This window comes from Oncorhynchus clarkii, chromosome 22 (assembly GCF_045791955.1).
Source record: "Oncorhynchus clarkii lewisi isolate Uvic-CL-2024 chromosome 22, UVic_Ocla_1.0, whole genome shotgun sequence".
NCBI classification, from domain to species: domain Eukaryota; kingdom Metazoa; phylum Chordata; class Actinopteri; order Salmoniformes; family Salmonidae; genus Oncorhynchus; species Oncorhynchus clarkii.
Window position 1 is genome coordinate 31,175,851 of NC_092168.1, and position 121,896 is coordinate 31,297,746.

The following is a 121,896-nucleotide window of genomic DNA, read 5'->3' on the forward strand; positions in this document are numbered from 1 at the left end:
CCGCTGTGTAAGATTTCAAAAAAACTTTACAGAAAAAGCATAATCTGAGAACAGCGCTCAGAGCCCAAATCAGCCAGAGAAATATTCGCCATGTTGGGTTGTCAACATTAGTCATAAATAGCATTATAAATATTCACTTACTTTTGATGATCTTCATCAGAATGCACTCCCAGGAATCGCAGTACCACAATAAATGCTTGTTTTGGTAAACAAATCCAAAAGCTTGTTCTGGTCCAGTCGGACGAAAAGTTCAAAAAGTTATATTACAGGTCGAAGAAACTTGTCAAACTAAGTATAGAATCAATCTTTAGGAAGTTTTTATCATAAATGTTCAATACTGTTTCAACCGGAGAATTCCATTGTCTGTAGAAAAGCAATGGAACGAGAGATATCTCTCATGTGAAATGCGCATGACTGAGAACGAGGCTGCTGGCAGATCCCTTAGTCAAACAGCTCCCATCCAGGACCCCTTCACATGAGAAGCCTGAAACAACGTTCTAAAGACAGTTGACATCTAGTGGAAGTGCAAAATAACCCATATCCCACTGTGTATTCGATAGGGTGAGTTCAAAAACAACAAACCTCAGATTTCACACTTCCTGTTTGGATTTTTTCTCTGGTTTTTGCCTGCCATATGAGATCTGTTATACTCTCAGACATCATTCAACCCGTTTTAGAAACTTCAGAGTGTTGTCTATCCAATACTAATAATAATATGCATATATAAGCATATATTAGCATCTGAGACTGAGAAGGAGGCAGTTCACTCTGGGCACGCTATTCATCCAAAAGTGAAAATGTTGCCCCTTATCCCAAATAAGTTTTAAACAGCTTGGACAATTCCAGAAAATCATGTCATGGCTTTAGAAGCTTCTGATAGATTAATTGACATAATTTGAGTCAACTGAAGAGGTACCTGTGGATGTATTTCAAGGTCCTACCTTCAAACTCAGTGCCTCTTTTCTTGACATCATGGGAAAATCAAAATAAATCAGCCAAGACTTCAGAAAGGCCACTCAGCAAGGAAGAAGCCACTGCTCCAAAACCGCCATAAAAACGTCAGACTACGGTTTGCAACTGCACATGGGGACAAAGATCGTACTTTTTGGAGAAATGTCCTCTGGTCTGATGAAACAAAATAGAACTGTTTGGTCATAATGACCATCATTATGTTTGGAGGAAAAAGGGGGAGGCTTGCAAGCCAAAGAACACCATCCCAACCGTGAAGCACGGGGGTGGCAGCATCATGTTGTGGCGATGCTTTGCTGCAGGAGGGACTGTTGCACTTCACAAAATAGATGGCTTCATGAGAAAGGAAAATTATGTGGATATATTGATGCAACATCTCAAGACAACAGTCAGGAAGTTAAAGCTTGGTCGCAAACGGGTCTTCCAAATGGACAATGACTTAGCTTAAGGACCACAAAGTCAAGGTATTGGAGTGGCAATCACAAAGCCCTGACCTCAATCCTATAGAAATTTTGTGGGCAGAACTGAAAGAGCTTGTGTGAGCAAGGAGGTCTACAAACCTGACTCAGTTACACCAGCTCTGTCAGGAGGAATGGGCCAAAATTCACCCAACTAATTGTGGGAAGCTTGTGGAAGGCTACCCGAAACGTTTGACCGAAGTTAAACAATTTAAGGTAATGCTACCAAATACTAATTGAGTGTATGTAAACTTCTGACCACTGGGAATGTGATGAAAGAAATAAAAGCTGAAAGAAATTATTCTCTAGTATTATTCTGACATTTCACATTCTTATAATAAAGTGGTGATCCTAACATTTTTACTAGGATTAAATGTCAGGAATTGTGAAAAACTGAGTTTAAATGTATTTGGCTAAGGTGTATGCAAACTTCCGACTTCAACTCTACTGCTTTACTCATCTCATATGTATATACTGTATTCTATTCTACTGTGTTTTAGTCAATGCCACTCCGACATTGCTCAATCTAATATTTATCTATTTCTTAATTCCATTCTTTTACTTTAGTTTTGTGTGTATTGTTGTGAATTGTTTTTAGATACTACTGCACTGTTAGATACTACTGCACTGTTGGAGCTAGGAACACAAGCATTTCGTTACACCCGCAATAACATCTGCTAAATATGTGTATGTGACCAATAAAATTTGATTTGAAGCCAGTTAGGAAAAAATAAACGCATTTTCACAAAGTCAAGTTAATTTATTGTGTTATAGCATGATGCTTGTATCTAAACTAAAGAAGATAGTTATAAGATAGTTTTATACAGAATTTGTTGTCTCTATAAGCTACAATGTGAAGTAATAAACCTAGCGTGAAAGTGCATTGTTGAAGCTGTGTGGGCTAGCAAAGCGGTGTTAAATTCGTCAACAAAAATAATGACTCAAATATTCGTCAATCACCTATTTTTTAGTAGCAATCGGCAAGACTATAAATTACTAAGTAGACCCAGAAAAATCTATACCTAAACAAAAAATATTTTTAATTTCAGTTTACTAAAATTATCTCTGTGATTAAAATCTGACTAACAAATGGACTGGACAAGAGTGTTTTGGAGAGATTGAGAGTTTTTCAATAATAAGCATAATAATATTAGCATCACAGATGCGCAGCGCAGATCTGTTCAGCAGTGGGAAGGACACGCAGCACCTGGCACACACAGCCTAGCCTACATCAGCTGGTGAGCTGCGGGGGACCAAGTGATAAGTGTGGGCAGACAGGCTCCGCTCCAGCACCGCCTTTGATTATACACACGGCGCAGGTGACTCTCTTGCTTCCCCGTAGCTAAACAGTCACCACCAGCCATCTAGTTAGATACCCTTTGCCTGGTTAAGAAACCCAAACTGCTTTAAGACATTTAAAACTATAGCAGCATTAAGTTTAATGGTAAAACAAGTGTCTAGCTATGTTTTTCTCTCCCTTGAGTTTAGAAAGGTTTTTGAATTCATAGTCTGCCTCAACCCCTGCACTTTTCCAACTGCATTTCATAGCCAGGTTCTGTAGCCAACGTACTTGCCAAGTCTCCCTCTTTTCCTCAGAGAAAACATTGTAGCCATTACTCTTCAAATGATATTACCTGTAATACAGCCGCAATGTTTTTTTCTTTCTATCATCGATTGGCGGTCTTATGTTCATAAAGCATATCTCAAGCTGTTTTAAAACGTAGCTACTTGCGGACCATACCGTTAACCATTGGTTTGGGCTACCCCTTGTTCAGTTAAGTTACCTTATTAGCTAGCTATAGCGAACAACCTGGGGCGCGTTCAGCAGGATGCAATGTTTTGGAAAGTTCAGCTAGAAATATACTATGTAGAACAAGCATGCCTCTGACATGTTGAATAAGGAATAACGTTGGTTATTTTCATGGAATTTCTATCTGCAACGTTTGAGAACGTTTTGCAACTGAACATGGCCCTGGTAACATTACCAGTAGCCTATATGCAAACATTTGGTGAAACATACAGAAAGAAAAATGGATGGCAAACAATTTATTGACAAAATACCTCTTGCCACTACACTGTATCTGACTGGGTAAATAACTTAATTTTGAATTACTGTGGACCCAATGGCTCAGACTTGAGCACTTGGACCAGGACACGAGCACTGGGACTCGAACTTCAGCCATAGGGACTCGTGACTTGACTCCTGACTCGACCATTGGTGACTCAGACTTGGATTCAGTCTTAAGCACAGGAGACTTGGAACCCGATTCGGACTTGAGATTTAGTGACTCGCCTATATCACTGGGCGTAACAGTCATTAGCTCCCGTTCAAAGTGAGTAGCCCCCATTCTCCTTTTAGGCATCAATGTCATCGGTTGAACGTTGATAACGATGTCAATGACGGGACGAGTGATGGAGGTGCAACCCATACTACCACCTCGCCAATACTTTACTGCACCATCTGGTGATTATGCTACTCTCTCTGTCTCTTTGTAATGTGCAATATCTATGTAGGCTGAATTTGGAATTTACATGGACAGATAATTGTTATATATTCTTATATGTTTGTAATATTTCTGCTGTTGGGAAGAGAATATGATGTTATTCAAAATAATATGTTGGTAGGACAAGGCTATGTATGTGTGTGCACATGGAAGTCAGTGATTTATGTTTACCATAGGTTAATGAGGCAATACAAATGTGATGTGACTAAAATGTGACTAAAATGAAAGGGCATTTAGTTGACAGAAAATGTCCCACTGTTACTGTAATTTTGACAATAACTACACTAAATCATTATTTAAATGACAAAAATATGACTAAGACTAAATAATATTTTAGTCACAATGACTAAATCTAAAAAAGGGTGCCAAAATTAACACAAAATGTTTGCTATGGGGTAAGTTGAGCAAATAGAGCCCCACAGTGGCGGTGTCATAATACTCATAAAACCTAGCAGTCAAACAGGGAAATGATTCCAACCCATAAGAGATTTTAGAAACACTTAAAATGTGTTTTGTGTAGGCTTACCCTGGTGTGACGTTTTGATAACCATGTAAATCTCTCTCGGACAAGGTGACTTTTATCAATATATTATGCTCTATTTACTCTCTGATTCAAAAATGCTAATTCACATCAAAGTGGACAATCCCTGCAAGCTCCTACATGTTATCTCTAGCTGACACCTTTGCTAACAGGTATTGTGTCAATTTAAAACTTGCCTAAGACAGTTCACAGAATTGTCCATTTTAAGAAATGTAGCTAATTTATGAATTACTACATTTAGCTAACATTAGATAGTTAATCCAGAAATTCTTACCTTTGCCTCGATTAGGCAGTCTCATCCAGATCATCATGGTTTTGAAGTTCTTTCTAATAGCCACATTAGCAGATAAATAGCATTTCTATTTTGGTGGGAAAATACAGTCGAATATATTGATAAAAGTCATCTTGTCCTAGAGAGATTTAAACGTTTTTCAAAACGTCACGCCAGGGTAAGACTACACGGAACACGGCCCTTATTTTAAGTGCTAAAAAAAATATGATGGAAAAAATGTATGGTCGAAAAACGACGATTTCCCTGTTTGACCGGTAGGTCTTTTGGGTATTATGACTCATACTGTGGTACTCTATGGCCATAGGGTAAGTTGAGCCAATGGCCACCATACCCCATACACATGATGATTACATTATGCATAGTATTTTTGCAGTGTGTCATGCATATGAACTCAAGATAGTACATTTGTATAGTTACAGACATCACCAAGCAGGGGTCTAGCCCCCCCTTGATGTTCTTGAGAGAGCAGCCAAGGAAGTGAGAGAAGGGAAGCAGTCCATTCGAGCAGCAGCAAAGGATAAAAAAAAGACAGAATGACACTCTATATTGACATAAAATAAAATTATAGGTCTTATCTGACAACACGGAGTCTGATATTGCTAAACATGCAGTGCCTGGAGAAAGCCTACACCCTCCTTGGATTTCTTCACATTTCATTGTTTTACAAAGTGGGATTAAAATGGATTTAATTGTCTTTTTTTGTCAACAATCTACACAAAAGACTCTGTAATGTCAAAGTTGAAGAAAATTTTAAACCTTTGATGAATGAAAAATAAAACACTAATATACCTTGATTAGATAAGTATTCAATACATGTTAGAATCACCTTTGGCAGCGATTACAGCTGTGAGTCTTCTTGGGTAAGTCACATAAGATCTGTATTGTGCAATATTTTCCCATTATTCTTTTTAAAGTTCTTCATGCTCTGTCAAGGTGTTGGGGATCGTGGCTAGACAGGAATATTATTGACCACTTTAATAAATCCTACACTAGTCACTTTAATAATGACACTTTAAGAATGTTTACATATCTCGCTTTACTCATCTCATCTCATATACTCATCTCATATGTATATAATGTATACATAATGTACTATCTATCTATTCTTTACGATCTATTGCATCTTAGCCGCTCTGTCACGGCTCATCCATATATTTTATACTTATATATTCTTATCCCATTCCTTTACTAGATTGTGTGTATTAGGTTTTGTTGTGGAATTTGTTAGATATTAGGTTTTGTTGTGGAATTGTTAGATATTACTTGTTAGATACTGCTGCACTGTCGGATCTAGAAGCATAAGCTAACCATGTGTATGTGACCAATAAAATTTGATTTAATTTGATTTCCAAAAACCAAAAGCCAAAAATCGAGTGATGAAACAAAAGCCAAAAATCCAGTGTTTCTATGTGAAACATTTCTGTTATATTTCAGTCTTCTATGATGTACATAAAGTGTAATATTGTGATGCAAACTGAAAATGTAATACATTTCAACTCTATATCGGACATGGTACAGGTGTTGTTGTTTTTAAGCCCACAACCACATGTGTGAGGTGAATGTTTAAGACTACCAAGAAACACTCTGTATGACCCTGATTTAACCACCACAGAAAAGGTTAAAGATATTTTCAATGTCCGATTTGTTATTGTTACACATCCACCAATCACTGCCCTTCTTTATAAGACTTTCGAAACGCTCCCTGGTCTTTGTAGTTGAATCTGTGCTTGAAATTCAGTACTTGACTGAGGGACCTTACAGATGTTGCATTTCTGGGGAACAGAGGAAGGGGTAGTCATTCAAAAATCATCTCAACCCCAATTATTTCACACAGAGTGAGTCCATATAACTTATTTTGTGATTTGTCAAGCCAAATTTAACCTCTAAACTAATTTAGGTTTGCCTAAACAAAGGGGGTGAATACTTATGCAACAACTATATTTTAGTTATTTCATTTATAAACATTTGAAAACATTTGTAGAATTTTCTTTTCACATTGACATTATGGCATATTTTGTGTTAATCAAGGACAAAAAAATTGCAATTATATCTATTTCAAACCCACTTTGTAATGCAATAAAATTTGAAAAAAGTTCAACTTTTTATAGACACTGGATCAAGAATTTCGCAGACTAGTTTCATGGGCTTTAGTAGCCTCAAATGCAGAGAACTGGCACATCAAAACAACATCCCTGTCCGAGACAACTGGTTAAGAAATGGAAGGGTAAGTGATATTGAACAGAGAGTACAGGTACAGGATCTGAATATACTGTAGGTACAGTATATATTGAAGCTATACAACATACTGGCCTCCTGAGTGGTACAGTGGTCTAAGGCACTGCATCGCAGTGCTTGAGGTGTCACTACAAACCTGGGTTTTATCCCGGGCTGTGTCACAGCCATTTGCGACAGGAGACCCATGAGGTGGCACACAATTGGCCCAGCCTCGACTGGGTTAGGGGAGGGTTTCATGGGATTACCTCACTATATCACTATTGGGTTAACTAGCTGACTCCCTCTGAAGGTCTCTCCTTGGTTCTTCTTTGACTTTGGTAGTTAACTCAACCATCACCCAGTAAGTCTCTGCTCTCTCTATTTTATATCTGCTGACTTTTTGTGTTCTGTGGGTTTCTGCCTGTGCTTGACTAGTTGTTCTCTGGTTTACTACATAGCTATGTCGACCATGGTGGTTGGTTAGCTAAGCTAGTTAGCTGGCTAGGCTAGCTAGCAGGCTAATGTAACTAACTTTAGCTGGCTGGCTTGCTTGATACCTAAGATACCTGCATATACCGGTAACATTATTTGATAACTGGTTATGTGTCGTAATGTATTTCCAAAATGTTGGTTTACTTTAATGTAGCTGTAAGCTAGGTGTTGAAAGCAACTGGCTGACTCACGTGGGGTTAATGTAGAGTTAGCAGGCTAGTAGGGCTAAAGTTAAAGTTAAACCGCCATTAGGAACATTGGAACATGATATGTAATCTACACCTCCATTAGGATGATAGAAATCCTAAATTTTTTGTTGAATGTTGTAGAAAAACTTTGTGTAATTATTTCTCCTTCTGAACATCTAACACAAGTGGGGCGGGTGTGGCTTCATGACAATGATGCAAGAGCAGCTGCTCACTGATATGACCGCTCCAATTGTTGCAAATTTATTGCAAATAAAAAACTGAAATATCACATTTACATAAGTATTAAACATGAATGAACCATTCAACACATTCACATTTTCTTCAGACAAGCCGAAATGGCCGACAGTGTTTTGAAAGTTCTGCTTTGAAGAAGTACTTCAGAAAGCATATAATAATACATACATTAACATGTACTGTATAGGCCCAGCAGTGGCTTTATCCTGTTTTCAGGGAGTCTTAGTACAGAGTGTTAGTCTTTCTGGCTCTCTGTGTGCTCTATCAAGCTGTACCCCCCCTACCTGATCTGACAGTAATGTCAGGATTTAGGTGTTTCTAGTGATTCCCCCTCTGGCAACATTTGACAGAACTGCAGAACACAGAGATTAAACAGAGAACAACAGAGAACAACAACACACCCCACTGGGTGTATACGTCAATTCAACGTCTATTTCACGTTGGTTCAATGTAATTTAATTGAAATGACATGGAAACAATGCTGATTCAACCAGCGTGTGCCCAGTGGGACGGACACACCTTCAGACACACACACCATAGATATGTACACACAGAACAGACAATCACACACACACTCACACGTGTGTACGCATGAAGACACAAACACACACACACACCTAACCCTCCATTCTTGCTGTAGGGAACCTTCCCTATGACAGGTAGAGCTGCATGTGAACAGAGTTTACTGACATTTGAGTTTAAGTTAAATGTACACTCAAAGAGGTGCTTGTGAACAGTCTGTCTACATCCATAACACTCACCTCAACCCTATTACGGGATCATGGAGATGCATGCTACAGACTGAATCACAGGTGGCTGGACACAAGTGAGCTACCCCACTGTCATCACACAGTAGCTGTATTTTGACAGGTGAATGAAGTGTTAACGTGTGTTGTTCTCTGTCTTTCCAACAAAATGTCTGAAGTACAGTCACACAGAATATAAAATTGGTCTTATGAATTGAAATATTTTAAATAAACTGACCCGAACCACTTCATATCAACATGATTCAGTTTTTCCAACATGTCTATTTAAAGAGCTCTGCGGTAAAGAACATTTGTTTTAACAGTTGTCAGGATAGCACTTTATGTTCCTCTAGGAGACTTTTGACAAGACTCTAGTTCCCTGTAAGCTATGAGGATGTCACTGAGGACAATGTCAGGACATTTTTAGTAAGTTCTCAGGACATTTATCAGTCATCAGGACATAAGAGTGATGATCATAAGAAAACATTCTCTGGGGGACTTTGTCTAGTTCCCTGTAAGCTACCAGGACATCACTGAAGACCGTATCAGGACTTCGCGTGATGATCTCAGGTGTCCCAAACCATTATAAGTAAAGTGATGAAATGGGATGGGGTGCAGTATATTGTTGTATCAAAAACTTCCATATGAACCCATGTATCCCAAACGGCTATTTAACAAGCTCTGCGGTGCAGACAGACCCACCTGTGTAGCACAGTAGGCCCTTGGTAATAATGTCTGGAATGGTGCAAATGGAAAAGCATCATACACATGGAAACCATGTGTTTGATGTATTTGATACCATTCCACTAACTCTGCTCCAGTTATTAACACGAGCCCATTCTCCACAATTAAAGTACCACCAACCTCCTGTGCGATGTAGCTATCTCTCATACTGTAGTCCTTCCTCTGACCACATAGCTACTGTACAGCATGGTTGTCAACACAACAACACACCATGTCGTTCCCTGTCAGTTTTTCCAGAGTTCCCTCATCTCCCCCTCACGTCCTTCCAGTCAACCCTGCTGCCTGTCTTCCCATGTGTCTGTCTGTGAACTCACCCCTCCTGGGCTCTCTCTCTGTACTGTTTCCACTGAGTGCTCCTCCACATGTGTTGCTGGTGACCCCTGGCTGCTGACTAACACACGCGCACACACGTACACACACACACACACACACACACACACACACACACACACACATGCACAAACACACACGAACACATACATACAAACACATGCTGGAGGTGACCACTCCCCTGGCTGCTGACTAAGGTTGAGGTCACTGGAACAAGCTCTGCATTACTCATGGAAACATTATGACACGTACTGTACCTCTCCTCATAAAAACAGCTATAGGGGACATAAGTTCATTAATTGTTTTTAACTTTTATATTACCAGGTTGGGAAGCTGAAAATCGTAAACTGGAATGACAACTTGTTATAAACTTGACTGAAACTGAATTTAAATTACAATCTTTGGAAGGAGAGAGCAGAGACAGTATGCACATGTTAATATAAAACAGAGCTATGATAGCATCCTCTCTGTAATCTATATTTCATGATGATTGTTCACCACCTCCTAAGACTAATTGGCAACGTTTAAATCCATAATGCTCCTGGGAGCCGCCTCTGTATGATTACTCTGTATGTCTACTGTTTGTGTATCCTCCGAAACACTGTAAGTCTTGGTGATCTCAAATATAACACCCTAGCAGCCCAGTCACAACCTCACAACTATTAGTAAAGAGTAGCTTGAGAACTCTAATAAGACAGAATAAGAATAAGGTTGTGTTGAAGTCTATGTTAGAGGTGGAATCCCAGGGCTTATGTTTTACAAAAAGGTGGAGGGATTAATTCACCATTTAAAAAGTATCCTGTTGTGCACAGTGGTTATTAGGAAATATTTACAGTCTATATATCATATTGATGAATCACACATTAAATTACTCCGATTACTCCTCATCATGATTAATTACTGCCTTCAACTGAAACTCTCTGTAGAATAGTTTAGTATAGTGTGGTATTAGCATACCTGGCAGTTTCAGGAGTAGGTTGGCTGTTCACACACCTTTTCTCTAAGCATGTTTTTCCACATTGCTGTGCCTGAAATATGAAGACGACGCTACATTACCAGACCCAGTCTCTGGCTTCCAGACTTTAACACAGATTAAAATAACCATGGCCTGAGAAGACATTTTCCATGCATATCATCGTCCAGGAGCCGCGAGGAGCCCACTGGGTACAAACTGGTTGAATCAAAGTTGTTTCCACTTAAATTCAATGAAATTACATTGAACCATGGTGGAATAGACATTGAATTGACATCTGTGCTCAGTGGGAGGTTGAAACAACATTAAATGGTTTGGTGATGGAAAGACAAACACCTCCAATAACTGTAATAGTTTTCATATTCATATTAAACCAACAGAGCAAATTATTTAACCAGTAAGTCCAAAATAATGAACTGCAAATGAGTGTGGTGTTTTAGGCCTCCTGCCCTGTTAGATCTCTTGTGATGGGAGTAGGGAAGATTTTAGGATGTAAATCTTGGTGAGGCAAACTACCCCAAAATTGTTTTTATGCATGCCAGCAAAGCCACTACACAAACAAATGTGGTTTCTAATGACAATTGAGATGTACAAACTATGGCATAAGGGGACGACGAGCGGACAAGAGGCAATTTGTCATTTCAATTAAGACGTTAATGAGCGGGCGAGGACGGACGTAGTCAATATAACTATTTAAACAGCACTTTTGAAATGTACAGTGACAGAATTCAGAACATGGGCTGTTTTTACAGTGTTCTAACTGTACACCAAGTCAGAACCATAGGTTAAATAAAGGGGGCAGACAATGAAAGCTCTTACAATATTCCACATTTCTCTAAAATAGGCTTTAGGCTAAATGTGCACTACCAAGTCAGAACAATAGGCTAAATTATTAGAGAAAAGGGAGAAAATGATTAGTGTGAGGCACATAGGCTCCTAACAGCTTACTACACAACATACACTTAGTATTGCTTTCTTATCTACAGTCTACATATCTCCCTGGCATGTTACATCATTTATGCAGCAGCATATATTTTTGGACTCACTTGAACAGGAACGACGGTCCTTTGTGGCAAATTCTGTCATTAAAGTCTGGCATTCTCTGGATTTATGGTGATTTCAAGACAACTGGGAACTCGGAAAAAACAAGGTCGAATCATGATGTCAGTGATCTTCAGGTTGGGAAAGAGGCTCGTTTTCCCGACTTAGAATTCCGAGTTGGATGACCGTTCAAAACCTATTTTCCCAGTCGGAGATAGTTTTTTTTCCTAGTTCACAGTTGTCTTGAACTCACTGAAGTCTGAGATTTCCCAGTCCCGAGTTTCCAGTTGTTTCAAATACAGCAGAAGTCATGCTGACAGAATGGCCAATGTTAAATGTTTAAGCTTGGAAAAGAGACCCTTATACCCAGACTTGGGCCACAAACCCATTCTATGTTAAGTGCCTCCTTGAAGGAGGGAGGTGCAGGAATCAGGAGCAGGAGAGCAAGCAAGTCCCAGTGGCACAATAGTTTATTCCGAAAGTCCCAACTCAACAACAACATGGGGGGGAATACGCCCAAACGAGGTCGCCACACACAGGGAAATAAACGATACACACGGGGGAGAAACCTATACTCCTACACACATACCAAACCGGTACAACTGCTGTGTGAAAGAAAAATCCTGTGGTGCAGACACGCACCCCTAACACAGTAACCACAGCAAAACAATCCCGCACAAAGACTAACAGGCAGCGAGGGTAAATAAACCCACCGAAATCAACTAATAGGACACAGGTGTAAACAATACAGACAGACACAAACGAAAAGGAAAAATGGATCGGTAGCAGCTAGTAGGACGGCGACTATGACCGCCGAGCACCACCCAAACAGGGAGAGGAGCCACATTCGGTGGAAGTTGTGACACTCTACTGAATAGCTGGCTAGTGATTGCTTTGCAGTGCTTGCAGTTTGCCACTTATTCCTTCCAAACCACTCATTATTGAATTTGCAATTTCCAACTTGTTGTGTAATGTTTATGTCCAATGGCCGATGAGCACTGATACGTTTTATCTATAATTTCTCTTCATAATTACTCTTCATATGACAAAGGTTGAAAATTATTTGCCAGTAGATTGTTGACTTGATTCATGATGATGACTGTTAGCTTGCTAGCTAAGATTTTTAAAGTATGATGTTGACATGATCAGTCCAATCAAAGCTACTGTACATATAACATGATTTGACATCATTTTATCTGTGGCCAATGACCTTGAGCCTTTTTGGATGGGCATTTCTAATGTAACTCTATGGCAGCACCCAAGGGGCTTGAATTTTCTAGCTCTCCCCGTAGATTTTGCGGTGATGTAGTGTCCCCATAAGTGACAGAACTCTGAGCCAATCACGGCACAACTAGAGAACATTACCAACCCCTACGCTCTGTATTTTCCGCTGGCTGCCCCACCACCACAAAAAGCACTGAACTTGGCTGAAACACCTACATTTTGGAGCTGCCTTACTCAAAAAAGCAACAAAAAAAAACATGTTTGTATGCAGCTTTATTAATTCAAATATGATACCTTTTTATATTGTTTGCAAACTGATATGTGACAGGTATTAATGCCAAAATAACCTCAATCAAAACCCAGTCCTTATTTCATAGATTGAATGTCAATTCCACTGCTGGTATCTCATCTCCCAGCACTATGAAGTGTGATACAGTTAGGACTAAACATACTTACAGTATACATATGAGATAGAAGCCAGTTCATTTTTAACTGGTAAAAAGGCAGTTGGGTCTTTAAATATTTCATATTCAGAACCATATGTTCACGCACATACAGTGGACATGTACTGACTCTTGACATATTAGCACCAAGTCATCAGTATATACAGGCCTCTCTCTGACTATTGACCTCAAGAACCATTGTTTTTTTGTTACCACTGAGTTTCACCTGTCATAAAGATTGATGGACCGACAGGCTGTTACAGCACAAAGCCATAACCTTGGTTTATAAATCTGGGATTCTCCAACCAACCAACCAACCAACCAAGTCTTTCAGATTCTATCAGGTGCCCAGAGACCAAATCAGCACAAGTTAATTCATTCAATGATGAACTAAGAACGTTTAGGATTAATAGGCCCAGATGGTACCTCAGGTTCAAAGAGAATATGAGATGAAAATAACCTGACAGTGTGAGATGATGAGGTGAAAATACCAATTCCTGTGAAAGGCTTTATGAAAGCTAAGCATCCTGGCTCTGAGCGAGGCTAGCAGGCTCTGCATTCTTTCTTTGCTGCAGTGCAGCTGTCGCTTTTCCAAAGTTCAACCCAAACCACAATTATTAATAATCTGTGGATATCAAATGCTATCATTTAACCACTTTAAACCCAGCAGTGAGTTCATGTTGTTTCAACCGTATCATGCAGTTGTTTACAGAAAATGTGGGTCTTCTGATTTGACCAACCATGTATGGCTGTGGCTCCTGCACCAGTTTCCTCTCCAACTCCTCTGTCTATCAGTGCTTCTGCCACGTTTCTACACTCCCTCTGGTCTTTAAAAATAAGCTCATTGATTTCCCCCTCTCACTTGTTCTTTCTCAGAACTAGTACTCCACTTTGATGATTTGAGGAGGCAGTGTGGAGAGCTTGAAGTCTTCAGCTGCTAAACGTTGCCTGCTCATTGATTTCCTCCCCTCTCTCTCTGCCACTCAGGGAGCCAGTTTGCCTGCTTCTGGGGTGAAGAGTGTTCCCCAAACAAAAAAACAGTCAGGCTGGTACAGACCCGCTGCCAAAAAGACACTTTGCTGGTTTATGAAAAAGTAATCTCAAACTCCCTTATCTCGCTGGTTACAGTATCAACCTGTTACACATTATCAAATCAAATATTTTCCTCCTGGCATGGGCCTCATTTGGTCTGAAAATGACTGAGTTTGTTCTTTGGTTGTTATAGAGCACCAATAACACTTTTTGTCTAAAATAATTGCTTTATTATCATTAAATAAATAATGAACAATTCTAGAATAATATACATTTCGTTAAATCCACTTGCACATTGAAACACAGTTACAGCCTAGTCACTTTTGATGTTTCCTTTGTTGTTTGAACTACTCAAATGAAGAGAATATTCTTTCATCTAGACTCACAGGCAAAGTTCCATTATGAGATGGGGTATGAATTCGACAAGGGATATGCTTTGTTAGGAGAGTCGCATTTGATAATGTTTAATAAAATGAAAATTCTTTGAACTTATTTGGCCCTGACATTGGGTAGCGTGTCGTATAAAATGTCTCAACTTTACAATGTGAACTCAATGTGTATCATGACAAGATAGAGCATGTTATAGGCAGGCTATCGTTCAGTTTCTCTCTGTATCACCTGTGCTGCTTAGCTTCAATGTCCCCTTACCTGCATCATACACTAGTCCTTGGTTAGCCTGATCTTGTGGGTGGGATCCTATGGGTTGAATGCAGAAGGTCTGCGGTGTACGACTCACATCACCCAGAGAGATTCCCCATGTAGCCAAAAATCTACATTTTACAGCATGCTGTGATCTGAAATAAGCTACAGCCAATGAGATTGAGCAATGTGAGTGTGAGCAGACAGGTCCTGAGGACATGTTACCTGCAACTCAGTAGGAGGTGAAACACATCAATCAAACAGAGGCACCGTGATGACATTAGAGACCCCACCTGTCGACAAATCATACCATGAACATTTTAGGCATCACATGCCAAAAAGAGCTTTTGCCAGCTATAGTTTAGACTGGACAGAATAGATCTGTATTATCTATTTGCACAAAGATTTGTATTTTCACTGTCACAGTACCGAACCCAACCCGACACATCAAACATATGAAGGGCTGGGCACAGCAATGTGTCAACACTATTGTCATAAAACATATTCCCAGCTTGTGATATAGAGCGAATTCCCCCACACACAAAAAAATACATGTTTCATTGGGTTTATTGAAGGACAGATATAACACAATGTAAGTTTCTCTAGAATCTTAACAATTACAGATAATGTTTTTTGAAAATAGAAAAACTAAGGGATAGATTCAATCTGTATTGCAGACGTATCGCGGAAGATCCACATTACAGCTGTCACGACTTCTGCCGAAGTCGGTTCCTCTCCTTGTTTGGGCCGTGTTCGGCGGTCGACGTCACCGATGTCACTTGTTTTTCCACACACCTGGTTTTCATTCCCTCATTACGTGTTGTGTATTTAACCATCTGTTCCCCCCATGTCTTTGTGTGGTATTGTTTGTTTGCAAGTGCTTGTGCACATGTTGACTGGTGCGCGTCAGGTTTTGTACCCAATTTGTTATTTTACTTGATGGCATGATGGCATGATTGGAATTGAACTGCTCCGGCTATTCCCTAGTTCTGCTCTCCTGCGTCTGACTTCCCTGCCACCCTTACAACAGCTCAATTGACATTTAAAGGCAATCTTCCCAAATTCATGCAGACTGCATTTACGGTAAACACTCCATATGTCGGCTCAATCAGAAATTACCTTTACATTTTAACTCGGATCTTCCATGATACTTCCGCGATACGGAATGAATCCAGACCTAAATAAGGATTAACAGTTTATGGACTGTATGGACTTCCTTGAAGACTTGCTTGTTCCTTCCTAAGACAGGAGTCTATTCTACCTTGCACAAATACACACAAATACAATCATGCCAAATCCTAATGCCTGGATAGAGGGGCTCAGTAAATGTGATGTGGAATGTGTGCAGGTGTGTCAGTATGTCAGAGGAGATGCTGTAGAAGGACAGGGTGCCAGCTGGCCAGTCCAGATACACTCCCCCTCTTTTAGACATGGGGTAGAGGGCAGGTATTGGATCACCCTTCTTATTGAATCAGGCATTGTAACAATCATCATAGATGCGCAAACTCCAGGACATGTCATTGTATCCAAGTTTACAGTCATTTCCTTCTCCTTTCCTACAGCTTCCTTTATATGCCACTCCTCCTACACTAGCCCATTTCCCAGTCCACTCTGCCTCCCAGTAGCAGTGCCCGGTCAGACCTTCCCTACATAGCACCTGTTAAGGCTTAACTTCTTTTCCCCGAGGCATTGTTCAGTCCCCATCAGAATGAGGTATCGCCAATGCTGTGTTGGGGTCAAATTTGAGCTCACAGGCATCTGATGGAAAAGACCATTAATACATTACTCACTATTATACTAAATATATTTGAAATAAATATAGTCAAATTGCATGTGTTTTTTTATTTTATTTTTTGTGTCAGAGTAATGACGTCGGGTCCGGGAGCTGCTATAGGCTCTCATGCCTCAACCAGATTGCCAGGCTTCCCTGCCTCAGCCGGCTCATCAGGCTCTCATGCCTCAGCCGGATCGTCGGGCTTTCATGCCTCCGCCTGATCGCCAGGCTCCTCTGCTTCAAATCAAATCAAATCGCATTAGTCACATGCGCCAAATACAACAGTGAACCTTACAGTGAAATGCTTTCTTACGAGGGGTAGCCATTTGATAAGATGTAGAAGCCTCTTGGACCTAGACTTGGCGCTCCGGTACCACTTGCCGTGCGGTAGCAGAGAGAACAGTCTATGACTAGGGTGGCTGGAGTCTTTGACAGTTTTTAGGGCCTTCTTCTGACACCACCTGGTATAGAGGTCCTGGATGGCAGGAAGCTTGGCACCAGTGATGTTCTGGGCCGTTCGCACTACCCTCTGTAGTGCCTTGCGGTCGGAGGCCGAGCAGTTGCCATACCAGTCAGTGAGGCTCTCGATGGTGCAGCTGTAGAACCTTTTAAGGATCTGAGGACACATGGCAAATCTTTTCAGTCTTCTTAGGGGGAATAGGTTTGTCGTGCCCGCTTCACAACTGTCATGGTGTCCTTGGACCATGTTAATTTGTTGGTGATGTGGACACCAAGGAACTTGAAGCTCTTCCACCGGCTCGTCAGGTTCTCAACTGAGGGCTGCCCAGCTGACTCGACAGGTTCCCGTGCCTCAGCTGTCGTGACAGGTTCTCACGCATCAGCAGGGGTGGCCGGTCCGCTCCTGATCCCTCAGGTTCGTCCCCTTTGACGGCGTCCTGCGGCTGGAGCCGTGCATTGGGGAGAGGGTGCTGACACGTATACTCCCTCGCCGGCCTCTAGGTCATCAGGCTACTGATTATCCCGCACACCTGTCACCATCGTCTCGCACACTTGCGCCTCATGACACTCACCTGGACTCCATCACCTCCTTGATTATCTTCCCTATATCTGTCACTCCCTTGGTTCTTTCCTCAGGTGTTATTGACTCTGTTTTCATGTCTGTGCATTGCTTGTTTCATTTCCTTTGTTTCTTTTTATTAAAACACACTCCCTGAACTTGCTTCCTGACTCTCAGCACACTCGTTACAAGAACCTTTCGTAAACCTCGAATGCACTAAACGTTTCTATTTACTGCTGTGCAGAAACATTCTCACCAAAAAAAGAAGTGATCAGATTAAGATCCTACATCTGTACCGACCAGAAAATGTATTTATTAAACTTCTATAGCGCTTTTTATTAATCTAAATCTCAAAGCGCTTCATAAGCAAAAAACAAACAAACAATATATCATGTCAGGTCAACCAATAGAGGTCAAGTCTTCAAATATTGTATCCTCTGTAGGTGGAGAGGGTCAGTTCATCTCTTGAGCGTAAGGAGCTGGTCAGAGGATGGTAGATGATTGTGATGGAGTCTGCTGAAGATCTTGTAGAGGGCAAGTCTGGGAACTAGCCTGAGTAATGTAGCCACTGTGAAGCACCCTCTAGGTGATGCCTCGGCAGCTCTGGGCACCAGAAAGCTAACTACACAAAGTTCAGAATAGTAGCCAGTTGTCCTCTCTTCGAGCCCTCTGCGTGAGCACTGTATTCCTCCATCTTCCATTCCTCTCATGCTTCAATTGACTCCTCGCATGATGTTCTCAAAAGATCAGGAACTGGCAGTCAGGTGAAATATAAAAGCTGATACTGTGTCGAGATGCATCAAACAAAAACAGCCAGCTAGCTAGCTAACTGGCTAGCCAAGCTAAAAAGAGTTGACCTATCGGTCGATCTGAAAATCCATGGCTCAAAACCACCAGATATACAGTATGTAATAAAAACTCATTGTTATCAAAAACAAAACTGTTTGTTCCAAAAACAACGAAAAAACACTAAAATAACGGAATATGTACAAATGTACCGGAGCCTCTGTCTAGGCTGCTACCAGGGCACCATGGCAGCCATCAAAATCTAATATATCGATATCCTTTTGATCATATTAGTTAACATTTTAAACAACCACACATTATATTTTCTACCTCATTTTCTTCAGTTTAAAGAGTTGATCCTCTAGTCCAGCTTCACACCTGATTCTCCTGGGTGATTGTAGGTCAGATCCAGCTCTCTCATGTATAAATGGTTTGACCTCAGAGCTGATTCCAGAAATCCACAGCCTTCCTCTGTCACTCCACAGAATGACAACCTGCAGAAATGGGAATGTCACTCACAAAGATTTTCACAGCAATGCCTAACACCAAACAATGCCAAACACTATACCTTAACTGAAACATACTGAGAATCTCACTGCCGATGTACTGCCGATGGGTACTTATCACAGTAGGAGGGCGTTCCTTCTCTTGCTAGAACAGAAGTGGTACCTGCTGCGTACTGTTGGGTTCTGAGAATATGAAATATACTTATTCATGTCAGTGAGCGAGAGAGAAGAATGTATAACTTTTTCATTCTGTCCGGATATGTTATTGTTAGCCATCAGGGATCCCATGGGAGGGAAAAAGACACAGTCTGGTATGAGTCAGCAGAGGAGTGAGAACTTTGGGGCAGAGGTCAGATTAGATGAAGTGAGGAAGAACAGATATCACTAAGGTTCTGTCTAGCAACATTTCAGACACTTGTAATGGGTGCGTTTCAGTGGCAGGGAAGTCAGGGGCAGGAAAACGAACTTGGTATAAACAGAGTCGTTTAAGTGCTCATATAACTCCAAAAACCAAATATACTAAAATCACATAAGTGGGTACAAAACCCGTCACACACCGACACATGACTTGCACAAACATACAATAAAACAATCTCTGATAAAACATGGGGGGAAACAGAGGGTTAAATACACAACATGTAATTGGTGGGATTGGAACCAGGTGTGAAAGAAGACAAGACAAAATCAATGGAAAATGAAAAATGGATCAATGATGGCTGGAAGGTCGGTGACATTGACCGCCGAACACCGCCCGAACAAGGACTTCGGCGGAAGTCGTGACAACACTATTGTCAAATTTCAAGAAACCTGTGATTCAGAGTTTTGTTAGGTTGGATATTCTTCCAACGTCATTCATCTCTTCCCCGTTTCTAACAACCAGCCAAGACTTGACAGATTCCATGCAGTAGTTATTCTCACAGCAGTCACTATAGGGGCAGTAATTGAAGGAGGCTATAGTAACAGCATGGAATTGGACTACGGTGCAAATTATGGAGTTTGAGGTATGAGTCATGGCCAGTAGTAGCAGAGGTTATTTTAGTACCATTGTTGGGATATCATTTTATGAGGAATCGTGCCTCATGAAGTGGTATCTGGGAGACCGTTGGGAATATCGGGAGCTGTTATTCACATGTCACAAATTAGTGATCTGGCCATAATGGGAGAGTCTATGTTGCCCTGTTGTCAGGAAATGACCCATGCGTTGCAGTGTGTATATTCCCAGGTGAAAGCCGCACATGAGGAGCAGGAGATAACCAAGCGCACGGGCTGAATTCTGGAGATTGAGTGTCAAGATACACCAGGCGGGGGTGTTGGGACAGCATTGGTCTGGTCCACACCTGCAGCGGTGAAGAGCATCATGTCACTCCTCGGTGGGTTCACACTTCTCACTTGAAGTGAGGTCCAGCTGCATAACGGGCGAGCTTGAAGACACCATGACAGAGGAAGTGGAGCTAAAGAGAGAGAGAGAGAGAGAGAGAGAGAGAGAGAGAGAGAGAGAGAGAGAGAGAGAGAGAATAGATTCCACTGTAGACATGCAGATGGGTTAGGTCTGGGAGCTACTTTAAACGCCATAGTTGGGTTGGGTTAGTTGCTTTATTGGTTAATGTTGGGGTAATTGTACACTGGACAACACTCTGAAGGCATTGATGTGAAAGCATATACAGTGCTGAGTTACCTCAAGAGGATGTAGCGTTGATTAGGGCTACCCACTTGCCTATCAGGTGGAAATGGAGGAAGAAGGAAATGGGGAACAAAGGGAAAATGACATGGCTTGGGAACACCTCTCGGAGCCTATGGCCGGAAAGGGTAAGACTGGATGAAAGCAAGGAGGTTCTCTAGGGCCTTAATTTTTGTGGTATCCTGGAGGTATAGAGTCAGGCGAAGAGAGAGTGGGAATTGTCAAGTTATCAGACTTTGGGTTTTCATGCATATATAAATATGCGTAGTTTACCACCTTGTTAATACTGTTAGATTTTGTGTTTCTCGTTGTTTTTCAAGTCTTGGGCTATTACTCTCTTAGGAACAAGAAGGAGAAATTTGAAATGGAAGAAGTCAACAGCTCCAGCGGACACGTTATTATCAGTGTTCTATGAGAAATGGAAATAAGTGTGTGCATGGTGTGACTATAGAGCAGAGGCCATAAGTCTGAGTTTGTAAACCTCAATGTGAATGTTAATCATGTTTTTTTTCTGTTCATGTTTTGTTATCATTGTTTGTTCATTTATAAGTAATTTCCAAGTTTATGTATGTTGAACCGTAGGAAGCTATTGTTCAAGTTGGATTATGAGAATATGAAATATACTTATTCATGTCACTGAGGGGAGAGAGGAATGTATAATAATTCCATTCTGTCCGGATATGTTATTGTTAGCCATCAGGGATCCTATGGGAGGGAAAGACACAGTCTGGTCCGAGTCAACATGACAGCCGTGAGTTATGGAGGAGTGAGTACTTTGGGGCAGAGGTCAGGTCAGATGAAGTGAGGAAGAACATACAGTGCCTTGCGAAAGTATTCGGCCCCCTTGAACTTTGCGACCTTTTTCCACATTTCAGGCTTCAAACATAAAGATATAAAACTGTATTTTTCTGTGAAGAATCATCAACAAGTGGGACACAATCATGAAGTGGAACGACATTTATTGGATATTTCAAACTTTTTTAACAAATCAAAAACTGAAAAATTGGGCGTGCAAAATTATTCAGCCCCTTTACTTTCAGTGCAGCAAACTCTCTCCAGAAGTTCAGTGAGGATCTCTGAATGATCCAATGTTGACCTAAATGACTAATGATGATAAATACAATCCACCTGTGTGTAATCAAGTCTCCGTATAAATGCACCTGCACTGTGATAGTCTCAGAGGTCCGTTAAAAGCGCAGAGAGCATCATGAAGAACAAGGAACACACCAGGCAGGTCCGAGATACTGTTGTGAAGAAGTTTAAAGCCGGATTTGGATACAAAAAGATTTCCCAAGCTTTAAACATCCCAAGGAGCACTGTGCAAGTGATAATATTGAAATGGAAGGAGTATCAGACCACTGCAAATCTACCAAGACCTGGCCGTCCCTCTAAACTTTCAGCTCATACAAGGAGAAGACTGATCAGAGATGCAGCCAAGAGGCCCATGATCACTCTGGATGAACTGAAGAGATCTACAGCTGAGGTGGGAGACTCTGTCCATAGGACAACAATCAGTCGTATATTGCACAAATCTGGCCTTTATGGAAGAGTGGCAAGAAGAAAGTCATTTCTTAAAGATATCCATAAAAAGTGTTGTTTAAAGTTTGCCACAAGCCACCTGGGAGACACACCAAACATGTGGAAGAAGGTGCTCTGGTCAGATGAAACCAAAATTGAACTTTTTGGCAACAATGCAAAACGTTATGTTTGGCGTAAAAGCAACACAGCTGAACACACCATCCCCACTGTCAAACATGGTGGTGGCAGCATCATGGTTTGGGCCTGCTTTTCTTCAGCAGGGACAGGGAAGATGGTTAAAATTGATGGGAAGATGGATGGAGCCAAATACAGGACCATTCTGGAAGAAAACCTGATGGAGTCTGCTAAAGACCTGAGACTGGGACGGAGATTTGTCTTCCAACAAGACAATGATCCAAAACATAAAGCAAAATCTACAATGGAATGGTTCAAAAATAAACATATCCAGGTGTTAGAATGGCCAAGTCAAAGTCCAGACCTGAATCCAATCGAGAATCTGTGGAAAGAACTGAAAACTGCTGTTCACAAATGCTCTCCATCCAACCTCACTGAGCTCGAGCTGTTTTGCAAGGAGGAATGGGAAAAAATGTCAGTCTCTCGATGTGCAAAACTGATAGAGACATACCCCAAGCGACTTACAGCTGTAATCGCAGCAAAAGGTGGCGCTACAAAGTATTAACTTAAGGGGGCTGAATAATTTTGCACGCCCAATTTTTCAGTTTTTGATTTGTTAAAAAAGTTTGAAATATCCAATAAATGTCGTTCCACTTCATGATTGTGTCCCACTTGTTGTTGATTCTTCACAAAAAATACAGTTTTATATCTTTATGTTTGAAGCCTGAAATGTGGCAAAAGGTCGCAAAGTTCAAGGGGGCCGAATACTTTCGCAAGGCACTGTACATTTCAATCATATTATCCAATTTTCAATTAGCTTTCTATCCATATTTCAGTGTTGTTATCCAAATTTCAATCAGCTTAATATGCAATATCTCACAATCACACAACTTTCTGATCCACATTCACTGACTACTATTCCCAAACACACTCGGTAATCTCTCTCATTGCCCCATGTGCATCTTAAATGATTCTTGTTGTTACTTGCTGTGCACCATATGTATCTTGCTATACATATAATAAGACCCCATATTCAAAAATACCTTGTGTTATTTGTAGTGGCTGCAAACCAAGTAGACATTTTTTATGAATGCCTAAAGACAGCTGTCAGCGGAGCTTTCCATGGTACCGTTACACCCTGTCACGCCCTGACCTTAGAGAGCCCTTTTATTCTCTATTTTGGTTAGGTCAGGGTGTGACTAGGGTGGGCAATCTATGTTTTGTATTTCTTTGTTGGCCGGGTATGGTTCCAATCAGAGGCAGCTGTCTATCGTTGTCTCTGATTGGGGATCATACTTAGGCAGCTTTTTCCCACCTGTAGTTTGTGGGACAAGACATAATGGACTGTAAAGGACGTGGCAGCTCAGGTGAGAGACATAATCAAGGGCTATCCACTTTGAGCATGTACCATTGCGAGGACGAACTGAAACATTATCTGAAGAAGAACATGAAGAAACGCCAGAAGGATGAGTGCCGTGTGGGAGGGGTGAGGTCAACCGTGCCCATAATTGTTTTAGGCCTATCCAAAATTGTTTATTTGGGGTATCAGTTTGATCTTGGAGGTCTGCACACTGCAAAATGTAAAGTAATTTAGACTAAGAATGCATTGAGATACCAATCTGTCATTACCACGAATGGGGGCTGTGATGAGAATAGTTCATTCTAGAAAATTAAGTTGAATATACTGTATGTCAATGTAAATGTAGTATCGGTGTGTTCACGGTCTTAAATTAAAGTGATGCATCTAATGTGAATCACTAAGGACTGTCAATTTAAATTTGGGTTGGATAATTTATTAATACTTCTAAAAGATTTGCAGAGGCTTCTAGAGACAGAGCTATGCCCCTAAATTGTAGCTTGGGCTAACCTTGCCCCAATCTCATTCTTATCAAGGTTGGTGTGAAACTGTTATAATGTGTTCTCTCTCTTTCCTGTGAAAGTCAATATGCATGTGCCCTAGACCAAATTCGGGAGATCCCTAGAGACGTAGAGAGAATTGTTAAGGCAAAAATAATTGCGTAAATTGGCTCTGCAAAACAGAGCAGCTCTTGACTATCTTTTGGCAGGTCAAGGGGACACTTGTGAAATCATTGGCGATGAATGTTGTACTTTTGTCCCAGATCACTCTTCTAATATGACTGATCTCACCAAATACATTGCCACTGTTGCTAAGAATAATTCCACACAACCAAATTGTGTGCCTGTGTGCCTGCATTGTGGTCGGAATCCCTGTTTGGAAGTTGGGGATCCCAAGTTGCCAAATGGGCTGCAGCGTGTGTTTTTTTTTCTTCTAAGTTTGCCTAATTGTGTTATTTAACATGGTGTGTATTTTTGATAAAATCACTCCCATATGAGTATAACCTTTATTATGATGATAGTATTACCATTCTGATTAGACTGTGCAACCTAGAATGAGGGTTTTGAAATACTTTTTGAAAGTCTGTGTTTTAAGTGTTGATTTTGCTAAATTAATATTAACTACTGTGATTGTAGATTTTAGTTTCATTATGATGAATATGAATGAAATTTGATATACTTCTAATGGGAGTGTAACTTTGATTTTGATTTATTATGATGTATTTTGATATAGAAGCTAAAAACGAACTGCTTGGATTAAAATGTAATGAGTATTATCACACAAGTGATGCGGATGGAATGTAATGGAAAATTGTATTTTTGTGCTTTTCTAATAACCAATTTCTGTGTTTATGCAAGTGACTGATTTTATATGAATCCTCACTATCAGTATCTGCAATTTGGCAGTATGCCCAGAACCTTGTTTTGATAAAGGGATATCTCAGTTAAGGTCTCAGCTTAGAGAAGAAGCCTCGTGAGGTATTGTTCTGTCACATGCATGACCCATTATTGGTCGGTCACAAGAATGAAGATGATGTTAATGTTGAATTAATTGTTAATAAGCTTTATCAAGCAAATACAGCTTTCTTTATATAAGAGAACTAATGGGACTGCCCCGGGTAGAGCTCCTGATCGACATGTGTACTTGGTGCATTAACTTGGTTGGAACCTCTCTAGCATGCTGATGATAAACAATGATTCATTTAAGATTGGCTTTGAGTGTCCTGTGTAGAATTTCCATGACAATATATACAGTGCATTTGGAAAGTATTCAGACCCCTTTAATTTTTTACACATTTTATTACATTACAACCTTGTTCTAAAATTGACTAAATTGTTTTTTTCCCTACACAGAATACCCCATAATGACAAAGCAAAAACGGCTTACATTTTTGTTGTTGCAAATGTAAAATATAAATAACTTGAAATAACATTTACATAAGTATTCAGACCCTTTACTCAGTACTTTGATGAAGCGATTACAGCCTTGAGTCTTCTTGTGTGACGCTACAAGCTTGGCACACCTGTATTTGGGGAGTTTCTCACATTCTTATCTGCATATCCTATCAAGTGCTGTAAGGTTGGGTGGGGAGCACAGCTATTCTCAGGTCTCTCCAGAGATATTCGATCAGGTTCAAGTCCGGGCTCTGGCTGGGCCACTCAAGGTCATTCAGACTTGTCCTGAACCCACTCCTGCAGTCTTGGCTGTGTGTTTAGGGTAGTTGTGCTGTTGGAAGGTCCCAGTTCATGCCGCTGAAAAACATCCCACCAGCATGATGCTGTCACCACCATGCTTCACTGTAGGGATGGTGCCAGGTTTCCTCCAGATGTGATGCTTGACATTCAGGTAAGAGTTCAAACTTGGTTTCAGCAGACCAGAGAATCTTGTTCCTCGTGGTCTGAGTCCTTTAGGTGCCTTTTGACAAACAGCAAGTGGGCTGTCATGTTCCTTTTACTGAGGAGTGGCTTCTGTCTGGCCACTCTACCTTAAAGGCCTGATTGGTGGAGTGCTGCAGAGATGGCTGTCCTTCTGGAAGGTTCTCCCATCTCCACAATGGAACTCTGGAGCTCTGTCAGAGTGACCAGAGTGGTCACCTCCCTGACAATTTTATTGGTCACATACACGTAATTAGCTGATGTTATTGCGGGTATAGCAAAATGCTTGTGCTTCTAGCTCCAACAGTGCAGTAACATCTAACAAATTACACAACATACACTCACACACACACATCTAAGTAGGAATGAATTAAGACTCTATACATATGGACGAGCAATGTCAGAGCGGAGCAGACTAATATACAGTATAATAGTATAGAAAAAAACAGTATATACATGAGATGAGTAATGCAAGAATTATTAAGTGAATGAGATACTGTAGAATTGTATAGAAAACAGTGTATACATGAGATGAGTAATGCCAGATATGTAAACATTAAGTGACTAAGATACCATATAATACAGTATATACACACATGAGATTAGTAATGCCAGATATGTAAACATTATTAAAGTGACTAGTGTTCCATTCCTTAAGGTGGTCAGTGATTCCTAGTCTATACCTATAGGCAGCAGCCTCTAATGTGCTAGTGATGGCTGTTTAACAGTCTGATGGCCTTGAGATAGAAGCTGTTTTTCCAGTCTCTAGGTCCCATCTTTGATGCACCTGTACTGTCCTCGTCTTCTGGATGATAACGGGGTGAACAGGCAGTAGCACGGGTGGTTGATGTCCTTGATGATCTTGTTGGCCATCCTGTGACATTGGGTGCTGAGAAACAGACGCCTCACAAGTCCTCAACTGGCAGCTTCATTTAATAGTACCCGCAAAACACCACTCTCAACGTCAACAGTGAAAAGGCGACTCCGGGATGCTGGCCTTCTAGTCCAGAGTAACAAAGAAAAAAACATATCTCAGACTGGCCAATAAAATGAAAAGATTAAGATGGGCAAAAGAACAGACACTGGACATAGACTTGACTTTTTCTTTGCAACTCTGCCTAGAAGGCCAGCATCCCTGAGTCACCTCTTCACTGTTGACGTTGAGACTGGTGTTTTGCGGGTATTATTTAATGAAGCTGCCAGTTGAGGACTTGTGAGGCGTCTGTTTCTCAAACTAGACACTAATGTACTTGTTCTTTTACTCAGTTGTGCACCGGGGCCTCCCACTCCTCTTTCTATTTTGGTTAGAGCCAGTTTGCGCTTTCAGTGAAGGGAGTAGTACACAGCGTTGTATGAGATCTTCAGTTTCTTGGCAATTTCTCACATGGAATAGCCTTCATTTCTCAGAGCAAGAATAGACTGACGAGTTTCAGAAGAAAACTCTTTGTTTCTGGCCATTTTAGCCTGTAATCGAACCCACAAATGATGCTCCAGCTACTCAACTAGTCTAAAGAAGGACAGTTTTATTGCTTCTTTAAATCAGAACAGTTTTCAGGTGTGCTAGCATAATTGCAAAAGTTTTTTTTTTTATGATCAATTAGCCTTTTAAAAACGATAAACTTAGATTAGCTAACACAACGTGCCTTTGGAACACAGGAGTGATGGTTGCTGATAATTGGCCTCTGTACGCCTATGTAGATATTCCATAACAAATCAGCCGTTTCCAGTCATTTACAACATTAACAATGTCTCTACTGTATTTCTGATCAATTTGATGTTATTTTAAAGACCCAAAAGGAGCTTTTCTTCCAAAAACAAGGACATTTCTGTGACCCCAAACTTTTGAATGGTAGTGTATATACACTTGGTGTATGAAACATTAACTCTTTCCATGACATAGACTGACCAGGTGAATCCAAGTAAAAGCTTTGATCCCTTATCGGATGTCCACTTCAATCAGTGTCGATGAAGAGGCAGGTTAAAGAAAGATTTAAGCCTTGAGACGTGCCCTGACGAATTGAGGAGCGAGAGAGAGCGTGAGAGATAACTACTTTTTTGTTTTGACAAACCATCTATAAAATGCAGTCCGCTGTTTAATTTTTTATCCTGATGTGGCCCTTCAGCCAAAAAGTTTGCCCACCCCTGGGATATGAGCTAGAGAAAAGTTCACATAACACAATGAGAATTTAACTGCATCCCCAGAATTGATCAAATTTAAATGGATTCCCAACCCAGGTAATGACCCACAGGTGACCCACAGGTCCACAAATGCACTCAAAGCGCTGCTGTGTACCTAAATACGACAGAGTCCACTGGGAGTAAAGTCACACTTCGCCGACCACCAGCTAATGGAACAGACACATACCTCCATTAAATCCCTGAAACTGGAAATAGCCTTGCAGGTGAGACTTGGGGCTGCTGTTCTCAAAGGCCATTGGCTGCCTTGGGACTGGAGCGGTGACCCTACCTGTCACAGATTACATCAGCACGTGGAGGGGGGCCTCAGTCGTACTGACAGATCCCATGGAGCATGTCCAGAACATCGGGCACACATGGCTGTGAGGACTTGTGGTGTGGCTATGTGGGCTGGTGTGATGGGTCCCCAGACTCGCTTTCTGTCACTTAAAATATTAGTATGTCATGGTAAAAGAATGGTTATTCAAGTGTGATGAAGAAAAGTGTTGGATATGCTATTTTGGTTCATGCAGACCTATGTAATGTTGTGTCCTGCTGTTTAACCTATTGAACGATGGTATACTGTACTGTCCAGAAGTACTAATGTTTTATATAATGTAGTGTATTGGACTATCTGTAGGAATATCCACCTCCAGTCTTGGAGAGCTTCTCTCCCTCTCTTCAGGTCGACTTAACTGATATAACAATGACTGGCCTAAGAGCCACTCACTCTCACACCTGTGCTTCCCGGTTGTTTATAAGACAAGGGTGGAAACCTGCAGGCCCTTGACAACTGGCCTTAAATAGTCTTTTAAGTCTGTATATTCTTGAAGGACTTGGCTGGGGCATAGCCGCAGTAACGCATCTTGAGCTGAGGTGGGTGGACATGAATGTACACGTATTGCAGAGAGGCTCATTGTGTTGTGTGTGCTATTCAAGCTGAAAACGTCCTTAGTCCTCATTTACTTCATCTGGTACTTTTCATCCATCATACTGCGACTGTCTCATATTGATATAAACTAGCTTCCTAGAAAGAGATACCATTTTTTATGAAGAATTGGCCCAGGAATAAGAGAGAGGAAGAGAAGCTACTGTCGAAGTATAGTTCATCAAAGTACCAAAAAAAAACAGTCAAAGGGCTATCTAGAACCTAAAAGGATTATTCAGCTGTCCCCATAGGACCAAAAAGAGTTGTACCTAGAACCAAAAATGGTTCTCCAATGGGGACAGCCAAAGATTCCTTGTGGAACTCTTTTTTTCTAAGAGTGTAGCACAGTAGCCAGATTAGGCTACAGCTCAGTGACAATGATATATGAGTCCGCTATAGTTCTCTATGAGGAAAGCTGTAAGAAAAGGTCAGCAGAAAAGAGGATGAGCAGAGAAACTGAACTTAAAGTGAGATTAACAAGAGCTCTGGAGGTTTCAGGGCGCATGGATGGGTTGTGCCTGAAGAGCTCCCTAATTCAATAGAATGGAGAAAATTGACCATTTGAGAATATGGGGAGAATGTGTGACATTTTAGTTTCCTATTAATCCCAGCAAAATCAACCTTGGAAAGAGGAGAGGGAAAATAAAAATGTATTTTTGACCTTTACATTGGGCTGTAAAGAGGAGTATTTCCCCCTTTTGGTATGAAAGTTAAGAAATACAAGGTAAAAAAAACCTGTGTTCTCGATGTTTACTGTGCTTTTCACATATAGATTCAGTCAAAGATGTAACCTCAAACTCAATGAGGTGAGACTTACATTTGAGCACTTATTGCATTTTATACAATGGGTGGTTTGGAATTCCCATTGTTAGAGCCTATCCTGCCTATGATATACTAGAAAACACATGGTCACATTCATAAAAAGTTCCATCTTTACATTGTTACCTAGAAACGCACTACTAGTTTAACAGCTCCACTGTCTCATCTGCCCAGCGACGCAACTTAACTTGATCTTCACTGTAAAAAGCATCTCTACATTATCTCAGACATTTGCAACATTGTTGTAATATTTTTTGTAATTTAGCAGGGGCTCTTCTCCAGAGCGACTTACAAGTAGTAAGTGCATACATTTTCATACTTAATTTTTTTTAAAATTCGATCTCCACTGTGTCCCATAATAATGAATGTTTTGGGAGATTGGTAAAGCTCACCTTTCCAGCTTTCCAAGCTTTTTTCCAGATGCCCCAAACAATCGGAAAGGGGATTCATCAAAGAACATGACTTTACCCCAGTCCTCAGCAGTCCAATCCCTGTACCTTTTGCAGAATATCAGTCTGTCCCTGATGTTTTTCATGGAGAGAAGTGGCTTCTTTAAACCGCTCTCCTTGAAGTTCTTGATGATCCGATAAATGGTTGATTTAGGTGCAATCTTCCTGGCAGCAATATCCTTGCCTGTGAAGCTCTTTTTGTGCAAAGGAATGATGACGGCACATGTTTCCTTGCAGGTAACCATGGTTGATAGAGGAAGAACAATGATTACATAATAGCTTCCAGTCTATTATTCGAACTCAATCAGCATGACAGAGTGATCTCCAGCCTTGTCAACATTCAAACCTGTGTTAATGAGATACTCACTGACATGATGTCAGCTGGTCCTTTTGTGGCAGGGCTGAAATGCAGTGTAAATGTTTTGGGGGATTCAGTTAATTTGCATGGGAAATATGGACTTTGCAATTAACTGCAATTCATCTGATCACTCTTCATAACATTCTGGGAGTAAATGCAAATTGCCATCAAACAAACTGAGGCAGCAGACTTTGTGAAAATGAATGTGTCATTCTCAACTTTTGTCCATGACTGTACACAAAATACTCTAATGTCAAAGTGGAAGAAATATAATTTTTTCAAGATAAAAAAAATAATCATAACTAAAATAGTTGTTGCGTAAGTCTTCAGCCCCTTTGTTTAGGCAAGCTTAAATTTGTTCAGGAGTAATTTTGGCGTAGAAAATAACATTTAGTTACATGGACTCACTTGGTGTGAAATAATAGGGGTTGACATGATTTTGTTGATGACTTGCCCTTCCTCTGTCCCCCATACATGCAACATCTGTCACGCCCTGAACTGTTTCACCTGTCTTTGTGATTGTCTCCACCCACCTCCAGGTGTCACCCATTTTCCCAATTTGTCCTTGGATATTTATTCCGGTGTTCCCTGTTGCCAGTTTTCTTGTCAAGTCGACCAGTGTGTTTTTCCGTGATCCTGTTTTTTCATCTCTTTTGCTAGTCCTCCTGGTTTTGACCCCTGCCTACCTTGACTCTGAACTTGCCTGCCTGACCATACTGCCTGTTCTGACCTCAAGCCTGCCTGCCACAAAGTACTTCCTGGACTTTGACCTTATTTATGATCTTCTGCCTGTCCACGACCATTCTCTTGCCTGCCCCTTGGATTATAATAAATATCAGACTCGAACGATCTGCTTCCCGTGTCTGCATCTGGGTCTCACTCACCCTGTGCCCTTATCTGTAAGGTCCCTCAGTCAGGTATTGAATTTCAAGCACAGATTCAATTAGAAAGGCAGGGGAGCTTTTCAAATCCTCATAAAGAAGGGCAGTGATTACTATATGGGTAACAATAACAAATCAGACATAGAATATGTCTTTAAGAATGGTCAAGTTAATCATTTTGTGGATTATGTATTAAAGTACACAGACATCAAAGATACAGTCATCCTTCTGAACTGAACTGCAGGACAAGATTGAAACTGCTCAGGGATGTTATGAGGCCATTAGTGATTTTAAAACAGCCACAGAGTTCAATGGCTGTGAGGGGAGAAAACTGAGGATGGATCAACAACACTGTAGTGACTCCACAATAATGTGAAAAGAAGAAAACGTATAGAGAATAAAAAATATTTTCCAAAACATGCATCTTGTATGCAACAAGGCACTAAAGTAATATAGCAAAAAAACACAAAGGAATACACATTTTGGCCTAAATGCAAAACTTATGCTTGGGGAAAATCCAACAAAACACATCACTGAGTAACAGCCTCATTTTCTTTTTTTTGAATTTGACCCCCTTTTCTCCCCAATTTCTTGGTATCCAATTGTTAGTAGTTACTATCTTGTCTCATCGCTACAACTCCCGTACGGGCTCAGGAGAGACAAAGGTCGAAAGCCATGCGTCCTCCGAAACACAACCCAACCAAGCCGCACTGCTTCTTATTAACACAGCGCGCATCCAACCCGGAAGCCATCCACACCAATGTGTCGGAGGAAACACCGTGCACCTGGTGACCTGGTTAGCGTGCACTGCGCCCGGCCCGCCACAGGAGTGGCTAGTGCGCGATGAGACAAGGATATCCCTACCGGCCAAACCCTCCCTAACCCAGGCGACGCTAGGCCAATTGTGCGTCGCCCCACGGACCTCCCGGTCGCGGCCAGCTGGAACAGAGCCTGGGCGTGAACCCAGTCTCTGGTGGCACAAGACCACTGGTCTAAGGGCAGTGGTCTAGGACCACTGCCCTAGACCACTGCGCCACCCGGGAGGCCAACAGCCTCCTTTTCACCATAGTGGTGGCTGCATCATGGTACGGGTATGCGTGACATCGAAAAATAGTGGGGAATTTCAGCACAAAAAAAACGGGATGGAGCTAAGCACAGGCAAAATCCTACAGGAAAACCTGCTTCAGTCTCCTTAACACCAGACACTGGGAGAGGAATTTAAATTTCAGCAGGGCAATAGGAAAAGAGTATACCTAGTCAATTGCACAACTAAATGCATTCAACCGAAATGTGTCTTCTGCATTTACCCCAACCCCTCTGAATCAGAGAGGTGCAGGGGGCTGCCTTAAATCGACGTCATCAGTGCCAGAGGAAATGGCTGCCGTTTTACGGGCTTCTAACCAATTGTGCTATTTTGTGTGTTTTTTCTTATTGTTTGTAACTTGTGTGTACATAATGTTTCTGCCACCATCTCTTATGACTGGAAATAGCTTCTGGATAGCAGAACAGCGATTACTCACCTTGAACTGGACAAAGACCTTTTCTTTAACTAGTTGGACGCAAATGATTTACTGCTGATACCAGACCAGGTCCAAATCCCAGTCATTAGCATGAAAGAGCGACGCAGATACAGGGGACGCAGGTCTGGGTGCCTCGTGAGAATTTGTTGGTGAGTGGGTAACCTGCCACTACCATCCATCCTATTGGCCAACCTGCAATCATTGGAGAATTATCTGGATGAGCTCAGTTCAAGACTATCCTACCAACGGACATTAAAAACTGTTTCACCAAGTCGTAGCTGAACGAAGACATAGATAGTCAGCTGGGTTTTTTGTGCATTGGCAAGACAGAACAGCTGCCTCCGGTAAGACAAGGGGTGGTGGTGTGTGTCTATTTGTCAATAACAGCTGGTGCGCAAAATCTAATATTAAGGAAGTCTCTAGGTTTTGCTCACCTGAGGTAGAGTATCTCATGATAAGCTGTAGACCGTACTATCTGCCAAGTCATCTATATAATTAGTAGCCGTCTTATCACCACAAACTGATGCTGGCACAAAGAACGCACTCAACAAGCTGTATAAGGCCATAAGCAAACAAGAAGATGCTCATCCAGAGGCAGGGCTCCTAGTGGCCAGGGACTTTAATGCAGGGATACTTAAATCCGTTTCAGCTAACTTCTACCAGCATGTCACATGTGCAACCAGAGGGGGAAAAAAAAAAAAAAAAAACTCTAGACCACCTTTACTCCAAACACAGAGACGCGTACAAAGCTCTCCCTCAGCCTCCATTTGGCATATCTGACCCTGATTATATCCTCCTGATTCCTGCTTACAAGCAAAAACTAAAGTAGGAAATACCAGTGACTCGCTCAATACGGAAGTGGTCAGATGACGCAGATGCTAAGCTACAGGACTGTTTTGCTAGCACAGACTGGAACATGTTCCAGTACTCATCCGATGGCATTGAAAAGTATACCACATCAGTCACCGGCTTCATCAATAAGTGCATCGATGACGTTGTCCCCACAGTGACCGTACATACATACCCCAACCAGAAGCCATGGATTAAAGGCAACATCCGCGCTGAGCTAAAGGGTAGAGCTGCCGTTTCAAGGAGCGGAACGCTAACCCGGACGCTTATAAGAAATTCTGCCTGCCATCCAATGAACCATCAAACAGGCAAAGCCTCAATACAGGACGAAGATTGAGTCCTACTACACCAGCTCCGATGCTCATTGGATGTGGCAAGGCCCTGCAAACTATTACGGACAACAAAGGGAAGCCCAGCCGCGAGCTATGCAGTGACACGAGCCTACCAGATGCACTAAATTACTTCTATGTCCGCTTCGATGTAAGCAACACTGAGGCATGCATGAGAGCACCAGCTGTTCCGGAAGAATGTGTGGTCACTCGCTCCATAGCCAATGTAAGAGCTTTAAACAGGTCAACATTCACAAGGCAGCAGGACAAGATGAATTACCAGGACGTGTGCTCAGAGCATGCGCTGACCAACTGGTAAGTGCCTTCACTGACATTTTTATCCTGTCCCTGACAGAGTTTGTAAAACCAACATGTCTCAAGCAGACCACCCTAGTCCCGTGTCCAAGAACAAAGGTAACCTGTCTAAATGACTACCGACCGGTAGCACTCACATCTGTAGTGCTTTGAAAGGCTAGTCATGGCTCACATCAACACCATCGTCCCAGAAACCCTAGACCCATTCCAATTCATACACCACCCCAATAGATCCACAGATGACTCAATCTCTATTGGACGCCACACTTCCCTTTTCCACCTGGACAAAAGGAACACCTACGTGAGAATGCTGTTCATTGACTACAGCTCAGCGTTCAACACCATAGCTTAGTGATAAGCTTTGAGGGCACTAAGGACCTTGGGACTAAACACCTCCCTCTGCAACTGGATCACAGACCTGGCAGTGTGGTGGCACTCGACCGCAAGGCGCGACAGTCAAACTTCCTGCCATCCTGGACCTCTATACCAGGGGTGTCAGAGGAAGGCCCTAAAAATTACCAAAGACTCCAGCTACCCTAGTCAAAGACTGCTCACTCTGCTACCACACAAGTCTACTTCCAAAAGGCTTCTTAACTTAGCGCACGGATCCCGCTATCGGGATCAAAATTGACATCCGGTGAAGCTGGAGTGCACCAAATTCAAATTACATAACCGTAATATTAAACATTCATGAACATACAAGTGTCTTATATCATTTAAAATCTTAGCGTCTTGTTAATCCAACCACGTTGTCAGATTTCAAAAAGGCTTTACGGCGAAAGCATGCAATTATCTGAGGACAGCGCCACACGTCAAAATACTTTTTCAAACCAGCACAGGCGTCACAAAATCCCAAATAGCGTTAAAATAAATCACTTACCTTTGAAGATCTTCCTCTGTTTGCAATCCCAAGGGTCCCAGCTACATAATTAATGGTCGTTTGGTTCAATAAAGTCCTTTATATCCAAAAAAGTCAATTTAGTTGGCGCCTTTGATTTCAGTAATCCACTTGTCCAACATGCATACAAACAAATCCCAAAATGTACCGGTAAAGTTCATCCAAACAAGTCAAACGATGTTTCTAATTCATCCTCAGGTACTCTAATATCTAAATAAACTATCAAATTTAAGACAGAGATTAGTATGTTCAATAGGGAAGATAAATAACGAAGAGCGCACACCTCATTCACGCGCGCAACAAGACTACTTTTCTAATGAGACACCTTGGAAAAACTACAACTACTTGTTCGTTTTTCAAAAAACAAGCCTGAAACCCTTTCTAAAGACTTGACATCTAGTGGAAGCCATAGGAACTGCAATCTGGGAGAAATGTATTTGTATATCCCATGGACTAGCATTGAAATGGCCTGTGACCATTTATCGTCTGCCATATTAGTTTTGTTATACTCACAGAAATTAACTTTATTAATAACAGTTTTAGAAACTGCAGTGTCTTCTATCCAATGATACTTATTATATGCATATCCTAGCTTCTGGGCCTGAGTAAAAGGCAGTTTATTTTGGGCATGTCATTCATCCGAACACTGCCCCCTAGCCCTAAGAAGTTAACAGCTTCTACCCCCAAGCCATAAGACTGCTGAACAGCTAATCAAAATGCTACCCGGACTATTTGCATTGGACAAGCATAGTCAGTGTAGCCAGCTCAGCTATCCCCATTGAGACCGTGTCTACGCCTCGATCTAGGTTGAGGAAAACAAAACATGGCGGTGTTTGCCTTTGCAATCTCACTGGCATAGAGACCTCCTCCATTCCTGTCATTATGGAAAGAGATTGTGATCTCACATCTCAAAATAAGGTTACTTAATACTAGATCCCTCACTTCCAAGGCAATCATAGTCAATTAACTAATCACTGAACTTGATGTTAAATAAAACAATTTTATGCGATTGGCCTTACTGAAACATGGCTCAAGCCTGATTAATTTAATGTGTTAAATGAGGCCTCTCCTCATGGTTACACTAGAGACCATATGCCCTGCATTTCCTGCAAAGGCGAAGGTGTTGCTAACATTTATGACAGCAAATTTAAATTATTCCCCCCCTCCCAAAAAAAAACACTTGAGCTTCTAGTCATGAAATCTATGCAGCCTACTCAATCACTTTTTATAACTACTGTTTACAGGCCTCCTGGGCCATATACAGCAATCCTCACGGAGTTCCCCGAATTCCTATCGGACCTTGTAGTCATGGCAGATAATATTATAATTTTTGTTGACACCCACCAACCCCTCTTTTACGCAACTGCTACTCTCCGTTCATCATATATGCATAGTCACTTTAACCATATCTACATGTACACACTACCTCAATCAGCCTGACTAACAGGTGTCTGTATGTAGCCTCGCTACTTTTATAGCCTCGCTACTGTATATAGCCTGTTTTTTTTTCTGTTGTTTTATGTCTTTACTTACCCATTGTTCACCTAATACCTTTTTTGCACTATTTGTTAGAGCTTGTAAGTAAGCATTTCACTGTAAGGTCTACAATGATGTAGACCTTAACTGTTGTGTTCAGTGCACGTGACAAACTTTTTATTTGATTGATTTGATACTGTCTCAAAGCTAACTAAAAGCAGCATTCAACAAGAGAGGATTGCTTTCACTTCAGCAGTGATACATTCATGAACTTCTTTGATGAAAAGATCATGATCATTATAAAGCAAATTACGGACTCCACTTTGAATCTGCTTATTTCTCCAAAGCTCAGTTGTCCTGAGACTGCACAGAACTGCCACAACCTAGGATCAAGAGACACTCAAGTTGTTTAATCCTGTATCTCTTGACACATTCATGAAAATAGTCAATGACTAAACTGCCAAGCGCATTCTGGACCCTTTCCAACTAAACTACTGAAAGAGCTACTTCCTGTGCTTGTCCCTCCTATGTTGAACATAATACATGGCTCCCTATTCACCGGATGTGTACCAAACTCACTAAAAGAGACAGTAATAAAGCATCTCTTGAAAAAGCCAAAACTTGACCAGGAAAGTGTAAAAATCTATCGGCCTATATCAAATCTCCCATTCCTCTCAAAAATGTTAGAAAAATATCTTGCGCAGCAACTCACTTCCTTCCTAAAGACAAATAATGTATGCGAAATGAGTCAGTCTGGTTTTAGACCCCATCATAGCGCTAAGACTGCACTCGTGAAGGTGGTAAATTACCTTTTAATGGCGTCAGACCAAGGCTCTGTATCTGTCCTCATGCTCCTAGACCTTAGTGCTGCTTTTGACACCATCGATCACCACATTCTTTTGAAGAGATTAGAAACCCTAACGGGTCTACACAGACGACTTCTTTCCTGGTTTAGATCTTATCTGTCGGAAAGATATAATTTTGTCTCTGTGGATGGTTTGTCCTCTGACAAATCAATTGTAAGTGTCGGCGTTGCTCAAGGTTCCATTTTAGGACCTGTATTGTTTTCACTATATATATTCTACCTCTTGGTGATGTCATTCGGAAACACAATGTCAACATTCACTGCTATGCGGAGGACACACAGCTGTTCATTTAAATGAAACATGCTGAAGCCCCAAAATTGCCTACTCTGGAAGCCTGTGTTTCAGACATAAGAAGTGGATGGCGGCAAATGTTATCTTTGTTTCTTGAGTTTAAAAGAGATCTGCTGTTGGATCTGACAATTTCTCTTGATAGTTGTAAAGTCGTCTCAAATAAAACTGAAGGACCTCGGCGTTACTTTGCACCCTGATCTCTTTTGACGAACATATCAAGAATATTTCAAGGACAGCTTTTTCCATCTCATTAACGTCACATATCTGAAACTTTGTCCAAAAATTATGCAGAAAAACTAATCCATGCTTTTGTTACTTCTAAATTAGTCCACTGCAATGCTCTACTTTCCGGGTACCCGGATAAAGCACTAAATAAACTTCAGATTCTAGCATCCGTGTTTAGCACTTAAATAGAACCCCAAAATGTGATCACATTACTCCAGTGCTAGCCTCTCTACACTGGCTTCCTGTTAAGGCTAGGGCTGATTTCAAGGTTTTACTGCTAACCTACAAAGCATTACATGGGCTTGCTCCTACCTCTCTCTCCGATTTGGTTTTGCCTTTCATACTACACGTACGCTACAGTCACAAGACACAGGCCTCCTTGTCCTCCCTAGAATTGCTAAGCAAACAGCTGGAGGCAGGGATTTCTCCTATAGAGCTCAATTTTTATGGAAAGGTCTGCCTATTCATGTGAAAGACGCAGACTTGGTCTCAACCTTTAAGTCTTTATTGAAAACTCATCTCTTCAGTAGGTCCCATGATTGAGTGTAGTTTGGCACAGGGGTGCGAAGGTGAACAGAAAAGCACTGGAGCGACGATCCGTTCTTGTTGTCTCTGCCTGGCTAGTCACTGGCGCTCTTCCATGCCGTCCCTAGGAGGGGTGCGTCACTTGAGTCACTGACATGATCTTCCTGTCTGGGTTGGCGCACACTTCGGGTTTGTGCCGTTGAGGAGATCTTCGTGGGCTATACCCAGCCTTGTCTCAAGGTAGTAAGTTGGTGGTTGAAGATATCCCTCTAGTTGTGTGGGGGCTGTGCTTTGGCAAAGTGGGTGTGGTTATATCCTGCCTGTTTGGCCCTGTCCGGGGGTATCGTTGGTCGGGCAACAGTGTCGCCGACCTCTCCTGTCTCAGCCTCCAGTATTTATGCTGCAATAGTTTGTGTTTTGGGGGGCTAGGGTCAGTTATGTCTGGAGTATTTCTCCGTCTTATCCGGTGTCCTGTGTGAATTTAAGTATGCTCCCTCTAATTCTCTCTCACTCTCCTCCCGGAGGAGTGGACTACCTGGCCTGATTACTCCTTGCTGTCCTAGTCCACCTGGTCATGCTGCTGCTCCAGTTTCAACTGTTCTGCCTGCGGCTATGGAACCCTGACCTGTTCACCGGACGGACGTACTACCTTGTCCCGGCCTGCTATTTTCAACTGTCTTTCTCTACCGCATCTGCTGTCTCTAACTCTGAATGCTCGGCTATGAAAAGCCAACTGACATTTATTCCTGAGGTACTGACCTGTTGCACCCTCTACAACCACTAATTATTATTATTAGACCCTGCTGGTCATCTATGAACGTTTGAACATCTTGGCCATGTACTGTTATAATCTCCACCCAGCACAGCCAGAAGAGGACTGGCCACCCCTCATAGCCTGGCTCCTCTCTAGGCTTCTTCCTTGGTTCTGGCCTTTCTAGGAAGTTATTCCCAGACACCGTGCTTCTACATCTGCATTGCTTGGGGTTTTAGGCTGAGTTTCTGTACAGCACTTTGTGACATCGGCTGATGTAAAAAGGGATTTATAAATAAATTATATCAATCAAATGTTTCTTCCATTTTCACATTAGAGTATTTTGTGTAAATCGTTGACAGAAAAAGACAATTAAATGCATTTGAATAGCCACTTTGTACCATGTGAAAAAATCCAAGCGGTCTGAAATTTTTGAAGGCAGTGTATTTAGAGTTCCTAAAATGGAGGGATTTTAAGTACAAAGAAATGACCCCTGCTTACCTGTAGTAGAGCTGGCCAGAGACAAGGCTGGAACAAAGTTGATGCCATTGCCTAATGACTTAATGAGGAAAAAAGACAAGAACATTTATTATGAAACCATAATCATACAGAATTTGCTACCTATGTTTAATCTTTGTTCTCTCAGTCAGTGTTCTCTCTTGATACAGTAGTGGCATTCTTGCTCTGAGTGAAGTAAAGCTATAAGAGAGCTTTTGATGGTTGCTCTTCAAACAATTTCATACCAATAATTTCTAACCTACAGGTAACTGCCAAAATAAAGGAAACACTTTTAATAGGGCATTGGGCCACCACGAACCACTAGAACAGCTTCAACACACCTGGAACTCTATTGGAGGGATGCGACACCATTCTTCCACAAGACATTCCATAATTTGGTGTTTTGTTGATGGTGGTGGAAAAAGCTCTCAGGCTCCACTCCAGAATCTCCCAAAAGTGTTCAATTGGGTTGAGCTTTAGTGAGAGGGAGAAAGAGACACACACACACACAGTTTAAGCTCCTTTGAGACCCCTCTTTCTGTCACTGAGATCTATTCTTGCCAAGGAAGCCAAAATAATTGGCAACTGGTCATGACCCTAAGCATGATGGGATGTTAATTGCTTAATTAACTCAGGATCCACACGTGTGGAAGCACCTGCTTTCAATTGACTTTGTAGCACTCATTTACTCAAGTGTTTCCTTTATTTCAAATCAAATCAATTTGTATTTGTCACATACACATTGTTAGCAGATGTTAACGCGAGTGTAGCGAAATGCTTGTACTTCTAGTTCCAACAGTGCAGTAATACCTAACATGTAATCTAACAATTCCCCAACAACTACCTAATACACACAAATCTAAAGGGGTGAATGAATATATGTACCGTTGAAGTCGGAAGAGTATTTACAGTTAGGTTGGAGTCGTTAAAACTCATTTTTCAACCACTCCACAAATTTCTTGTTAACAAACTATAGTTTTGGCAAGTCGGTTAGGACTACTTTGTGCATGACAAGTAATTTTTCCAACCGTTGTTTACAGACAGATGATTTCACTTATAATTCACTGTATTACAATTCCAGTGGGTCAGAAGTTTACATACACTAAGTTGACTGTCCCTTTAAACAGCTTTGAAAATTCCAGAAAATGGTGTCATGGCTTTAGAAGCTTCTGGTAGGCTAATTGACATCATTTGAGTCAATTGGAGGTGTACCTGTGGATGATTTTCAATGTCTACCTTCAAACTCAGTGCCTTTTTGCTTCACATCATGGGAAAATCTAAAGAAATCAGACCTCCACAAGTCTGGTTCATTCTTGGGAGCAATTTCCAAATGCCTGAAGGTAACACGTTCAATAGTGTACAAACAATAGTACGCAAGTATATACACCATGGGACCACGCAGCCGTCTGTAACGGGCGTCGGTGGAAGATGGTGAGGACCAAAGCACAGTGTGGTACTTGTTCCTGTTATTTATTTAAACTGAACAACATCTAACAAAGAACCAAAAAGCACAACCAAAACAGCTCCGTCAGGTACAAACAGAACGTATAATCACCCACAACTCAAGGGTGAAAACAGACTGCCTAAGTATGGTTTTCAATCAGGGACAACGATTGACAGCTGCCTATGATTGAGAACCATACCAGGCCAAACACAGAAATACCAAATCATAGAAAAAGTAACGTAGACTGCCCACCCAACTCACGCCCTGACCATACTAAAACACAGACATCAAAAGGAACTAAGGTCAGAACGTGACGCCGTCATACCGCTCAGGAAGGAGACGGGTTCTGTCTCCTAGAGATTAACATACTTTGGTGCGAAAAGTGCAAATCAATCCCAGAACAACAGCAAAGGACCTTGTGAAGATGCTGCAGGAAGCAGGTACAAAATTATCAATATCCACAGTAAAACAAGTCCCATATCGACATAACATGAAAGGCCGCTCAGCAAGGAAGAAGCCACTGCTCCAAAACTGCCATTAAAAAGACAGACTACGGTTTGCAACTGCACATGGGGACAAAGATCATACTTTTTGGAGGAATGTCCTCTGGTCTGATGAAACAAAAATAGAACTGTTTGGCCATAATGATCATTATTATGTTTGGAGTAAAAAGGGGGAGGCTTGCAAGCCGAAGAACACAATCCCAGCCGTGAGGCACGGGGGTGGCAGCATCATGTTGTGGGGGTTCTTTGCTGCAAGACGGACTGGTGCACTTCACAAAATAGATAGCATCATGAGGGTGGGAAAGTATGTGGATATATTGAAGCAACATCTCAAGACATCAGTTAAAGCTTGGTCGCAAATGGGTCTTCCAAATGGACAATGATCCCAAGCATACTCCCAAAGTTATGGCAAAATAGCTTAAGGACAACAAAGTCAAGGTATTGGAGTGGCCATCACAAAGCCCTGACCTCAATCCCATAGAACATTTGTGGGCAGAACTGAAAAAGTGTGTGCGAGCAAGGAGGCCTAAAAAACCTGACTCAGTTACACCAGCTCCTTTAGTAGGAATGGGCCAAAATTCACCCAACTTATTGTGGGAAGCTTGTGGAAGGCTACCCTAAATGTTTGACCCAAGTTAAACAATTTAAAGCAATGCTACCAAATACTAATTGAGTGTATGTAAACTTCTGACCCACTGGGAATGTGATGAAAGAAATCAAAATCTGAAATAAATCATTCTCTCTAATATTATTCTGACATTTCACATTCTTAAAATAAAGTGGATTCTAACTGACCTAAGACAGGGAATTTTTACTACGATTAAATGTCCGGCATTGTGAAAAACTGAGTTTAAATGTATTTGGCTAAGGTGTATGTAAACTTCCGACTCCAACTGTACATGTAAATATATGGATGAGTGAGGGCCGAGCGACTTGGGCAAGGTGCAATAGATGGTATACAATACAGTATACATTATACATGTGATATGAGTAATGTAAGATATGAAACATTATTAAAGTGGCATTATTTAGAGTGCATTGTATATACTGACAAGTGATCCATTTATTAAAGTGGCCAGTGATTGGGTCTCAATGTAGGCAGCAGTCTCTCTGAGTTAGTGATTGCTGTTTAACAGTCTGATGGCCTTGAGATGGAAGCTGTTTTTCAGTCTCTCGGTCCCAGCTTTGATACACCTGTACTGACCTCGCCTTCTGGATGGTAACGGTGTGAACAGGCAGTGGCTAGGGTGGTTGATGTCATTGATGATATTTTTGACCTTCCTGTGACATCGGGTGCCGTAGGTGTCATGAAGGGCAGGTAGTTTGACGCATTGTGCAGACCGCACTACCCTCTGGAGAGCCTTGCGGTTGAGGGCGGTGCAGTTGCCTTACCAGGCTGTGATACAGCCTGACAGGATGCTCTCAATTGTGCATCTGTAAAAGTTTGTCAGGGTTTTGGGTAACAAACCATATTTCTTCAGTCAAACTGTCTGTGTTAGTGGACCATTTCAGTTTGTCTGTGATGTGAACGCCGAGGAACTTAAAACTTTCCACCTTCTTTTCCACTGCTTTCCCTTCGATGTGGATAGGGGGGTGCTCCCTCTGCTGTTTCCTGAAGTCCACAATCATCTCCTTTGTTTTGTTGACGTTGAGTGAGAGTTTGTTTTCCTGACACCACACTCCGAGTGCCCTCACCTCCTCCCTGTAGGCTGTCTCGTCGTTGTTTGTAATCAAGCCCACTACTGTTGTTTCGTCTGCAAACTTGATGATTCAGTTGGAGGCGTGCACGAAGGTGAACAGGGAGTACAGAAGGGGGCTGAGCACGCACCCCAGTGTTGAGGATCAGCGACGTGGAGATGTTGTTTCCTACATTCACCACCTGGGGGCGGCCTGTTAGAAAGTCCAGGACCCAATTGCACAGGACGGGGTTTAGCAGTTATCTGTATATTCCCAACACTTACTTTAAAAAGCTTCAGAAAATGTATCACCCAGTTATCAGACAGAAACCGTTAGCTACTAGCATCTTCCATTTTAGAAGCCATCTCTTTTACACAGCCTGACTTCTGCATCACTATAGTCAGGACTGCAACCTTTTCACAAGCTGAGAATAGACTGTTTGACATTTACTCCAGAAATTGTCTCTCACATTGTTTCTTGTGTGTGTGTGTGTGTGTGTGTGTGTGTGTGTGTGTGTGTGTGTGTGTGTGTGTGTGTGTGTGTGTGTGTGTGTGTGTGTGTGTGTGTGTGTGTGTGTGGCTTCACTTCTACATGCATGTCTACATACTGTAGGGGTTCAAGAAAGAGAAAGAGAGAGAAAGAGAGAGGCAAAAACCCACCTGTAGACAAAAACACATTCACAGAAATATCCTGCTGTTATGTGATTCAAGTAATCCTCTCCCAAGGAGCACCAAGATAGCTCACACAAATTACAACATGGAGAAGAACAAAAGCATCATAAAGGAAGAGCCTCGCCAGGCATCATAAGTTGGTGTGTGTGTGCTCCAAAATGACCTCCGCCAGTCCTTGAAAATGCTGATGTTTTAGCTTGGAACAAGAGGGGAAGAACCATGGGTGGGCCTCCACTGGTGGAGTGTGTGTGTGACGTGGTAGTGTGACGGCTCTATCTACTGGCAATTTCACATATCCCTATTTATAAACCCAGAGAGCAAGAAGCTCCATTTACTGCTGTTTCATTGTGGAGGAGAGAAAAAGGACTCTCTCCAGAGTGAGTCATCATCTCATAAACTCTTTCCAGAGTGAGTCATCATCTCATAGACTCTCTCCAGTGAGTCATCATCTCATAAACTCTTTCCAGAGTGAGTCATCATCTCATAAACTCTTTCCAGAGTGAGTCATCATCTCATAAACTCTTTCCAGAGTGAGTCATCATCTCATAAACTCTTTCCAGAGTGAGCCATCATCTCATATACTTTCTCCAGAGAATGGCTCTCTTCCTCCTGTTCAAAGACAAGGATATATAGAAAAGAAAAAACAACAGTCATTTTCACAAGAGAAGAGAATTGTTTACAGAGTACACATACACTGAGTCAAATGTTCCCTCTAAACTGCGAGCCTGCGTGGGCGTATAGTAGCTCCGAGACTGCCACACAGCTCCCTGGGACTGCTGCAGAAATATTAGGCTACAGAGAGAAGCACAAGATTGAACTTCATTTGACTTTTAAGAGCAGTGGTCACCATTCCTAGTCGATCGCCAAACATTTCTGTAAAAACCCCAACAATAAAGACTTGTGTTCCTATTTTTGAATTCGTCTTGGGCTGTTGGTGTAGGCTCACCCGATTCAACTGCCCGATTCAACTGTTGCCCTTTTTCACCATTTCATGTATCTGTGCCTTCCCGGCAGGCCCAGAGAGCAAATCAAGTGCACTATAGGCCTACCACTGGCCAATTAGAGAGCTCAGATTACTATGTCTGCAGTAATATAGCAGTCATAAAAGAAAGCTACAGCAAAACTGATTTCAAAACGTTTAAAACCACGACTAGAGAGACTCAACGAATACAGCAACGAGCTGCTGTTTTTATGAGTGAGTTCTTGTTTAAGTTCTTACTCAGCACTGTCAACACTTTGTATTCAACACTTTTATAAGTCCTAAATTGCGCGTTCTTCCTATTTCCATTCAGCGCTACAACAAGCACTGCAGCAGTAATGAATGATTATAAAAGTATATCTATAGGCTTGTGTTGTTGTTATTAGCAGCTTTTTTTAATGTCGAAGAATATTTCTCTGTTCTCTTTCTCTGTCCATAGGAGTAACAACATGAATTTGTGCATGAGGTAGAAAATGCGGTGCGACTCGAGTTTTGCCATCAGCTGGTCAGTGTCAGTGGAGGGAAGTTGAGAGGCGGAACCTCAGTCTGCTGCTCTTTCCTCCTTTGAGACTGACCATCAGTCAAATACAAATAAAAAGCAAATTATTTAAATGTATCCTCACTCAGCTGTGCCTCACAAGTAATACAACAACATATCTATTACCTGTGTGATCTTATAGCCAACCTCAAAAAAATGTATATAATAAATCAATCAAATCAAATGTATTTATATAAGGCCCTTCGTACATCAGCTGATATCTCAAAGTGCTGTACAGAAACCCAGCCTAAAACCCCAAACAGCAAGCAATGCAGGTGTAGAAGTACGGTGGCTAGGAAAAACTCCCTAGAAAGGCCAAAGCATAGGAAGAAACCTAGAGAGGAACCAGGCTATGTGGGGTGGTCAGTCCTCTTCTGGCTGTGCCGGGTGGAGATTATAACAGAACATGGCCAAGATGTTCAAATGTTCATAAATGACCAGCATGGTCAAATAATAATAATCACAGGCAGAACAGTTGAAACTGGAGCAGCAGCACGGCCAGGTGGACTGGGGACAGCAAGGAGTCATCATGCCAGGTAGTCCTGAGGCATGGTCCTAGGGCTCAGGTCCTCTGAGAGAGAGAAAGAAAGAGAGAAAGAGAGAATTAGAGAGAGCATACTTAAATTCACACAGGACACTGGATAGGACAGGAGAAGTACTCCAGATATAACAAACTGACCCTAGCCCCCCGACACATAACACTGGAGGCTGAGACAGGAGGGGTCAGGAGACCCCAAAAATTGCATAAATATCAATGCATTGGCAGGGCAATTCAAGCAAAGCCATATGCGGTGAGATGTATTGGGCCTGTAGCTTACTGCACAAACCTCATTGCTACAGTACTGTTTTTAATTGGTTAATGTTTCATAGGCTAACGTTATGTAAAAAAATCTGAGTGGTAGATCTAGGCTTGCATTTTGACTCAGAAAGTGGTCTTGACCCAGAAAAGGTTGGTGACCCCTGTTCTAGAGTTTTCTCTGTTAGCGCAATCAACGTTTCCCTTTACTGTGACAATTGTGGTCTAATCAATGCAGTATTAGCCATTTTCAATACAACATACCGAAACAAAACAAACTATGCAAGAGATTTTGTTGTAGAAAGAATGCATCAGAGTAGGGTTCTATTGCATTGACACCCAAGATTCTACACAGACATGAGGTATAAACAATCAGAGCTGCAGTACGCTTATATGCAAATGTAACATTGCCATATATGGATCTGTGCCATTTCCTTTGAACTGGACTGTGTTTACAGCATGAGCAGTTGTGAGTAGATGCGCTTGTTATGAGATCAAAGCGAGAGCTGCATGTAGCCACGTGTGTACATTTTGTTCATGTCGTTTGCTAGCTAGAGAGTTACTACCCCAGTCATAGATAATTTGTAGTCAGCATTATGGGAGTGATTGCTTCCTACAAGAGCACAAAACTTGTACATTTCTAGACATCTTTAAAAAGCTATCAGGGAAAGATCTGTTTTTGTCTTAAAGGGGCAGTGCTGTATTTTGAGACAGGCTTGAATAAGCTAAGTAACCAATATGCAGATGGTAGAATAATTTGTCTGATTCTCTGAAATAATGGTATGAGAATAATGATGCATTTCATTTTGTAAAGCGGTTTCTTGCATCAAACAACACAACACCATTTTCAGTCACCTCCTTGTCTGAAAGACATGTGGATAAACAGGTTAATGTCAAGCCCTGCATGTTTTTTCAAAATCTCATGGAATCTAGGCCTACATTGAATACTACACATTGGCTGCTACTGCAGGTTGAATGATAGAAGAGCTATTTCCATGTTAAAATGTCATGGGGTATATTTTCAACATTGTTTTTGATGGTAGGCTACTCTGGTAGACCTACATTATGATTAAATAGCTACAGTAGCCTTACTTGGCCACTGTTAAAACTGTAACTTAAAGTGGGTACAGCCTAAGTGTTCACAGTAAACACGTGCTGGAAGTTGCACAGAATTTTCCCCACTTTCAAGTTTGCGCTCAGCAGACTTGAAATTTAGTCAGTGCCGAAACATTTTTGAGGGAACATTGACTGAGTGTAAAAAATATTAAGAACACCTGCTCTTTCCATGACATAGACTGACCAGGTGAATCCAGGTGACAGCTATGATCTATTATTGAATCCACTTCAATAAGTGTAGATGAAGGGGAGGAGACAGGTTAAAGAAGGATGTATGTTTTAAAAAGTGCCTTTGAACGGGGTATGGTAGTAGGTGACAGGTGCACCGGTTTGATTGTGCAAGAACTGCAACTCTGCTGGGTTTGTCACGCTCAACAGTTTCCTGTGTGTATCACGAATGATCCACCACCCAAAGGCTCCCAAGTGGCGCAGCGGGCTAAGGCCCTGCATCTCAGTGCTAGAGGCATCACAACAGACACCCTGGTTTGAATCCAGACTGTGTCACAACCGGCCGTGATTGGGAGTCCCATAGGGCGGCACACAATTGGTCTGGGTTTGGCCAGTGCAGGCCATCATTTTAAATAAGAATTTGTTCTTAACTGACTTGCCTAATTAAATAAAGGTTAAATAAATAAAATCAAAATCCAGCCAACTTGACAAAACTATGGGACGCATTGGAGTCAACATGGGCCAGCATCCCTGTGGAACACTTTTGACACCTTGTAGAGACCATCCCCCGACTAATTAAGGCTGTTCTGATGGTAAAAAAATTAATTTAAAAAAATCAAAACATTAAGAACACCTTCCTAATATTATCTCAAGAAAACACTTGCTATTGTGTAACAGACACATTCCTATACTTTGCTGTACAATTAACAGTGCATTAAAGAATTGAAATATCCACTTAAGATTCTTAATAGAGATAGTTCAAAATTTACTGGGGTGGGGGCTGGTTATCTAACTTTTATTTTGCTTTGGGGAGGGTTGTGTGTATGTTTTAAATGGGCACAGGGGAGGGTAATGCATTTGTCCCTGGTCTACATTCGCTCTTTTGCTGGTTTTACTACATCATTTCATCCATCCTATCCATATTACCTCATACCCTTGCATGCGCCTCCCCAGAGAGGAAGAGGTGAAGTGAAGGATAACTGGGCCCAAAATTTGTCTTCTCCAGCAGGTGGCGTATTTTTATTTATTGTTCACTCACCAAGTGTGGAGTTTTTGTATGGAGGTCAGCGAGAGTGTCGAATTTGGTTTAACAAAAAATGTAATGGCTTATTTGCTACGTGTGGTTTATTTGATAGCATAGAAGTTTCATAATGCTTAGGTTGAGTGAGTGAGTGAGTGAGTGAGTGAGTGAGTGTATTAATGTACAGTGCCTTCAGATTATTATTTTTTTTTTAAATGTTTGCTAATTTCTTGAAAATTAAATACAGAAATATCTCATTTACAATAAGATTCACACCACTGAGGCAATATACACTGCTCAGAAAAATAAAGGGAACACTTAAACAACACAATGTAACTCCAAGTCAATCACACTTCTGTGAAATCAAACTGTCCACTTAGGAAGCAACACTGATTGACAATAAATTTAACATGCTGTTGTGCAAATGGAATAGACAACAGGTGGAAATTATAGGCAATTAGCAAGACAACACCAATGAAGGAGTGGTTCTGCAGGTGGGGACCACAGACCACTTCTCAGTTCCTATGCTTCCTGGCGGATGTTTTGGTCACTTTTGAATGCTGGCGGTGCTTTCACACTAGTGGTAGCATGAGATGGAGTCTACAACCCACACAAGTGGCTCAGGTAGTGCAGCTCATCCAGGATGGCACATCAATGCGAGCTGTGGCAAGAAGGTTTGCTGTGTCTGTCAGCGTAGTGTCCAGAGCATGGAGGCGCTACCAGGAGACAGGCCAGTACATCAGGAGATGTGGTGGAGGCCGTAGGAGGGCAACAACCCAGCAGCAGGACCGCTACCTCCACCTTTGTGCAAGGAGGAGCAGGAGGAGCACTGCCAGAGCCCCGCAAAATTACCTCCAGCAGGCCACAAATGTGCACGTGTCTGCTCAAACGGTCAGAAACAGACTCCATGAGGGTGGTATGAGGGCCCGACGTCCACAGGTGGGGGTTGTGCTTACAGCCCAACGCCGTGCAGGACGTTTGGCATTTGCCAGAGAACACCAAGATTGGCAAATTGGCCACTGGCGCCCTGTGCTCTTCACAGATGAAAGCATGTTCACACTGAGCACATGTGACAGACGTGACAGAGTCTGGAGACACCATGGAGAACGTTCTGCTGCCTGCAACATCCTCCAGCATGACCGGTTTGGCGGTGGGTCAGTCATGGTGTGGGGTGGCATTTCTTTGGGGGGCCGCACAGCCCTCCATGTGCTCGCCAGAGGTAGCCTGACTGCCATTAGGTACCAATATGAGATCCTCAGACCCCTTGTGAGACCATATGCTGGTGCGGTTAGCCCTGGATTCCTCCTAATGCAAGACAATGCTAGACCTCATGTGACTGGAGTGTGTCAGCAGTTCCTGCAAGAGGAAGGCATTGATGCTAATGGACTGGCCCGCCCATTCCCCAGACCTGAATCCAATTGAGCACATCTGGGACATCATGTCTCGCTCCATCCACCAACAGTTGCACCACAGACTGTCCAGGAGTTGGCAGATGCTTTAGTCCAGGTCTGGGAGGAGATCCCTCAGGAGACCATCCGCCACCTCATCAGGAGCATGCCCAGGCGTTATAGGGAGGTCATACAGGCACTTGAGGCCACACACACTACTGAGCCTCATTTTGACTTGTTTTAAGGACATTACATCAAAGTTGGATCAGCCTGTAGTGTGGTTTTCCACTTTAATTTTGAGTGTCACTCCAAATCCAGACCTCCATGGGTTGATAAATTTGATTTCCATTGATAATTTGTGTGTGATTTTGTTGTCAGCACATTCAACTATGTAAAGAAAAAAGTATTTAATACGAATATTTCATTCATTCAGATCTAGGATGTGTTATTTTAGTGTTCCCTTTATTTTTTTGAGCAGTGCATATTAGAATCACCTTTGGCAGCATTTACAGCTGTGAGTCTATCTGGGTAAGTCTCTAAGAGCTTTGCACATCTGGATTGTACAATATTTGTACATTATTCTTTAAGAAATTCTTTAAGCTCTGTCAAATTGGTTATCGATCATTGCTAGGACATCGATTTCCAAGTCTTACAACAAATTTTCAAGCCATTTTAAGTAAACTGTAGCTAGGCCACTCAGGAACATTCAATGTCATCTTGGTAAGCAACTCCAGTGTATGTTTGGCCTTGAGTTTTAGGTTATTGTCCCACTGGCCTTGAGTTTTAGGTTATTTGTCTCCCAGTGTCTGTTGGAAAGCAGACTGAACTATCAGGTATCAAGGTAAGACACAAGTGCAGACTGTTTGAAGTAACAATGTTTATTGTAACAACGGGCAGGCAAACAACAGGTCAAGGCAGGCAAGGGTCGATAATCCAGAGTAGGAGCAAAGATACAGGATGGCAGGCAGGCTCAGGCAGAGGGGTCAGGCAAGGGTCAAAAGCCAGGAGGACAAGAAAAAAAGAGAGGCTGGTAAAAGACAGGCGCTGACAGGACAAACACTGGTAAGCTTGACAAACAAGACAAACTGGCACAGACAGGCAGAAAACACAGGTATAAATACCCAGAGGATAAGTGGGGAAAATGGGCGACACCTGGAGGGGGTGGAGACAAGCACAAGGACAGGTGAAACAGATCAGGGCGTGACACTGAACCAGGTTTTCGCATGTGCATAGCTCTGAACTCCCTAGTCATTGCCAATGACAAGCAGACCCATAACATTATGAAGCCACCACCATGCTTGAAAATATGAAGGGTGGTACTCAGTGGTGTGTTGTGTTGGATTTGTCCCAAACAAAATGCTTTGTATTCAAGACATAAAGTTAATTTCTTTGTCACATTTGTGACATTGTTGTTTAAGTTTAGTGCTTTACTGCTAACAGGATGCATATTTTGGAAAACATTTATTCTGTACACGATTCCTTCTTTTTCCTTCTTTAGTATTGTGGAGTAACTACAATATTGTTGATCTATCCTCAGTTTTCTCCTATCACTCTGTAACTGTTTTTAAGTCACCCCTGGGCTCATGGTGAAATCCCTGAGCAGTTTTCAACCTATCCAGCAACTGAGTTAGCAAGGATGTCAGTATCTTTGTAGTTACTGGGTGTATTGATACACCATCCAAAGTGTAATTAATAACTTCACCATGTTCCAAGGGATATTCAATATCTGCTTTTTTTTTGTACACATCTACCAATAGGTGCCCTTCTTTGTGAGGCATTGGAAAACCTCCCTGGTCTTGTGGTTGAATCTGTGTTTTAAATTCACTCACTGCTCAACTGAGGGACCTTACAGATAATTGTATGTGTGGAGTACAGAGATGAGGTAGTCATTTAAAAATCATGTTAAACACTATTATTGCACACAGAGTTAGTCCATGCAACTTATTATGTGACTTGTTAAGCAAACCTTTACTCCTGAACTTATTTAGGCTTGCCATAACAAAGGGGTTGAGTACATTTCAGCGTAAAAAAACAGGATATTGTGCTTATTGTGTATAGGCCAGTGACATAAAATCTACATTTTATTCATTTTAACTCAGGTTGTAACACAACATTTGGAAAAAGTCAAGGGGTGTGAATACTTTCTGAAGGCACTGTAAGTAGGACAAGTGACATCCAAGCAACGTTGAGAAAAAAAATATTGGAGTTGTGCCTGTTTTTCACACGTGTATAGCCCTCTCATTTGCTAGAATAGTCCCACCTGATCTTGCCTCCTACGACTGCCTTCCATTTTTTAAGACATGTATTTTCATTGTTTAGAGCGGCCACTAGAGTATCTGGACAAATTGATCATCTGCTGCCTCCCCTATCAAGGTGTTTTGGTATTTTCCTTATGCAGTACGCTTTTCTGCGCATTAACTTTTACTATACCATCACAAGTCATTCCAACCATGACAATGAGCCCGTCCTCCTATCAGTACTCCTACTAGCCACCTCTGCAGCCCACCCGGGAGGCCTCCGCCCACCCATTCTTGACAGAACGGGTCAGATTGATGCCCTTTATCATGCATGAATAGGCAAACAGGAGGAAATGCTCTGCCCAATCACTCATCTCCAGCTGAGTTTACCCATAGAGATGTATACACTCCTGTCATATAGCACTGGAGAGGGGAGACAGACACACAGAGGGACAGATAATGGAGGAGGGAGAGATTGAATGGGAAAGTGAAAAAGAGAGTGATGTGTGAGAGGAGAAGAGCAAAGAACTAGAACAAGACAGGGGACATCCTCTCTCCCTCCCAGCCACTGAGCTGCACAGTTAGTACACCATGTACGTACGTACATTGAATGAGGTTTGACTGACGGGTATGAGTAACCCACATGAAGGATTTGACCGCTCTTCGCACCCTGGCATACCAAAGGCCCTCTGGGAAAGCAGTCTAAATGCCATCTCACATCGAGCTCAACCTGCTAACTAGGGCACATCTCCATAATCCTCCTTACAGAGCATGGTGTGCCAAGGAACAGAACAGAAGGCTGGTGACCAAGCATGATTAGGATTAGCCGCGGACACCAGGAGACAGGGAAAGAGCTCCTCTACCTCAACCCAACTGGTAATGGCGTAGCCGGCAGGTGTTTATCCTAATGGAAGAAAAGACAGTCGTAACACTGCTTCTCCACTCCCTCAGATAAGAACAACCAGCTTAGGACCTAATGTTCCAAGGTGTCTGGGTTTATTTAGTTTAGTTGAAGGCACCAGCAGACAAGCAGGGATAATACCCTTCATTATCAACCTAATGGTGCTTTTCTTTGCTGAGTCGCTGGTTCAGTCAGTTTAATAAACGTGTCTGGGAGATATTTGTCTGCATTAAATGTGTACATAGTCTTGGTACACCACCAGACACAGGAAGTTCAATGTATTAAAGTTTGTTAGGAGGGTGAAGTCAGCTAACTGGATAAGGTAAGGCAGATAGATATAAATAAAGATATGGTCGTGTTCTATAACTGCTTTACAATATCTAATTCAATCCCGTATGCTATAGACATTTTACATGATAAAATGGGACCCAATGCATTTGTTTACATTCATGTGCGTTGTGTTCAATCACCTTCACATGGAAATTAGACAACTCATTTATTTTACATCCATGTCTGTTTATACTGGCAGCCCAAATGTACGAAGCCATGAGAGACATGCCCTACCTTCAAAATATGGGAACATCACCAGAATTCTTGCCTTGTTCTTGCCTTCTTTCTTCAAATATTCGGAATTTGAACAGGTTTATAAAGGACAGATATATATATATATATATATATATATATATATATATATATCAGGGTCCAGGCAGAGTCCAGTCTTCATAACGATCACTGTAATCAACTCAACTGCTAGAATTGATCACAGTGTGTTTTTGAAGCAGTCAGTAAAGAATATCAAACCAACCCTACACAGCTCTTTAAGCCCTCATCTTCCTCCTCAACCTTTAAAGTGATACAAAATACCCTCTCCAGCAATCAAACCCCCATTACCTTGTGGCCAACAAGACCTTATTACAGTACAGTATAACTGATTCCACCCACACAGTGATATCCCACTGGGCCACAGCCATTAGCTCCTGCCCTTTGAAGGTTCCAGACGCACATCAATCAAATCAGACACCCCCTCTCTACGCGGGTACAATCAGTGCCGTCTCCACAACGTTATTTGGGATAACGTTGCCGTGATTCAGCTGAAAACATCAAATCAATTCGAGCTCCAAAAGGAAAATATAAGTGAATCAGGGCCTCCTGGGTGGCGCAGTGGTCTAAAGCACTGCATCGCAGTGCTAGCTGTGCCACCAGAGACTCTGGGTTTGAGCCCAGGCTCTGTTGCAGCCGGCCGAAACCGGGAGGCCCATGTGGCGGCGCACAATTGGCCTAGTGTCGTCCGGGTTAGGGAGGGTTTGGCCGGCAGGGATATCCTTGTCTCATCGCGCACTAGCGACTCCTGTGGCGGGCCGTGCGCAGTGCACGCTGACCAGGTCGCTAGGTGTACGGTGTTTCCTCTGACACATTGGTGCGGCTGGCTTCCGGGTTGGATGCACGCTGTGTTAAGAAGCAGTGCGGCTTGATTGGGTTGTGTTTCGAGTCCGTGTGGGAGTCGTAGCAATGAGACAAGACAGTAACGACTAACAATAGGATACCAAGAAATTGGGGAGAAAAAGGGGGTAAATATATATATATATAAATGAATCAGTAAAGAGTGTGGACATCTGTTTGATTTGTTTTTTTTTTCTTTCAGATCAGAGAAGCATAAGCATGAAACCTGAAAAGTTGAAGAAAGATTGGATCGGTCAAGTGTACTCTTCTTCGTATTCAACTGAAAGTAGAGGTGTGGCTATACTCATTAACCTCTGCGCACCGAACCTGTTAGCGGGATAAAATTTGACAACATACGGTGATCCCTACATAAATAGTTATATTAAACATTCATGAAAATACAAGTATCTAACATGTTTCGAAAGCCTAGAATCTTGCTAATCTAACTGCGTTGTCAGATTTTAAAAAGGATTTACTGCGAAAGAATACAATGCGATTATCTGAGGATAGAGCCTCATAAAAAAACAACTATTTCAACCAGCACAGGCGTAACAAAGTCACAAACTGCAATAAAATAAATAGTTTACCTTTGACGATCTTCCTCTGTTTGCAATCCCAATCGACGACACATTCGATGTAAATACACACACTAAACGTGACTTTTCCAGTCATGTTTGGTTTCATTGCAATCAACTGGTTTGTTTGTAACACAACCAAACTTGATGGGTCATTTTGCGGGACATATTGACTGAAAGAAACCGATTTGTAACAAGTAATGACATCATTGTGCGCCAATGATATGACCGCTGTTTCGTTGATTGACTGTATTTTAACCCAATGACCACTGATCATCTTGAAATCTAGCTGGGTAGATAGCCAATGAGCTGAGGTCAACGGCAATATGTAATGTTTATGTGTTGGAAGACCAACCCATGTAGTAAACTCCAGCGTAAAGAGGATCATACCGGAAGGAGCAACGCATGTGACGCACAGCGTTGTTTTGGTAAAGCGCTTCTTCAGCTGTTTATATATAAATCAGTATGGCGACTAAGTCAGGGAAAGCTAAATCTAAGTCTAGATATACAGCTGTACACACAATTTTTGAAGAAATTGATCGGGAAAGTGAGACAGAGATTGTTGGAGGACGATTAATTTAGCGATTCCCAAATGGAGGAATATTTTTTTAATGGAGAGGACATCGTTTTGGACTGGCTCTTCTCAAGTTCTTCTCATGCTAATGCCGTTGTTTGAAATTAATAATATAAAATATGTGATTTTATTTTATTTTAGTAGCAATATATAAAAATGTAATGTAATGAAATGTGAGATGCCGCCCCAACCCACCCCCACATGAAATAGCCTATTTGAGTCTGTTGAGCGGAGGGCAGGCCCACAACAATGGCCAAAGTGAAATGGAGACAGTAGATACAGCTGGTCTGTTGTAATATAATAAAGACAGTATATCTAGCTGGTCTGTCATAATATAATAGAGACATTAGCGTCTGGTCTCCCATCCAGGAACTGACCAGGACCAACCCTGCTTAGCTTCAGAAGCAAGCCAGCAGTGGTATGCAGGGTGGTATGCTGCTGGCAATCAATAACAATCATTGGAGGAGATGGGAACTGTGTTCTTGATAAGTCACCAAGAGCTAAATCATTAGGCAAAATTACTAATGAAATAGGGCTGGTTGATATTTGGCATTGAACACATCCCTCAACCAAAGACTACACATTCTTCTCTAACCTTCATTGTTCATATTTGAGGTTAGACTTCTCATTCCAGGTAACCTTGTTGGTCTGGTCAGGAGCTGTGCAGTCAGAGAGTTTGCTGCACTGAAAGTAAAGGGGCTGAATAATTTTGCACGCCCAATTTTTCAGTTTTTGATTTATTAAAAAAGTTTGAAATATCCAATAAATGTCGTTCCACTTCATGATTGTGTCCCACTTGTTGTTGATTCTTCACAAAAAAATACAGTTTTATATCTTTATGTTTGAAGCCTGAAATGTGGCAAAAGGTCGCAAAGTTCAAGGGGGCCGAATACTTTCGCAAGGCACTGTATATATATACATACACACAAAGAAATCAGGAAATATAACTTTCTAATTAAGAACAGGAACATAAACAGCACCCGTCCAAGGACAGCTGGGAGAAATTGGTGGTGACAACGACAGCTCTTTACAAACTGCTCTCAAAGAGCAGGAAAAGAGCTATTCATTAATAGACAACTATATAAAGCATGATAATAAATCTGTCTCTTAGCTAATCTGATTTGTTGTTGCCTTAATCACAACTCTGTTGCGTGCATTAAAGATGTATCAGGCAAATTATGTTTAGGCTCCAATGAGATAAGAGCATGTTTACTCAGTTCTATAAACTCACAAGCTACAGTTAAAAATTATACATAAATTACAAACTACACCTGTAAATATGACCCTGCATGTTCTGGGGATTGTCCCAAATGTAAGCAACACAAAGGTACTTATGTACAGTACATCTTATCTGGTACTGTCCCATTGTTAAAGATTTCTGGAATAGGCGTGGAAGGGAACATCTAAAATATTTTGGGCTCTCCAGTTGAGTTACAGCCTCTCCAATGCACTCTGGATCGATACTCGGCTAACCCTGCACTGAAATGTCATGCAAAAATCTAGATGAACAATTCTTCAATCATGGTTGAAGAACCCAAACATCCCTGGTTGCTCAGAAACCTGTTGTGGTTGTTTCCTCTGGAAAGACTGACTTATTTCATCCAGCTTGGTAAACTTGATGTGTTTTTGCATATCTGGAGCCCTGTATTTCGGTTCATAGATGAGTGTGCGAATATACTGTAGGTGATTGCCAGCCCATAACACACCAAGCATCTGGCTTTTGCTCTTTGTACCATTTGGAATTAATTCATTACAATAATTTGTTTGGGCGGAAAGGGGAAGAGAGAGAGAGGGGTGGGACGGGGATATACGTACAGTGGGAAGAAAAAGTATGTGAACACTTTAGAATTACCTGTATTTCTGCATAAATTGGTTATAAAATCTGTTGTGCTGTGCCTTTTTTTCTCCACACAGAATATTTTGCCAGTAGTGCTGTGGAACAGCCAGGTGCTCTTTTGCGAACTTCAGAGGCGCATCAATGTTTTTTCTGGACAGTAGTTGCTTCTTCCATGGTGTCCTCCCATGAATACCATTCTTGTTTAGTGTTTTACGTATTGTAGACTGCTAACAGAGATAAAGGCATCTTCCAGAGATTTCTGTAAGTCTTTAGCTGAGACTCTAGGATTCTTCTTAACCTCATTGAGCATTCTTGCTGTGCTCTTGCAGTCATCTATGCAGGACTGCCACTCCTGAGGAGTAGCAAAAGTGCAGAAATTTCTCCATTTATTGACAATTTGTCTTACCGTGGACTGACTTTAAGAGATACTTTTGAAACCCTTTCCAGCTTTAAGCAAGGCAACAATTCTTAATCTTAGGTCTTCTGAAATCTCTTTCGTTCCGAGGCATGGTTCACATCAGGCAATGCTTCTTGTGAATAGCAACTCACATTTTGTACGTTTTTTTTTTTAATGGGGCAGGGCAACTCTAAACAAAATCTCCAATCTCATTGATTTGACTCCAGGTTAGTTGACTCCTGACTCTAATTAGCTTTTGGAGAAGTCATTAGCCTTGGGGTTCACATACTTTTTCCAACCTACACTGTGAATGTTTAAATGATGTATTCAATATAGACAAGAAAAATACAATAATTTGTGTGTTACTAGTTTAAGCACACCGAGGTTGTCTATTGTTGTGACTTAGATGAAGATCAGATAACATTTTATGTCAAATTTATGCAGAAATCCAGATAATTCCAGATTGTTCACATTCTTTTTCTCACTATTTATCATGGAAAAACAATTTTCAAAAAGACATGTACTGTAGAACGCAGTGACTTTTTTTTGCCTATTCAATCTCGTTCTATTCTTGAAGACATGGAAATTGCTTTATCGTTATTTTAAAATGGTTGGTTGTCTGTATGGGAAGTAAAATGTTTGAAAGAAAGAGAAGCAGAGCCACTCAAGCGAACCTCTAATATTAAGGCATTATTATTAACTCCACATTATGGTATGATGTGTTGTGGTCCCTAGTTTCAAGAATCTTCAAGTCTAATTTCTCCTTGAAGTGCGTCTCCAGAGACTCTGCTTGCAACAGGAGGTAAGCCCTGCTCTGTCAGTGCACAATTCAGTTTTAACTCAGTATGCATCCACGCAGTGGCTCTAGAGATAGAAAATAAAGTTGGATTCGATTGGTTAGAACAGAAATTTGAATAGAGGCTGACATTTTTATACATATGTTATGCAACTGCAATACATAGAGTCTGGCATGTAGAAAATGTTGAAAGATTCTAACACTACTATGCTAATATCAACAGTATATAAGCTAATTTGGAGTCACATGAACCTGGTCATTATATACATTTGCACTTTAGCAATTCCTCTGTTGTTTTTGTTGACATGGCTAATGCCAAACACAACCTAACTAGCCATAAGGAGATGTAAAACACAACCTAACTAGCCATAAGGAGATGTAAAACACAACCTAACTAGCCATAAGGAGATGTAAAACACAACCTAACTAGCCATAAGGAGATGTAAAACACAACCTAACTAGCCATAAGGAGATGTAAAACACAACCTAACTAGCCATAAGGAGATGTAAAACACAACCCAACTAGCCATAAGGAGATGTAAAACACAACCTAACTAGCCATAAGGAGATGTAAAACACAACCTAACTAGCCATAAGGAGATGTAAAACACAACCCAACTAGCCATAAGGAGATGTAAAACACAACCTAACTAGCCATAAGGAGATGTAAAACACAACCCAACTAGCCATAAGGAGATGTAAAACACAACCCAACTAGCCATAAGGAGATGTAAAACACAACCTAACTAGCCATAAGGAGATGTAAAACACAACCCAACTAGCCATAAGGAGATGTAAAACACAACCTAACTAGCCATAAGGACATGTAAAACACAACTTTTACATTGCAAGTAGAAGTGCTGCAAAAAACTAAAACAAGAAGCAAAGTCTGTGTTCTCCATTTATTCATTTTTTTACTCCCCAAGAGAAGCATAAATATTTTATAGAAGAGAACAGCGGTCTCGTTATTTACAAGATATAATAAATGTCTTACAACTCACAATAAGTGTGTTTCTGTGTTCTGAGGGCTGGGGAGTAACAGATACAGAGGAATGGAGGGAGATAAGGAGAAAGAGAGAGAAGACTTAACTACAGTACAATCTTTTAACAGTTGAGTGGACACAGCCCGCCCCCATTTTTGTCATCATATGTACTTGAACAGAGTGAGAAAGGTTGTTCCTGTGACATGGTGGCAGACTATTATATAGGAGACCATAGAAATCCATAGAAGGGATGGAAGAGACAAATACACAAACATGCAGTCAACCAGATAAGCAGTAGTTTAGATATCACACACACTAAACATTCACAAATAACTCTTACTAGTTCAGGAGTAAAGGAGTCCTCCGATGCTTTTATCCAGGTATGAGTCAGTTTCTCTCGCCAGAATCAGAACAATCCACTATTCAGCTATGCATTTGAAATTGCATGGAGATGAAATGATTGACATAAGAGGTACTCCTAAGAGTGATTTACATTCCATAAACTATTTTCTTAGCTGAAGTGTTTGCCAAGTATTAGTCCAGTGTCACAACCTAGCAGCTGTCATTACAATGGGCACCTCCCCTATAACCCCCCCCCCCTAATTCTTACCCCATCTCCCATTCTCAGACCACTCAATATAAGGCACTCCTGCAGGGGCAGACAGGAGACTTAAGGGGGGGGCTATGACTGAGTGTGACATTGCATCCAGCAGTAACCCTCTCTAACCCACTGATCGAGGAGAATGAACCGTGTACAAAACCCCTACCTCCTGGAGGGGAGCCTGCTCCTTATTGGTCACCACACACACCTCAGTCAAAGTAATCAACCAGATCACATCCACCTGAGAGGCGGGGTTACCCCTTTAAATGCCCCCACCTGCAGTAATTAGTCCTCTTTCAACCATACCAGCATGGAACCCAATATATGCGTTTATTGACTAAGTATTGCAAGAATGTGGTGTGAAAAGTCTCTTGAGCATTGTTGTAAATGTAACATATACACTGAGGACAAAATATTAAGAATGCCTGCTCTTTCTATGACAGACTGACAAGGTGAATCAGCTGAAAGCTATGATCCTTTAATGATGTCACTTGTTAAATCCACTTCAATCAGTGTAGATGAAGGGGAGGAGACAGGTTAAAGAAGGATTTTTAAGCCTTGATACATGGATTGTATGTGCGTGCAACTCAAAATTAGGAAGACGTTCTTTATTGTTGTACACTGTGTACTTTGTTTTTACCTCTAAACTAAGTGTTTAATTGATGGCTAATTGTATAGCATATTCTTGTAGACATACCCATTGCGTTGCCTCCTACTTAAGACTATAAACTATTTTCAAAGGGGAATTAGCTGTACCTTCAGAGCCCAAGTTACAGTAAATAGATAGAAACACCACTTTCTCCCAGGAAAGAGAAAGGTTGGGGGTTTGTGCGTTATAAGTAGTGCTATGCATTGTGGGAGCTGAGGGAGAGAGGTGGCCAGAGGGGTGATGAGGAAGTAACCAAAACCATTCTCTCCTCACGGGGGAAAAAGCAACACAACAGAGCGAATAATACTGGACTAATCTGGAGGAGCGCCCCCAGTGTCTAATCTGATAAGTGTGCTTGAACAAACCGACAAGCCACAGTAGGAAGCCCCTTCACACAACAAAACAGAGTGAGGAAAGTAGAGATTAGCTAAAGTCAATGACATTTTCAAACTGCAGCTTTACACACGTGTGTTCTGGCTCATATCATCGGTTTCTGGACCAATCAGACGACCCTGAATGTGTTCGCATTTGATGAAGGGTCGGGAAGGTACTCAGATCCAGACTCTTTGCAGTGAAGAAACTAACGTTTGTGGGCGTGGCATAGCGTTTGGCACGAGCAAAGAGTCTGGGTTGCCAGGCAACTTTGTATCCCTCATTTACTTAGTTTCCTTTAATTTGGCAGTTACCTGTATGTGTGTGTGTATTTTGGAGCCTTGCCACAGAGAGAGAGAGAGAGAAACAGAACTAACAGAAGTTGGTGGGCTGTGTTGTATTGGAGTATTTGCTCAGTAATTAGAGGCTCTTCTTGTTGTTCAAGGGGTGGGGTGTCAGGGTTCAGATGGGGTCATAGAGTCAAGGGACATGGCTTAGAGTGGCAGCTGGAAAGAGATGTCCACATGAGCCTCCTGAGCCAGCGACACAATTTCAGAAAGCTTTACAACCTGCAAAGAGGAAACAGAGAGAGAATACTTTAAACAGAAGCACAGCAGAAGGGAACTATATGAGTGATCTCATTATAAAACAGACAAAAACACTAAAAGTGAATAGTTTTAATTGCGGGGGGCTGTAACTGCCACAGGGTGGTCATGCCAAGCTGCCATTGTGCTGGCTAACTGATGCTTGTCTCTTTGGGTGTAAAACACTCCAAAAACAAAGGAGAGCGAGTGGAGAGGAGAGATAGTGGGAGTCAGTGAGAGCAAAGCCAGACTAGTGTTAGAGGGAAAGATAGATAGAGGGGCGAGATGAGAGAAAGGGGGCCTCTGCTCTGACTCAATGTCACTGCTGCTAGCTCTGCCAGAAATCAAAGCCATAAAACTCAGGCAGAGTCACTTCAACCAGTCAAGATGGCGAAGAACTGGGTTTAAACTGTCACTATACCCTGACGGTGTCAATTGACACACACCCCACGCGCACACACACACACACATTCAACCCTGCTGGTGACCCTCGTCTCACACACATTTTTACACACTGCCCTCACACACACCTCAAACAGTTCCTGACATTCCTTTTCACATTCACACACTTCACATAGACCTACTGTACCACACACACACCACCCTACATAAACCAGACCGGGTGCTTAGAGGGGTAGAGGTAGAGAGGTGCGTGTACCATTCTAGCGGCCTCGTCCAGATCGTCACAGGCCAGGAGCTTCAGTGGGCTAGCGGCAATCAAAGCTTTGGCATCATCCACTCTGGATCCTGAAACATAACAGAATGAGGCTGAAGGAATGCTGATCTTTTAGAAAGCTCTTTGGTTCTCTTTTATATAGCTCAGATATCAGTAAGTGGACTGGAGGGAGGCAGGGCATGAAAGGGATAACACATTCAGTTATTTGTGTCATCCGTAATTTATAATTGTGCACCCAACTCACTCGGGTGCTTCGCTATATCACATTTGACATTAAAGCTTGAGTTCATTTGCACACAAAAAAATCATACAATGATGGAAAGACCTGTGTGTTGTCCTTGTTAATGCAGTCAGAGAAGAGCTGCAACTTCTTAATCATAGACTCAATTTTGTCCTACACATTGAATATAGTTGCACAGAGTCCCTGTAATCCAAGATTCAGATCATTCAGGTGAGAAAAATCATCACCCAGATAGGCCAGTTGTGTGAGAAACTTCATCATCATGCAAGCGGTCAGACAAGTGAAAATTAAACTTGTCTCTCAATTTTAAAAAACGTGTCAATACTTTGCCCCTTCATAACCAGCGCACTTCTTCTGTATGTTGTAAAAGCATTATGGTCGCTGCCCAGATCATTGCATAGTACAAATAAAACACAGTTTAGGGGCCTTGCTTTAACATAACCATTTTCACTGTAGTGTCCAAAACGTATTTCAAGCTGTCAGGCATTCCCTTGGCAGCAAGAGCCTCCCGTGGATGCTGCAGTGTACCCAAGTGGCGCCGGGAGCAACTGCTTGCGCATACGTTACCACTCCACTATGTCTCCCTGTCATGGCGTTTGTGCCATCAGTACAGACACAAACATGAGCAGCAGCTAAGTTTGGCTACAGACAAACCGTTAGTGGAATTCCCGCGAGAAAGTAACGGTTAATGTGATTGATGTTAATTATTTGACTAGACTACCTGTATTTGACATTGTGTTGTTATTTCCCTGAACACTAGATGATTTCATTTTATTTTTGGCAGTGAAACGAGGCTATTCAGGCAAGAAAAAAACCTCACCCAAATGTATAGGCCAGTTTGAAAATATAAATTATCTGTTTGAAAATGTGAAGAAAAAAATGTTAACGTTAAAAAAAAAATTGTGAATCACATTTTTTATTTGGCGTACCCCCGACGGCATTGCGAGTAGCCCTGGGAATACCAATAACGATTGGAATAATAACCCTGCATCATGATTACAAAAGCATTTAAAATAGCAGACTAAATTAATTAGAAGTCTAATTTGTGAAAGTTCATTATACATTACTAAACCGTTTGTGAAGGAAATCATTTTAGTACAATTACATTTAGTTTATGAGTGATTGAGTTCTGTATAACTTTGCACATTCTATTTGTCCCTGTGTGTTTCAAACATGTCCAGAAGGGAGAAGCTGGGAGCTACAGGGTCCCATAGTGCCGGTATTATGTGCTACTTAGGTCCAATACAATATGCATTGCAATTCTCACAATTCTATATGTATTGCGATTCGATGTTCTAAACATATTGCTCACCATGTCTGCTGCAGAAAGTGAGCCATGAGAAAACAAATTTATCAGTCATGGAAATAAGTGCTGAAAACAAATTAGAACAAGCTATGAAGGAAAAATAATATTGCGATAGTAAATCGTAAAAAATAACATCCCGATATGCAACTGTATCAATTTTTTACCCTCACATCACTAGTGTGTGTGGGGAAGTACTAGAAGAGCCTAATCCTGACAGGCTGCTTGCTCGGTGACCTTTAAAATGCCACGCTCCACTGTCGCCCCCTACCTCTCTCCCAGCCCAGTATGTGCGCCAAAATGGCAGTGTAGTAGCCTATATAACAAAGCTAAAATAGTTTTCACTGTAATTGCCACAGGGTGGTCATGCCAAGCTGCTATTGTGCTGGCTACCTCATGCTTGACGGTATAAGGGAGGTCAGTCTCACCTTGTAACCGCACCACAATGGGGATCTTCAGGTCCAGGTCTGTAACAGCCATGATGATGCCCTGAGCGATGATGTCACACCTCATGATGCCACCAAAGATGTTCACAAGAATGGCCTGCACCTGAGGACCACAAACCAAAGAAGTTGACCATGAAAGCATAAACGAAGATATTGACCATAGAAGACCAAAAACCAAGCAATCACAAATTCATACAGGAACAATAACCAAACCTTTAAAAAAAAATCATGTAACTTCAACAAAATCAAGATCACACTGTAAATGTAATGTGTATTATAAAACTGTAGTGGTTTAAATTAACACGTATAAATACCACACCATTACTGAGGCTCCATAATAAACCACAGACACCACTAGGACCACACTAAGCAGGTGTCAACACAGCAATGGGACATTAGCCACAAATCTCCCATGAGAGCTTATAACCATCTATCAAAAACCTACTCACCCATCAATGAATGAATGAATGACTAACTGTATGTCACACAGCAGGTTAGAACCCTCCCTGTACTCCCTATAAAGTCCTCCCCCATTCAAAATCCCACAGTTAAATGTCACCCAATAGGTTCCACCAGTAGTAAACCCCACCCTCCGAGTGAGCTATCCTACTGATATCTTCAGGTAACTCTAGACTAATGTCTGTCAAAAGATACACCTACTAACTAGGGGATGTGTGTACTGAAAAGTTACTTTATACAACCGTAACCTACCTGAAGGTCCAAACATCAGGAATTCCTAATGAATCCCTACCCCCTAACTCTATCAAAACATCAATAGTATCAACTGCAGGCTACTACTGCTCTAGATACCCAGCCATCCCGTTCCAGTTGGGAATAGAGGTCAGGGTGAAGGACTGTGGAACACTTGACATGTCTGTGCTTATTGGTGCCACAGTGAGAAGTGAGTGCCTACTGCAGATTAATGCTTCTTCAATGACAACCAGAGATGCTAGGTGTTACAGTGGTAAGTGTTCCCCATTCCCAGTCCTTACCTTCCTGTCAGAGGTGATGAGTTTAAAGGCCTCCATCACCTGGTGGGCTGTAGCTCCGCCCCCCACGTCCAGGAAGTTGGCGGGCGTGCCACCATGCAGCTTGATGATGTCCATGGTGGCCATGGCAAGACCAGCCCCGTTCACTACACAAACACAGAGAATATAGAGTGAATATACATTTTTATTTTATTTTTATCACTACTGCTACTATAAAGCTAGGTGTGTGGTGCTGTGTTGGGTGTGTTGTGGCACTCACCCAGACACCCGATGGATCCGTCCAGGCCAATGTAGTTGAGGTCAGCCTTGGCTGCCTGTCGGTCCCTGGCATCCTCCTGGGTCCAGTCCTGCATGTCAAACACCTTCTTCTGGCGATATGCTGCGTTCGAGTCAAAGTTGATCTTGGCGTCCATGCACATCACTGTCAGAGAGACACACAGGAGACAGAGGCTGAGCCCAAGATGGCTGACATCATCATTTGGTGACAAAAACCCAATGACCCTGTAAATTCATTACAACAAAGCCAGAGGCAGATGTCCGTTTGTACTTGGAGGGAACATTTTCCAATGCCTGGTCCAAGGTGCAACAGATTATCTATACTGAACAAAAATATAAAAACGCAACATTCAACAATTTTAAAGATTTTACCGAGTTACAGTTCATATAAGGAAATCAGTCAATTGAAAAAAAAAAAAATCATTACGCCCCAATCTATGGATTTCACATGACTGGGAATACAAATGTTGTCACAGATACCTTAAAAAGAAAAGTAGGGGTGTGGATCAGAAAACCAGTAAGTATCCATTTGCCTCATGCATCTCCTTCGCAGATAGTTGATTAGGCTGTTGATTGTGACCTGTGGAATGTAGTCCCACTCCTATTCAATGGCTGTGCAAAGTGGCTTGATATTGGCGAGAACTGGAACACGCTGCTGTACACGGCGATCCAGAGCATCCCAAACATGCTCGATGGGTAACATGTCTGGTGAGTATTCAGGCCATGGAATAACAGGGGCATTTTCCATTTCCAGGAATTGTGTACAGATCCTTGCAACATGGGCCATGCATTATCATGCTGAAACATGGAGGTGATGGCTGCAGATAAATGGCACGACAATTAGCCTCAGGAGCTCGTCACGGTATCACTGTGCATTCAAATTGCCATCGATAAAAATGCAATTGAGTTTATTGTCAGTAGCTTATGCCTGCCCATACCATAATCCCACCACCACGGGGCATTCTGTTCACAACGTTGACATCAGCAAACTGCTCATCCACACAACTGACAAATTCTCTAAAACGACATCGGAAGCGGCTTATGGTAGAGAAATTAACATAAAATGATCTGGCAACAGCTCTGTTGGACATTCCTGCAGTCAGCATGCCAATTACATGCTCCCTCAAAACATGAGACATCTGTGGCATTGTGCTGTGTGACAAAACAACACATTTTAGAGTGGCCTTTTATTGTCCCCAGCACAAGGTGGACCTGTGTAATGATTAGGGTTGACCCCATTTAGTAGACTGGACAATTGTTTGGTCGATGGGCTGTTTGTCGACTGACATTTCTTTAGTCACGCAGTAGCAAAATAAATAAATACAAATCATGGTGTACTAGACACCCGTCTGGCTTCAAAATCACCCATAAACAGTACTGTTCAAAAGTTTGGGGTCACTTAGAAATGTCCTTGTTTTTGAAAGAAAAGCTAATTTTGCGTTCATTAAAATAACATCAAATTGATCAGAAATACAGTGTAGACATTGTTAATGTTGTAAATGATTATTGTAGCTGGAAACGGCTGATTTGTTACGGAATATCTACATAGGCCCATTATCAGCAACCATCATTCCTGTGTTCCAATGGCATGTTGCGTTAGATAATCCAAGTTTATCATTTTAAAAGGCTAATTGATCATAAGAAAACCCTTTTGCAATTATGTAAGCACAGCTGAAAACGGTTCTGATTAAAGAAGCAATAAAACGAACGGGCCTTGTTTAGACTAGTTGAGTATCTGGAGCATCAGCATTTGTGGATTCGATTACAGGCTCAAAATGGCCAGAAAGAAAGAACTTTCTTCTGAAACTCGTCAGTCTAGACACTAGACACATTAGTGTCTAGTCTGAGAAACAGACGCCTCACAAGTCCTCAACTGGCATCTTCATTAAGAGGCGACTCCTGGATACTGGCCTTCTAGGCAGAGTTCCTCTGTCCAGTGTCTAATAGTTTACATTGTTCCAAACTGTCAGAAAAATTATATTCTAATCTAACAGCACTTGTTTGGCACACATAATATGCACGCATCGTTTGCTCCTTACTTCCTTTTTCCTGATCTACAGTATTTTCTACAACGATCACATTCATTCCACATATCTGACTTCCCCTTTACCCACTGAGAAACCACATACCCCATTTTGTTTATTTGTCACATCCTCTGCATCCATTTTTCTGTCACGTGTTATGGTGTTCAGAGTTTGTTATAACCTATTTATTGATGTGATTATGATATTCTATAGGTCACGCCCTATTGGTCATGTTTCACGTAAAGAGAGCAATGGTTGAGGGAATAGGAAAATGTTTTTCCTTAACAAATTAGGGATTACAGTAACAACTTTTCAGTCAGAAATAGCTAAAATTATTTTGCAGCTTCAACAACACAGACAGTGCGATACACTGCTGATATTCTGTAGTGGTCGCTGCAGCAAGGAGAGACAGACACCGGGTGCTAGTCACACAGTCACTTGCTTTTTTTTTTAACACAGCAAGTCTGAACAAGGCCCGGCACAATCAAATCAATTGTGGTCGGACTCCCTCAAGACATTTGTCTCTTAATCAAAACAGTGTGCTTAAAGCATCAGACAAGCTCAGTGCAAATAGTTGATTTGATTAAAACACATAGGATTTGTCTATATATGGAAAAATACACAGTTTAACGTTTCAACCAATCGATTGGTGAAAAGAATTCTTGGTCAACCAAGATTTTTTTTAGTCGGTGATAGCCATTGTAATGATCATGCTGTTTAATCAGCTTCTTGATATGCCACACCCGTCAGGTGGATGGACAATCTTGGCAAAGGATACATTCTTACTAACAGGGTTGTAAACAAATGTGTGCACAAATTTTGAAAGAAATAATATTTTTACGTGTATGAAAAATGTCTGGGATCTTTTATTACCGCTCATGAAATCAACACTTTACATGTTGCGTTTATTTTTGTTGAGTATAGTTCTGTGACATAGCTTTACTGTGTAACCATGGTTGGCTGTACTGTACATGTCAAGGACAGATCTGGGTTATTGACAGATAAGATAGAGACCTCTACAGATGTTGCTAATGTAGTAGGGTCAAAGGGTCAGCACTGGCCATTCCTACTGTCAATCAACTCTCCTGGTATGTTTGGGGTTGGTCAAGTCAGCCCATAACCACAAGGTCATTCGAAGTACATATGAGCACTGGAATGCCTTTTACATTTTAAAGCTAACATAAGGCCTCTTATTTGACCCAGCCACCATCCTCTACCATGTATGGCTATGATGTTGAAGACAGTTGGTTGTGCAATAACGCCATCATTCCTTCAGTACCATGGGGTTTAGCTGCCTAATTGGCCCATCAGTTAAAAGTGCAGTGATTCACACTAGGGTTTTTCACTGGGAGTGTGTTAATGAGAATGATTGACTGAGTCATAGATCAATGGGAGAAGCCTCCAACCAAGCAACACACTCTCACCCAGCTCTTCACACTGGCGTGACTAACAACATCACTAGGAACGAAAAGCAAGTGTATGTGTACCCTGGCCAGAGGCGTCCTCCACCATGGGGTTGATCTCGAGCATGGAGGCGTCAAACTTCATGAAGACGTTGTAGAGCTTGATTATGTTAGCAGCTGCGTCGTCAATCAGAGCAGCAGGGAAGCCCATCTTTGTGGCAATCTGGAGAGAGAGCGAAGACAGAGAAAAGAGCGAGGGAGCAAAATAAAGAAATGTATCAATATCAGTTCTTCAAATCTACATTGTTTGTCATTTATTTCTACTTTAGCAACATTTAGAAATCTATTACCAGCTTGTAAAATTCAATTGAAGGTGAGAGGAGTTGAAGAAGAGCAGGAACAAATGATAATGAGGGGTATAGTCTGGGTTGGCGCCCCCCTGGGTTGTGCCGTGGCGGAGATCTTTGTGGGCTATACTCGGCCTTGTCTCAGGATGGTTATTTGGTGGTTGAAGATATCCCTCTAGTTGTGTGGGGGCTGTGCTTTGGCAAAGTGGGTGGGGCAGGTGTTTGGCCCTGTCCGGGGGTATCATCGGATGGGGCCACAGTGTCTCCTGACCCCTCCTGTCTCAGCCTCCAGTATTTATGCTGCAGTAGTTTGTGTCGGGGGGCTAGGGTCAGTCTTATATGTGGAGTATTTCTCCTGTCTTATCCGATGTCCTGTGTGAATTTAAGTATGCTCTCTCTAATTCTCTCTTTCGGAGACCTGAGCCCTAGGACCATTCTTCAGGACGACCTGGCGTGATGACTCCTTGCTATTCCCAGTCCACCTGGCCGTGCTGCTGCTCCAGTTTCAACTGTTCTGCCTGCGGCTATGGAACCCTGACCTGTTCACCGGTCGTGCTACCTGTCCCAGACCTGCTGTTTTCAACTCTCTAGAGACAGCAGGAGCGGTAGAGATACTCTCAATGATTGGCTATGAAAAGCCAACTGACATTTACTCCTGAGGTGCTGAATTGTTGCACCCACAACAACTACTGTGATTATTATTATTTGACCATGTTGGTCATTTATGAACATTTGAACATCTTGGCCATGTTCTGTTATAATCTCCACCCGGCACAGCCAGAAGAGGACTGGCCACCCCTCATAGCCTGGTTCCTCTCTAGGTTTCTTCCTAGGTTTTGGCCTTTCTAGGGAGTTTTTCCTAGCCACCGTACATCTACACCTGCTTTGCTTGCTGTTTGGGGTTTTAGGCTGGGTTTCGTTTCTGTACAGCACTTTGAGATATCAGCTGATATAAGGGGGGCTATATAGAAGGGCTATATAAATAGTTAGATTTATAGTGAATGTGAGAGACATTGGCAGGTCATGGTAACATTGCAGGCACTCTAAGACACATGTAGTGTGTGAGATGCAATGTTGACTGAGCATATCAAAGTCAAAACCTGATGTTTAAAGATATTACACTGCCTAACTAGGGGACATGCCTAACTAATAAGGTTCTGAGGCCCTTGTCTTTAGAGAGAAACTCAAAACAGACCTAATTTGAAAATAAATGTTACCTCAAGTTGTTTGTTTAAACATGAACCAAAATAGCTAGCTTTAAAATCAGGTGGAGTATTGTTTATTTACCAGGATAGGTAATGTTTCCTGGGATCTAAGAGACTGAAAGACAAATCAAGAGGTATTTTTACAACCCGATTTCAACTGTACCGAAACAGCTTGTTCCATCTTGATTCCCTCCATGATGTCGATTGGCTCCTTCACAATGGCGTCGGGATTCTCCGCTGCCACATCCTCGATGTTCACGCCCCCCTGAGAGCTGCCAATCAACACGGGGCCCTGTTCAGAGGGAGGGGCCGAGAGATTATGAGTACCAATCATTTTACACATTCATTGAGTGGCAATCAAACTAAAAAAAAGCAAATTAATGGAACATAGGTCTCACAGCAAATCAAATTGTATTTGTCACATGCTTCGTAAACAACAGGTCTAGACTAACAGTGAAATGCTTACTTACGGGCCCTTCCCAACAATGCAGAGAGAAAAATAAAAAAATAATAACACAAGGAATTACACAATGAGTAACAATAACTTGGCTATATATACCATTACAGTGGTACTGCAGGGGTACATTGTAATTGAGGTAGATACATAAAGGTAGGGCTAAAGTGACTGGATAGATAATAAAAAGCAGCAGCATATGTGATGAGTAAAAAGATTTGTGCAAAAAGGGTCAATATAGATATTAAATAGTTAACCTAATAGTACCTGGGCTATCATAAATAAATGTAACAAACGATCGAATTGATCCATTGGTCTTCAAATTCTCAATGACAACGGGTGTCTCATTATCCTATTTAGAGAACAGAGCTATAACAGCAGCTGGACAAGCAAGTCCCACGGAGCACAAGTATTACAACATGTCCACGGCCATGTCCTTTACCACTACGCCATCTAGTGGGACCATCCAACACAATCAACATTCAAAATCAAGAATAACAGCTGCCCAATATGTCAAATCTGACAGCCTGACCCAGAATGGCTGAGGGTGATTTATCAGCTGTTGTCACCTGAGAGGCGTGAAGGGGCGGGAATGACCTCACCTGGAAGGATCTCTCCATGGTGATGGCGAAGTAGTACTCCCTGCGGGGGTACCTGCGCTCACAGATGAACACCTGGTTACAGATACGGCCCTGCTCGCCTGTCTGCTTGGTGTACAGCTTACGACCAATCATCTGAGAGGAGATGTCCCGGGCCTCCTCTGGACTGTAGGAGAGGGGAAGAGAGACAGAAGAATTGACACAGAGTAGAAATGGGTGCAGTTTGAGAGGAGTTCTCTCGGACACTCACGAGTAGACAATCTTCACTCCTCCCTTCAGACCTCCCTCGAAGGTGCCTTTGCCTCGGCCTCCAGCCAACACTTGAGCCTTCACCACTAGATCCTTGGTGCCTGAGACACCCACCCACACACACACACACACACACACACACACACACACACACGAGGGAGAAAGAGACCGTAGCAGTTACAGACTAAGCCCAACACTCCACTGCCAATTACACACACAGACCGATAATAATGCAGATGTACAAACTATAAAAAACATTGTCAGTGCATACACTGCCTAACACAACCTTTCTAGCAAAGGCATGCACTCATGGCCCTAAATGACTAGGCTACTTCTGGACATTGTCAAGTTAATCTGTATCCACAACCAGAAAACTGCGTTAGCATCGAGTAAGTTACACAGTGAATGGATACATTGTTCTACATCATGTTTAGCCCTACTCATTGCCACAGAGGAATTCAGTAGGTCAGAGATGATTTAACTTTATTGATCTAGTATAGTAACATATTAACAAAGTTAGACAACACACCATTACAGTTAGTTACAGAGTAGGCTACATAAAAATGACATGCCTAAAACATCTATGTAAAGCCTGGGAGGACATTTTGATTTCATTAACATATAATAAACACTAGTTTGAATCAAATTAAAATATTATCCCTAGTCCAGAGCAATGCCATTTATCAAAAAGGCTAGTCCAAGAGTAGAGTAATTCCATGACACTGGCCCCTGAGGAAAAGGAAGCACTGATAGGTGTAAACAGGTTACTGTGTGTCCAGCTGAGCACAGCAGGCTGCAGCAGTGTTAACTGATAGCCTTGGGTTCAGTGTTATGTTTAGACTGTAGTCTCTACTGCCGCCTCAGAGGCTATTAAAAACACCCTAAACAAGGCCAAGGGTCACACCATGTCAGATGTAGGCTACGGGTTCTGTGTGCAGCACTCTCAGATTAGTCCAGAGATATTTGGGTGAATGTGTATACATGCCATTTTCAAAGTAACAAGAAAGTACACTAGGGCTGACTCCAAAGATTTGAATAGATTTCGATTTGTTAACTCCGATTTGATTCGAATCACTTTTGCTGATTTGCAAATGCAGATGAGCAGTCACACACACCAGAATGCCCCATAACAATGGTACACCCCCCCAAGCCCCTAAAGGGACAGGTAAGTATTTTAACATAACATGAGACTATGTTCGTATTCTTAACTTTTATTATTTCTCATTGTTGTTGTATTGTCAAGAAGGAACTTGCAAGTTAGCATTTGGGGCTCCCGAGTGGTGCAGCAGTCTAAGGCAATGCATCTCAGTGCCTGAGACATCACTACAGACACTCTGGTTTGCTTCCAGGCTGTATCACAACCAGCCGTGATGGGGAGTGCCATAGGGCGGAGCAGAATTGGCCCAGCGTTATCAGTGTTTGGCCAATGTAGGCAATCATTGTAAATAAGAATTTGTTCTTAACTGACTTGCCTAGTTAAATTAAAAGGTATTTAAAAATAGATACATATACACTGCTCAAAAAAATAAAGGGAACACTTAAACAACACAATGTAACTCCAAGTCAATCACACTTCTGTGAAATCAAACTGTCCACTTAGGAAGCAACACTGATTGACAATAAATTTCACATGCTGTTGTGCAAATGGAATAGACAACAGGTGGAAATTATAGGCAATTAGCAAGATACCCCCAATAAAGGAGTGGTTCTGCAGGTGTGGACCACAGACCACTTCTCAGTTCCTATGCTTCCTGGCTGATGTTTTGGTCACTTTTGAATGCTGGCGGTGCTTTCACTCTAGTGGTAGCATGAGACGTAGTCTACAACCCACACAAGTGGCTCATGTAGTGCAGCTCATCCAGGATGGCACATCAATGCGAGCTGTGGCAAGAAGGTTTGCTGTGTCTGTCAGCGTAGTGTCCAGAGCATGGAGGCGCTACCAGGAGACAGGCTAGTACATCAGGAGACGTGGAGGAGGCCGTAGGAGGGCAACAACCCAGCAGCAGGACCGCTACCTCCGCCTTTGTGCAAGGAGGAGCAGGAGGAGCACTGCCAGAGCCCTGCAAAATGACCTCCAGCAGGCCACAAATGTGTATGTGTCTGCTCAAATGGTCAGAAACAGACTCCATGAGGGTGGTATGAGGGCCCGACGTCCACAGGTGGGGGTTGGGCTTACAGCCCAACGCCGTGCAGGACGTTTTTCATTTGCCAGAGAACACCAAGATTGGCAAATTCGCCACTGGCGCCCTGTGCTCTTCACAGATGAGAGCAGGTTCACACTGAGCACATGTGACAGACATGACAGTCTGGAGACGCCGTGGAGAACGTTCTGCTAACTGTAACATCCTCCAGCATGACCGGTTTGGCGGTGGGTCAGTCATGGTGTGGGGTGGCATTTCTTTGGGGGGCCGCACAGCCCTCAATGTGCTCGCCAGAGGTAGCCTGACTGCCATTAGGTACCGAGATGAGATCCTCAGACCCCTTGTGAGACCAAATGCTGGTGCGGTTGGCCCTGGGTTCCTCCTAATGCAAGACAATGCTAGACCTCATGTGGCTGGAGTGTGTCAGCAGTTCCTGCAAGAGGAAGGCATTGATGCTAATGGACTGGCCCGCCCGTTCCCCTGACCTGAATCCAATTGAGCACATCATGTCTCGCTCCATCCTTTAGTCCATGCTTTAGTCCAGGTCTGGGAGGATATCCCTCAGGAGACCATCCGCCACCTCATCAGGAGCATGCCCAGGCGTTGTAGGGAGGTCATACAGGCACGTGGAGGCCACACACACTACTGAGCCTCATTTTGACTTGTTTTAAGGACATTAGATCAAAGTTGCATCAGCCTGTAGTGTGGTTTTCCACTTTAATTTTGAGTGTGACTCCAAATCCAGACCTCCATGGGTTGATACATTTAATTTCCATTGATAGTTTGTGTGATTTGTTGTCAGCACATTCAACTATGTAAAGAAAAAAGTATTTTTTGGAGCAGTGCATATATATTATAAGTGCATATATATTATAATAATAAACTATTTGTTGGACAATGTATACCATCCGTATCCTGTACATACGCCTAATAAAACTTCAAACTTGATAAATGTTGAAAACATGTTGGCTCACCATTTACAAAGAAGATATAATATGGAGAACAGGCTATTAGTATGAGAAGTATCGAAGTTTTGGATCAGGTACAGTCAACAGATGCTGGTTTTCGTTAGTAATTAAAGCTACTAAGTGCCGTTTTAGGGCCGTCTTTGTGCCTTTTGAATTCTTATAAGATATTATAAACTTCCAGACGTTCTCTCTGACCTCTTACTATGGCACTACGATGATACAGAGAAATCCCTAGATTACAGTATAGGCCTACAGCCCACTCTGACAACATACCTTACTCAGTAGTGCTGACTGATTAGTGCCTTTGAGGTCGGTTTGGATTATGATTTTTATATATATATTTTTTTTTAAACATGAAATGCACTATGCATGACGTGGGTTGAATGCTGTAACACAGAATAAAACAAAATCAGATGATGGTACTGAGTACTGACTGCCCAATACTGCTTATCACTTATTAACATTACAAAAAATACAATTATTTTAATTGTTGTCTATTACATTTGTTTTATTTGATGACTTTATCATTTAATTCCAAGTCATCATCTCATCTCTATAGAGTGGCTGCCTATGATGTCTGACAAAATCTCTATTTTAGTAATTCTTAAAAGTAAATAAGGAAAACTTTTATGACTGCTGAATACCAACTACCAATCACTTAGATTGTGTATTTTCAGGTAGAGATACCGCATCTCACGAAGAAACTGTTTTCTATCGCGCCTTCTTCCATCCCATCTCACTCTCTTTCTGCCCCACAATAACCTAACATAGCAGGCGTGAAAGAAACACAGATCAGACGAGTAGGCATCCAATGAATTATGCTATATACAGGGGGTTCAGGTACCGAGTCAATGTGCGGGGGTACAGGTTAGTCAAGGAATTTGTACATGTAGGTATTGTTAAAGTGACTATGCATAGATAACAAACCCGTAGTAGCAGCAGTGTAAAAACAAGAAATGCAAATAGTCCATGTGACCATTTGATTAATTGTTCAGCAGTCTTATGACTTGAGGATAGAAGCTGTTAAGGAGCCTTTTGGACCTAGACTTGGCACTCCGGTACCACTTGCCGTGCGGTAGAAGAGAGCAGTCTATGACCTGGGTGACTGCGGTCCAGTGATCTACTGGGCTGTATGCACCTTACGCTTGGATGCCAAGCAGTTGCCACACCAAGCAGTGATGCAACCGGTCAGGATGCTCTCGATGGTGCAGATGTAAAACTTTGAGGATCTGGGTACCCATGCCAAATCTTTTCAGTCTCCTGGGGGGGAAAAGACATTGTCGTGCCCTCTTCACAACTGTCATGGTGTGTTTGGACTAGAGGTCGATCGATGATTTTTCAACGCCGATACCGATTATTGGAGGACCAAAAAGCCGATGCCGATTTTTAAAAAACATTTGTAATAACAACAATACTGAATGAACACTTATTTTAACTTAATATAATACATCAATAAAATCAATTTAAATAAATAATGAAACATGTTCAATTTGGTTTAAATAATGCAAAAACAAAGTGTTGGAGAAGAAAGTAAAAGTGCAATATGTACTATGTAAGAAAGCTAACGTTTCAGTTCCTTGCTCAGAACATGAGAACATATGAAAGCTGGTGGTTCCTTTTAACATGAGTCTTCAATATTCCCAGGTAAGAAGTTTTAGGTTGTAGTTATTATAGGAATTATAGGACTATTTCCCTCTATACCATTTGTATTTCATTAACCTTTGACTGTTGACTAATTCTTATAGGCACTTTAGTATTGCCAGTGTAACAGTATAGCTTCCGTTCCTCTAGTTAGCGCGCGCTAACTAGCTAGCCATTTCACTTCGGTTACACCATCCTCATCTCGGGAGTTGATAGGCTTGAAGTCATAAACAGCGCAATGCTTGACGCACAACGAAGAGCTGCTGGCAAAATGCACAAAAGTGCTGTCTGAATGAATGTTTACGCGCCTGCTTCTGCCTACCACCGCTCAGTCAGATACTTGTATGCTCAGTCAGATTATATGCAACGCAGGACACGCTAGATAATATCTAGTAATATCATCAACCATGTGTAGTTAACTAGTGATTATGATTGATGGTGTTTTATAAGATAAGTTTAATGCTAGCTAGCAACTTACCTTGGCTTACTGCATTCGCGTAACAGGCAGTCTCCTTGTGGAGTGCAACAAGAGAGGCAGGTCGATATTGTGTTGGACTAGTTAACTGTAAGGTTGCAAGATTGGATCCCCGAGCTGACAAGGTGAAAATCTGTCGTTCTGCCCCTGAACAAGGCAGTTAACCCACCATTCCTAGGCCGTCATTGAAAATAAGAATGTGTTCTTAACTGGCTTGCCTAGTTAAATAAAGGTATAAAAATAAAAATCGGCGCCCAAAAATACCATTTTCCGATTGTTATGAAAATTTGAAATCGGCCCTAATTAAATCGGCCACTCCGATTAATCGGTCGACCTCTAGTTTGGACCATAATAGTTTGTTGGTGATGTGGACATCAAGGAACATGAAACTCTCGACCCACTCTACAGCCGTCAATGTAAATGGGTGCTTTTGCACCTGATTTTCCTGTAGTCCACATCATCTCTTTTGTCTTGGTCACGTTGAGGAAGAGGATGGTGTCCTGGCAGTCTCTGACCTCTTCCCTATAGGCTGTCTCATCGTTGTCGGTGATCAGGCCTACCACCGTTGTGTCGTAGCAAACTTGATGGTGTTGGAGTCGGGTTTGGCCACGCAGACGTGGGTGAATAGGGAGTACAGGAGGGGACTATGCACGCACCCCCAAGTTAGCCTACTCAAATTAATTTGATCACATCCTATTAAGGCATGGCTTACCAATCTCCTTGGCAACAGAGTAGGCTTCATCGGGTGAGCTGGCAACCTTGCCCTCGGGCACACAGACGCCAGCCTCTTTGAGCAGGCCGATGCTCATGTACTCATGCAGGGAGAGGTTTCTCTGCTGCTGCTGAAGGTGGGATGGCTGCTGCTGAGCCCCAAGAAGGCTGGAGGAACCACCCAGCACCTGGAGAGAGGGGGGGCAGAGGGGGATAGAGGAGAGAAAAAGTTGTAGGGGGGTACATGATGCAGTAACATGACAGTACCTACTCATATGTCAGGGGGAGTACATAGCGCTCTGTGAAAGGACACTGAATAAGAATAGCCACACCCATATAAAAAAGGGCACATACACACAACAAAAAATGTGGAGTAGATGTGTGCAATACTGTAAGTTTGCAGATATGAAAGAGGTACACATTAAACACGTCATTTGGGCATCAAATCAATCATTATGTCAACATCAAACTCGTTTTTTTCAAACTTGGAACTCGGTTCTAAAAATGTCAGCTTTGTCAGTGCAAGTGAGCATGAACAAACAGCCTGGATGGTGCATACTCTCTCTTCACCCCCCAGAGGCATCATGCACCCCAAAAATCCAAGGAGGCAGAAAGTATGTGAGGATGCTTTGGGGGCTGGAGAACTTAGAACAACTTTTTTTTCCAAACACGTGAACCAACTATTACCTGCAATCTAGTCATAATCATATATATAAGCAAAAAGTTGTTAAGTGCTATTATACAGGACAAATCAGAGGGGGCACTTACCCCTGTACCCCCGATGGGCATGACGCTCCTGGCACCTCCCCGTCCTATCGTCTCTAGTCTATGACAGCTGTGTTGGAGGTCACTGTCTTAACTGGTACTGTATGTGAGCGAAAAGCTATTGCGAACAAATCCCTGAACCCCCATAAGCTTGTTTAAATACATGTACTGATTGATACATTCGTCTTTCCATTGCTAAACAAGCAACGACGTTTGCTAATGTTTAGCTCGCTAGCTATGTGGCTAGTTAGCCAAAAGAGCCAGTTTCCTAGCTACCTCAAAGGAGATAAGCGAATGTCAAATTTCACCCCATTTCTCGGGGACTTCGAAGATGGTGCAGCAGAAAAATAATCACAGGTACAGGCAGCGGGATTTAATATTTTTTTTGTCAAGGTAGAACTTACTTTGGATGCAGTGTTACGCGTCGATCTTGCCCCAGAATTTATCAGGCTAGCCGACAATCGGCCGCAAATCAGGGACGCCGCCATGTTCCCTTCTCAAGCTAACGAATTGGGTGCATGCGTAGTGACATAAAAAAAAACATGCGCCCCATGCATAGGCTTGGCTCACATTCAATGGTCTTCACAATTTGAAGACAAGGCTATAAATACATACGGTCAACTGGACATTATATAATGCATACTTAAAACGAGGTCATGGTGGCCTTTCAAATTGTATTCTCTAAGATATGAGCAACACAAACGTATTTACTCAAAAGTGGTATTTATTTATACGGTTTGGAAAAACCTACTGTATATACAGACCTTTTTACACATGGAGCAAACACTCATCAGTCAAACAAAACAAAAATGACTTTCTATATAAAGAATATATGGTGTGCTTGATGAACCTTGGCCGGCAAGTGTGGACTCGGCAAGCAGAAGAAATTAAAAGTCTACTCCTGGAGAGATGTTTTAACCAATAGCAGAGACGTTAAGGAGCACTTGGGTTTAAATCTGCAACACATTCTTTCAAAACAAATACATTTATATTCCCTTCAAGGGTACATGTACTTTTCAACACTATTCCCCATTGTCAGTCTCTAAAAAAAACAAAATAAACAAATGATGGGGAGCCAGATAGACAATGAAAGGAATACGCCATTGTTATCACCATCAGAGTTACGTAGTATCAGACATTTCCCTGAACTGAATCAGCGTATCCAAATGTGTTCGATGAGGTTGAGATTAGGGCTCTGTGCAGATCAGTCAAGTTCTTCCACACCGATCTCAACAGACCATTTCTTTATGGACCTCGCTTTGTACATGGGGGCATTGTCATGCTGAAACAAGAAAGGGCCTTCCTCAAACTGTTGCCACAAGGTTGGAAGCACAGAATCGTCTAGAATGTCATTGTATCTTGTAGAGTTAAGATTTCCCTTCACTGGAACTAAGGGGCCTAGCCCGAACCATGAAAAACAGCCTCAGACCATTATTCCTCCTCCACCAAACTGTACAGTTGGCACTATTCAGTCGGGCAGGTAGCGTTCTCCTGGCATCCGCCAAATCCAGATCCGTCCGTCGGCCTGCCAGATGGCACAGCATGACACATCACTCCAGAGAACAGCACTGTTGACAGGGGCAGCTCTAGCAGGGTAGAAATTTGACGAATTGACTTGTTGGAAAGGTGGCATCCTATGATGTTGCCACGTTGAACGTCACTAAGCTCTTTAGTAAGGCCCTTCTACTGACAAAGTTCATCAATGGAGATTGCATAGCTGTGTGCTCGATTGTATACACCTGTCAGCAAAGGGTGTGGCTGAAATAACCAAATCCACTAATTTGAAGGGGTGTCCACATTCAAAAGTATATATAGTGTATTACATTGGGGATGACATAATTTAGTACAAATGTTTCATCAACAAGCTGGGAAAAGAGAGGGTCAGAGTGCTCAAACTCTAGCTTTTCGTATAGGTTATGAGTGTGATGGATAGCTGGCTCTACGAGGTACTGGGAGTGTCCAATTCCCAACACACAGTCAGCTGATGATTCAGATATATACACACAGGTGGGCGGGCTGATTGACGGATGGACAGACAGACACACACTCAGCCAGTCAGTCCGAGTCGCTGCTGCTGCTGGATGAGTCTGTAGACATAGCTTCCACGTCATCCTCGTTCTCTTTGTTGTGGCCGGGGGGCTCCAGCCCAAAGTCGTTGCCATGGTGCGGGGGGAGCATACCCACTGAGACGTCGGACGATTGCCAGGGGTACTGGGGTGTAAGCACATCTGAGGAGGGAAGGAAGGAAAGAGTATTTGAGCTGTGCGATAGGGTTAGTATTATACAGTATAGTCCACAGAATCATATCAAACACACAGACCATAGAAGAAAAAAACAGTTGACTCAATTTGTAGAAGAAAGGAACCACACATAAAACAAAAGCATACCCGGCAATCTCCCAGCAGCCAGTGCATCTCCAGGGAGGTGTCCGTTCACGCCATTAGTTGGCAGATTGCTCATGTGACCCAACATTCCACTGCGCATCTCCAGGTCAGTCGGGTAAGGTCTACGTGGATCACCTGTTATAAGGAATGTCATCAAGTCGATTGAAGAGTAATTACTGTAGTATTGTGAATGCTAGTCACTGCTGTGATAGGGAGTATTTGAACCTCAGCCACTATCACTACCGAGAGGAAATTCCAGTCTGGAGAGAAGGAACATGCAAGGGAAGGAGGATCTGGGGGATCTAAGACTTCAAAACAAAATAAAAAAAGGTCAGAAAGAAGACAAACCTGGTACCCAGTTGAGAGGGGCACACACTGCATTGCTGGCACTAATCCTGTGGGCATATTTGATGATCTCTTCTGAGGAGATGCTCCCTGAAAGACAACAGTTATTTTAGTTTCACATCTATAATCTCTGGTGGTATTTATGTATCAGAAAGCTCTCCAGGTACTCAGACGAATGCTGTGAAAATCAGGCTCACCTTTTCTGGCCTTATCAATAGATTTTAGCTTCTCCTTTGCTTGGTATACAGCAGTCGCCTAGAAGAGAGAAGTTTGGGCAAAAAAGGTTAGGTTGAATCAAAGCCATAAACAATGTGCTGTTGGGTTCCAATTTAATAAAGGAAACACATTGTATAGACTCTTTAGGATTTCTTATCATTCTCCAGCGCCACTATTCTCACCAGTATATGTTCAGCCTCCTTCAGCTGTTTCTGGAGCTGCTGGATGTCGCAGTCTCTCTTCTCCACCTCCTTCTCCAGGACCTGCATCTCTTGGTGCACCTTGCCCTGCTCCTGTGCCACCCTCATCAGCTCCTGGAACTCTCTGTCTCGCTGCACCAGCAGCTCCAGGATCTACCCACAGCAAAACACGTGCATTCAGACTTCTGACCGACTGCACATTGTAAGATAGTAGTCTATTGACACAAAGTTGTGTGGAGAAAAGCACTCAAACCTATTTCACAAAATGCAAACTAAATCTGAGTGGTATGTTCAGTTATGGTGCACATCTTATAATTCTTTGAATAGCTTGGATTGCAGATATTGTTGCTACATTTAAATATAGTTTTAGGTTGAATCAGGTGCCAGCTACCTGGGTGTCCTCGCCTCCTTGGGGGAGTTTTTGGCTCCTTGACAGTGCAAGCATCTCTATCAATTCCCTGAAATACAAGTAACATTGGGTTTTATACACTGCTCAAAAAAATAAAGGGAACACTTAAACAACACAATGTAACTCCAAGTCACACTTCTGTTAAATCAAACTGTCCACTGAGGAAGCAACACTGATTGACAATAAATTTCACATGCTGTTGTGCAAATGGAATAGACAACAGGTGGAAATTATAGGCAATTAGCAAGACACCCCCAATAAAGGAGTGGTTCTGCAGGTGGTGACCACAGACCACTTCTCAGTTCCTATGCTTCCTGGCGGATGTTTTGGTCACTTTTGAATGCTGGCGGTGTGTTCACTCTAGTGGTAGCATGAGACGGAGTCTACAACCCACACAAGTGGCTCAGGTAGTGCAGCTCATCCAGGATGGCACATCAATGCGAGCTGTGGCAAGAAGGTTTGCTGTGTCTGTCAGCGTAGTGTCCAAAGCATGGAGGCGCTACCAGGAGACAGGCCAGTACATCAGGAGACGTGGAGGAGGCCGTAGGAGGGCAACAACCCAGCAGCAGGGCCGCTACCTCCGCCTTTGTGCAAGGAGGAGCAGGAGGAACACTGCCAGAGCCCTGCAAAATGACCTCCAGCAGGCCACAAATGTGCATGTGTCTGCTCACACGGTCAGAAACAGACTCCATGAGGGTGGTATGAGGGCCCGATGCCCACAGGTGGGGGTTGTGCTTTACAGCCCAACACCGTGCAGGACGTTTGGCATTTGCCAGAGAACACCAAGATTGGCAAATTCACCACTGGCGCCCTGTGCTCTTCATAGATGAAAGCAGGTTCACACTGAGCACATGTGACAGACGTGACAGAGTCTGGAGACACCGTGGAGAACGTTCTGCTGCATGCAACATCCCCCAGCATGACCGGTTTGGCGGTGGGTCAGTCATGGTGTGGGGTGGCATTTCTTTGGAGGGCCGCGCAGCCCTCCATGTGCTCGCCAGAGATAGCCTGACTGCCATTAGGTACCGAGATGAGATCCTCAGACCCCTTGTGAGACCATATGCTGGTGCGGTTGGCCCTGGGTTCCTCCTAATGCAAGACAATGCTAGACCTCATGTGGCTGGAGTGTGTCAGCAGTTCCTGCAAGAGGAAGGCATTGATGCTATGGAATGGCCCGCCCGTTCCCCAAACCTGAATCCACTTGAGGACATCTGGGACATCATGTCTCGCTCCATCCACCAACGTCCAGGTCTGGGAGGAGATCCCTCAGGAGACCATCCGCCACCTCATCAGGAGCATGCCCAAGCGTTGTAGGGAGGTCATACAGGCACGCGGAGGCCACACACACTACTGAGGCTCATTTTGACTTGTTTTAAGGACATTACATCAAAGTTGGATCAGCCTGTAGTGTGGTTTTCCAGTTTAATTTTGAGTGTGGCGCCAAATCCAGACCTCCATGGGGTTGATAAATTTGATTTCCATTGATCATTTGTGTGATTTTGTTGTCAGCACATTCAACACATTCAGATCTAGGATGTGTTATTTTAGTGATCCCTTTATTTTTTTTGAGCAGTGTATATACACAATCCATGGCTGACGTTATAGCCTATACAACAGTAGTTCACAACATTTTTCGGTTACTGTACCACCAACTGAACTTTGCTCTGCCTTGGAGTACACCTAATGTACCCCCTCATGTGCATTTAACCAGTAACTATGATCTCATGAGTCTTCTCAAGTACCCCTAGTGGATAGGCCAATTACCCCCAGGGGTCCCAGTACCCCTGGTTGGGAACCACTGGCCTAGCAGTAACATTACACTCAGAACACAAAACGTAGGCATTGTTGAATAAACTACAAACTAGATCATTTGAATGGCTGTTCAGGAAACAATTATTCCGGTGAGAAAATAATACATTCGTACCTGGATAACACTTCTAAATCGTCCAGTACCGATAATAATCGCTCTTTCGTAGATTTATCAGTCACCGCCATTATTGTTTCCACGCCACTGCGCAGAACAGGAAATAGAGCTGATGTTTTGTTGTGTGGAAATAAAGCGTGCTAGCGACGTCTGTTGGAAAGGAGTGAAAATGCATTCTGTTGGCGAAGTCACTGAGGCAAAAATAGAAAGAGGCGGAGCCACATCTATACAGAAGAAAATAGTATTCTCTGGAAGTTAGGTCCTCGGCGCTCAGCTGTTGAGTTGAGGAGAATATTTGGTTGAGTCGGGCAGCACGAGCTGTGTGTGTTTATCTGCGCGGTCTACAGCAGCAAGATTCCAACCAACTTCGACGTGCTAAACACACTCGCTCTGTAATTTTGAAATCAACCAGTGCAAATTTCACGATGGTGAAGGTATCCTTTAATTCGGCCCTCGGGCAGAAAGACATGAAAAAGGACAGCGAATCCCTAATTCCCGAGGACAAGGTGAGTAATTACAACTGCGAATAGCCATCAAGGATTGTGTTATTGACTGTACGTTTGTTTATGTGTAACTGTGTTTTTGTCGCACTGCTTTGCTTTATCTTGGCCAGGTCACAGTTGTAAATGAGAAGTTGTTCTCAATTGGCCTACCTGGTTAAATAAATAAAGGTGAAAAAATAAATAATAATAAGTACGTTAACGTTGGTTATCTAACGTTAGAAAACATTGTCACAGTTGAACAGACACAGATGGCAAAATTAAGACGTCAATCCCCTAGTTAGCTCCTTTAGCCAGATCAGAGATCTAGCCAATACATTATATATAGCTAGCTAATTACCGAAATTAGATACATTTGAACTAAGCGAAAGTAATATTTGGCCAAATGTGTCTAAATTTAACATTAGGTCTGAGACTTGCTTAATCAGCTCTCAACAATTCACTGACCACCATTATCTAACGTGAAATTATAGCCTACAGGGGCTGCCAGTTACTGCTTTCTTTCCCCTTCTTTGCAAATGGCAGGCTGAATGTCAATTTAATGTTTTGAGTTTTGGAGATCAGCTGGAACTTGTTTGTCACTTGAAGCCAGCACTTGTTCAGTCCCCGCTGCTTACATTGATATACCATCAACTGTTATTTCTCATTCCAAGAACAACAGTAGCGTTTTGATAAGGGTTATCAACACTGAATTGTCATCATTCTGTTGTTTGTCAGTGTTGGTTGGACCAAGAAATGGACAGACACAACATTCATTTCTAAGAACGGTATGATGCCAGGTATTTAGAAATAATCTAAAATAAGAAACTTTGTCCCCAGGGGGGAAATTTCTATTGCACATTAACAACATCTTAAGAAATACATGAATAAATATGGTATGTGAAATATGCAGTACAGACGCCTACATGACACAATGCATATGCTCACAACTGATAAGAAGAGTAGGAGCGTGAGACAGCACTCATATGATGTCTGCTCACTTATCATCAAATCCATGCCAATTGGGCAGGTTGCCTCTGAGAAGATGATGTGAAGTGGCAGGCGAGTCTGCATTGCAAATAACTCCATCTGTCTCCGCTCGCTGACTCATACCATTCAATACATTTTTCAGTACACAGTTCTGTCTTCTATCCTTCCACCCATTAAGATTCTCACAGCCTAGACTGTTTCCCCTTGAGGAAATTTGTCTTTGGTCTCCCAACAAGCCCAGCGTTGTATTACATTTATCACAACACAAAACAATACAGGGTTACATACAGTCAATATGGATAATGGAACTACCATGCATTGGTCAAATCAAGCTTTATTTATACAGCACATTTCAGACAATATGCTTTACAGGAAAGCATCTTCAGGTTCTCCGGCAGGCTATTCCAGAGGCTGGGGGCATAATCACTGAGGGACCTACTAGGTAGATACCATTAAAGCATGTCTGACATGTATTTTGGTGCACAATTGCGGGTTGATTTTAAAAACCAATAGAAGAATCTTAAAATGTATTCTAAATCTCACAGGCAGCCCGTGCAGACCTTAAAACTGGTGTAATGTGTGCTCTCCATCTTGGTCATTACGTGTGCTGCAGCATTCTGTATGTTTTGCAGTTGACAAATTTAGTTCAGAATCTAAATCAGGTTTTTTACCTGGTGTTTTATCTTTATTGCCTGTGAATTTAAATGTGCGGCTAGATTCTCTATGTGCTTTGGCTCTGACAATAAGTACCTCGGTCTTGTCTTGATTTAGCTGGAGGAAGTTGTGAGTCATCAAAGTATTTTAATCACTTATGTAGCCTAATTGATTTGTGGAGCTAAAATCCTCTGGTGGCACAAATGTAAAGTTGTGTATCTTGCTGTGCTTTCTGATAATGCTGTCAATGGGTTATATATATATATCTCACAAGGTTGAAGTCGGAAGTTTACATACACCTTAGCTAAATACATTTAAACTCAGTTTTTCACAATTCCTGACATTTAATCCTAGTACAAATGCCCTGTCTTAGGTCAGTTAGTAACACCACTTTATTTTAGGAATGTAAAATGTCAGAATAATAGTAGAGAATTACTTATTTAAGCTTTTAATTTCTTTCATCACATTCCCTGTGGGTCAGAAGTTTACATACACTCAATTAGTATTTGGTAGGATTGCCTTTAAATTGTTTAACTTGGATCAAACAGAGTGTGGTGTCAGGAAAATAACCTCACGTTCAATGTCAACAAAACAAAGGAGATGATCGTGGACTTCAGGACACAGCAGAGGGAGCACCCCCCTATCCACATTGACGGGACAGTAGTGGAGAAGGTGGAAAGTTTTAAGTTCCTTGGCGTACACATCACGGACAAACTGAAATGGTCCACCCACACAGACAGCGTGGTGAAGAAGGCGCAACGGCGCCTCTTCAACCTCAGGAGGCTGAAGAAATTTGGCTTGTCACCAAAAACCACTCACAAACTTTTACAGATGCACAATCGAGAACATCCTGTCGGGCTGTATCACCGCCTGGTACGGCAACTGCTCCACCCACAACTGCAAGGCTCTCCAGAGGGTAGTTAGGCCTGCACAACGCACCACCGGGGGCAAACTACCCGCCCTCCATGACACCTACACCACCCGATGTCACAGGAAGGCCAAAAAGAACATTGAGGACAACAACCACCCGAGCCACTGCCTGTTCACCCCGCTATCATCCAGAAGGCGAGGTCAGTACAGGTGCATCAAAGCAGGGATCGTGAGACAGAAGCTGTTTTTCAATCTCAAGGTCTTCAGACTGTTAAACAGCCATCACTAACATTAAGTGGCTGCTGCCAACATACTGACTCAAATCTCTAGCCAATTTAATCATTCAAAATTGGATGTAATAAATGTATAACTAGTCACTTTAAACAATTCCACTTTGTATAATGTTTACATACCCTACATTAACTCATCTCATATGTACAGTGCCTTGCGAAAGTATTCGGCCCCCTTGAACTTTGCGACCTTTTGCCACATTTCAGGCTTCAAACATAAAGATATACAATTTTATTTTTTTGTGAAGAATCAACAACAAGTGGGACACAATCATGAAGTGGAACGACATTTATTGGATATTTCAAACTTTTTTAACAAATCAAAAACTGAAAAATTGGGCGTGCAAAATTATTCAGCCCCTTTACTTTCAGTGCAGCAAACTCTCTCCAGAAGTTCAGTGAGGATCTCTGAATGATCCAATGTTGACCTAAATGACTAATGATGATAAATACAATCCACCTGTGTGTAATCAAGTCTCCGTATAAATGCACCTGCACTGTGATAGTCTCAGAGGTCCGTTAAAAGTGCAGAGAGCATCATGAAGAACAAGGAACACAATAGGCAGGTCCGATATACTGTTGTGAAGAAGTTTAAAGCCGGATTTGGATACAAAAAGATTTCCCAAGGAGCACTGTGCAAGCGATAATATTGAAATGGAAGGAGTATCAGACCACTGCAAATCTACCAAGACCTGGCCGTCCCTCTAAACTTTCAGCTCATACAAGGAGAAGACTGATCAGAGATGCAGCCAAGAGGCCCATGATCACTCTGGATGAACTGCAGAGATCTACAGCTGAGGTGGGAGACTCTGTCCATAGGACAACAATCAGTCATATATTGCACAAATCTGGCCTTTATGGAAGAGTGGCAAGAAAGCCATTTCTTAAAGATATCCATAAAAAGTGTTGTTTAAAGTTTGCCACAAGCCACCTGGGAGACACACCAAACATGTGGAAGAAGGTGCTCTGGTCAGATGAAACCAAAATTGAACTTTTTGGCAACAATGCAAAACGTTATGTTTGGCGTAAAAGCAACACAGCTGAACACACCATCCCCACTGTCAAACATGGTGGTGGCAGCATCATGGTTTGGGCCTGCTTTTCTTCAGCAGGGACAGGGAAGATGGTTAAAATTGATGGGAAGATGGATGGAGCCAAATACAGGACCATTCTGGAAGAAAACCTGATGGAGTCTGCAAAAGACCTGAGACTGGGACGGAGATTTGTCTTCCAACAAGACAATGATCCAAAACATAAAGCAAAATCTACAATGGAATGGTTCAAAAATAAACAGATCCAGGTGTTAGAATGGCCAAGTCAAAGTCCAGACCTGAATCCAATCGAGAATCTGTGGAAAGAACTGAAAACTGCTGTTCACAAATGCTCTCCATCCAACCTCACTGAGCTCGAGCTGTTTTGCAAGGAGGAATGGGAAAAAAATGCAGTCTCTCGATGTGCAAAACTGATAGAGACATACCCCAAGCGACTTACAGCTGTAATCGCAGCAAAAGGTGGCGCTACAAAGTATTAACTTAAGGGGGCTGAATAATTTTGCACGCCCAATTTTTCAGTTTTTGATTTGTTAAAAAAGTTTGAAATATCCAATAAATGTCGTTCCACTACATGATTGTGTCCCACTTGTTGTTGATTCTTTACAAAAAAAAATACAGTTTTATATCTTTATGTTTGAAGCCTGAAATGTGGCAAAAGGTCGCAAAGTTCAAGGGGGCCGAATACTTTCGCAAGGCACTGTATATACTGTACTCTATACCATCTACTGCATCTTGGCTATGCCGTTTAGCCATCGCTCATCCATATATTTATATGTACATATTCATATTCATTCCTTTACACTGGTGTGTATAAGGTAGTTGTTGTGAAATTGTTAGATTACTTGTTAGATATTACTGTGTGGTCGGAACTAGAAACAGAAGCATTTCGCTACACTCGCATTAACATTGCTAACCATGTGTATGTGACCAATAAGATTTGATTTGACTGTTCCGGGTAGCCTTCCACAAGCTCCCCAAAATAAGTTAGGTGAATTTTGGCCCATTCCTCCTGACCGAGCCGGTGTAACTGAGTCAGGTTTGTAGGTTTCCTTGCCCGCACACGCTTTTTCAGTTCTGCCCACAAATTTTATATGGGATTGAGGTCAGGGCTTTGTGATGGCCACTCCAATACCTTGACTTTGTTGTCCTTAAGACATTTTGCCACAACTTTGGAAGTATGCTTGGGGTCATTGTCCATTCGGGAAGAACCATTTGTGACCAAGCTTTAACTTCCTGACTGATGTCTTGATGTTGCTTCAATATATCCACAATTTTACTTCCTCATGATGCCATCTATTTTGTGAAGTGCACCAGTCCCTCCTGCAGCAAAAGCACCCCCACAATATGATGCTGCCGCCCCCGCACTTCACGGTTGGGATGGTGTTCTTCGGCTGGCAAGCCTCCCCTTTTCCTCCAAACATTACCATGGTCATTATGGCCAAACAGTTCTATTTTTGTTTCATCGGATCTGAGGACATTTCTCCAAAAAGTATGATCTTTGTCCCCATGTGCAGTTGCAAACCGTAGTCTGGCTTTTTTATGGCAGTTTTGGAGCAGTGGCTTCTTCCTTACTGAGCGGCATTTCAGGTTATGTTGATATAGGACTCATTTTACTGTGGATATAAATACTTTTGTGCCTGTTTCCTCCAGCATCTTCACAAGGTCCTTTGCTGTTGTTCTGGGATTTATTTGCACTTTTTGCTCCAAAGTACATTCATCTTTAGGAGACAGAACGCGTCTTATTCCTAAGAGGCATGAAGGCTGCGTGGTCCCATGGTGTTTATACTTGTGTACTATTGTTTGTACGAATGAACGCGGTACCTTCAGGTGTTTGGAAATTGCTCCCAAGGATGAATCATATTTGTGGAGGTAAAAAAAAAATTTTTTTGAGGTCTTGGCTGATTTCTTTTGATTTTCCCATGATGTCAAGCAAAGACGCACTGAGTTTGAAGTTAGGCCTTGAAATACATCCACAGGTACACCTCCAATTGACTCAAATGATGTCAATTAGCCTATCAGAAGCTTCTAAAGCCATGACATAATTTTCTTGAATTTTCCAAGCTTTTTAAAGGCGCATTCAACTTGGTGTATGTATACTTCTGACTCACTGGAATTGTGATGCAGTGAAATAATCTGTCTGTAAACAATTGTTGAAAAAAACACTTGTGTCCATGTAGAGGTCGACCGATTTTATGATTTTTTTCATCACCGATACCAATTATTGGTCCTCCAATCAAACACCTTTGGAGGAGCAAAAAAAGCCGATACCGATTAATTGGCCAATTTTTATTTTATTTAAACAAATATATATACACACAGTGGGGCAAAAAAGTATTTAGTCAGCCACCAATTGTGCAAGTTCTCCCACTTAAAAAGATGAGAGGCCTGTAATTTTCATCATAGGTACACTTCAACTATGACAGACAAAATTAGAAAAAAAAATCCAGAAAATCACATTGTAGAATTTTTAATTTATTTATTTGCAAATTATGGTGGAAAATAAGTATTTGGTCACCTACAAACAAGCAATATTTTTGGCTCTCACAGACCTGTAACTTCTTCTTTAAGAGGCTCCTCTGTCCTCCACTCGTTACCTGTATTAATGGCACCTGTTTGAACTTGTTATCAGTATACCACAACCTCAAACAGTCACACTCCAAACTCCGCTATGGCCAAGACCAAATAGCTGTCAAAGGACACCAGAAACAAAATTGTAGACCTGCACCAGGCTGGGAAGACTGAATCTGCAATAGGTAAGCAGCTTGGTTTGAAAAAAATCAACTGTGGAGAAATTATTAGGAAATGGAAGATCTCACCCCGTGGGGTCAAAATGATCACAAGAACGATGAGCAAAAATCCCAGAACCACACGGGGGGACCTAGTAAATGACCTGCAGAGAGCTGGGATAAAAGTAACAAAGCCTACCATCAGTAACACACATCAGTAACACACTGGAGTGGCTTCGTAAGAAGTATTTCAAGGTCCTGGAGTGGCCTAGCCAGTCTCCAGATCTCAACCTCATAGAAAATCTTTGGAGGGAGTTGAAAGTCTGTGTTGCCCAGCAACAGCCCCAAAACATCACTGCTCTAGAGGGGATCTGCATGGAGGAATGGGCCAAAATACCAGCAATAGTGTGTGTGAACCTTGTGAAGACTTACAAAAAACGTTTGACCTCTGTCATTGCCAACAAAGGGTATATAACAAAGTATTGAGAAACTTTTGTTATTGACCAAATACTTTTTTTCCACCATAATTTGCAAATAAATTCATAAAAAATCCTACAATGTGATTTTCTATTTTTTTTTTTTTTTCATTTTGTCTGTCATAGTTGAAGTGTACCTATGATGATAGGTACAGGCCTCTCTTGTCTTTTTAAGTGGGAGAACTTGCACAATTGGTGGCTGACTAAATACTTTTTTGCCCCACTGCGTGTGTGTATATACACACACGCATGTATAATAATGACAATTACAACTACTGAATGAACACTTATTTTAACTTAACATTAATACATCAATAAAATCAATTTAGCCTCAAATAGATAATGAAACATGTTCATTTTGGTTTAAATAATGCAAAAACAAAGTGTTGGAGAAAGTAAAAGTGCAATTATGTGCCATGTAAAAATCCAACGTTTAAGTTCCTTGCTCAGAACATATGAAAGCTGGTGGTTCCTTTTAACATGAGTCTTCAATATTCCCAGGTAATAAGTTTTAGGTTGTAGTTATTATAGGACTATTTCTCTATACCATTTGTATTTCATATACCTTTGACTATTGGATGTTCCAATAGGTACTATAGTTTTGCCAGCCCCATCTCCGGAGTTGGTAGGCTTGAAGTTATAAACAGCGCAATGCTTGAAGCACAGCGAAGAGCTGCTGGCAAATGCAGGAAAGTGCTGTTTGAATGAATGCTTACGAGCCTGCTGCTGCCTACCACCGCTCAGTCAGACTGCTCTATCAAATCATAGACTTAATTATAATATAATAACACACAGAAACAAGAGCCATAGGTAATTAATATGGTCAAATCCGGAAACTATCATTTCAAAAACAAAACGTTTATTCTTTCAGTGAAATACGGAACCGTTACGTATTTTATCTAACAGGTGACATCCCTAAGTCTAAATATTGCTGTTACATTGCGCAACCTTCAATGTTATGTCGTCATTATGTACAATTCTGGCAAATTAATTACTGTCTTTGTTCGGAAGAAATGGTCTTCACACAGTTCGCAACGAGCCATGCGGCCCAAACTGATGCATATACCCTGACTCTGCTTGCACAGAACGCAAGAGAAGTGACACAATTTCCCTAGTTAAAATAAATTCACGTTTGCAGGCAATATTAATTAAATATGCAGGTTTAAAAATATATACTTGTGTATTGATTTTAAGAAAGGCATTGATGTTTATGGTTAGGTACACATTGATGGAAAGACAGTGCTTTTTTTCAGGAATGCGCTTGTTAAATCACCCATTTGGCGAAGTAGGCTGTGATTCAATGATAAATTAACAGGCACCGCATCGATTATATGCAACGCAGGACAAGCTAGATAAACTAGTAATATCATCAACCATATGTAGTTAACTAGTGATTATGTTAAGATTGATTGATTGTTTTTTATAAGATAAGTTTAATGCTACCTAGCACCTTACCTTGGCTCCTTGCTGCGCTCGCATAACAGGTAGTCAGCCTCGCTTCACCCTATAGATACTTTACTGTTAAATAAATTATCTTTACGTATGACAATTCAGCGCTAACAGATTGTTTGTTGAAAGATTGATCTAAGGCAACATCTACCAATGCTTTGTGTTATACATTTGTAGGCTAATGACTGTATGCATAAGATAAGAAGAGTTGGTATCATTATATAGCATGTGGGCATGTTTGATAAAGTAGATAGACAGTAGACAGACAGACACCATGGGACGTACCTTTGAGATGTGTTTTTGTACTTCTGCCTGAAAAACAAGATGAGGAGTGTACATTAGATGAATAGGCCATACAAAGTACACCGTCGCTCTGAGATAGATCTGCAGCCCAAATGGCACCCTATTCCCTTATTCCTATAGTGCACTTTTGACCAGAGATTTTCAGTCAAAAGTAGTGCACTAAATAGAAGGGTTGGGCTCAATTCAGAATGTTTTAATTGACTCCCATTCAACTCAATTGTTGATGTTGAATTTGAGTTTTAGTTTAGTTTAGTTACAGGAAGTAGAATTTAATTCAGTGCAATTCAAAGAAATTCCACTCAGTGATAGAACATTTAATTGAATATGACAGGTCACACTTCCAAATCAAATTGTATTTGTCACATACACATGGTTAGCAGATGTTAATGTGAGTGTAGCGAAATGCTTGTGCTTCTAGTTCCGACAATGCAGTAATAACCAACAAGTAATCTAACTAACAATTCCAAAACTACTGTCTTATACACAGTGTAAGGGGATAAAGAATATGTACATAAAGATATATGGATGAGTGATGGTACAGAGCAGCATAGGCAAGATACAGTAGATGGTATCGAGTACAGTATATACATATGAGATGAGTATGTAAACAAAGTGGCATAGTTAGTGGCTAGTGAGACTGTATTACATAAGGATGCAGTAGATGATATAGAGTACAGTATATACGTATACATATGAGATGAATAATGTAGGGTATGTAAACATTATATTAGGTAGCATTGTTTAAACTGGCTAGTGATATATTTTACATCATTTCCCATCAATTCACATTATTAAAGTGGCTGGAGTTGAGTCAGTGTGTTGGCAGCAGCCACTCAATGTTAGTGATGGCTGTTTAACAGTCTGATGGCCTTGAGATAGAAGCTGTTTTTCAGTCTCTCGGTCCTAGCTTTGATGCACCTGTACTCACCTCGCCTTCTGGATGATAGCAGGGTCTTCAGGCATTGGCTCGGGTGGTTGTTGTCCTTGATGATCTTTTTGGCCTTCCTGTGACATCGGGTGGTGTAGGTGTCCTGGAGGGCAGGTAGTTTGCCCCCGGTGATGCGTTGTGCAGACCCCACTACCCTCTGGAGAGCCTTACGGTTGTGGGCGGAGCAGTTGCTGTACCAGGCGGTGATACAGCCCGACGGGATGCTCTCGATAGTGCATCTGTAAAAGTTTGAGTGTGTTTGGTGACAAGCCAAATTTCTTCAGCTTCCAGAGGTTAGAGGTGCTGCTGCGCCTTCTTCACCATGCTGTCTGTGTGGGTCCACCATTCCAGTTTGTCCGTAATGTGTACGTTGAGGAACTTAACTTTCCACCCTAACCACATCTGTCCCGTCGATGTGGATAGGGGGGTGTTCCCTCTGCTGTTTCCTGAAGTCCACGATCATCTCCTTTGTTTTGTTGACGTTGAGTGTGAGGTTATTTTCCTGACACCACACTCCAAGGGCCCTCCCCTCCTCCCTGTAGGCCGTCTCTTTGTTGTTGGTAATCAAGCCTACCACTGTAGTGTCGTCTGCAAACTCTATGATTGAGTTGGAGGTGTGCATGGCCACGCAGTCGTGGGTGAACAGAGTGTACAGGAGAGGGCTCAGAACGCACCCCTGTGGGGCCCCAGTGTTGAGGGTCAGCGGGGTGGAGATGTTGTTACCGACCCTCACCACCTGGTGGTGGCCCGTCAGGAAGTCCAGCACCTAGTTGCACAGAGCGGGGTCGAGACCCAGGGTCTCGAGCTTGGAGGGTACTATGGTGTTAAATGCTGAGCTGTAGTCAATGAACAGCATTCTTACATAGGTATTCCTCTTGTCCAGATGGGTTAGGGCAGTGTGATTGCGATTGTGTCGTCTGTGGACCTATTGGGGCGGTAAGCAAATTGGAGTGGGTTTAGGGTGTCAGGTAGGGTGGAGGTGATATGGTCCTTGACTAGTCTCTCAAAGCACTTCATGATGATAGAAGTGAGTGCTACGGGGCGGTAGTCATTTAGCTCAGTTACCTTAGCTTTTTTGGGAACAGGAACAATGGTGGCCCGCTTGAAGCATGTGGGAACAGCAGACTGGGATAAGGATTGATTGAATATGTCCGTTAACACACCAGCCAGCTGGTCTGCGCATGCTCTTGAGGACGCGGCTGGGGATGCCGTCTGGGCCTGCGGCCTTGCGAGGGTTAACACGTTTAAATGTTTTACTCATGTTGGCTGCAGTGAAGGAGAGCCCGCAGGTTTTGGTAGCGGGCTGTGTCAGTGGCACTGTATTGTCCTCAAGCAAGCAAAGAAGTTGTTTAGTTTGTCTGAGCAAGACATCATGGTCTGCGATGGGGCTGGTTTTTCTTTTGTACTCCGTGATTGACTGGAGACCCTGCCACATACCTCTCGTGTCTGAGCCGTTGAATTGCGACTCTACTTTGTCTCTATACTGATGCTTATTTTGTTTGATTGCCTTTCAGAGGGAATAGCTACACTGTTTGTATTTGGTCATGTTTCCGGTCACCTTGCCCTGATTAAAGGCAATGGTTCACGCTTTAAGTTTTGCGCGAATGCTGCGGTTTCTGGTTGGCAAATGTTTTAATAGACGCTGTGGGTACAACCTCACCGACACTCTTGCTAATAAACTCGCTCACCGGCTCAGTGTTTTCATCAGTGTTGTTGTTCGACGCTATGCGGAACATATCCCAGTCCATGTGATCGAAGCAATCTTGAAGTGTGGAATCCGATTGGTCAGACCAGCATTGAACATTCCTGAGCTCGGGTGCTTCCTGTTTTAGTTTCTGTCTATAGGCTGTAGTACCTTCAGAGGTAAGATAGCGTTTCTTAATCATGTGTTCAGTAATACCCTGTGCTATGGGCTACAAGCTAGTAAAAAAAACACAGTGGTGATCAGATAAAGCAACATCAACAATAGAGGATATGTCAGTAGAAAGCCCCTTGGTAATAACCACATCCAGATTATGGCTGCGGTTATGGGTGGGCCCAGTAACATGTTGGATAAAGTCCATGGAGCTCAAAAGATTCATAAATTCAATGTCCTTGGAATCAGTCTCTTTGTAAACATGAATATTAAAATCCATTTAATAGTTTACAAAGTTCAAACTGGAGAGAAAGTGGTCAACTCACTTGCCACTGTAGGTATTAAAGGGTGTTAACTGAATTGATGATGACCTCATCAGCTACTATTTGACCTAACACCCTAACTTTCTCATATAGGTGGGATATTCCACCAACCTCAGTGAGTTTCTGTGGTTTTCCACTAGAAATGTGTAATTGGACCTCTTTATCTTGACCACAAACTGTACAGAGATAGGCTTTTGATTTTCACCTTCCCACACATTCTTAGCCTCTGACCTTATAGTCCTTCTGTCTGTCTGTATAATCACAGTTATGTTCTTCCTCCCTGGTTTGAAGTGGCCTTTAACAAATGCACCTCTGCAGGGGGATTTCTGTAGCTTTGCCTAGTGGTTCCACATGCTATAATTAGTTTATATTAACATCTTCAGACTTTATTCACTTGAGTAACAAGATGAAGAAGACCTATCATTACAGTATGCTTGCTCCTTTGAAACTTTTGGGGTAATTATTTTGTTAACTGTTATCTTGTTTTCTTTGGTAAGTCAGCGTTTTTCGTGGCAAAGCAAGAGGACCAGAGTAGCCTTCTCTTGGACCCAATAGGCAACATTCATTCAGGATTGTTCCTTGAGGCATTTAGGCATAGGCTCCATTCCAAATAGCCAACATTTCTTGGGCTTCGTAGATGGGCTGGCTGACAATGGCACGAAAAGGATGTGCAAGCATCGGTGGCCGGGAAGGCGTGTGCATTATGATTCTGAATGGTCAGATAGCTAGTAACAATGACAAGAAGCTGCCATGTGAGGAATCATAGGTGGCTTGTTTCTGCTCTTTGTATCTTATTGATACCATGTCTTGTTTTGACTGATGTGATGTCTATGCAAATATGGCAAAAATATATTTTACATGTTCACAGTCTAAGCCAGGGCTCTCCAACCCTGTTCCTGGAGAGCTACCATCCTGTAGGTTTTCACTCCAACCCAAGTCTAGCACACCTGATTCTAATAATTAGCTGGTTGATAAGCCGAATCAGGTTAGTTACAACTGGGGAGCGGAAACCTTCAGCAGGGTAGATCTCCAGGAACAGGGTTGGAGACTCCTGGTCTAATCCAACCCTGTCTGTTTTGCCCCATAGTTGTGGTTTTGTTTCTAAATAACCAACCACTTCCCAGTAGGCAAGATGATGCTTCCCTGGCTGGGAAAGCAGTCTCAGGGAATGTGAAGGTCAGTGGCAGTAGCTCATCAGATGGCGTGAGAGATGGACAGTGGGAGGGTCGGCTCTTGTTCACACTCTGCCTGATTAACGGGCGCAGAGTGATTGGCAGCGGGCAGGAGACAGGGCAGCTGCACATGCCTTGTTGTGTATTAGGGGTTCTGCCAAGAGCAAGCCAGAGTGCTCCTCTGCAACCACTTAACAGTTCACTAATATTATGTAAATATTGCCCAACTTCATAATTATACAGACACTCCCTAACAACACAGAGGCACCCTAGAATATGGTAATATTATAGGGCCCTATAAAATCTGAGTTGCAGATGGACACGGAATCAAGACATTGAAACGGAATTCAACAATATAAAAAATGTATTAAATTTATGACATCAACTAACTCCATTGAATTTAGTAGAAAATTCCTTAATTTTCCTGAGATTATCATATGACATGAACAAAATACATCAATGATGCCCCTGTCTGTGTGCACATTTGTCTACCACTTTGTGTAGCTGTTAGTGATGATGCTAATGTAATGACAACCGCCTTCTGGTAAATGGAAAGGCTTTCCCAAAAACCTTTTCAATTAAATACAAAGTACTACAAAGTAGCCTATGCCTACCTGGCAGAATGATCTCATGATTATTTGCATAAATTCAGTGGCCATTTGTTTTGCAAACACTGCAATCACATGAGTGCTACAGAAACCCCGCTAACCAAATAAAGGTCTCTGATTGGTGCCCAGTTGAGTAAAAATTCAAAATGTTTCCCAGACCTCAAAAGTGGTCTCCTGCTGTTTCTGGCATTGCTGTGGTCTTAGAAAAACAACCAAATTCGATATTCTATTAAATGTGATTTGTAGAGCAATAACCGTAAACAGAAAACTTAAAAAAGTAAATGGAGAAAACAGAATTTGTGAAAAAAGTAAAACCGATTTTTATAGGGCCCTGTACTAGCCACGTTCTAAACAAACAGGCGGCCCAGCGAGCGCACATCAGCAGGTCTAGAAGGAGACAGAGTTGATGGCAGATCCCCATGGTGTATGCATGACCTCTACTAGGCAACTTTCAAGGGGATGTCTATCTGGTCGGCTTGTTTGAACACAGAAGCCGATCTGATGTTGAGTTAACACCTCAGTCTTTTCCTGTCAGCTGAACGTGTCAGCCAGTGTTTCCTCTATATTCACTTAGCAGTGGTGGCCCAAATTGTTGCCATGGCTCCCAAAAAAATATGATAGCATTTAAAAAATATATATTTTCTATTTCTGCCGAGATGCGCTTTTTAAAGGGATAGTGCAAGACGTTGGCAATTAAGCCCTTTTTCTACTTACCCATAGTCCAATGAACTGCATACAGTTGAAGGAAGTTTGTAACTACTGTTAGCACAATGTCTGGAAGTCTATGGGGACAGCTACCCTTTCTACTGCTGCTTAAAAAAACCTAGGAGAAACGCTGTATCAGCTACTAAGCTAGTTGTTATTAGACTGCTGTGGCAGCGTGTCGGTACATCAATGTGAACTGTAGCATGGAAATAAAGGATGGGGCATGCAAATGTACAGTAGGCTATGTTAATGGAAGTTTTGGGCTGTATCAATGCCTGTCTGTAGATGGGAGAGAGATGACTTGTATGGAAATTAATACAAATTAAGGTCAAATAATATTCAGCAGTGCACAGTAGAGGTCGACCGATTATGATTTTTCAATGCCGATACCGATTTAATCGGATGATTAAATAAAAAAAAATGTATTTGTAATAATGACAATTACAACAATACTGAATGAACACTTATTTTAACTTAATATAATACATCAATAAAATCAATTTAGCCTCAAATAAATAATGCTTTAAATAATGCAAAAACAAAGTGTTGGAGAAAGTAAAAGTGCAATATGTGCCAAGTAAGAAAGCTAACGTTTCAGTTCCTTGCTCAGAACATGAGAACATATGAAAGCTGGTGGTTCCTTTTAACATGAGTCTTCAATATTCCCAGGTAAGAAGTTTTAGGTTGTAGTTATTATAGGACTATTTCTCTATACCATTTGTATTTTATATACCTTTGACTATTGGATGTTCCAATAGGTACTATAGTTTTGCCTGCCTAATCTCCGGAGTTGGTAGGCTTGAAGTTATAAACAGTGCAATACTTGAAGCACAGCGAAGAGCTGCTGGCAAATGCAGGAAAGTGCTGTTTGAATGAATGCTTACGAGCCTGCTGCTGCCTACCACCGCTCAGTCAGACTGCTCTATCAAATCATAGACTTAATTATAATATAATAACACACAGAAACAAGAGCCATAGTTTCCGGATTTGACCATATTAATTACCTATCATCTCGAAAACAAGACGTTTATTCTTTCAGTGAAATACGGAACCGTTCCGTATTTTATCTAACGGGTGGCATCCCTAAGTCTAAATATTCCTGTTACATTGCACAACCTTCAATGTTATGTCATAATTACGTAAAATTCTGTCAAATTAGGCAGCCCAAACTGTTGCATATACACTGACTCTGTGCAATGAACGCAAGAGAAGTGACACAATTTCACCTGGTTAATTTTGCCTGCTAACCTGGATTTCTTTTAGCTAAATATGCAGGTTTAAATATACACTTCTTCTGTTTTATTGATTTTAAGAAATGCATTGATGCTTATGGTTAGGTACAGTCGTGCAACGATTGTGCTTTTTTCGCAAATGCGCTTTTTGTAAATCATCCCCCGTTTGGCGAAGTTGGCTGTCTTTGTTAGGAAAAAATAGTCTTCACATTTCGCAACGAGTCATGTTAGCAGGCAATATTAACTAAATATGCAGGTTTAAAAATATATACTTGTGTATTGATTTTAAGAAAGGCATTGATGTTTATGGTTAGGTACACATTGGAGCAACGACAGTCCTTTTTCCGAATACGCACCGCATGAATTATATGCAACGCAGGACACGCTAGATAAACTAGTAATATCATCAACCATGTGAAGTTAATTAGTGATTATGATGGATTGTTTTTTATAAGATAAGTTTAATGCTAGCTAGCAACTTACCTTGGCTTCTTGCTGCATTCGTGTAACAGGCAGTCTCCTTGTGGAGTGCAATGTAATCAGGTGGTATGAGCGTTGGACTAGTTAACTGTAAGGTTGCAAGATTGAATCCCCGAGCTGACAAGGTAAAAATCTGTCATTCTGCCCCTGAACAAGGCAGTTAACCCACCGTTCCTAGGCCGTCATTGAAAATAAGAATCTGTTCTTGACTGACTTGCCTAGTTAAATAAAGGTGCAAAAAAAATATACAAAAAATTCGGTGTCCAAAAATACAGATTTCCGATTGTTATGAAAACTTGAAATCGGCCCTAATTAATCAGCCATTTCGATTAATCGGTCGACCTCTAGTGCACAGACTAGGCCTTGTGTTCTGGCTCATGCATGGGATGCTTTTAGAGTAAAGGCATATCGGACAGTAGAGCTGGCTTGGCTCTGAACTCTTTTCTTCATTAGCCATGCTAACCACTTTGCTGTTTGAGCCTATCTTAAATAAGACCTACTGGCAATGAGTTCACTGCGCATTACTGAGGAGATATTCTGGGCATGTTGGGGGGGAGATGGGAGGAGACAAGGATTTAGTTGCCTGTGCATGTTTATTTACATGTGCTTGCTTGTCTGTGTACTGGTTGTTGTTTTTTTAAATTGTACCTATATTTATCGGCCCCTAGGAACAGTGGGTTATAACTGCCTTGTTCAGGGGCAGAACGACAGATTTGAACCTTGTCAGCTCAGGGATTCAATCTTGCAACCTTTCGGTTACTAGTCCAATGCTCTAACCACTAGGCTACCTACTGTGTTACCTAGTTGTTGTGGGTGTGTGTCAATTTATTGTATTGTGATTTTGGTTAATTTGAGTGGAAATATGATGTTATGACCATGGTGAAGGCTTATCGTCAAAGGCTTAAATTGGGTTGTTGCACCCCACAGATTTCCTTCTCGCATGTGGACATATGGAGCCATAGCTCCTCAGCAGAATCAAGTGTGATATGGTTCTGAATTGTCTGGTCTAGAACCCAGGCCAAAAACAACCATTTGATCTATCAGCAGACAGTTGGGGCCTTGTAGAAGAGTCAGATGGGGAGAGGGGTGCAAATTGAAGTAGATGGGAGGGAGAGCAGAGGGGTAGTCTGGTACACAGTACTCTCACACTGGCACTGCATGCTCATGCTGCTTATGTTGCTAGCTGAGCCTGTGTGTTCTATGCGCCTGTGTGTTTCTATGCGCCTGTGTGTTTCTATGCGCCTGTGTGTTTCTATGCGCCTGTGTGTTTCTATGCGCCTGTGTGTTCTACGCGCCTGTGTGTTCTACGAGCCTGTGAGGCATGTGGATCCCTGGGGGGATTACACCCTAATCGCTCTGACGGACTCAGCCAGGGAGCTTTAGCTTAGTGCCTCCCACAGGGCGTCGACCACTAAAACTGAGAGAGATTAACCAACCAGCCTCGAGAAAAGGCAAGCAGAGTACAACGTCCCTCCTCTCATTACATTCACTCCATTCAAGGTATACGATGTAGAAATCACTCTGCCATTTCCTGGTTGCTAAAATTCGAATAGTTCTCCTAATTTCAGTTTGACAACAAGCTAGTATACTGTACAGAACCATTGTACCATCTAAACCGCTGTGAAGTATCTTTTCAATAACCAAAATATTGTGTTTTCAGCTGTTTGAAGCTGGTTTACAAAACCGAAAGTAAGAGACGCAAAAACTAAATTTAAGAATGGGAATAGAACAGATCTACCACTTCTTAGACTTGCTTTCAATGAGAGAGAAATAGTTAGATCTTTCAATGTGAATTTGGTCAGGTTGCCCAAAAAGTTACATATTGCAGCTTTCACTTCACTCACTGACTGACACTCAGGCTGTGTTGAAATACTCATACAAACTGTACTATTTGTGACTTGAATTTAGTATATAGTTTGCTTATTGGTCATAGTATGGATATAGTTATTAAGCCAAAAGTTCCTGGATGTCGTACTAAATTCGTCAAAATACGAAGTATACAAGCAGTGTACACAATTTCTGTGCTTTTAGGGCCCACAATGCAATTCATCAGAAAATGGCCGTGGCTTCACGTTTTCAGATTATAAGAAAATGGCGGAAAATATGCAGCCGAAGTCCGACGAAACGGATACAAATTCTTTGCTTTAACTAATTATGCCAAATGTTAATAAAATGTTAAGCAATGTAATAATGTCATGACTTTTCAAATGCCGCGCTATCCATACGAACCGCATAGCATTACAGCAGTATGTACCTGTATGTTAGCTAGTTACCTAACGTTAGTTGGATACTAATACATTAAACTTGCCAGGCAGTATATTAACTAACTACGCAATGTTTATTGACTTGATTATTCACATCATTCTTAGCTAAGTGGTATAGTTGTTGTGCATTTCAATGGACATTGTTAATTCTGGCTATTTACTCAGATTTCAGATCACTCTCGGCTGAGTGTGCCAGAGCGCAGAATAACTGCTGAATTTACGACACCTGTAGAATATGGCCTGCAAAAAAAGTGTAATTCAATTGTTGCAGCACAGTTATAGTCACCAGCGCTCTTGATGACATGAAAACAGCCTAACCAGCTCTGCTAGGACGAGTAAAATGGTCACAGTGAGGCGTTATCTCATTTGTGTCAGGAAGTAGCTAGCCAACGTTAGCCAATTAGCTTGGGTGCTTGACTGCCGTTGAATGCTCCAGATTTAATTTACAAACACACCCAAAATCGTAAAATGTCGAGCTAGTCATTTGATATGCTAGCAAGAGGTTGCTTAGCAACAACATCAACTTCCGGTAGACAGGCGATGTGCTAGTTCGCTCAACCGAAGGATACCTTTCGTTTACAGTATACTAAAATTAAATAATAGTATGTGGTATACAGTATTTTAGTATGGTTATTCGAACACTGCTTCTGTCACTCCATTTACCCCCCCCCCCCCCCCCCCCCCCCGAACTCACTACCTCTGGCCCTAAACCCCAGAACAAGCTCACCTCCACCCCAGACAGTCTGCACAGTGCCCAACAGACTAAACAACATGGTTGCCTCTACCTCCACGCTGATTATCTCTTTCAGAATGAAGGATGAGGTTTCACAGAGAATCCTTGAGTTACTGAAACTGTAGCTCTTCTTCTGGCACAGTGATAGACTACATCACTCCAAGCTACTGAAACTCTACCTCTTTTCAGGGTATTGTTACATTTCTGAACTTTAAAATGAAGATGTTCAGTCAATGTGAAAGTAGAAAGGGAAGTATTTTCTCTCCTTGCTGGGAAAGAGGCATACTATAACAATAGAAATTCAGAAGTTAAACAAATTATACTCATGTCACTGTCATTTATGAGAATGTAAATGCCACTGTAATACAGTACAGCTTGATCATGAAGACCAGTGTGTCAGTAGCACTGAATTAGATATAGGCCTAGTCTAGGCCAGGTAGTTTGCATACTGAACTTGGCCACACCTGCTGTATCATCGTCATTCGTGGCAGCAGTAGGTTGGGGAGCAAGTGTAAACTTGCAGGAACACACCTGAGGGACAGATGGGTCTTGGTCGGAACAGAGGGAGAGGCTAGACGACGAAAACAACCAAGGGATAGGAGGACTCTCTCTAATGCATCCCATTTAGTTTTCTTACAATAGGACGTGTGAGCAGCTGAGTTTATCCTCAATGCCATAGGGATAAAGGAGAGGCCAAAACAATATTTTGGAACTCATAAATACACCCTCCCAACCCACGTAGCATATGGTTAACTCTATACCATGTGAAACCCCCATCATGATGTCTCATCAAAGGTAAAGCATACATCTTTGTCTGTTGTGGCTTCCTCCAAAGGGGTGAAGACCCAGCAATACTTTGAAGCTCAAACACATGGCTCATGTGGTGTCTCGTACCATGTAAGGAACGGGGCATTTATCTGAGAGGAAGCACAAGTGTTAGTGTGTATTGGTTTCCTTGATATGGGTGGTTTGGACACAGACAGAGCATTGATCATCACCCTAGCGTGACTGATGTGACTGCAGCCCAGATGAAGAGCCTGTGGCCTGAGGGGGCTTGGCAGAGCAGTAGAGCGGAAGCCAATCTCTGTCTGAGCAGAGTGGGGAGAGTAAACATGAACAAAGTATAAGCATTAGGAAAAGATTAAGCTGCATACAGTAAAGCACGTCAAGTATTTTCAAGCAAATGCTGGAGTGTAAAATAATTAAATTGTAACTATCGACACTTGGTCTTTATCGAGACCATTAGGTATTTTTTTTCTGTCCCCCTGATGAATATCTACTTGGATATCCCGTACCAGCTTCAAGCCTCTGGATGTGTGAATGTTCTAACCCTTCTCTCACGGAAATGGGGAAATAAACATCGTCAGAACAGACGAACACAGAAGAGGAAGTGAATTGTAGCCGGCCGGGAAAACAAAACTCAAGTTAATTTGAGCGCAGCAGCCTTGCGGTCAGAGTTCAATGAGATAAAAAACCTGAGGGGAAGTATGTGGGTTATGGTATGAGAGTAAACTTTGGTAAAGCCTCTTACTCCAAACCGAGTGTATCCAAACCAAAGACACTGGGGTGTTTCAGAAATTCTGAAACCCATCGGTTGGGATGTTGGGTCACGTTCATGGTTTTGGGCAAATAGTTACCCTACCAGACTGGTACAAAACCATCTCCGAGAAGTACAGGAAGTAAGCAGTGATCTACCCCAGCTAGAGATGTGATCACCCGGAATGTGTTTTGGTGCGATGGTGTGAGATGTAGGCCCCACCACATCATTTGAATCAGTTGTTGTCATTGGAAGAAATAAAATATCCCAGGAATGTTCCATATACACACAAATCATATTTCTCTCATTTTGTGCACAAATTTGTCAATATAATCCATCCACCTGACTGGTGTGGCATATTAAGAAGCTGATTAAACGGCGTGATCATTACACAGGTGGGGACAATCAAAGAACACTCTCTAATGAACAGTTTTGTCACACAACCGAATGCGACAGATGTCAAGTTTTGAGGGAGCGTGCAATTGGCATGCTGACTGCAGGAATGTCCACCAGAGCTGTTAAGAGAATTGAATGTTAATGTCTCTACCATAAGCCACCTCCAATGCCGTTTTAGAGAATTTAGCAGTACGTCCAACCAGCCTCCCAACCGCAGACCACGTGTAACCACGCCAGCCCAGGACTCCCACATCTGGCTTGGTCTGAGACGAGCCACCCGCTGAAACTGTGGGTTTGCACTAGAGGTCGACCGATTATGATTTTCCATGCCGATACCGATTTATTGGAGGACCAAAAAAGCCGATACGATTAATCAATCGATTTTTTAATTTTTTTATTTATTTGTAATAATGACAATAGCAACAATACTGAATGAACACTTATTTTAACTTAATATAATACATCAATGAAATCAATTTAGCCTCAAATAAATAATGAAACCTGTTCAATTTGGTGTAAATAATGCAAAAACAAAGTGTTGGAGAAGAAAGTAAAAGTGCAATATGTGCCAAGTAAGAAAGCTAACGTTTCAGTTCCTTGCTCAGAACATGAGAACATATGAAAGCTGGTGGTTCCTTTTAACATGAGTCTTCAATATTCCCAGGTAAGAAGTTTTAGGTTGTAGTTATTGTAGGAATTATAGGACTATTTCCCTCTATACCATTTGTATTTCATTAACTTTTTTACTATTGGATGTTCTTATAGGCACTTTAGTATTGCCAGTGTAACAGTATAGCTTCCGTCCCTCTAGTTAGCACGTGCTAACTAGCAAGCCATTTCACTTCGGTTACACCAGCCTCATCTCGGGAGTTGATAGGCTTGAAGTCATAAACAGCGCAATGCTTGACGCACAACGAAGAGCTGCTGGCAAAATGCACGAAAGTGCTGTTTGAATTAATGTTTACGCGCCTGCTTCTGCCTACCACCACTCAGTCAGATACTTGTATGCTCAGTCAGATTATATGCAATGCAGGACACGCTAGATAATATCTAGTAATATCATCAACCATGTGTAGTTAACTAGTGATTATGATTGATGGTTTTTTATAAGATAAGTTTAATGCTAGCTAGCAACTTACCTTGGCTTACTGCATTCGCGTAACAGGCAGTCTCCTTGTGGAGTGCAACGAGAGAGGCAGGTCGATATTGCGTTGGACTAGTTAACTGTAAGGTTGCAAGATTGGATCCCCCGAGCTGACAAGGTGAAAATCTGTCGTTCTGCCCCTGAACAAGGCAGTTAACCCACCGTTCCTAGGCCGTCATTGAAAATAAGAATGTGTTCTTAACTGACTTGCCTAGTTAAATAAAGGTATAAAGAAATATATATATAAATCGGCGCCCAAAAATACTGATTTCCGATTGTTATGAAAACTTGAAATCGGCCCTGATTAATCGGTTGACCTCTAGTTTGCACAATGGAAGAATTTCTGCACAAACTGTTTAACCGTCTAAGAGAAGCTCATCTACGTGCTCATTGTCCTCACCAGGGTCTTGACCAGATAGTATGTTCGGTGTCGTAACCGACTTCAGTTGACAAACGCTAACCTTCGTTGGCCACTGGCACGCTGGAGAAGTGGGCTCTTGACAAATTAATCATGGTTGCAACTGTACCGGGCAGATGTGTATGATGTCGTCTGGGCGAGCGGTTTGTTGATGTCATGGGGCACTCTGTTCACAACGTTGGTGGGGTTATGGTATGAACAGGCATCCGCTACGGACAACAAACACATTTTACCGTGACTGAGGCCTGAGGCCCATTGTCGTGCCATTCATCTGCCGCCATCGCCTCGTTTCAGCATGGTAATTAATGGTCCCATGTCGCAATGATCTGTACACAACTCTTGGAAGCTGAAAATGTCCCAGTCACCAATTGAGCTTGTTTGGGATGCTCAGGACTGACTTGTACAACAGTTTGTTCCAGTTTTCCTCAATATCCATTCCAGCCACTTCACACAGCTATTGAAGAAAAGTGGGACAACATTCCACAGGCTACAATCAACAGCCTGATCAACTCTGAAGGAGATATCACACTGCATGAGGCAAATGGATACTTGCTGGTTTTCTTATCTACTCCCCTACTTGCCTTTAAAAAAGATTCTATGACCAACAGATGTATATCTGTATTTCCAGTCATGTAAAATCCATAGATTAGGCCCTAATGAATTTATTTCAGTTGACTGATATTCCTTATGAATTGTAACTCAGTGAAATATTTAATGTTGAGTTTATATTTCTGTTCAGCGTATTACCCCATTTCCTCTTACCGTAAATCGAAGCCTATCCCTGGGAACTACCTGCATTCACTCATAAAAGGCAAAACAGCTCTGGCATTTATCTCATGGGCAAGAGATTAGGTGTAAACGCACCCAGAAAGCCCAAGGAAATATTCCCTTATTGCTATCTCTTGTAGGCTACATCACTTGCAGCCAAGGAGACTAAAACAAAGTGAATAATGGGATGAATGTTAATCTCTTTCTCCAGTCTCTTGCCAGCTTTTGATCTTCCTAGAAACCCCACTATGCTGCTCCCAGAGTTGTTGACGTTATTAAATTGATTGAGGTCAGGCTGACTTAATTCTTGGGAAGTGGCGAGTTGCTTGATTCTTCTCATTGCGCTGTAGCTTTTCAGCTGAAGTTTGGTTGTGAAAAACGTCTCTTTCTTTCAATGAGCTCCTTTTGACCTAGAAACATGACTCGTGTCATATCTTTTACAACAACTGTAATGATGAGCTCAGCAATGTTCTCAGTCAGCAAACTTGTTTCTTCGGAGGCCAACACTAGAACTTCCTCTTGTTGAAATGGACGTCAGGGTGTTACTGAAGAAGGTTAATACTTTGGTGGTAGATAATGATTGTCTGCCAATGCCATTACCCTGGTCAGCTAGATCAGGAGTCAACCCCATGCCTAGAAAACCCCTTCACAAGGAGATATGCAGTTGGTGGAGGGGACATGCCTTGGCATGTTTATTGCTGGTCAGAGTCCATTAAGTCTGTGTATTCCCATGTTCGCTGGTTGATAAACACCTTTGTTTGCGTGTCCACCTGACTCACTCCCTCTGTCAACCTCAATCAGCTCAACGTTTATGGCTGTGGATCCGAGCACTCTGCTGTTCTTTATAGCCAGCAGTGCCTTTAGGTGGGTGCCAGTCCTCCCTTTTTAGATAAGGGCTCTACGCTGACATTTTTACAAGGAGCACATGTGAAAATATTTTTGGTATTTAAAGCTAGAATCCTAAAAAAAAATCAAGGCGAACTGGTGCTCCTAAAATAAAAATTCCAGGTCGAACAGCAAAATATTTAGGCACATATGAGAGAAAAATGGTCAGACGACAGTAGTGTTGCACGGTATGCTGAAACTTCAGTACTTTTTCAATACTAGAACATGAAAACGGTTCCATACAAGTTTTGAAAAAAAAACTTTTTGCTGCTTCTGTCAAATGTGTCTCACAGATTAACTAAGTGTTGCCCATGTCCCCCTTATAGCACGAAAGCCCTCTGCCTGCTCCACTTAGTCTGCACTGGGAGTCTGGGCTGCATCATGTTAGCTCCCCACTCATGCTGCACCGACGGTAACACACTTGAATAATGCGACATGTCATTTTGAAACTGTTTTGCGAACAGTAATGAACAATGTCCATACATGCTAGAACACTTTTTACAAGGCAAAAGGTTACTGGTAGGCTAACGTTTGTTGCTAGCTTACAGCTTAGGCTATCATCAATTCAACCTTGGTACTTTGTTTGATACCATAATGCAAAATATACTGATTGCCACAAACTTTATTAATTTACTTAATATTTTGGACAGACATGAAAGAGACCTATTGTCTCAGCGATCTGACTCCGGGTGGCCCGGTCATGGCCAGAAGGGATCCAGCTTTTGTCAAATTAACATAAAACGTTTAAAAATTCTACTTTTTATTTATTTTTTGCATTAAAAAATGCTGACCCTTAACCTAATTCTCCTGACCTGCTGTGTGAGTTCTAACCTGCTACAAAAAGTCAAATCTGACGTTTTGTCAAAAGCTGGACCCCTCCCCACATGCCTCGTGAATGACATCATTACTGGTTAGAGACGGCGCACACTTTGATCAAATAAGCAAAGGACTGTGTTAAATATTTAGGAAAAAAATTGTCAAAAAAACACTTAGTCAGACAACATATGAATTTCTTTCCTAAAATTAATAAACAAGAATATGTTTAATAAGTGGCTACAAAGGGATCTTTCTATACTTGGGAGAGTGCTTCTGCCCAAGGCAGAGGGATTGTCTCGCTTTGTGTACCCCTCATTATCTTTATTTGTAAATTTATCTGTAAAGAGGTCAACAAAATGTAGTCAGAAACTAAAAAAGTCAGTCCTCTCAAATAAGAGCTGGAGGTCTGGAAGTGTTGATTTTGTTGACATGAATATCACTTTCAAGATCAATTGGTTGAAAATATGTTTGGTCAATACAGAATCAATTTGGTGTTTTAGTTGGGAGGTCTTCAATATTTACTGAAATGTAATTATATTCCTGAATGATTACCTGCTAAATTGACTAGGTTTCACCAACAAGCTTTAATGTCCTGGGAAGTATGTTTCCTACGCAATATTGTGGAATATTTCAGACTTAACTGTAAGGAATAAGTACTTGTTCTACCCTAGCTGGCATGAGAGGAATATTGACTTTGTTCTTGATGTTTTTGACAACGGGTAATATTCGTGCATATGAACAATTTATAACATTGATGAGTTTCCAATACCTTTCGGAGAGTTTATTTCTGTGATCAAATCCATTCCCAGTTGTCTAACTACACTAATGAAAACTCATCTTAGCTTTGGTGATGATCACAGAGCTTATCCAGAACTCAGTTTGGAAGGAATGGGCTTACTTGAGAAATCTTGTTGTAATAAATGCATAAGAAAAATGTTCCATTCACGGATCCAACTTACGCCTAGAGGAAAATCTTTCTGGAACATGCTTATACCTGACATTGTCTGCAAAAAAGCTTGGTTGATGCCTTACGAATATTGTATACCAAACAAATTTAAGGAAGTGCACTTTAAGATTCTACAGATTCTGTAATTCTTTGTTCTCCACATTTGTGACTTGATGATATCTGCATTTTTCTGCGAAAAAAGGTGATCTGACTCACTACATTTTTGGGAAAACCTCTCAGAATACTTATTTCCCTTTTTTGAACACTACCAATGTTTTTGACATGAAGGATATGTTATTTTTGCAATGATTCTTGTTACCAAATAATTTATACACAAACAAAAATTCCAGAGTTCTATACCAAAATTACTATTTTTGATTGAATTTAATAATCTAGCTTATCAATGTCAACAGTGAAGAGGCAACTCCGGGACGCTGGCCGCCTTAGCAAAGTTCCTCAGTCCAGTGTCTGTGTTCTTTTGCCCATCTTATATATATATATATATTTTTTTTTTTGAATTTTACCCCAATTTCGTAGTATCCAATTGTTGTAGTAGCTACTATCTTGTCTCATCGCTACAACTCCCGTACGGGCTCGGGAGAGACGAAGGTTGAAAGTCATGCGTCCTCCGATACACAACCAACCAAGCCGCTGCTTCTTTAACACAGCGCACATCCAACCCGGAAGCCAGCCGCACCAAGGAAACACCGCACGGAGGAAACACCGTGCACCTGGCCACCTTGGCTAGCGTACACTGCGCCCAGCCCGCCACAGGAGTCGCTGGTGCGCAATGAGACAAGGACACCCCTACCGACCAAGCCCTCCCTAACCCGGGCGACGCTAGGCCAATTGTGCGTCGCCCCACGGACCTCCCGGTCGCGGCCGGTTACGACAGAGCCTGGGCGCGAACCCAGGACTCTGATGGCACAGCTGGCGCTGCAGTACAGCGCCCTTAACCACTGCGCCACCCGGGAGGCCTTGCCCATCTTAATCTTTTCTTTTCATTGGCCAGTCTGAGATATTGATTTTTCTTTGCAACTCTGCCTAGAAGGCTAGCATCCCGGAGTTGCCTCTTCACTGTTGACGTTGAGACTGGTGTTTTGCGGGTGCTATTTAATGAAGCTGCCAGTTGAGAACTTGTGAGGCGTCTGTTTCTCAAACTAAACACTTGTCCTCTTGCTCAGTTGTGCACCGTGGCCTCCCACTCATTCTATTCTGGTTAGAGCCAGTTTGCGCTCTTCTGTGAATAGAGTAGTGCGCAGTGTTGTATGAGATCTTCAGTTTCTTGGCAATTTCTTGCATGGAATAGCCTTCATTTCTCAGTTTCATAAGAAAGTCCTTTGTTTCTGGCCATTTTGAGCCTGTAATCGAACCCACACATGATGTTGCTCCAGATACTCAACTAGTCTTTTTTTATTGCTTCTTTAAATCAGCACAACGTGCCATTGTAACACAGGAGGGATGGTTGCTGATAATGGGCCTATGTAGATATTCCTTTAAAAATCTGCCGTTTCCAGCTACATTGTCATTAACAAAATTAACAATGTTTACTCTGTATTTCTGATCAATTTGATGTAATTTTTTCTTTCAAAAACAAGGACATTTCTAAGTGACCCCAACTTTTTGGTGCGAACTCAGCAAAAAAAGAAACGTCCTCTCTCACTGTCAACTACGTTTATTTTCAGCAAACTTAACGTGTAAATATTTGTATGAACATAAGACTCAACAACTGAGACATAAACTGAACAAGTTCCACAGACATGTGATTAACAGAAATTTAATAATATATCTCTGAATAAAGGGGGGGTCAAAATCAAAAGTAACAGTCAGTATCTGGTATGGCCACCAGCTGCATTAAGTACTGCAGAGCATCTCTTCCTCATGGACTGCACCAGATTTGCCAGTTCTTGCTGTGAGATTCTACCCACTCTTTCAACAAGGCACCTGCAAGTTCCCGGACATTTCTGGGGGGAATGGCCCAAGCCCTCACCCTCCGATCCAACAGGTCCCAGATGTGCTCAATGGGATTGAGATCCGGGCTCTTCGCTGGCCAGGGCAGAACTCTAACATTCCTGTCTTGCAGGAAATAACGCACAGAACAAACAGCATGGCTGGTGGCATTGTCAGGTTGGAGGGTCATGCCAGGATGAGCCTGCAGGAAGGGTACCACATGAGGGAGGAGGATGTCTTCCCTGTAACGCACAGTGTTGAGATTGCCTGCAATGACAACAAGTTCAGTCCGATGATGCTGTGACACACCGCCCCAGACCATGAAGGACCCTCCACATCGATCCTGCTCCAGAGTACAGGCCTCGGTGTAACGCTTATTCCTTCAACGATAAATGCAAATCTGACCCTCACCGCTGGTGAGACAAAACCGTGACTCGTCAGTGAAAAGTATGTTTTGCCAGTCCTGTCTGGTCCAGCAACGGTGGGTTTGTGCCCATAGGCGACGTTGTTGCCGGTGATGTCTGGTGAGGACCTGCCTTACAACAGGCCTACAAGCCCTCAGTCCAGTCTCTCGCAGCCTATTGCGGACAGTCTGAGCACTGATGGCAGGATTGTGCGTTCCTGGTGTAACTCGGGCAGTTGTTGTTGCCATCCTGTGTGCGTGTCCCGTGCAGGTGTTACACGTGGTCTGCCACTGCGAGGACGATCAGCTGTCCGTACTTTCTCCCTGTAGCTCTGTCTTAGGCGTTTCACAATACGGACATTGAAATGTATTTCCCTGGCCACGTCTGCAGTTCTCATGCCTCCTTGCAGCATGCCTAAGGCACGTTCACGCAGATGAGCAGGGACCCTGGGCATCTTTCTTTTGGTGTTTTTCAGAGTCAATAGAAAGGCCTCTTAGTGTCCTAAGTTTTCATAACTGTGACCTTAATTGCCTACTGTCTGTAAGCTGTTAGTGTCTGTTCCACAGGTGCATGTTCATTAATTGTTTATGGTTCATTGAACAAGCATGGGAAACAGTGTTTAAACCCTTTACAATGAAGATCTGTGAAGTTATTTGGATTTTTATGAATTATCTTTGAAAGACAGTGTCCTGAAAAAGGGACGTTTCTTTTTTTGCTGAGTGGGTGTGTTTTTGTTGTATGTCTTTAGTATTTTCTTGTTTATACCTGTTTTGTTTTGTTAAACATGTTTGATGGAAGTTGTTGATCATTTTGTATTATGATTAAACAAATACCATTTTTTTTAAATTGCTTTGGTCAAATTAGCTACTTCTATGCAAATGTTGTTGATCAGTACAATAAAATAAGTCCCGAATGGAAACTGATTCACATCTGTAGCCCTGTAAAATCAGCCAAAGACATGATCAATAACTCACTGTATGCACACATTCCTATTGAACTTTATTGTAAATAGTCCTAGGCTAGTTCTTTATTTACCCGGTTTGTCAATATAGATTTACCATTTGAATAAATGATTACCGTTCTGTAGTTAGATTGGTAAAAACAAATATCAAATTGATTGTGTTGTTTTTTTTCTTCAATGCATACATGGATGTCTGGAAAATGTTGATGTAAAAAATGTCTAATGTTGTGATATTGAACTCAAAACATTCCTAGCCAACGTGCTAGCCAAAATAGTTTTTCCTAGCCAACGTGCTTCAACACCTGCATTGCTTGCTGTTTGGGGTTTTAGGCTGGGTTTCTGTACAGCACTTTGAGATATCAGCTAATGTACGAAGGGCTATATAAATAAATGTGATTTCATTCCCAACTATTGAACAGCGCAGTACCTGAGTTTCTGTCTGGATTAAGTGCCATTCTGTGACTTTTTTTGTAGTAGTATTGTTTTGCTATTGAGTATCGTGATACTTAACCTGGTATTGGGATCGAAGTCACAATTCTGGTATCATGACAACACTACACTGTAGAGCCCTGTAGATATTTGACCCGTCTCAAATTCCCTAATAACAATCAAAGGAATGAACTTGAGACTGAATTTATTAATTCAAAAGGATCATAAGACCATCTTTATTACACCAAGGTCCAAGGATCAAGCAGGCTGTGATATTACAAATTGACTAATCATATGACGTCAAGCTATTAGGAAGATAAATGGTCTACTCCCCACCCTGTTTTCTTTCTATGTTCTCCTTCTGCTCTCTCTCTCTCTCCCTCATGGTGCTTATTTGTTTCTCTGATTTGCATAATGATGACTCACCCTGTTCTGTGCCTCGGGTGGATTCTGGAGCCCTCTTCATCCCTTACTCAAACACAGCCTTTGTTTGGACTCAGGCCCCCCCCCCTCTCCCAATGTGCTGCTCCCTTAATCAACGTTGAGCCCTACCTCTTTTTGTTGTTTTGAAACCGGAGTGTTGCCAAAACTCTCATAACTAGTTTGGCTGCCTGTGCCCATCCCTCCTACGCTGCCTGGAGCAAGTGGGGGTGAGAGGGACAAGGAAAGTTAGAGAAATGCATGGTGATTGGAGAGAAAGAGCCGGGAAAGGAGTGTAGAGATGGTGAGAAGTGAATGAGGTAAGGAGTAAAGAGAAAGATGAGGATTGAAAGACTTGGGAACATCTGGTGAACTGTGCACTTGACAATGAAGAATTAAAATGCATTCTTTGTCAAATTTCAAAACAATGTCTTTCTCACATCCTTCCTCTTCTCTCTGTTTCTCCAGGATCCAGAGGTGGCTCTACCGGTGCGTCAGCAGTCCAAGGCCTGGTGCTGGTGCATGTGCCTGGGCCTGGCCCTCATGCTGTCTGGCGTGGTGGTGGGAGGGGCCTACCTGTACAGGTACTACATCCTGGAGGTGAGACTGGATTACTCAGACCCCAGTGGCGATCTATGGCTTACTGAATACACTGTAGCTGGCTTGATTCTAATCTAATTGACACTTTTAAGAACTTATTGTTTTTGAATACAACATTAAAGTTCAAATGTGTAATTGACAAGAGACATGATGCTGGAAGGGTAGAGCTCCATGCAGTAAAATGTATAAATATAAACGTTTTCCACCAAGTGCTGTGTGTTCTCCCGTCTACCAGGAGGGCCAGGTCTTTGTGTGCGGGGTGAAGTACCGTGAAGAAGACATGATGATCCTGGAGGAGGAGGATGTGGAGGTGGACATGCCCTCCAGATTCAAGATGATCCAGGAGAACATCCGCGTACTGGAGGACCAGGAGGTGGCTCTCATCAACGTACCTGTGCCTGAGTTCGACGACAGTGACCCTGCTGACATCGTCCACGACTTCCAAAGGGTAAGGAAATTGAATCGACTTCAACCCTGCTGTTTATTGCTAACCCCTGTGATGTTTCTGTGGAGATAACCATCCACAGATCATGGATTTTCTGTATTCAGTGGAGTTCCATGAGGTTGTTCTCTGACTGAGTTTGTTCTGTTGGATCCCTTCCACAGAGACTGACTGCCTACCTGGACCTGTTCCTGAACAAATGCTACGTCATCCCCCTCAACACCTCCATCGTCATGCCTCCCAAGGACTTCCTGGAGCTGTTGGTCAACATCAAGGTAACAGGAACTGCTTTATGAATTATGTTACAATAATGATTGGAAAACTTGTTTTTTTTTACCCACTATACAATTTTTTAAAATGAAATAAGACCGTTTCGTGGTTTTAATAAATGTTTTGAAATTAACCACCCAGTAGCTTTAGCTCATACTGGTAGGATATGTTATTCAATGTTGTACCCCTCTTTCTCCCCCAGGCTGGTACCTACCTGCCCCAGTCCTACCTGGTCCATGAGGAGATGGTGGTGACTGAGCGCCTGGAGGATGTGGAACAACTGGGATACTTCATTAACAACCTCTGCCAGGGCAAAGACACCTACAAGCTGGAGCGCAGAGACAGGATTCTGGGTCAGTACACACAGACCCGTATAAATACACACACACGCACATATACAACACGCATGCATATACATCACAGATCACACACACACGCGCTACATAGTTGTTTGGACAAGTGAAGAATTATGCTAACATGCCCAAAAGAAAATGGCTTCTACATTCAGCCATCTTTTGCATGAGATATTGACTGACTGGTCTCTAAGCACACAGTTAGACCTCACATACCTAACACACCTCTCACACAAATGTGCATGCATTCGCACAAGCGCACACACACGTCTTACAAAACTACCACATGGGCATTGCGACATATCTGATTCATACCTTTCCAAAATGATGTTTTCCCAAGTCTTGTATGAGCCTGTATGAACAACCATCCACCATATTGTGGCAGCTCATAAGAGTTTTTATCCCCCACATTACAGGTATGCAGAAGCGCGAAGCTCTCAACTGCCACAAGATCCGTCACTTTGAGAACAAGTTTGTGGTGGAGACCTTGATCTGTGAGCCCTAGTGATGTCGTTGTGGCCGTGGGAAAAGTGGTGCATCGTCTCTATACAACCTTGCTTCATTTTACTGCGAGCACAGATGGAGATTTGTAATTGTAGTTTTTTCTGTTTTAAATGTTTCCATTTGTTATTTTACTTCAGGTAGTTTTGTGTGCGTGAGAATTGTAATGTGAAATGGGGCAATTCGTCTCTGCTTAAAACATGTAAAAAAAGGGTAACAGTTGCGTGTATATTTTTATTATTATGCACGGATGCAATTCTTCAACAAAAGACCGTAGGGTTCTATTTTAGGGAGGATCTTTTCGAGGGCGGGACTGCTAGCTTGTCAAATGTTTAGATTACTTGAATAATCCAAAACTGTGATTAAGGGTTGAATTGATGCAGCACATGTATGGTATAGACTTAATGAAACAGAATCTAATTGTATTTTTTAGTACAGAAATGAAAATGTTCAAAGGCATGGCAAATTGATACTTTTGTACCACTGAACCTGGTTTTAGAAGGGACTATTCCAAGGAGTTTTCTAGGTTTTATATTTTAATTGTCTGCTGTAACTATTAATATACTGCAAATATGATTTCTTAACTGTAAAACATAAGATAACAGTGTGGATACATGTTTTTCTTTCATCTAGCTTTAAGAATAAGTCAAAACCAAGACAATTATCTAAAGAATTCTAATCAGGAATGCGTTCATTCTTATACAGCAAAGTAAAACATACACGCTATCTTTTTTTCACAATTGTTTTAAGTGAATGTTTCTTCCTCCAAATGTACTTTTTTTTTTTTTTTATCACTCGTACTAATTTGTATATAACCTCTGTAAAGATATGACCAACACCACAATAAATCTTAAACCAGTAATACGGATATTTTAGTGTGGCTAGTGTGTTCCTTAATGCCACATTTTACTCTGACAGACTACACATAGATGCTGGTCATACATGGAGTTTTTATTATTATTTATTTAACTAGGCAAGTCAGTTAAGCACAAATTCTTATTTACAAGGACGGCCTACCCTGGCCAAACCCTAACCCGGACGACGCTGAGCCAATTGTGCGCCGTCCTATGGGACTCCCAATCACGGCCGGTTGTGATACAGCCTGGAATCGAACCAGGGTCTGTAGTGATCAAATTTATTTATATAGCCCTTTGTACATCAGCTGATATCTCAAAGTGCTGTACAGAAACCCAGCCTAAAACCCCAAACAGCAAGCAATGCAGGTGTAGAAGCACGGTGGCTTGGAAAAACTCCCTAGAAAGGCCAAAACCTAGGAAGAAACCTAGAGAGGAACCAGGCTATGTGGGCTGGCAAGTCCTCTTCTGGCTGTGCCGGGTGGAGATTATAACAGAACATGGCCAAGATGTTCAAATGTTCATAAATGACCAGTATGGTCCAATAATAATAAGGCAGAACAGTTGAAACTGGAGCAGCAGCACGGCCAGGTGGACTGGGGACAGCAAGGAGTCATCATGTCAGGTAGTCCTGAGGCACGGTCCTAGGGCTCAGGTCCAAACAAGCTGACTACTGGAGGCTGAGACTGGAGGGGTCAGGAGACACTGTGGCCCCATCCGAGGACACCCCCGGACAGGGCCAAACAGGAAGGATATAACCCCACCCACTTTGCCAAAGCACAGCCCCCACACCACTACACGGTTGGTGTACAGTGGGGCAAAAAAGTATATAGTCAGCAACCAATTGTGCAAGTTATCCCACTTAAAAAGATGAGAGAGGCCTGTAATTTTCATCATAGGTACACTTCAACTATGACAGACAAAATGAGAAAAAAAACTCCAGAAAATCACATTGTAGGAATTTTAAAGAATTTATTTGCAAATTATGGTGGAAAATAAGTTTTTGGTCAATAACAAAAGTTTATCTCAATACTTTGTCATTGCCAACAAAGGGTATATAACAGAGGTCAAATGTTTTCTGTAAGTCTTCACAAGGTTTTCACACACTGTTGCTGTTATTTTGGCCCATTCCTCCATGCAGATCTCCTCTAGAGCAGTGATGTTTTGGGGCTGTTGCTGGGCTCATTTGGTCTGTCATAGTTGAAGTGTACCTATGATGAAAATTACAGGCCTCTCTAATCTTTTTAAGTGGGAGAACTTGTACAATTGGTGGCTGACTAAATACTTTTTTGCCCCACTGTATGTATATTTTAAACCAAATACTTTGACTTTAGTAGAATTTTACTGGATGACTTCCACTTGTCATTTTCTATTAAGGTACAGTATCTTCACTTTTATGACAATTGGATTATTTTTCCACCACTGTCTGAGACTCGAAATTGAGCTCAGGTGCATTCTGTTTCCATTAATCCTCCTTGATATTTCTACAACTTAATTGGAGTTCACCTGTGGTAAATTACATTTATTGGACATCATTTGGAAAGCACACACCTGTCTATATAAGGTCACACAGTTGGCAGTGCATGTCAGAGCAAAAACCAAGCCAGGAGGTCAAAGGAATTGTCCGTAGAGCTCCGAGACAGGATTGTAGGAAGGGTACCAAAAAAATTATGCAGCATTGAAGGTCCCCAAAAACACATTGGCCTCCATCATTCTTGAGTGGAAGAAGTTTGGAACCACCAAGACTTTCTAGAGCTGGCCTCCCGACCAAACCGAGCAATCGGGGGAGAAGGCCCTTGGTCAGGGAGGTTGACCAAGAACCCGATGGTCACTCTGACAGAGCTCCAGAGTTCCTCTGTGGTGATGGGAGAATCTTCCAGAAGGACAACCATCTCTGCAGCACTCCACCAATCAGGCCTCTATGGTAGAGTGGCCAGACGGAAGCCACTCAATAAAATGCATGTGACAGCCCGCTTGGAGTTTGCCAATAGGCACCTAAAGGACTCTCAGACCATAAGAAACAACATTTTCTGGTCTGATGAAACCAAGATTGAACTCTTTGGCCTGAATGCCAAGCTTCACGTCTGGAGGAAACCTGGCACCATCCCAGCCAAGACAACGCAGGAGTGGTTTCGGGACAAACTTCTGAATGTCCTTGAGTGGCCCAGCCAGAGGCCAGACTTGAACCCGATCGAACATCTCTGGAGAGCCCTGAAAATAGCTGTGTAGCGATGCTCCCCATCCAACCTGACAGAGCTTGAGAGGATCTGCAGAGAAGAATGGGAGAAACTACCCAAATACAGGTGTGGATGCTGTAATCCCTGCCAAAGGAGCTTCAACAAAGTATTCAGTAAAGGGTCTGAATACTTATGTAAATGTGTTATTTCAGTTTCAATATTTTTGTATAAATTTGCAAACATTTCTAAAAACCTGTTTTTGCTTTGTTGTTATGGGGTATTGTGTGTAGATTGATGAGGAGAAAAAACTAAATTTTAATCCATTTTAGAATAAGGCTGTAACATAACAATGTTGAAAAAGTCAAGATGACTTAATACTTTCCGAATGCACTGTAGGAGTATAGATGCTTTCCTTTTAATACACATGTTCATTCTTTTACATTTGGCAACCTCATCCATTCCTGTTCCTATGTCAGCCCTATTCATGTGAACACATTTGCCACTTGTTTGAATGTAGTCATGCTGGCTTCGCCTCTGTTGTCATTGGATCCTCTTCACTGTATGCTGCGTATTTTGTATGGTTGCATTTGCTTACTTTGCTCCCATAGCAGTATGTCTCATCTCTGATAGCTATCAATTGACGTGTACCATAACTATAAGCCCTGTTATATGATCATAGTGGAAATATCTCTGGTTAAGACCCTAATGAGTTGGACCTTGCAGAAGGGTGTCATGGGAGAGATGCCAGATGGGTTCTGCATGTTCACCTTCACACCGACGTACTCAAGGTGATGAGGGTCCTATAGATTTTTCTACAGCATGTAGAGTACATATGCTTTTGTGAGCACCATTTTGATATTGTTTAGAATAACCAATTCTTACTTTCTCTCATTTTAGATAGTCCGTGTTGCAACAATCTTTTTTAATTTCTCAGAATTATCAAAATTCTGTGACTTCCACTCCCATCTCAAGAACATCCTGCTTTTTCTATCACCCTGTTCCACACACACACA

At 42.0% G+C, this 121,896-nt stretch overlaps 3 protein-coding genes across 3 annotated transcripts; 1 reads left to right on the plus strand and 2 right to left on the minus strand.

Annotated features, from left to right (window-relative positions):
• Positions 1 to 60,331: 60,331 nt before the first annotated feature.
• LOC139380769 (succinate--CoA ligase [ADP-forming] subunit beta, mitochondrial) lies at positions 60,332 to 80,321 on the minus strand. The gene is made up of 11 exons (XM_071123783.1): positions 79,950 to 80,321; positions 78,782 to 78,968; positions 72,846 to 72,945; positions 72,599 to 72,761; positions 71,706 to 71,834; positions 70,075 to 70,213; positions 66,547 to 66,708; positions 66,291 to 66,433; positions 65,281 to 65,401; positions 63,291 to 63,379; positions 60,332 to 62,617 (listed from the first exon to the last, which is right to left on the minus strand). The coding sequence occupies exons 1-11, from the start codon at positions 80,031 to 80,033 to the stop codon at positions 62,543 to 62,545; spliced, it is 1,392 nt and encodes a 463-aa protein (XP_070979884.1). The 5' UTR covers positions 80,034 to 80,321; the 3' UTR covers positions 60,332 to 62,542.
• A 173-nt stretch (positions 80,322 to 80,494) lies between these two features.
• On the minus strand, positions 80,495 to 85,122 carry LOC139380770 (mediator of RNA polymerase II transcription subunit 4-like). The gene is made up of 7 exons (XM_071123784.1): positions 85,024 to 85,122; positions 83,082 to 83,148; positions 82,673 to 82,843; positions 82,472 to 82,529; positions 82,278 to 82,364; positions 81,933 to 82,064; positions 80,495 to 81,773 (listed from the first exon to the last, which is right to left on the minus strand). Exons 1-7 carry the CDS (start codon positions 85,092 to 85,094, stop codon positions 81,601 to 81,603), a joined length of 759 nt encoding a protein of 252 aa, XP_070979885.1. The 5' UTR covers positions 85,095 to 85,122; the 3' UTR covers positions 80,495 to 81,600.
• Positions 85,123 to 85,213: 91 nt separating this feature from the next.
• On the plus strand, positions 85,214 to 118,720 carry LOC139380771 (integral membrane protein 2B-like). The gene is made up of 6 exons (XM_071123785.1): positions 85,214 to 85,529; positions 116,155 to 116,286; positions 116,522 to 116,734; positions 116,893 to 117,003; positions 117,201 to 117,351; positions 117,768 to 118,720. The coding sequence occupies exons 1-6, from the start codon at positions 85,449 to 85,451 to the stop codon at positions 117,854 to 117,856; spliced, it is 777 nt and encodes a 258-aa protein (XP_070979886.1). The 5' UTR covers positions 85,214 to 85,448; the 3' UTR covers positions 117,857 to 118,720.
• Positions 118,721 to 121,896: the final 3,176 nt, after the last annotated feature.

Bases quoted from the DNA above. Each gene is read 5' to 3' on its own strand.
- LOC139380769 (XM_071123783.1), bottom strand. From the start codon at position 80,033: ATGGCGGCGTCCCTGATTTGCGGCCGATTGTCGGCTAGCCTGATAAAT. The intron at 66,709-70,074 runs GTACACATACAC...TCTCTCTGACAG, and splicing joins GGAGGACGCCTCTGGCCAGG to TGATGTGCATGGACGCCAAG. The intron at 65,402-66,290 runs GTAAGGACTGGG...TGTGGTCCTCAG, and splicing joins TCATCACCTCTGACAGGAAG to GTGCAGGCCATTCTTGTGAA.
- LOC139380770 (XM_071123784.1), bottom strand. From the start codon at position 85,094: ATGGCGGTGACTGATAAATCTACGAAAGAGCGATTATTATCGGTACTG. The intron at 82,065-82,277 runs GTTTGTCTTCTT...TCCTTATAACAG, and splicing joins CCCTCTCAACTGGGTACCAG to GTGATCCACGTAGACCTTAC. The intron at 81,774-81,932 runs GTATGCTTTTGT...TTCCCTCCTCAG, and splicing joins GGCTGCTGGGAGATTGCCGG to ATGTGCTTACACCCCAGTAC.
- LOC139380771 (XM_071123785.1), top strand. From the start codon at position 85,449: ATGGTGAAGGTATCCTTTAATTCGGCCCTCGGGCAGAAAGACATGAAA. The intron at 85,530-116,154 runs GTGAGTAATTAC...CTGTTTCTCCAG, and splicing joins CCCTAATTCCCGAGGACAAG to GATCCAGAGGTGGCTCTACC. The intron at 116,287-116,521 runs GTGAGACTGGAT...CCCGTCTACCAG, and splicing joins ACAGGTACTACATCCTGGAG to GAGGGCCAGGTCTTTGTGTG.